Source organism: Nothobranchius furzeri, chromosome 2, assembly GCF_043380555.1.
Source record: "Nothobranchius furzeri strain GRZ-AD chromosome 2, NfurGRZ-RIMD1, whole genome shotgun sequence".
NCBI lineage: Eukaryota > Metazoa > Chordata > Actinopteri > Cyprinodontiformes > Nothobranchiidae > Nothobranchius > Nothobranchius furzeri.
Genome location: NC_091742.1, coordinates 81,198,476 through 81,342,654, shown reverse-complemented (window position 1 = coordinate 81,342,654; position 144,179 = coordinate 81,198,476). Strand labels below are relative to the sequence as shown.

At 42.2% G+C, this 144,179-nt stretch overlaps 4 protein-coding genes across 7 annotated transcripts; 1 reads left to right on the top strand and 3 right to left on the bottom strand.

Annotated features, from left to right (window-relative positions):
- Positions 1 to 4,222: 4,222 nt before the first annotated feature.
- LOC107376973 (complement C1q-like protein 4) lies at positions 4,223 to 5,551 on the bottom strand. Its single transcript, XM_015946315.3, has 3 exons — positions 5,162 to 5,551; positions 4,939 to 5,067; positions 4,223 to 4,802 (listed from the first exon to the last, which is right to left on the bottom strand). Exons 1-3 carry the CDS (start codon positions 5,331 to 5,333, stop codon positions 4,522 to 4,524), a joined length of 582 nt encoding a protein of 193 aa, XP_015801801.1. The 5' UTR covers positions 5,334 to 5,551; the 3' UTR covers positions 4,223 to 4,521.
- A 2,430-nt stretch (positions 5,552 to 7,981) lies between these two features.
- Positions 7,982 to 46,175, bottom strand: casq1b (calsequestrin 1b). 2 transcript variants are annotated; one of them, XM_015946316.3, is made up of 12 exons: positions 45,738 to 46,175; positions 24,203 to 24,235; positions 15,870 to 15,963; positions 14,773 to 14,873; positions 14,532 to 14,643; positions 14,363 to 14,436; positions 13,869 to 13,999; positions 13,634 to 13,679; positions 13,147 to 13,201; positions 12,922 to 13,022; positions 10,129 to 10,203; positions 7,982 to 8,850 (listed from the first exon to the last, which is right to left on the bottom strand). In XM_015946316.3, exons 1-12 carry the CDS (start codon positions 45,972 to 45,974, stop codon positions 8,446 to 8,448), a joined length of 1,464 nt encoding a protein of 487 aa, XP_015801802.3. In that variant the 5' UTR covers positions 45,975 to 46,175; the 3' UTR covers positions 7,982 to 8,445. The 2 variants fall into 2 exon arrangements, with proteins under 2 accessions (XP_015801802.3, XP_015801803.3); XM_015946317.3 differs by lacking the exon at positions 24,203 to 24,235.
- Positions 11,642 to 12,713, bottom strand: LOC139066120 (uncharacterized). 3 transcript variants are annotated; one of them, XM_070548060.1, is made up of 3 exons: positions 12,427 to 12,713; positions 12,091 to 12,384; positions 11,642 to 12,055 (listed from the first exon to the last, which is right to left on the bottom strand). In XM_070548060.1, exons 1-3 carry the CDS (start codon positions 12,521 to 12,523, stop codon positions 11,736 to 11,738), a joined length of 711 nt encoding a protein of 236 aa, XP_070404161.1. In that variant the 5' UTR covers positions 12,524 to 12,713; the 3' UTR covers positions 11,642 to 11,735. The 3 variants fall into 3 exon arrangements, with proteins under 3 accessions (XP_070404161.1, XP_070404159.1, XP_070404160.1); XM_070548058.1 differs by having other exon boundaries at positions 12,091 to 12,713; XM_070548059.1 differs by having other exon boundaries at positions 12,112 to 12,713.
- A 22,761-nt stretch (positions 46,176 to 68,936) lies between the features above and the next one.
- LOC107376975 (proliferation and apoptosis adaptor protein 15) lies at positions 68,937 to 139,587 on the top strand. The gene is made up of 4 exons (XM_015946318.3): positions 68,937 to 69,301; positions 137,655 to 137,829; positions 138,237 to 138,392; positions 139,413 to 139,587. The coding sequence occupies exons 2-4, from the start codon at positions 137,658 to 137,660 to the stop codon at positions 139,475 to 139,477; spliced, it is 393 nt and encodes a 130-aa protein (XP_015801804.1). The 5' UTR covers positions 68,937 to 69,301; positions 137,655 to 137,657; the 3' UTR covers positions 139,478 to 139,587.
- Positions 139,588 to 144,179: the final 4,592 nt, after the last annotated feature.

Below are 144,179 nucleotides of genomic sequence, written 5' to 3'. Positions count from 1 at the left end.
AAGAAAGCAACTCAAACAAGTAACTGACAGCTTTAATTTAATACAAATTATTAATGGCCCAACAAGAATCTCTCACTCCTCTAGCACTCAGATTGACCTAGTTTTTAGGAATAGGGTGGATAGAATAACTAAATCCTATAATTACATAACTGGGCTGTCAGATCATAATCTGATATTAATTGCTAGAAAAGTGAATGGGAAAAAATGTCTGATCTCAGGTCAGAGTATGGATTACATGAAGATACCAAGGAATAAAGTGGAGGAGTTTAAAGAAGGCTGTGCATGATATCAAATGGGATGACTTAATGAAATCAGAAAATCTAGACCACACCAGCCAGTGTTTTATAGATAAATGAAGTAAGATCACTAAAGAATTCTCAAAAAATGTAGTAAAAAAATGAATGGGGGCATGGATTAATGACAATATTCTACAGACTTAAATTTACAGCACTGAGAAACAAGGTGACAAGAGAACTTAGAAAAGACAAAGCACATTTCTTTCTTGAAATAATTGAAAATATTAGGGGAAACTCTAGAGTTATATAGCAGCAAATAAAGAAATTGACTGAACAGAGTAATGCTAGAAAAAAGATTGAACTGAGAATTAATGACACTCTAACAGATGACTCAACTGCTGTAGCTGAAGCCCTAAATCACTATTTTGTAGAATCTGTAGATTCTATTGCTACCAGTTTTCCATCACATCAACAATATATTTCAAAGGAACCAAAGTCCTTAGCACCAATCTTCACTTTTGAAAGAGTGTCGGAATGGCAGGTGTTAAGGGCTATTGAATCACTTAAACCTAAACTGTCAAAATATGTATATGAAATGAACTCTTCTATGATTAGGGACGATGCCTGTTCATTAATTAAACCTATTACTCATATTATGAACATTTTGTTGACACAGGGCCAAGGGTGCTTCCCTCATTCCTGGAAGCCAGCAGTTGTAGTACATATTTTCAAGGGTGATGAGTCTCATTTGGTTTCAAATTATAGACCAATAAATATTCTTCCAGTTATGTCCAAGATTATAGAAAAGTTAGTGGCTAGTCAACTAATTAATCATCTTAATTCTAATCAACTCTTACACCCCATGCAACATGGCTTTAGGGCACATCACTCAACAGAAACAGCAACTGTTTACTTTGTTGAAAGGGTTAAGTCTATGATAGACAGAAGAGGGGTGGTTGGGGGAGTTTTTTTTACATCTACGAAAAGCGTTTGACACTGTTAACCATGATATCCTCCAGTCTAAATTTGTTCAGTTTAGTTTTTCACAATTTACGTGCAGCTGGTTCAAATCATATCTCACGAACTCAATGTGTCAAAATACAAAACAACAGATCTTTTAAAGATCTTGTTACAGGTGTACCACAGGGCTCAATCTTGGGTCCAATTCTATTCAGTCTTTACATTAACAACCTACCATTTGTGTGTCATGGTTGTGACATGCTTATGTAATCGGAGGGTTGCAGGTTCGATCACGGCTCCCAGCAGAGAATGCTGCTGCTGTGTCCTTAGGCAAGGCATTTAACCCACCTTGCCTGCTGGTGGAGGTCTGCTGGTGCCAGTGGGGGGTTGCAGCACCCTAGAAGGGGATATTTTAAATGCAGGCCATTTACAATATTCCATCACTCCACAAAATAGATGAAAACAAAATATTTTGAATTATTTTCCAATCACCTGCATGTACTTTTGGTCTCCATGTCCACTATTTTCCTCACCTTTCTTTTAACTTTGCTCCTTTCACATCATCAGCTCATCTAGTTGACCTTTGATAACCAGTCCTCCTAGTAGACACCATATTCAGTCTCATGGTTTTAGTGTTAGATCTTCTTCTTCTGCCAGTGTCTTTCTCTGTTCAACCATCCACTCAGTTTTAGTCTTCTGTGTTCTTTGCATTTGCACTAGGTGGTGTTGATCTAAATCAGCAGTGTCCAATCCAGATCCTCAAAGACCTGCATATTATAATTAGTGGGTGATTGACAGGCATCTGCCAAGCTTGATGACATAATAAACAGATGAGTCAACAAAGTGAACTGAAGCAAGGAAACAACCAAAATGTACTTAAAAGTGGCCCTTGAAGACCAAGTGTCATGGTCTGAGTCTGCATCTCCTAGGGTTGTCACGGTAACCGGTATAGCGGTAAACCCCGGTAAAAAAGTTGACAATAAAAATAACCGTCCAGTTTTTAAAAAACTAAATTATCTCGGTGGGTTTACCGTGGCCGCGGTTTAGGCGCGGTGACCCTTACCAGCCACCGTCGCTTCTGCCGAAGTTCCCGCGCACACGCACTTTTTACTTTGCAACCAAAACTTTAAAGCTGAAATAATGGCCGAAGGAGGAGACGGCAGCGCCCATGACATCCATCAGCCCTCAAAGAAGACTAAATCGGAAGTATGGGCATATTTTGGATTTCTGAAAAATGCTGAGGGACAGTTAATAGAAGACGGCTATCCCGTTTGCAGAACGTGCAGGAAACAAGTGTCTGCAGAAGGCAGCAACACTTCGAATCTAATGGCACATCTGCGTGACCATCACCCACGTCTCTACAGCCAGTGCAAGGTAAGTTAACATTAGCATTTTAGCTTAAATGCATGACGTGAGGACTTTTGGTTGAGGGAGAATACAACGAGTCACTATAGACTGCAGCCGCAGCGTCCTCTGCCAGCATTTAAACCGTGTCACGGACACCCTGTTGCTGGATGAAGCATCTTATTTGTTGATGATGAAGAGAAATATACAATTAGTTCCTTGTCATTAATTTGTTTACTTATTCAATGCCATTTATACTTGAACATTTGGATTTGATTACATAGTGTAGTAGTTATTTTAGTAATTTGTTTAAAGTGGCTATTTATTTTAAATACATATTTTTTAAGGTTAACTTGTACAGTGCTCAAGTCAAGTGTGGACTGGAGTTTTAGATTTTCATTTTGATAATGAAGAAAACAAGTATATGAGAAAACAAGTGGTGTTTCTTTGATTTGTTTACATATTGTTTATGTTTTGAATGTTTGGATTTGTATAATTTAAACCTGCACTGACTACTGTAACATGTTCCAGAAAAAGAAGCTATTTGTTCCTTTACTTGTGAAAAGTTGCACTTTTGCTAAGGCTTTGTGTTATTTTAGGTATAATAAACACTGTTAAACCTTTTCAAACCTATTTCAGTTTGTGTAGAACAGGACTATCAATGCTTTCTGAATATATGCAACACCGTTTAAAAAAATACCGCGATAATACCGAAAACCGTGATAATTTTGGTCACAATAACCGTGAGGTAAAATTTTCATACCGTGACAACCCTAGCGTCTCCCCTCATGTTTCTCCTTATGTTCTCCATCCCTCTCTAGATTCTCCTTTTGTGTCTCCTAGCGCCCTCATGTGTCCTTGTCTGCGTCTTCCTCTTGTGTCTCCTGGTGTTCCCCATTTGCCCCCAGATCTTCAGCCCTCTAGGTTTCCCTCCTCAGGAATCCACCTCCCAAGTCCTGTGCTCCCTTGGCCCTCTTTTAGTCACGCCCCTTTAGTTTTTCTTTCTGTAGTGTTTTCCTCTAGTTTCAGCTTCCCCCTTAGAATATTAGTTATGTTTGCTGCCCTTCAGGTCTTTAGGTTTTATTCTTAGGTCATTTTCCTTTAGTTACAGCTGTTCATGTTATTAGTCTCTCTAGTGTGTTTTTCCCATCGGTGTTTGAGGTTTTTTCCTCCTCCTTAGATTATGTTCCTGCTCTTCTTGTCTTTAGTTTTATTCTTAGGTCAGGTTCGTTTCCTCCCTAATTAGTAATTGAGTTCACCTGGTCTCTCTCTCCCCACACACCTGCAGTTCATCTCCCTCTCATCCTCCCCAGTGTATATAACCCTGTCTGTGTCTCTATGTGTTTGTTGGTCCATTGTTTCTGTCAGACTTGTCTCACTTGTCCTCTAGTGTTCCAGTGCTTCTAGTGTTTCTAGTTTCTAGTGTTTTTGGATCTCTTATTTAGTCTCTTCGATGTTTTTGGCTTCCTGCCCTTTGGATTTTATTTCTGTTCATCCTCAATAAAGGATTTTACTTAATCTCCACTCCTGCCTCGTGTTGTCCTGGGTTCTGCATTTTGGGTCCTAACCTCCTCCTGGCTCGCATCGTGACAAAAAGTGTGCACCTAAATAGTGCCACTAAGTTATTTACTAATCACCAGCTCAGACATAAACCACATGTAGCCAATGAGCATCTCACTGTGTTCGTTTATCTCTTTCATTAGTTTATTTATATTTAATAATGTTCAAAATGTTATTACAATATTATTACAGGTGGTCACAAATTTAGGCTTTTGGTTAAATAAGATATTCTCCATCTTGGTATCTCAAAGGAAACATAAAACAGGTATAACAAGATTTGACAAATTCACAATTTAATTTTCTTTATATCTTCATCGTGGGTATGTTAAAACCTGTTGCACTTTTACATTCATGTCACTCAAACAGTCCACGATGTACCTAAATATCAATTCTAAAAAAATGTTATTCTGACCATTTATTTTTACATTTGAGTCACCAGAAATCCACTGAATGTTGTGTGATAATCAGATCCATAAACATGTGTGTCGTATTCCATTTTAACAAACATCTGATCCCCTTGTTGCAGCTGCAGGAACACGGCGTTCCCTCCGTTATCAGCTGTGTCTGACTTTGAAGGGTGATCTTGGGTCAGGACAACTAGCTCATGGTTCTTGTAGAGAACCAGCTTTGAGTCATATTCTCCTCCAGCGTGATAGAAGAAGGTGAAGTAATAAACACCTGCCACTGGTGCAGTGAAGATACCTATGAAATGATGCACAGCATGAAGGAAAGGTTTAAGATAATCATCATCTACCACAGAATACACAACAGGTTCTGTATAGTCTTCAAATGAAAACACGTCTTACATACAAATATCCTCATTTTGTGATGTCTTTACCTGAGGATGTATTGTAGGCGTCCCCAATATTTGTTAAAACTCTTTCATATATTAAAGTTGTGTTTGTGTCAACTGGTCCAATGACTCCCTCTTCTCCCACTGCCACACTGAATATCACCTTTGTGCTTGCTTTGTGCAGAAAATTACAAAAAAACATGCAAATGGACACTGAATAAATGCTATTTTAAAACTAATTTATTCAGCTCAGAAATTCAGACTTTACCTTTCTTCATCAGGTTTTCCAGAGCTTCCACTTTAGCTTTCAGTGACTCCAACTCTCCAGCAGAGGAAGAGTCCTTATCAGAGGCTGCAGGTTTTGAAACGTCTGAATCCTGAGCCGAGCTCAGGCTGCAGCAGAATGACACCAAGAGACACAAGAGAAGATGCATCTTCATCTCTGTCTTCTTCAAGTTAAACTGACAGACCAAGCTATTTCACAAAGGTTAACCTACGTCATTTGTTGACTTTGTGTCCTCAACCAAACACTGCTCGATAAACAGAGATGAAAGTTCATCTTGATTTTGATCAAATTTGTAATGTTATTTGTTTTTATATGTTTGGAAATGAGTCAAGAGTCAGCGCTTTCTTTATTCCAATCTGATAACAACCCTTGTGAAATGCTGGTTCCTGCTAAGTCAGTGGTTTGCAGAGACTCACAAATATTTCCTCAGTAAAGTGATTATACAGTGATTTCATTTCAGAAATGGGGGCTTGTCCGGGAAATAAACACAGTACTATGCACAAGTGAGAGAACCTGGGTTTATTCACCCCTCTTTCATAGTTTTTAGGATCAAACATGTTTTTTGGGCCAAAGGAAAGGGGCTTGGAGTAGTTCTGGTTGATTCCTGGAGGAACACTCTTTTATTTACGCTGCATTACTTTTTGCTGGATGAGTAAATGAGCTTTTTAATGTAACGTTAAGGACACATGAGTGAACTGTGGGTCTTAACAGATAAAGAACAAAGTCACCCCTCCTCACATCACATTCAAAGTTACATTTATAAAATAGCGAGACATTACATTTCCCAGACCACCATCCTAGTTTTACTTCATATAATAATTAAACATAATGATGAATGTTATTTAGCTTTACCAGTGTAGGGTTTTGTAAATTGAGTGCTTTAAGAGCTCAACAGATATATTACCTCTACTTATGACCAATAAGCTATGATACTCTATCTAAACATAGAATATCAACCCTGCTTGGTCTTCATTGTGCTTTAATCAGAAGATTCTAGGATTCTTTATTTATCAGTGGATTGTACACACTTCGTTTTGATTCAGAAAACAGTCAGGTTTATAAAAGTAAGAACTTATTTTACCAACACTTAAAACACGACAAATTAACTAACATTTACTGTGATGGATGGAACTAGATGTGATGTATGAAACCTATGTGTGAATGCAATGTTAGTCAGAACCTCTGTATCTCGGAGAGCTGCGTTCTGGATGTAAAAGAATTTGGTTTCCGTAAAGCTATGAAGTTGATTATTATCAAAAACCACATCAGACGCTATCTGTGTGTCTACATTACCCGTTTTCAGAGACCCTCTTGGTGGATCCGAAGGTCAGAGAGGTCGGATGGCCTCTGGCACCGGAGGGCTGTGGAATACCGTGGCACCGACCCTTCAGGCCTAGTCCACACATAGCCGGGGTTTTCTGAAAACGAATATCTGCCCCTCCAAAAACTTGCATCCACACCACCGCGTTTTAAAAACAAACTCTGTCCACACGTACCCGGATAAATACGTTGTTAAGGACATGCCAGACCTGTAGGCGGCAGTACTTCCCCCGTTCTTAACCTCGTCCTTCGTCTGTGGTCTTCCGCAAGGAGCAGTAATGCCGCTTGCAAAAACAAACAAGCAGAAAGCGCTTGGACAATTGATGGATCGGGTAGTGACAGAGCGCAGCTCTGAGGGCTTCCATGCTGTCGGCTAGTGTAAACACAGGTCGCACACGTGATGTCAGCATTTTTTGTCGTGGAAAGTGACGCTGCGGACCTTAAAACTCCAGTTTTGTCCTTCCACACGCAGACACCCAAAACGGAGAAAACGCAGATCTTCACTTTGGCCGGAGTTTTTAAAAAGATCCGTTTTCGTGTGAAAAAACTCCGTTTTCGTGTGGATGACAGGCCAAAACGTAGAAATATATCTACGTTTTGGCAGATCCCCGGCTACGTGTGGACAGGGCCTCAGTCCAGAGGTGTCTCAGGTCACAATAGACGGATGGAACCGCGTGTCTGAGACTCTTACGGAGTCTAAACAATATCAGCTTGTTCTGCAGGAACCGTTTGCTTTATCAGCTTTACAGGTGCAAAAAGGTTTTGATGATGTGTCAAAAGCTTTGGTGGTTAAAGAGGTGTGCTTCAGGTGGCCAGTCTGAAGCTTCTCTATAACTGATGAATCACCAGAGTGATCTGGTTTAATGTTCTCATGCTATGATTGTGTAGCCAACCAGAGGTTGACAAGTTTGAGGGATATTACCAAGAATCTCAGAAACACACACCCTCTTTGACACCGGAGGCTCTGAACTGAGGTAAAGGTTATTTATGTGTCATGGGATTTAACTTTACCTTACTTGTTCTTGTGTGAGTGCAAATGTTATGACCTGGTCAAGTAAACATGCTGAAACATATTTCATTGAGCACAGATTAATGAAACATTTCATTATTTCATAATTATTATAAGTAGCAATAAACAAATGTTCATTTAATGATTATTTAACTTTATTAGTTGTGGAAGTTCATCTTTAATTTTAAAATCTTTCTTCTGTGAAGCAATCAGACTTAGATATGAAGGTGCTCTGTGAGGACCCTTGAGGAGAGAATGTTATTGTTATGATTTCATTATCTCTGTCAGAGCTGCAGGCTCTGAGCTCCAGCTGGTGGGATGAAGGCAGGCTGATTTAAAGGGAGCACATGCAGTCTCGTGTCTCCTTTTTGACCAGATGTTGAATGGTCAAACAGCACCTAAGAACTGACCATTGCTGGACGCTACACCAGAGAAATTAATTTTTAGAACATTTTTAAAAGAAAGCAGAAACATGAGATGTTATAAATTTTATTTCCCAGAACACAAGTCCTCCAGGATAATCTTAAGACTCCTCAGTGAGTTTAGGTTAATTTTCTGTAATAGTTGTAAAATAAACTGTTTCTTTCTGATCAAGTGCAAGTTTTAGTTCCACTGAAACAGGATAACAGTGAACTGAATAAGATGAAAACAACGAAGAGAGTTCTGCTGTCTTGGGTTGAGGATGTTTCATTTACACTCTTTGTTAACAGCAGAGATCAGAGAGAAGCCACAAGAGAAATGTCTCTGATTTAAACTGTTGCTTTGCTCATTATCGTCTGAGATGGAAATCCTCAGCTGAACTGGAGACCTGCTTCCTAACTGACAGCGTTTCTCATCCGGTCGCTGCGACTGTCCGGTCTGGAAAAACAAGCAGTAAAAAATGAAGAGAAAATGGTAACGCTGGTACCATTAGTGACAGAGGACATAAAAAAAGTTATTATTCATCATCATCGTCTTCATCTTCATCCTCATCATCATCATCATCATCATCCTCATCATCGTCTTCATCCTCATCCTCATCATCGTCTTCATCTTCATCCTCATCCTCATCATCATCATCATCTTCATAGTTGTCATCGTCATCGTCGTCTTCATCATCATCATCATCTTCATCATTGTCATCATCATCTTCATCGTCGTCATCGTCGTTATCATCATCTTCATCATCATCATTGTTGTCGTCATCTTCATCATCGTCATCATCTTCATCGTCGTCGTCGTCATCTTCATCATCGTCATCTGGATCTATTTTCCCAGACAGAACGTCTTCTATCCATTGTTCTAGCTCATCAGCTGTTGGCATGTCATCCTGGTCATCCATTTCCATCCAGACGCTGTCAGCCTGTCAACGACAGACCGTGTAAACAAAAACAGCTGCTGATTGCGTCATTAAACAAACATCATTTTGTAACAAACGTATGCATAGATGTATTTGGTAAAACACTTGGTTTTCTCAAACCTTTATTTAGTTATTTACAATCCCAACTCAAAATATTCCACCTAAGCGACTGAAAAATAAATTTTACTCATATATTAAAACCCTCATTTTGAAATGCGAGGGGCTCTGGTGAATCAATATAAAATCAATCAGGGATTTTAAGATGAAGTTCTCTGGGAACCAAACCTGCTCATTTGTATCAAAAGCCTAGTTTCTACTTCTTCGTCTGCGTCGGTACGGCGACACGCTGCACCATTATCAACGGTCACAAGGCTCTTCAAAAGGCTCGCAAGGACGGACGGAGTAAAGCCCTATTTTCTAACTACAATGCTGCTTCCTTTCACTTCATCAACAGCACCACCATACCCGGTGCGTCTGAAGAACGTCTCGCTGTAAACGTTCAGTGATATGAACTTCAATAAAACCATGACCAAGGGAGTACAAAGATACACAGCTAACTTTTTATTCGTGTCAGGAAATTACAGGAAATGTGAGTTTGGAGGTGCTGACTGGATGAAGAGGATAAGCTACAAATTGGTTTGTGTTAAAAAGTCTGTAAAATACATTAATACAATGTAAACACACAACAGTAAGTCTACTGGGCACCTGACTGTAATGATGCCAGGATAGCGCTACGCTCTCTGCTGTCCTGGTGGAGAATTACTTCACAACGCTGACACACCAACGGGGTGATATAAAATGAAAATGTGTCCGCCAACACGAGTGCATGTGAGTGCAAAGTTGTTGATGAAGAACTATAACTTCAAAACCAGCGGTTACCACTAATGAATTCAAGTGGTATTTCACTATAATAATATGGCAGAGTTGAAAGACAAAAGTCATTCTACAATTTAAACCAACTCATTTAAAATGTGTTCTGATGTGATACAACTGCATCTGATTTGTCAGACAGGTTTTTGTTTCCAGATAAACTTAGAACTACCTCCATCTTCATTGTCAAACATGGTGATGGCAGAATCATGATTTGTGGATGGTTTGGTACATTATTGGATCAGAGGATTAGTCAGGCAAAAGTAAAATGTTTGGAGAAAACTACTGGGAACTTTAGATGAAACACCAGATCTGTATGTAGAACCAACTTATTATTTTTAGTTAAACAAATAACTTAAAACTTATTTCTCTTCTAAGTTCCCTGTATAGGGTCAAAATAAGTTTACTCACATCCTGGACATCAACTACACCGATCTGAGGAGATGAAAGGGCAATTCCAAATGTTTTCTCCCAGTATGGAACAAGCTGAAAATGAAAGAATGAAGGAAACATAAAGCCTAATGTATGATGACACACCCAAGTGTTGGTTTACAAAAAGTTTGATTTATCCTTGATTTTAGATCTCTGTATCACATGTTCTACTCAGGGGTCCTCAACTAGATTTGTTCAAGGGCCAGAGTTCTTTCAAGCAGCCAGATGCTCTTCTAAAAATAAGTTTAAGAATAATTCATATTATTTAAATATTAGTAATATTTAAATTTTCTGCTTTCCATCTAAACTGTTTTGATTGTAGTTTTAATGTGTTAGGAGAATTTAGAAAATTATTGATTTGTGGGACTTGAATTTTGCTGCCAAACTCCAAGTCTCTCAATTGGAGAGCGTTAGGGCCAAAAAAGTTGTGGGTCTGGCAGGCCGGATTTGGCCCGCAAGTTCAGGTTCACTGTCATATGGTATACTAAAGTATAAATACAAGCGTTTCTGGAGTTTCAGAGGCTTTATTGTCAATATATTAAATGTATGCATAGTGTCATTGTTTGCAGTGTTGGCCCTCTATTTTCAAGACTTCTGCGTTTTACCCTGACTTGCTGTCAATCAGGGTCGGATCTAAAAAATGTTTTATCGGGTGGCAGAAGACGAGCAAACATTTTTCTAGGGTGGCAATGCATACATACACACAGATTATATATATATAGGTATATACATACATCTATATGTAATCTTTGTCCAATTTAGATAACCCTCAAGGGAGGTGAGAACAGTCTTCGGAGCATCAGGGAGGGAAAAATCAACAGTGTCAATCAACTCTTATCTAAAACATGACTGATGGCAGCTCATTCTTGTATTATCTAGGCTTGGAGTTTGTCAGAATTCTGGGTTTTTGTTCATCCACCCATCTTTTGAGGCTTGACGACACAGGGAGTTTCTTGGCTCTGTAGCCATGATGTCCAAATCAATTAGTTCTTCTGACTAACACCCAATAGTATGGCTATACAGTGTGCTGATTGCATGGTTGGGACTTTTTCTCTTGGAAAACGTTCAGGCACCATATAGTCTGTGTTCTGAGTCTAAACTGTGATCACGTCAGCTCCATTGGCTGGGATGCAAACCCACAAGGCCTTGGGATGCTTTACTGTTGGAATGACACAGGACTGATGATTGTCTCATCTTTTCATATCAGGACAATCCAACCACAAAAATCATTACTCAGAGAGAATTTAGTCAGTACGGCGTACATTTTAGGACATCCTCAGGTGTCAGGTATCAGGACTCAGGTGTCAGACTTCAGACCATGGGGAAAAAGCGTCAGGTTTCAGGAAAACCTGCTTCAGAACGCATGCTCAGGTCTCAGTTGTCAGACGTCGTCTGAGTCGTGGTGCTTTCGGACAACGGCAGGGGAGTGGGGACAACCATGGTGCGAGTCCCGCATCCCAGCCTCCCCGACACCCCCGCTGTTGTCCGAAAGCGCCAGAGCCACGCCGAGCCGACCAAACTCTGTGCGCCCGTAGCTCGCTGTCCCTTTACCCTGTGTGCCCCACCGGTTCTGAAACAGCCTGCGCCTATAAAGCGACCCCCACCCTAGACAGGGGAGGCCATGGTGACTGGGCTGTGGACGGCCACCGGGACCGGAGTATGGGGACTTGCGAGGTGCGGGACGCGGAGAGGCCCAGCGTGCTCCTCCGACGCCCTAGGACGTTGTCTGAAAGCACCAGAGCGACGCCGAGCCGACCCAACTCTGTGCGCCCGTAGCTCGCTGCCCCTTTACAATTGAGACCTGAGAACTGATAACTGAGACCTGAGAACTGATAACTGAGACCTGACACCTGAGACCTGATAACTGAGACCTGACAACTCAGACCTGACACCTGACAACTGAGACCTGAGAACTGAGACCTGAGAACTGACAACTGAGACCTGAGAACTGATAACTGAGACCTGAGAACTGATAACTGAGACCTGACACCTGAGACCTGATAACTGAGACCTGACAACTCAGACCTGACACCTGATAACTGAGACCTGAGAACTGATAACTGAGACCTGACACCTGAGACCTGATAACTGAGACCTGACAACTCAGACCTGACACCTGATAACTGAGACCTGAGAACTGATAACTGAGACCTGAGAACTGATAACTGAGACCTGACACCTGAGACCTGATAACTGAGACCTGACAACTCAGACCTGACACCTGACAACTGAGACCTGAGAACTGACAACTGAGACCTGAGAACTGACAACTGAGACCTGAGAACTGATAACTGAGACCTGAGAACTGATAACTGAGACCTGAGAACTGATAACTGACAACTGAGGATGTCCTAAAATGTACGCCGTAAGTCATCTAGTGGACATAGACCCTTAGATGAACACCAGTCCATACTTGATCTTTTTCTTAATGAGAAGTGGCTTCTTTACTGCCCTTCTTGACACGTAACTCTGCAGCTGAGTAATCTATTGAAGACAGTCCTATAACTCCCTTGGGGCATCCTGAAGTTTTCTTTACAAATGCAATAGAAAAAGAGCTTTGGGGATTCAGTTAAGATTCATGGCAAAAATAGAATGGTTCACTCTTCAGAAGGCATTTGAGTCTATGCAAACTGCCATCATAAAACTGAGGCAGCAGACTTTGTGATGATACATATTTGTGTCCTTCTTCAACTTTCCAGCCACAACTGAACATGTGAGGGGTGGATGAAAAAGCACTAACCAAAGAGGTGAAATAGCAGGAAGTATTCATACCAGGGGGAAATTGTCTGGGTCAATCCAGATGATGCTTAGGTTGGGGTTATCAGTGTTGTCACGCGCCACTTCCTTTAAAATTTCCAGGAATTCAAACCCATCTGTGGAAAAACGTACAGGTCAGAGTAGTTCCTGTGACTGACATCCTTTTAACAGCTTTTGTAGATGTGTCGGTGTGTGGTTAGTTAACATGTGATGATGAAAGGACTCTAAAGAGGAATTCACCTGGGTCGTCCTCTTCAGCAAAGGCAACAATGTGCTCTCCATCAATGTCATCCTCCTGTGTGAACACAATGCAACGTTAGTGGGTTCATCAATTAACCCACAATGGACAGAACACCCTACCTAAACCAAAGGCATTGTAGCATCTGCGCCACCCTCTAGCAGGGTGTGTGTGAAGCAGCAAAGAAGACATAGAACACTTTTAATAGCCGGATGGCTTCGCTTTTCATCCCCCCCACACATACATTTAACTCACGGTGCCAACAGGCACCGGATAAGAACAACACAGCGTGAACACCGAACTGAAACAAACAACACTAGCATAACCCCGAACAATATAACCCCCAAAACACCACAAGCGGAATAAACAAACCCAATTTACCCTCCCCCCAGAGTGCAATGCGGCCTTGCCGGCCTATCAGCGGCAGGGCCGCCACAATATGAATAATAAGTTTAAATATTTTAACAACAGATATTTTGGATTGCTTACCCAGATCTCGTACATGCTGTAGGGTTCAAGCTTTCTCAGAGTTGGTCTGAAACAGTGAAAGATTTTACAATATGTCTTGTGAATTTGTGCCAGAACCATTTATGATGAGAAAATCATGTTTTTAGTCTGTTTTCTGGATGACTTATTTTATGTGTAAATTAAATGAACAATATCAAAGCTGTTATAAATAACAGAGATGTTCTAAGGCTTATTCCAGGATGAAATAAATACTCACCTATCATGCTGTTCAATGTATGCAATGAGCTCTGACTCGATGTAGGGTTTTCCTGGAATGGTGACAGGTTCGTCCATGAATGGCTCGTAAAAATCTACTTCATTTATTTTCAGTTTTAGCTTCTTGGCAATCTAAGAAACAGATGGAAGAAGAAGTTGTAATGTAGTCTCGTAGGAAGGGCAGGGTAACCCTACTAAACATCATAAAAACAGAGCAGGCGTGTCAGGAAAAGCCGCATTCATTTTCACTTCTAACGATGTGAGCCAAACGTTATGAGATCTACAAATAATGGTGGTGATATCCAGCGGCTGGTTTGCTGTCAGAATTGAATACTTCTATATTAGGGAACTTTACAGCGGTTTGTTTAACCCAGAGTGAAACAACCATAACCTAAAGTCACTATCTGCCAGGAAAAATGTAGCAGGACACGTTTAGTGTACATAAATACATGATAGTGCACCAGTACATGAATGCTCAAAGCAATCAGTTTATACCTTTGGGTCAAATGTTGCATAAAACTTGACAAAGGGGTGGAACTCCTCAGCAGCGTCGTCATATTCAATAAAATCTGAGTGGCAGAACGAACCGAAAAACATGACTTATGAGTTTAAAGCATAAATTATGTCCAACAAAAGAGTTTTATGGTTCTAACTAAAAGCCTACGAGGGGATCTGTCGCTCTTGAAGTAGCCAACCAGCCTGATGACATCATCCATGTTATAGAAACCCTTCAGCTCACGATCATTGTCGATTATCTCCACTGGGTCCTCGATCACCTGACAGGAGAGGCACAAGATTAATTATGTTTATATTGTTCACATCAATAACAATACTGATGCTTCTGAATGCAGGATTACTCCAAACTCCTTGGTGTGGCCTGTCATCAATAATCAGAAGGTACTTACATCATAGAGGAACTCAACAATGGTGTCTGCAGCCAGCTCTCCGTCGTACTCTATTATCTCATTATCTGCAAAGATGTAGATGCTCTCCACTTCATCCAGACCTGGTGGGATCGACAGAAATGTTTAAGTCAAGTAAACTTTTACTTAATCATTTGTCATCTCCAAGCCTTAACTAGATTTCATTCATTAGTTTTTCTCTCTTGCCACATCATGTTGAAAATAATCAATTTCCCTCTGGGATTAATGAAGTATTTTTGATTTGAATTAAATTAAATTAAATTAAATTAATTAAATTAATTAAATTAAATTGAAATCAATAGATACTGATGAACTTTGAGTCTTTGCATTCGTCCAAGTACGACCAAACATTAAACAAACATTTACCAACAGCAGCAGCTTCCCAAAGCAAAGCAGCTCTTTACTTCATACCAGGAACAGTTTCAACAAGAGTGCCTACAGATAAAGGTCTGACGTCTAAGCCTGGTGGTATTAGGGAAGGTTTTGTAAGTTTTCTCCACTTGAGAGGCTCAAGGCCCCATAATGGAGCTGCTATTTACTGGTTCCTTAAACAAAAGACAGCTAAGACTCAGTTTGGTTTCCAGAGCCAGACAGCCAACACAAATATGTGTTATTACATCAAACCCAACATCGCTGAGTAAATGACTGATCCTTCCTCTTTTGTAGATGGTCACAGTTGAGGAAGACAATGATCACAGGGGTTGTCTTTCCAATCCTGCAAATGGATGTCTTCATATCACCAGTATGCTTTATAAAAGCTAGTTTTAAGACAACAGAAGCCGTATGGCTGTTTGTAGACTGTATGTTGTCTAGAAGCAGCTGTCAAATCACTGGTGAACACTTGGGGGCAGTGGTGGATCAAATGTGGCTATACAGTGCATAGTTCACAACACTTGGGTGTCTCCTAAAATAAATGGGTTTAAAAGATTCTCATCCTTTAAAAAAATCAGATACTTATGCTTATCTTTCATGTGATTGCCTTAAATAAAAACTTCCTTAAGCTGGAGGAGAACATTTGTATTCCTTGTGATTCTGACGTGGTTTCACCTCAACCATCACCGTGGCTCTGCCAAGCTTACCTAGCTTCTTGGCAACAGCAGAGGCCTTCTTTTCATCCACCAGGCCGAACCCGATATCCTCATCTTCAAGTTCATCCAGAACCTGGGCTGCGAGCTAGACAGCGTGGTAGAGACACAAGAAGGTGAGGGAGAAGAGGCGACAGGCAGATCAAATGAAAGCTGATTTATAGCTTATCTTTCCAAATCCTTGCTTACCATCAAATACTTACTTTGGGTTTTATTTGCTTGTGTGAAACCTGGTATTGCCTCTCAGTTTCAAGGCCTTAAAGCAGCACATCAAGTGCTGCCTTGAACTTTCTAAATCTGAATGAAACCAAAGCCAACAACGGACAAGCCTCGTAGCGCACACTGTAAACAGAAGGACTTCCTGGCGATCATAGGAACAGGAGCAGCAGACCTGGAGCCAAATGTGTCAAAGGCAAGAGACGCTGCAACAGGTGTGTTGGAAAGAAGAGGAAGCACACATGATGCCACATGTACATCCAGTTTGGAGCACAGCCCATTCTTTTATAAAAGATCAGCTTCCAAACTTGAACAGTAAACAGCCATCTCCATACTTTTTCATATCATCAAGACTGGCCCTCTGGACTTTGTGTGACGCGGGTGTAAAGCAGTGCAGCAGCTCGCAAAGCAGCATTGCAAAATGATTTCACACTGTAAGCAACCAGCTGGCCTGCAGCACAAGCATAAATAGCTGGACACTATTTATAGTATGTAGCTCTCTGCAGACTGTGTCTAAAGTCACTCATTCTCTTGGTCCTTTAGAGCTGAGCTGATTCTCGTTGAATAGGTCAGGTTTTCACCATGAAACAGCCAAGTGTTTGGTTTTGTTTATGTTTGAATAAGATTGTTCATTTCTGAGTTTAGTGTCTTCTTTCAGAAAAATCTGAATCAGAACCAATGCATATCTCTTACTCTGAGGCTGCCTGTCAAGGCCTAGAAAATACCTTCTAGCTAACCTGGCCCACTACTTTGTCCTCAGCATCTGCAAACATTTGATTTTCTATGTAGAGTCAGACTATAGGTTAGCCCAGATGAGCTTCTTTCTATGAGTTCAGGAGAGGAGCTCCTTCATCTAAAGGGAGCTCCAAGTAGAGCTGCTACTCTTCCTCAGTAGGTCTGCGGAGATGTTTTAAAGTTCTGATTGTCTTCTTCTGAAGGTTTTTCAGGAATGGCCACCAAGGAGGAGAACTTTAGGTTACTATCGTAACCCCGGTTCTCTGAGTAACATGAGTGAGATGTCTCACTATGGGATACGCCCCTCCGCGGATTCCTCAGAAGCACTTATCTCAATACGCCAATCCTGATTGGCCAGTGACCGTGACGTACGCGTCTCCCTGCTACTATAAGTAGCAAGCGTCCCCACGCACGCACTATTCAAGATAAACACCTCTTCTCGCTTCGCCCAGCAAGAAGGGTTGTCTGGTGAGACATCTCACTCATGTTACTCAGAGAACCGGGGTTACGATAGTAACCTAAAGTTCTCTTTCTTAACATTCGTTTCGATGTCTCACTATGGGATATGGAGACTCCCATATTGCCAGACAGCTTATCCAGCGATCACCAACCTACAGGGATACGTCTTGGCCCGCCAAAGACCCCACACTCAGAATCGTGTGAGTCATTGCAGGGACCGAAACATCAAGCTTATAGAAGCGTGCAAATGCAAGTGGAGAAGCCCAACTTGCTGCAGCACAAATCTCCTGGATTGACAGCCCCCGAAAAAGGGCCCAAGAAGCAGACAGGCCCCTAGTAGAATGGGCCCTGAGCCCAACAGGTGCCTGAATGCCCTTACAGGAGTAAGCCATAGAAATAGCCTCCACAATCCAGTGGGAAAGCCATTGCTTTGTGACGGGTTTCCCCTTACGAGGCCCACCCCATGACACAAAAAGCTGGTCCCCCCTGCGAAGGTTCTCCGTCCGATTCACATACTCCTTGAGCGCGCGAATCGGACACAGCTTGTGCCACCGCTCCTCCTCAGGAGAGGAGAAGGGTGGTGGGTAGAAAGCTGTGAGGATAATAGGAGAAAAGGAGCCCACCACCTTAGGCACAAAGGCAGGGTTGGGCTTCAAGGACACCTTCATGTCACCTGGTGCAAACTGGGTGCAGGATGGGTGCACAGAGAGAGCCTGTAAGTCACTAACTCTCTTTGTAGATACCAAAGCCAGGAGAAGCACCACCTTAAGAGACAGGATCTTAAGGTCCAGGCCGTCCATAGGCTCAAATGGAGGCCCGGAGAGGGCCGACAGCACCAAGGACAGATCCCATGGGGGCACCAGGGGTCGGGACACAGGGAGAAGCCTGCGCGCGCCCCTCATGAAGCTACACACCAGGGGGTGTTGACCTGCCAATTTCCTCCCAAAACCCAAGTGTCGGGCGGAAATGGCTGCTAGGTACACTTTAATGGTGGAGAAAGCCTTCTTCCCATCCATCAAGTCGTTCAGGAAAGACAGAATGACGTTCACCGGGCATTGGAAGGGTGAGACCTCCCTGCCCTGACACCAGGCTTCAAACACCCTCCATTTACAGTCATATAGGGACCTAGTGGAGGGGGCCCTAGCATTCTGAATGGTTCGAATGACTGCCTGGGGCAGCTCTGCTGACCCTAGCCCGCACCCCTCAGGGGCCAGGCCCACAGGGCCAGCCGTTCTGGATGAGGGTGGAAGATCGAGCCTCCCGCTTGGGACACCAGGTCCCTGCGAAGCAGCAGTTTCCATGGTTGGCCCTCCAGGAGCTGGAAAATGTCCGCCACCCAATGCATGGCTGGCCAGTATGGGGCCACCAGAATGAGAGTGTGGCGCTGGGTTTGTACCCTCAGCAAGGTGGGTGGTATCAGGGCCACTGGGGGAAAAGCGTAAAGCAGTCCCCGTGGCCAGTCGTGCGCCAGCGCGTCCACGCCGAGTGGAGCGTCTCGGTCGCGCAGGGAGAAGAACAGAGGACACTGAGCATTCTCCTTGGAGGCAAAAAGATCCACTACGGCTGTGCCGAACCGGATCCAAATCTGTTCCAACACTGCTGGATGCAGGCTCCAATCCCCGTACAAGGGTGTCCCTCTGGACAACAGATCCGCCCCCCGATTCAGAACACCCGGGACGTGGGTGGCTCTGATTGAGAGGAGATGCCTGCTGCACCATAGGATCAGTCTGCGTGCCAGCGTGTGTAACCGCACGGAGCGCAGCCCCGCCTGGCGGTTTATATAAGCCACAGTCGTGGTGTTGTCTGTTCTCACTAGGACATGAAGGCCGGAGAGAAAAGGCAGGAAGCGCCTCAGGGCCAGAAAGACCGCGAGGAGTTCCAGATAATCTATGTGTGTCCCCCAGAGCTCTCTGCTCCACACACCCCTGACACAGCGACCCTCCACGAGCCCCCCCCCCCAACCTGACAGGCTCGCATCTGTCGTGACCACTTTCCTCACGAGAACCAACCCCAAAGGCACCCCCTGTGCCAAGATGGAGGGGTGACGCCAACAGCGGAGCGCTGCGACGCACGCTGCAGAGACCGTCACCCTGCACGCTCTGTGGCGCACTGGAGAGAGACCCAGAGAAGCCACCCAGCGCTGAAAATCTCTCATGTGTAGACGGCCGAGTGGTACCACTGAAATAGCCGACGCCACGAGACCCAAAAGCCTGAGGCATAACGCAAACCGCACCGAACTGTGTAGGCGGAAGCGCGCCAGGCAGAGCGAGAGCGCGTTCACGCACGGTGTCGAGAGACGGGGCGTGAACGCCCCTGAGTCCAGATTCAGACCTAGAAAGGTTATTTTCTGGGAGGGGAGTAAAGAGCTTTTCTGCCAGTTTATTCTGAAACCCAGACCACACAAGTGATGGATCACAACCAGCGTGTTTGACGCTGCCTCCTCTCTGGACCGTGCCAGCCGAATGCCCCTCCCTCTCAGAGGGGCGATCGCCGCCTCCGTACACCTGACAAACACCCTCGGGCTCAGCGAGAGGCCGAATGGGAGCACGGTGTATTCGTAACACACTCCCTGAAAGGCAAACCTCAGAAATTTCCTGTGTGGAGGGTACACGGGAATATGAAAGTATGCGTCCCTCAGGTCGATTGAGGTGAACCAGTCGTTCTGGTGAATCAGACGCAAAAGGGATGAGAGCGTGAGCATTTTGAATCTGTACTTTCTGAGGCATCGGTTCAGGGCCCTCAGATCCAGGATCGGGCAAATCCCGGTCCCTCCCCGCTTCGGGACCAGGAAGTACCTGGAGTAGAAACTGCTCTGAGACCGATCGGGAGGCACAATGCATATTGCTCCCTTCTCCAGCAGGGAGGAGATTTCTCCCTGAAGGATGTGAGCTGACGTCCCCTGGGCGTGGGAGTACACTACGCCGGAGAATCGAGGAGGAACAGAAGCGAATTGGAGCCTGTAACCTCTCGAAATAGTTCTCAGAACCCAACGTGAAGCAGAAACCGCTGTCCATTCCGCCATGTGAGTGGAGAGCGGTGACACAGCCGTGACACACGGAGCAGCAGCTCCCTCCAGAGGTTGTGGGGCAGCGGTGCTCGTGGCAACCACTGCGCATGCGCGGGGGCTTTGTGCTTTGACGGCCCAGGCGTACGGGGACGACCCGTGGCTGGCGGGTAAGTCCGCCAGGGGCCGCCCACGCCTGGAACTGCTCATGGGCAACATTTTTATTGATTTTTGCTGCGCCCTTGACATTTTGTCAGGATGCGGCAGCGAATTTTTTAATGCTCCTTGAGCGTGACATGTTTGTGAAAAACAATGTGAGTGCTTGTGACGTGTGTTTTGAGCCGGCACAGCCGGCTGCACGTCCTGGCCCCACCCTGGACCGCTCGGGGACTCTGCCGGAGGGGTTCCGTGAGGGGGGGAGAAGGCACCATGGCAACATCGAACAGGAGGAGCTGGCGAACGGGGAACCGCCAGCTGCAGCGTCCGGAGAGAAAGAACTCCGCCAGGCTGCCCTCTTCTTCTTCCTCACCTGCTGACCGCCGGGTCGGGTGGGTTGTCCCGGCGGCGGAGCGGCTTGGTTGCCGGATCTCTGAGGCCAAACTGGTCGAGGCGCTGAGCCCGAAGGAGCTGGTTGGACAGCTTGAGGCTTCGGGCGCTTTGGGATCCAGAACTGAGGCTGGGCTCGGACAGCCGCCTGAGGAAGGTTCGGCCGAGCCGGCAGCGCTGGTGAGGGCTTACGGGGAAGGCAGAGATGAAGGGCTTCATCTTCCTTCTTTTTGGCCTCACACCGCTGCTGCATTGATGCCAGGGCAGAGCCAAAAATGCCTTCAGATACGATTGGCATGTCCAAAATGTCCTCCTTCTCTCTATCAGAGAGGTTGGAGAGGGTCAGCCATCGTGCACGTTCTTGAAGCACCATCATGCCCATAGCTTTTCCCGTGGCCTGGACCACGCAGCGCTGCACACGCAGGCAGATGTCGGTCAGTACGGTGATTTCCTCCCACACCTCCGGGTCCGGCTTCGTATTCATGTCCTCACAGAGCTCGGCTTGGTACGCCAAGACCATGGAGGCGACATTCAAAGCTCGGACGGAGATGGCGGCAGCCTTGTACGCCCTCTCGTTCAGCGCCGACTGGAAGCGGTCCGCCTTTGCGGGGAGAGCGGGAGGCCTGGAGGAAGTTGCCGAGAGCCGTGGGTGCAGGTGGGCTGCAACCAGCGGTTCCATCGGCGGCATGCGAAGCATGCCAGCCTTCTCCATCCCCTCGAAGTCCAGCGAGGAGGCTCCTTGGACAGGAGACCTGGAGCTGAAAGGGCGTTTGTCCCAGGAGGACCTCACTTCTTGGAGAAGCCCCGGGAAGGCGGGGAGGAGGGGCTTTGCCGCCCTTGTGGCCTGAGGCAGTTTCTTTCCCTCGTAGCGGGATCTGACAGCCTCAGTGACCACGGTGGGCCAAGGGATGTTGAGCCTGGTCGCAGCGCGTCGGCAGACTGACTGCATGTCCAGGTGGGCGGCCGGAGAAGCCGCTCCATCCCTGGGAGAGGACGCAAAGCTAGGCATGGAGGCCTGTGCGATGGGGAGAAAAGCGTCGTCATCCTCGTCCTCCTCTGAAATGAGGAGTTCCGAGGTGCCCTCCTCGTCTCCGTAGTCCAACTCCAACACGTCCTCGACGGGGTGGCTCGGACCGGCCAGTTCGAGCTGTGAGCCCCAGCTGAGTTCGGCACACGGTTCCGGCTCCGGGAGGACATGTTCGCTGGCGTCCCCAGGCGGTGGCCCAGGGGCCAGCAGGCAAGGGTCCTTCCCCGACAGGCTAGCTTGGCGCGCTAGCCGCCGGCGAAGGCTCTTCAGGCTGAAGCAAGCACAGCTCTCACATGACCCGGGGACTTCCAATGCCAGCTGGGCGTGTTCCAGCCCGAGGCAGCTCGAGCAGACCTTGTGCGGGTCTGTGCTTGAGATTTTGTTCCCACAGGTACAGAGGCGAGCTCCTGCGCCGTCGACTCCTCTGGTGGGAGGAGCGGCTTCCATGTAGGCTAACTGGTGTGTTAGCAGAGAACGAACAGATGCACTGGAGTGTAAAGCTGCTCGTTATGCCCCGAGCCTATGGTGAAGGCCAGGACAGAAGGACAGTAAGTTAACGTTCGGCGACGGAGAGAATATTAGAAGGCTCCGTCTGTGAACAGTTGAGCTAACTTACCTCAGAGATAAGCGACCACCGAAGCGAGAAGAGGTGATTGAATAGTGCGTGCGTGGGGACGCTTGCTACTTATAGTAGCAGGGAGACGCGTACGTCACGGTCACTGGCCAATCAGGATTGGCGTATTGAGATAAGTGCTTCTGAGGAATCCGCGGAGGGGCGTATCCCATAGTGAGACATCGAAACGAATGTTAAGAAAGAGAACCCAGGGCAGAACCAGAACTCACTGGAATGCTATGGCTGAACTCTATGGCCTGAGAACACCTTGGGATTCACCAGCAAAACATGTCCCTGGGGAAGGAGTCCCACCTAGACCTTGAATGGTAAATGGTAAATGTCCTGTATTTGATATAGCGCCTTCTAGAGTCCTGGAACCCCCCAAGGCGCTTTACAACACAATCAGTCATTCACCCATTCACACACACATTCACACACTGGTGGGGATGAGCTACGATGTAGCCACAGCTGCCCTGGGGCGCACTGACAGAGGCGAGGCTGCCGAGCACTGGCGCCACCGGTCCCTCCGACCACCACCAGCAGGCAACGTGGGTTAAGTATCTTGCCCAAGGACACATCAACAGCTCGAACCTGCAACCTTCCGATTACGGGGTGAGCGCTTAACTCCTGTGCCACCGTCGCCCGAATGAGCAGAGATGGATGGATGAGTCACTTTTCTTGAAATTGCAAATGGGCAGAATTTTGTCTCACGCAGTGACTTCAGCACCCTTCAAGTTTAAGTCTCATGGTCTTTGGAATATATCTGTTTGTTTCTCTGACTCTGTTGGGCCACTTGCCATTAGTCACTTGATGTCTCACAGGTCTGGAAGCCAGTTTGAGTAGACTTAGCTGATGTCCCGTAGTCAGCAGATATGCCTCCTGTCGTTGGCTGATATCTCTGATGTTCCAAGTGCTCCAGCTGCTACAGTCTGAGCTTTAAGGATTGCAGATTATCCACTTTTTTCAGTCCTACAATAATTTGGCAAGACACCTTGTCCAGAGCCTGCAGATGCCAAGTCAGATACTTGGATGCATCCAGAACCTCAGGAGAGATCCAGGCTTTAACAGTGTGCAATCAGGCCTGACAAGTCCTCCCATCTGCAGTTCCACGTCCTGACAGGGAAGTTCTGCTTTAATGGTCACTCATAGTAAACTGTGGAAGGGTTCCTGTCTCCAGGGATTCAGTGCGACTTTGGTTCTTTTCCCAGCCCATCCTCCCCAGTGGTCTGACCAGTCTATCTCACATAAGAACAATCCTCCATAGCTGTTTATTCTCATAACTATTTCCCTTCTTTCTCTGGTGACGACTCAAACTTGTAAGATTACCAAGTTGCCTGATTGGTTATTTTCATGGCAACAATCAAAGTTTTAGTCATAGTTTAGTTCCCGGCCCTTCAGGATCATGGTGATGACTGAGTGAGTTCATTAATAGAAGGGTGGATGGACGTGTTAGAAACATAACTTGTTCTTACTTTTCTCTTTTGTCAGAAATAGGGAGTTAAAGTGGCACAGCCCAAGCTGCTGCTGCTGCTGCTACTGCAGGACTTTGAAAGCAGTTCAGTCCTCATTGGTCAGAGATGTTGGCATCGTTTCATCTCCTTTTAAACTAAACTGCAGTCAAGGAGTGAGAGAAGTGAAACAATTAGCAGATACCGCAACAGCAGGAGAACCCGTACTCCACAGCCCAGCTTAGAAACACTTGAGACACGAGGCACTCTTCAACATACCTGAAAGATAAGTGCTGCTTGTGTTTCGATCAACTGGAAGGAGAAGTAACGCTTTAGGGCGAAGAACAGTATGAGTCTGGCCTCATAGAACAGGAATCAGAGTCTCCATATTCACAGCAAATAGTGAACGTCACAAACAAGTCCACACTAAACCGATTCAGCCCTCAACAGAAGAAAAGCCTAACCCAGGGTTTGACAGTTATGAGGTTTGACTCATCTGAACAAAAACAGATGTATTCATGCAAAAGGACATTTTTCTAATGAACAAAATGCTTTAATTAAGAGTTACACATTCCCTTTAGACCCCATCACAGAGGATCAAACCAGATTACAGCTAATTATTTGCTCATTTAAATCACAGAGCTCACATGCACCAGTAGGCTTGGTCATCAAGAGGGCAAAGCAAGACTGGCCTCACGCCTAAACACATCAGATCAGTGTGATGATCTGGTTGCAGGATCTTCTAGCATATAGCTGCATCCTGAGATGGTCCGACAGGCTCTTGCCAGGATGTGCCCGGCGTAGAGGGATAGTGGACATGTGTGGTTAAATAGCTGCAACCCTGTGAGATATCGGCTCCGTCAGTGGTCTGATTGTCTTTACATTGAAGGTAGCTTTCTGAAGTTGGGATCCAGCCAAGTTCTAATGCTGCTTGTGATGACTTAGTTAATAAAATCAATTTACAAAACTATTTTCAAAAATAATAAAAAGTCAAAAGCAAAGAACACAAACCAGACGTGTAGAGTCATGGGGTATGTAACTGGAATAATGAAACTGTACTAAAGAAACTTTTGATGATTGACAACCTACTGAAAACATGTTCTCTTTCTTCATCAGTTCCCATCCTATCACAGGACTGATGCAGAAGTCTAGCACACCGAGCCAAGAGGGGTTAGGAGTGTGCTAGCTTGGCTCCTTCACCCAGAGCACCGCCACTGCCAAGATGTCAGGTGACCACCCGCGGTGTCAGGGTGAGTCGTCAAAAACGTGATCTGGCTCCCGCTGCACTTGGCTGCAGGATGGCACGCTGAGGTGGAAGAAGCAGCAAAAGCTTTCAGTGAGGGTGGGGCAGTGGACACAGCTGTAGCATGTAGGAGTTACCCTCTGAAGTTATAAACTAATATCACTCCAAACAGGCTTAAATATTTCTGTACAGCCCTCTAGAGTAGCATCAGTTGGAAGGGGTGTGATACTTGAATATAATCATGATTTGATTCTTTCTGTTGTGCTCTGTGTCATTTGCTCACTCATACTCATACCACCAGCTCAGTAGCCTATCTCCTGGGGATGGGAGATCGGAGTTCAAATCCTGGTCGGGTCATACTGAAGACTTTAACAGTGGGACCCAATGCCTCCCCGCTTGACGCTCAGCTTTAAGGAGTTGAATTGGGGGCTTAAACCACCAAATAGTTCCCGAGCACTGCCGTGTCTGCAGGTCCCCACTCCCCACGGGGATGGGTCAGATGTGGAGGACAATTTTCCCCACACCAGAGTGTGTGACAACAATGGGACTTTAATCCTTAATACTCGTGTCTCTCACATGTAACCCACATCACATCAGCTCTCCTCAGTCTCTCTCCACAGCGCCATGTCTGCAGCCATAGCCTCAGCTCTCCAGCTGCCTGCTTCGACTCTACGTCTCGTTCCCAGCCCTATTCCCAGCCCCTGGAGGTTTTAGCTGTCTGTTTTTTTTAATATTGTACTTATTTCAAGGTTTGTGCAATTTATTTTTATTTGTTTATTTTACGGATTACATACTAGACTGTCAGGATCTTCACCTGCAAATCATAGCAGGGTTTTTTTTTTAAGTTTTGGGCTTTTGCCAGAAACCACGTTCTTCCCCACGCTATTTTGGTTTTTTCATTGACTATTTTAATTTGGTATCTGAGTCTGGTTTAGCACTTTAGAAATTGCATTGAGTTGGAAAAGGGTAGAATTCCTTCTCCCGGTCAGAGACGCGGTCCTGCCTCAAGTAGAGAAGTTTAAGTAACTCGGGGTCTTGTTCACGAGTGAGGGAAAGTTGGATCTGTGCTGCGTGATGCGGGTGTTGTACCGGTCTGTCGTGGTGAAGAGAGAGCTGCGCCAGAAGGCTTTTAAACTTTGATTCAGTATCATAACAAGAAATGTCACAATATTTCAGCGCATCGTATTTTCTTACATTCCTGCTAATTTCTCCTTCATTCCCAACTCCATCATTAACATCTAGTAAAAGAGTTCCAAGCCAGAGCTGCTAAAAATAAGTAAGTGGCTTTAACACAAAACCAGATAAGTAAAGAGCCATCAGTGGTGAGGACCTGTTTGCTTTTCTGTCTTCTGTCTAAATGAGTCTGAGAGTTTTGGCCTGGGTTCCACCCATGGCTCTTGTGTGTGGTGAGTGATGATTCACACATTTCTGTGTGTGTGCATCACCTCATGATGCAAAGTGCCAAGGATGACCCAATGGACACACACACACACACACACACACACACACACTCAGCTGGTAGTAGGTTTATTACCATCTGAAGAGACACCGCCTGTCTAAAAGGAATCAGGTGTCCGGCATTTAAACGTTCCAAACTAGGAAAGTAGAAAACCTAAAGGTGGGATAGGAAATGTTTTTCTGGTACAATTTTCTCTGTACAGCTTGAAATACTGTTCTCATACTGATGGCAGCCAATATGGTAAATATTTTTGTTAAAACAATTCATAATTTTAATTACACCATAAATATTACCAATGTAATTACCAGTGTAATACTAAGAGGTATAACCAGATGTTTTACATTGATAGTGTAACGTACCAAGAGGGTCAGTTTTTCACCATCTACATTGACCAACATACCTTTCATCTACAGCATGAATTCATTTTCTATTTGGCCTTCTAAATCCAGAAGGTTTCTGCTCATTCCATGAAGACAAAACATTCAAATAGACACACTGTCCCAAGGTCCTAAACTCTGCTTGGAAGCCAGACGACATTCTTCACTCTGAATAAGTGAAGACTCCACAACGTTATAGTTATAAGTTAAATAATCATATGTGGTGAATGAACAAGATGTTTAAATTAAATGTTTGAATAATCCGTCCTTAAATCAATGAATTTAAAATGAATATTATTCTTACAATGATCCATTTATATCACAAATCACTATGTGTTTGATTTAACATGTTAACCATTGTTTACACTCATACACATTACAATAAGATACATATTAAGGTTAAAAACATTTTCGTATCTGAAGGAAGGCGTGGCTTTCTGAGGGATGTTGGTAAATACTCAGAAACGTGTCAAATTCTGATTTACCAAGCTTGGCCAGAAATCATAGCAAAGTAGTTTAATAAAACAAGAATTGCTTCCCGAGTTGTTCAGTTTCCCGCTGAGTCCCGGTTCGGCCAAATCGGGACAGAAGCCTCTCTTGAAACAATCTCCTTTGACCTTAAGTCAGGTTTTGTTTAGTGCTTGTAACAGCATTGTAAACCCCAGCATTGGAAGTAGTTGTATACCTTCTCAAAAATTATGTGACCGCTTTTTGTCCTTTTTTGTCGGAAAGATTTCACAGATTAGATCTTCCATATTAACATCCTCTATCTCAGATCCAAGTTCTTGTCCAGATTGTTTAACATCTTGGTGTCAGTTTCAACCTGTCTCCTTAGAGGAGTTATCAGATATTGTCCATCGTTTAAAACCTTCAGTCTGTCCACTTGATGTTATTCCACCTCGTATGTTTAAGCAGGCCTTTGACAGTGTTGATTCAGCTGTGCACAGACTAATGAACTGTTCTCTTCTCTCAGGGTGTGTTCCGCTGTGTTTTAAACAGGCTATAGTGAATCCCCTTTTAAAGAAGCCAAGCCTGGACGCAGCTTGCCTATCTAATTACAGACCTATTTCCAAACTTGGTTTCTTATAAAAAGTTCTGGAGAAAGTTGTTCATGAACAGCTACAGGATTATCTGTCCATACATCACATTTCAGACACGGCTTAGCACTGAAAGTGCACTTCTACGAGTGATGAATGACATTAATGATTACTGATTCTGGCAACTCATCTGCTTTAATGCTGCTAGACTTATCTGCTGCTTTTGACACCATTGATCATGATATTCTGTTGTCTCAATTAGAGTCTTGTGTTGGTATAAGGGGCACAGTGCTTGACTGCTTTCAGTCTTATCTACAGGACAGGTCTTTTTCTGTGAACTTGGGAACTTTTACATCACCACCAGCACCTGTGACTTGTGATGTTCCACAAGGTTCCATTTTAGGGCCAACGCTTTTCTCACTGTATATTTTACCATTGTCCTCTATCTTTGCCAGACAAATTACTTTTCATTGCTTTGCTGATGACCTTCAGATATATCTCCCACGCATCCCAGATTCAGCTGTTTCTTTAATGGCCTGCTTACCATATTTGAAGCAATGGATGTTAATTAATTTTATGAAATTGAATGATCGGAAGACAGAGATTTTAGTTTTTGGCAGTGGAGACCTGTTGAAGGGTGCGGTGAGCCCACTTGTTCCCTTTTGGATTTTGTAAAGCCTTATGTGGAAAAACCTGGGTTTTTCATGGATGGTCCGTTTAAATTGGACAGACAGATAAGTGCAGTGGTCCATTCTGGTTTTTATCACTTGAGGCAACTTGCAAAGGATAAGTGTTATTTGCCGGAAACTGTCTTTGAACATGTTATTCATCTATTTGTCTCTTGTCGACTAGATTACTGCAATTCCCTGTACTATGGATTAAGGCATTCCTCCTTAAACTGCTTGCAACTGGTATAAAATGCAGCAGCCCACCTTTTAACAGGTACAAGGAAGCATGATCACATCTCTCCAGTGCTTGCTTCCCTTCACTGGCTGCCAGTGCATTTCAGGATTCAGTTGAAATTGTTGCTTTTGTTAATAAATCACTTTATGGTCTGGCCCCTCCTTATTTAGATGATTTATTGTCACCCTACACTCCTGCCAGGAATTTGCGGTCGGGCTCACAGTTTTTATTGTCAGATCCAAAGGCTCGCCTAAAGACGAGAGGAGATGGGGCATTTTCAGTGGCTGGTTCTACTCTCTGGAACAGCCTTCCTCTGCAGATCAGGACCTCACAAAGTCTGGATGTCTTTAAGTCCTTGCTTAAAATTCATTTACTCAACCTGGCTTTTATGTAGGATGATTTTATTTTGTCATTGTCACTCTTTCTCATTTTTATTGATTTTATAATTGTGTTGTCACAGTCTGAGGTATTTCCCTGCTGTCACTCCCTGTCTTTTGAGTTTCCCTCTGCAGGTGGGCGTGTCTGGAGGTGACCAAGCTGCAGCAGATCTGCTCATCAGCTGGCCAGGGGTATTTAAGCAGCTGGGAGACTCCTACACTTCGCTGGATGATTACTCTACCTGGGGACCTTCTAACAGCCGCTAGGTTATCTTGTTCAAGCTCTTTAAGCCTTTTGAGAATTAGATTGTGTTTTTTGGATTTTTTAAGAATTTAATGAGTTTTGGATTTTTGCCCTTTGACCTCCTGCTCTTGTTCCCAGACAAACCTACACACTCATCTTGGACTGGCAGAACTCTGGAGTCCACACCACCTGGATCTCCAACCCCGCACGTCTCTCAGCCTCTCCCCTGGCCAGAACCACCTCCAGCTGCCCACCTAAACTTCCTGGACCTCCATAAACTCAGCTCCCTCCACGTCTCACTTCTGGATCTCAGTCCCTGCAAGCCACTCAACTTAGACCGGACCACTCCTCCCTCAAACCAGTTCCCTCCTCTCCAGACCGTAAGTCCTCCGCACAAGTCTGAATTCCCGTTCCTTCCGCCATCTGGTTCTAACTCCGATCTGTCCAGTTTTCCCGCACCAGCCTCCCTGTGCAAGAACTCAGCTTCGTTTATGCTGCTCCCTTGGTTTCCCTTCAATAAATCCTTATTTAAACCTTTTAAACCGTCTCCGATCTGATTCTGTATGTCGTGGGTTAGATCACTTCACCACAACATGACATGTGTGATGAAATGCTGTTTTTATCCTAACTTGCTGATTTTTATGGTTTTATAGTTTTTAGTTATACTTGTTTGCGATTTTATCTTCTGTGTTGTACAGCATTTTGGGTTGCGGAAGCAATAATTGTGCTTTAGAAATAAATGTGACCTTGACGTTGACCTTGACGTTGACCTTCACCTTAAGTCAAAACCTTTCTGTGACTCTGCAGCTGATACCAGACAACCGGCTCTCTAAGAGCCAAACAAACATCAACCTTAGACGCAAATAAGCATTCCAGCTTTCGGCCTTCACCTCGAGGGATCTCAGACTGGACGGGTCCCATCGGAACTATCCACGGGTTCCTGATATCAAAGGTTCACTCCACTGGCAGCGACCCGCAAGAACCCCCGGATCGAACGAGAACCTCCACACCAAGGGTGCGTAGACTTGGCACGACAGATTGCGTCTGATGCTGTTTTAATAAGCGACTCTCTAGTTTAGAAGCAAACAACAAATTATTTTACACCCAAATTTCACAATTTCAGTTGCTACAACATCTAGCTTCCATCACAACACCTCACATCCATCACACCACATCTCATTCTTCATATCTTGTCATGTATCAATCATTATGTTTAGGAAAAATAATTACATTCATTTTATCAACTTTGTCTGAATTAATACGAAGTGTGTTTATGGTCTCTAAAGAAGCAAAGAACACTAGAACCTTCTGATTAAACATTCAAAGAACACTAGAACCTTCTGATTAAACATTCAAAGAACACTAGAACCTTCTGATTAAACATTCAAAGATCAATCAGGTTGATTTTTTTATATTTATATGGAATTATCACATCTTATTGGTCATAATTAAATATGTTTTAATAGCTACAATAGCATATGTGATTTCCTGTCTAGCCCAACCTGCTTCCCAGAAGTGACTCAGCAAAAACTGAATTTTCTTTAGCAGTGCAGCATGCTACCTCTGGGACGCGCCTGAAAATATCCACGTGGTGGCTGGTTTGAATCATCCCCATAGATTACAATGGATTCTATTTGAAGCAGCAACGTTCTTCTGCTGTTCTGCAATGCTGATGCTTACCGTGTGAAGTAGGGGTGACACATACATCCTGGAAAAACCTCATCCAATCATTTACAACATCTCATTTTTAATTATCCCACCCCCCATCCCCACTGCACGTATCCCTTATGTGCATGAATTGCTCTCTCAGCGAACAGCAGCACTGGGCAGGCACATTTAAAGAGAATTGTGAGAAAATGTGAACTTTTTCTATTTAAATGATTTTTTTCTTTATTTCACAGTTTTTAAAAAAGTATAGTGTATTTTGCTGTGTCACACACACTCAGTTGTACATTCAATGATTGCTTTCTAGGAGTTTCATTAAAGTGATCCAGTACTTCATGAGATATTTAACACACACACACACACACACACACACAAGCACTGATTTTCTTTCACTGGTTTATAAAAGAAGTTGAATGAGTAAGAATGACGGCTGGATGGAGGTTTTTAATATGTTCCTTTGCCTGTGTGTTTCCAGGGATCTGAGAAGAATTAGCCGACTTCTCCCTCAAAGCTCTAGGATCATAAATGAGTAAATAGCTGCTGTAATACAGCACAAAGCCCTACGCGAGTCTGTTACATAACGACACCGGGACGGTCATGAAAGATTCAGACACAGCAGCTTAAAACCCTCCGACTGCCTTCCACCGTGTGAATTCTGACTTCACAGACTGGAGGAACACAAATAAAGGTTCCTAACTGTTCTTGGGGACTGGCTAGGGTAGCATATGTGCTTCCAGGGCAGATGTACCAGGACACAGAAACCTCACACACTCACTAGATTGTTTGTTCCAACTCCACAAGTAGGACCATCTGTCGGTGACTCAGACAAATCACCAACAGGTCACGCAGAAATCTTCTCTTATAAAAGTCAAATCCACCCTGGCTTTATCAGGCCTGCAGCTAGAAACAAGATGTTTTACTCGACTGATGTGATTTAAGAGAGACGTGCCAAAGCCGCTGTGGAAAATGAACAGGAGACTCAGCAGAATGATTCAGACCTCCGCTTGTTCCAGGAAACACGGTGCTCTCACCACTTCTTGGGTTTTTCTATTAAATAGTTAAAGATGCTGATTTCCATGAAAACGTATTACTGCCATTCCATTAAAATCAAAATATTAAATTAACCCCATCTGCTCCAAGAACGTACTTCCTTTTTCAATAATTTGTTCATTTTGGGTCATTGAGGCTTATAATATGATGTGAATTAATAATATTGAACACCCCACCCCCATTCCCAGTTGTCGCTAGGAACCAGGAACAGTGATAAAGTCACTGCATTGGCAACATATATTTGCAATCTCTCATTTATTAAAGGAATATTTCCAGAACATATGAAAGCTGCTAGAGTAATACCACTCTATAAGGGTGGAAATAAGCACAAATACACTAATTATAGGCCAATATCGCTGCTTCCGCAGTTTTCGAAAATTCTGGAAAAATTATTTTTTGTTAGATTGAAAAAGTGTATTAATAGGCATAGTGTTTTACACAATAGTCAATATGGGTTTCGTTCTAATCATTCATCTGCAACAGTAGGAATTGATTTAGTAGAAGAGATTTCAATTGCAATAGATGATAAACAATATTTGGTGAGTGTTTTTGTAGATTTACAAAAAGCGTTTGATACGCTGGATCATGTAATATTATTAGATAAATTATACAAATACGGGATTAGAGGAGTAGCACATGAGTGGGTCCCTAGTTATTTGATGGGCCGACAACAGTTTGTGGAAATTAATAATATAAAATCCTCTACATATAATTTTAGTTGTGGAGTACCACAAGGATCGGTCTTTGGACAATTACTCTTTCTTTTCTATGTTAATGATATTGCTATGGTTTCTAAATGATTCAAGTGCATACTATTTGCAGATGACACTACCTTATTTTATTCAGGAAAAAATATGAAAGATGTTTTAAATGTAGTTGAAAATGAATTTACAAAAATTAAAATATGGTTTAATATCAATAGGCTTTGTTTAAACATTGATAAAACTAAGTTAATAGCTTTTTGTAGTGGTAAAAAAATGTTGGTGTATCATTAAATGTTGAAGGAATTGAAGAAGTTAAGTTTTTGGGTGTTGTTATTGACGAACATTTATCGTGGAGGTCTCACATAAATGCTATTAGAATTAAAATATCTCGAGCTATTTAAAGTTAAAGTTAAAGTTAAAGTCCCATTAGTTGTCACACACACTGATGTGTGTGCGAAATTTGTTCTCCGCATTTGACCCATCCCCTGGGGGAGCGGTGAGCTGCAGACACAGCCGTGCTCGGGAACCATTTGGTGGTTTAACCCCCCAATCCAACCCCTTAATGCTGAGTGTCAAGCAGGGAGGCATTGGGTCCCATTTTTTTCCTAAGTCTTTGGTATGACCCGACCAGGAATCGAACCCTGATCTCCCAGTCTCAAGGCGGACACTCTACCACTAGGCCACTGAGCTGGTTTCTGTGCTAATTAAGACGAAGGAATTGTTGAACATAAAAGCATTGTATATTCTGTATAACTCGTTAATTCTTCCACATCTGACATATTGTATCGAAGTATGGGGAAGTACCTGCAAAACATATACACATTCAATTTTTCTTTTGCAGAAGAGAGCAGTGAGAGTTGTTAGTGGAAGGGATCATACGGATCCGATGTCTTCACAACTAGACCTAATGAAATTTGACAAGTTAGTAGGAAATCATTCAATAATACTTATGTACCAAGCACATAAAGGAGTTCTACCAATAAATATTCAAAAGACATTTGTAAAAAGAGAAAGTAATTATAATCTAAAAGGAACTGACATTTTTAAAAAAAACAAGATTCCGAACAGCGATAATGGAAAGTTGTATCTCAGTTAAAGGTGTCTATTTATGGAATAGTCTCGACAGTGAAATAAAACAATCTAAATCCTTTTCTGTATTTAAAAAAAGTGTCAAAACGTATCATGATGAAATAATAAGACCTTAATTAGGCTGATGGACTTGTGTTGGGGGTGGGGAGTAGGTGAACGACATGCTTTGTGTTAAACAGCTAATGTCTTGATGTGAAAAGGGGGCAGATATTATAAGTTTTTGCTTCTTTCTGCTCCTTTTCATTTATGATTATTTGTGAACTTGAATTGTTTTTATGTAACTTTTATTTGATTGATTGAATGAAATAAATTAAAACAAACGAACACTGCCTCTCGCTCTGCCGCTAAAGTTACAGATAGCAAATGCCTGAGCGTGAACGTGCATGACATCATCGCACATTACACTGCCTCTGGAAGGCACCGGGGACAACCTGACTCTTTTTCTGTGATTTTACAGAAATGCAGAGGCAGTCGGTACTTTAAAGGGTTATTTATCAATTAATTTAAAGACAAAGAGAAACCCAGCCTAATTTTTTGTTTGAGTCTAACCGCAGCACTCTGAACATAAATTCCCATTACTGCATGCAGCTGCATGTGCATGTGTTTCAGGAACAAGATTTGAACCTGCCATGACCGTTTATTACCGCTGATGAAAAGGTGAGCCGAGGGTTGAATGACACAACGTGCGGTATTACACAGGAGAGCCATCAGGGCTGAATTCATCCACATTCAACACCCGGTTGAAGCGAGATGTGTTTAAAGTCATGAAATTCACATTTTAATTTTTCATGGTGCCCTTTGATCCCTCCTCCATTTCCTTGACATTTTTCTCCCATGAATAAATGATGCAGCCGTTCGCTGATGCAGATCAGAGAGCAGACAGGGCGCTGTTGGGGAACGTTCAAGGGGAAAGGAGAACACGTGTGCTTCGTTTAGAAAACATTTTAAATGGAGGGTAGTCATCATGTCACCTGTGGGTCTATCAGATACTTCCGTCCTTGATTAAACTTTAACTATGTACATTTAACATGTTCTGTCACTCTGGGGTCAATCCAGTCAAAATGTAACCATATTACTTCAAATTGAGCTTTTTCTAATGGCGAAAGCTAAATATAGACTCAGCGTGCAAATGAGTGAAAATCCAACATTCAAACAAATTAAAATGCACGTTTCTGACCTACTTTCTACAAACTGTAAAAAACAAAACTGACTGTAAACAATTGTAAACATATAAGGAAATAATCCTGAGACAAATTTCCTCTGAGAGTATTCACAGAGCCATCACCGTCTTCTGGAGCTCGTCTGGGTTTAGTTTCTGAGTCCAAAAGTGTGAGAAATATGCGAGACAACATTACGACTCCATGTTTTACCTTCAGAATATAAACATCAGCTCGAAGCCTTTAAATAAAATGTTTTTAATCCACAGTTGTAAAACATCAGGACAAAAATGAACTTGAATAAAACTAGCAGTCATATACAGACATGGTCAGGGCCGGGATGACATTAGAGAAAAACACACCCGCCACGTCTAAAAGCATCACATCTCTCACGTTAGCTCCATATTTAGAGGCTGTCAAAGTATAATTGAACAACTGAAAGAACGGCGATAAGGAAAAGCTGTTAAAAGGTGTTGTAGTTCTCACCCAGCTAGGAAACAGTTTCGCATCTCTGGTGAGAAGAGAGGTTAAGTTTTAACAGCTGTGCTGATAATGAGCTGTTGCCTTTTTCTTCCTTTAATCAAATTAAAATAACTCTCTCAAGCTCGGCTTTGAAATGAAAAGAAGAAAGTCTGATCTCTAATGAGAAGGACCCATAGGAATGTATGGTTAGGAATTATATTCAGACATTCATTGTCACATTTCGTGTCCTTGTCTCCAATTTCCCTTAATGTCTCCTCTCCTTGTTGTGTCGTCATTTATTTATTTGGGTGTTTTTATTATCCCTGCCTTTCAGTGTATTTAGTTCTGTAACTCTTTAGGCCATTAGTTTATTTACTTTTAGTTCTATAGCATTTATGTTCAGTTATGTTTTACAGGATTTTAGTTCTAGCTTCCTCCTCTAATTTGATTTGCTTCCCCACTAAGTTAATTAGTCTCACCTATTCCCAGTTCCCTTAATCACCCAGCCCCTGTAAATAACCCTGTCTTGCGTGTTTGTTGTGTGTGATTGTTCTTCTTGTTTAGCTTCCTGTGAGTGTTTTAATTTTGAGCTGGCTCCAGTGTTTTTCCTGAGCCTGTGGACTTCATTCATTCATTCATTGCTCCTAATAAAAGGATCTTATTTTTGCATATTCCATGTCGTTCTGGGAATCTGCATTCGGGTCCAAACCTCCATCCACCGTGACGTTTATAGGCATCACTTATGTTGTATAAATGAACAATCAAAGCCATAAAACTGACTTGAAATTTCCTCCCAAACAAATAAATGAGCAAAAGCCTAAGAAGCAGCATGTTTTAGCACCGTTTCTACCCGGACCGTTTTAGACGTGGCGCACACTAAGCCTGATCTCTGCAATGTGCTCTTTAAAATATCACTTTACTAACTTTATGATTGTCTCTAGTTTGTTCTGTCCATGAGGTGTTACCTATGAAGCAATATAAAGATAAGATGGAAACCTCTATTGATGGTTCTAATTCGAAGTGTCTTTGGGACAGGATGAAAACCATGACTGGCTATGGGGGTAAAACAGGTTTACACAGCACCGGGATGGATGTGAATGAGATGAACCAGTTTTTTGCCAGATTTGATGATCGTGATTTTACACATGAACACGACAAACTTAAATCAGCACTTGCCACGGATCAGGTTGAGAATGCATGCTCAGAGATTAGCTTTAGTGTTGAGGATGTCCAGCAGCAGTTTAGTCAGCTTAAGCCTAACAAGGCAGCAGGCCCTGATGGTGTCCATCCATGCACCCTTAAAGTTTGTGCAGAGCAGCTTGCAGCTGTCTTCCACTACATTTTCATGTTGTCCTTGTCTGCTGCCAAAATACCTGTAATGTGGAAAACCTCTTGTCTTGTGCCAATCCCTAAGAAAACAGGTGTCAGCTGTACGTTGTCCAATCTTAGGCCTATTGCGTTGACATCACATTTAATGAAATGTTTTGAGAGAATTGTCCTTAAATGCCTAAGAGAACAAGTTGTTTCCTTCCAAGACCCCTTGCAATTTGCATATAGGAAGGGTGTGAGTGTGGATGATGCCCTTCTGTATCTGCTGGACATTATTTATAAACACCTTGAAAAAGCCAGCAGTTCAGTGCGACTTATGTTCTTTGATTTTTCTAGTGCTTTTAATACCATTCAGCCCCATATTTTAGGAAATAAGTTATTGGATTTTAAGCTGCACAATTCCACCACTGCCTGGATTTTAGACTATCTCTTAAATAGGCCTCAGTTTGTGAGGGTTGGGGGTAAGTGCTCGGACTTGATTTTTACGAACTCTGGTGCACCACAGGGGACAGTTTTATCTCCTTTTTTATTTACATTGTACACAGCTGACTATAGGCACAGTCTACCATCTTGTCACTTACAGAAGTTCTCTGATGACACTGCCCTACTGGGCCTGATCTCCCGGGGTGACGACCTGGCTTACAGGGAGGAAGTTAACTCCTTTGTTGGATGGTGTGATGCAAATTTTCTACAGCTCAATGTTGGCAAAACACAAGAGCTGGTTATTGATTTTAGAAAGAAAAAACAAACATTCTCTCCAGTGGTCATCAAAGGCCAACCTATAGAAACTGTGGAGACATATAGATATCTAGGGGTGTGCCTCGACGATAAGTTAAACTGGAAAAGGAACAGTGATGCTGTTGTTAAAAAGGCCCAGTCCAGATTGTTTTTTCTTAGGAAGCTAAGATCTTTTGATATAAGTAGGAGGCTCTTGAATGTGTTTTATCAGGGGATTATGGCCAGTGTGTTGTTTTATGCTGTGTTGTGTTGGGGCAGGAGCCTCACTGCTGAGGACAAAAACAGGATCGACAAAATGATCAAGAAATCTGGCTCAGTGGTTGGGCAACGCTTGGACTCATTTGACATGATCATCGACAAAAGGATGAAGCGTAAACTTAAGACAGTTATGACTCTGGAGGATCACCCCCTTCACCACATTTTTAAGGATCTCAGGAGCTCTTTCAGTGGGCGAATGTTAATGCCCCGGTGCTCCACTGAACGTTTTAGGAGCTCTTTTATTCCAGCTGCAGTGCGTTTTTACAATGACCATTTCGTATGATTGTATATTTGATATTTTCATATTTTATCAGGACCAGTGAATGTTTCATTGTGTGGATATGCATGTTGTGTTTACTTGTTCAAGGCAATTCAATTTCCCCCTTGGGGATTAATAAAGACAACCTTGAACCTTGAACCCTTGTACCTGCTTAGCAACTATGTTGGTATTTCCAACGACTATTCAGACTCTCTCAATTATCTTTGGGGGATAAAAAAACATACCTAGAAATAAACTTAGCAACATTTCTGACGACCCTTAGCCACTTTTTGGAGAAATTTATATTCCCTTCAGATTAGGAAAAGAACTAATCTGTGGACCATCCTTCCAGACACTCAGTAAGACAATAACTACATCAAGTTGCATCGACTGACCAATCATAAAACTTTCTTGGTTGATCCCACCCACTCACAGAACAAGTCGTTTTTCAAGCTAACTAAATGTAAGATACAGTAATATCCACCTTGGGTTTTTTGTATCGGATACTGAGGAGAAAATAAAAACCACCAACGATCTGCAGCAAGCCAACATGGCATGATGATATGCAAATGAATGTGAGTCTAACAAATTTCTAAATGTACTTCAGCGGTTTCCTGTCAGAGACAGTCGGCACGTCTGTGTTTACGACTTTACTGTGAGTTGGTGGTTTATACATCTAGTAAGTAAGTAAGTAAGTACGTAAAGTTTATTTATATAGCGCCTTTCACAGATATAAATCACAAAGCGCTGTACAACATGAGTAAAATCAGGGCAAATACCTCAAACCAATAAAAACATCATAACAACAATAGCAGTGACAACAATAGTAACCAAAATCAGGAGTAAAAACAAAGTCAAGGTGTGAACAAGAACAAAGCCATCTTTTAGAATATTTAGCGGGGGAAAGCCTGGATGAAAAGGTGAGTCTTAAGATGTTTTTTGAAGACCTCTACAGATTTCAAGAGATGGAGATTTGAAGGCAGACTGTTCCAAAGTCTGGGGGCAATAGATGTCTATGTTTATGTCTATGTTAATTTCGCCCCGTAGCAAAGCCTGAGTCACACTCATCTTCCAGATCGCAGGTCCCCTACAGCCAAATAAATGAATGAGAGTCTATGAGAGTGTGACAGGATGCCACTGTATCCCAGTTGATCATGCGCCCTGGCTACTTGGCCAAGGGGATATCCCTCTGACTGACTGGTTAGCGTGCGTGACTCTCACTCGGGAGTCTGGGGATCGAATCTCGCCCTGGCCCTTGTTTCTCCACCGCAGGGGCGGCGTTAGGCCCGGCTACTTGGGCTGAAGCCCCGGATCTTTCATGATAAGCCCCGGATCTAAATCGTGGAAGTAACATGCAGTACCAAAGTCCAACAGAGAGGGCGCAGCTGGCAGTAGTTTGTATGCAGCCTGCCTGAGCCTCCACCACTGAAGAAGAAGCCCTTCAGCAGCCGGCTTCTTCTACACTCTCTGCCTGAAACCTGAAACGCATGAGTGAAGATGGACATAAGGACGTTTTTTAGACAAAAAGTACGACAGAACCCCAGCTTTGATGAGACTGGTGTTGACTCAGGTTTGTGAGTCTTATTTGAAAATATTTGTGGTGCTGCTGGTTTGCCTAAAGTTAGCTTACTATCAGGTAAAGTTGTTGGAGAAAGAAAGGGAATATTTACTATCATCTCACACTAAACACCAACAGAAACAATACTCTGCCCTGAATATGCTTAATATGTAGCTTCAGATTAAAAATTATGTGGTACAAGACATATATATATATATGTGTATATATATATATACATATACATATATATATGTATATGTATATATGTATATATGTATATATATATATATATATGATGTTGACTAGTGCGTGTCGCGTGTCGCGTGTGCGCGTGTGTGTGTTAAGCCCCGGATCTACTTCAGTCCTAAATCCGCCCCTGCTCCACCGTGCCACAAGAGGAAAAAAATTGATTTCTGATCCTGTTTGATATGTGCCATGGATTTCACACATGATGTCAACGGATTTTAATGGCGCATTCTGATGCCAAGAATGCGCTTATGTTAGGTATTTTAGGTTTTGGGTGGAAAGACGTGTGAAAAGCATTTCACCATGTTGCCGTCACTGAATCAGACATGCAGAAGAGGAAAAGATTCGTTTAGCGAGCTTCGAATCCTTCCAGGACGACAGAAGGAGGATGAAAAAAAAAACCATTATGAATCTGGTCATGTGGTAACAGCAGCCTCGCTGGGGAGGAGATCTGTGGTGACGTCATATACGCCAACGTCTGATTTGTAGTTATTTTATTAACACATTTTTACAGTGTAATAAATCTCAAATTATGTGACAGACAGTCAAAACACACATTACTTTCCATTTAAACTGGAGAACAACACACGTGTGATTCAGGGCGTAAGGCAAAGCGGAGCTTTCACATCCTCGTTTACTTACATTCACTTTTTTTCTTCATTCAGGAGAATGAGCCGACCAAAAGTGAAGGAGATGCAGGCTCCCTATAGGTTACACTAGCAAAGCATCTGTTTGCTGAAGGTGCTAGCATAACTAATGCTATGTCTGTTAGCTGTTGAATGGTGTTCTTGGTGTTAGCTAATTTACTGAATAATTCCTCACTGGTTTTATTAGATATGATGAATTCTGATGTTCAGTTTTTCTGTTGATTTTTGCATCAGTTAATCTCATAAATATATATTCTAAACCACTTCAGCAATGCAGTTCACTGTCCACAGGAAACGAGCACACACTGGTTAAAATCTGCTTTGAAGTATTTTGTGTCCTAAATGTTTCATTTTGTTTATGACTGTGTCATATTTTACTATATTACACTCAGCATTTTTTAAATAATAAAAGGTGATCGTATGTCTCAACCACACAAAGAGACGTCCTTGTTTGTGAAGGTCCAGTCAGACTCAACAGGATACATCTTTAGTGACCATTCATTTTTTCACTTTTGTCTTTAAAGAATGAAATTTCTCTTTGTTTCTAATGCTGCATTTTCTTATCACAATTGCACATTACAGCAGATAGTTCTTGGGTTCCATAGCAACAATGTGTGTGTAACTCTGGGAGAGGGTGGGGCGTTTGCAAGTGAGAGATCACTGCAACATGAGCTGATTGGAGTACGACGCTTGTAGAGTACGTAGCATGTCAAAGGTCAGAGTTCAAACCAAAGAAGCATGCTCATTATTCCCAACATGTTCATACAGACCTACTCTTCCTGTGTGCTTTTATGTTCTTATCATTAATGACTCCAGTTTCTAATGTCCGGGTTACAACGCAGAATACCTTTAGCTACAAAGAGCTGCAGGTGAGCTGTGTGTTATTTTTGTAGTAAGTCGTCATGATTGTCGGAGCTCCCCTGTGCCTGTTGCTCTCACTTCATTAAAAAGATTGCTGTTGACACTTTGCACATCCATGATAGCTCACCCAGATGACACACAGAACTGAATAATTGCACCATCGGGCTATTTAAAGTACCGTTGTTGCCAAGGTAAGCACAGCGGCTTTGTGACACGAAATTACATGAAACCAACTTGGTTTCACTTCATTATTTCATGAGAAAAAACAGTGAACTCAAGATAGTGTGGAATTAACCAAATTTGTACTCGCATTTTGAGTTGTTTTAATCAACACAGTTATTAAAATTCCTTCCATCTTTCTGAAGGCTAACCACATAATCGTCTTGTCGTGGCGTTTTGAAACTAGTGCAAGGAAAGATGACAGATCGAAGGCAAAACATACAGGAAATATTTGACACGAGGAAAAATACAACTCCATTTATTTAGTTATGATTACCAGACATGTAATTTTTTGTCAGTTTAAAGGTTGAATATGCAACATGAACACCAAAGCAACATCTATTATGTGGAGATTGTGGTTGCAACAATAGAACAAGTTTTCCAGCCATCGGGATGCCAGGTTAGCTGCCAAAACGTGAAGTGACCAGCCAGCACAATGTCCAGTGACAAACTGTACAGGGTAAGGTCTAATTTAAAGTTAAATTCCCATAAGTCATCACACACTGGTGAAATTACATCTCCACATCTGATCCATCCTCGTCAGGAGCGGTGAGCTGCAGCACTGGCTGCGCTCCGAATCAATTTGGTGGTTCAACCCTCCAATCCAACCCCTTAAAGCTGAGTGTCTAGCAGGGAGGCATTTGGTAAGACCCGACCAGGATTTGAATCCTGATGTTCTAGGCCCAGGGCAGACACTCAAACCACTAGGCCACTGAGAAGGTTTCTACCAATACTAATTTCTACTAATAAGTGTATTTAACAACAGTATTTAAGGTATTCCTTTTTATTTTTTACATTTTACAGGCCCAGAAGCAGCTGCCTGACCTGCCGAGTCCGTCATTTTCCACACTGCCAGCCTTGATGTGCCGAGCAGACTGTTCACAGTATTTGGCAACCTGCGATGGTGCCCTCTACTGGTTGGTAGACATAAACACAAACCCAGTGTTGTGCCCGTCAAAATAAATATGATATATTTTTAATTAAAATGTAGCTTTAAAAGGAAATTCTGAACTTTTATTCTGCAAACTTCCAAATGCCCTGTAGAGGTTTTATTTTTAAATCTAGCTTTCTGTTGAGTTGTTCCATTTTCAACTTTTAATTTATAGATACATTTTCTAAATAAGTAATTTTCTAAAAAAAAGTAATTTTACACTTAGAATACAAAACTTTTAGTTTGTATGGCATTTCAACATGTATTCATAAGTTGATGAAAAAGCAATTATCATCATTTAGTTCAGTATACAACAGTAAACGTGCACATATAGATATATTATAAACATGTATTTTCTTATAGGAAGTAATCGTGCCTCAACCTTTTACAGTAAACAACAACAACGTCTAATGGCTCAGAGCTAGAATCGGGCCTTTATATAACACAGTGAGATGTTTTGAGAAAGTGCTTCTGTGATCATTTAGAACCTGCAGCTGGCTTAATTTCATTTTTCCTCATGTTCTTATTCCTGTCTTTAATGACAAAAAATGTAATTTCGCCCATGCCAGGAGCTCAGCTGCAGTCTCACGTGAAAACGGTGCAAATAGCTCACACCTGTTGAGCTTGATGGGCAGGTTTGAGCCGTCGTGCCATTAGCAGCGATTGTTTTAGGAATCTGACTCCAGACTCAGAGTAGGGGTAGAACGTGGTCGATGACGAGTGATGCGCAGTGGTTTGTGACAAAAGCATGAAAGCTAATAAAGTATTATGTCCCTGAGCACTCTACGCTTTAAAAATTCATGCTTCCAGATTTAAAGGTGGTAATGAGTAGCTATTTTGAGCGTCTCCTCTGAGTGACTCTCTCTCTCTCTCTCTCTCTCTCTCTCTCTCTCTCTCTCTCTCTCTCTCTCTCTCTCTCTCTCTCTCAATCTCTCTCTCTGTGATTGGATGAATGGCCACAGCTGGCAGTCAGTAACAGTAAAGTAGAAACCCGCTGCTCCGAGAGACTCTCTCTCTCTCTGTGTTTCAGGCCAAGACGTACTTGGCAGTTCTATGAGGAAATTGATCAGATCCAATGACTGGATGTGTGTAAATAATAGTTTAGGACCTCAGCCTGCGCCCAGAGGGGCATGTAGAGGCACCATACTGCAGAGTGTGTACAGTAGCAGAGGCAGGTGTGAAATATGGCCCTAAACTTTCTCCCCCGTCCCACGAGAGCTTTTAGCCTTTAGCTCAGCATAGAGGGTTGTCCCGGGCTATTTACAGAGAGGGGACTTATGCAGGCCAGTGTTGGGCACACTCTGTAAGAAGACACTGCAGCTCAGATCGTTCCTGAGGTAGAAATACTGTCTGACTGTGGCCTAATGGTGGAGAGTACTTTGGATTTATTTAGCCAATATAATTATAAGAAGCATGCAGACTTCCATTGCAGTGTGGTGGCCTGCTGAGCAGCATCTCTGGAGTAATCTAAGAGTAAGTGGCTGTCACAGAGGCACCAGAGCAATTGCTACTGAAGGAGGAACGCCCAACTGACTTTCTGCAGTCTGGTTTCCATTTTTCTTATGTGGCGTTTCATTTACCTCAGATATCAGAGCTCTGTTGTGAGAGTGACATCACAATCAGTTTATCTGCAATGAGGTCTGCATATCGGTCAGCTTATTAGCAAAAGGGCAACATCGTTTTTTGCAAACATTGTAGTAAGATGTTTCCTGACTCTAACTGATGGAACGGAAAATTATTACTGCTGCTATCATCACCTTCATGCTGCCATGTTGATTTGAATCTCTAGCTTTCTGAGCAAGGATACAGATGGATGTCCTGGAGTACCTGTTCTCTGTTGTTTGTTGTGTTTCATCGAGTCTTTTAATCTAAATAAAGGATTCTAGAACTCCCATGCAACCAGTCCAACATGACAGACCCAACAAAAGGTTGATGTCCCAACACTAAACAGCTCCAGTCGACAAGGGCCACTAAGCTGTATGTTTCCCCTGACCCCGATCTGGGTCAGACTGGTTAAACTACCTGATCGGTTTACCTTCTGTAGTACTGTACTGTACTAAAACTTACGGGATAGTGGCCCTCGTGGACTGGATTTGGTGACCACTGCCATGGGATCATTGTGATTAATCAGAGCATGAAGTAAAGTCATTATTACATTGGGATGCTTCCCTGTTGCAGCTTTTCTAGACAAACTCCGCTGGAAAAAGTTGTCCCATAGAACAGAACAATGGAGGGTCTTACACATCCTCTCTCCCTCTGACCTGAAAATCTCCAAGCCAGAGTTTTCAACGGGTCCAAAAATTCAACCCAAAACTGAAACGAGTCAACGGACTCGGTATGACCACATTGAGCACGGTCTGAGCACAACCCGTTGTTTGTTTTTAGTGCATCTTCATGTCACTCTATGAGGGAATGCTATTGCACCCGTGCTGTCCTCTACTGTGCAGCCAACAGCACCAACAACCACCTCTACTTCTGCCTCAGCCTGACTTGGCCCCAAAATTAACTCAGTCGGCTCGACCCGATCGATGGTTGGATGGATGGATGGATGGATGGATTTTGACCTTCACAAATTTGTTCTTAACCCTCCCACTGTCCTAATGGGTGTGACCCTGCGAGGAAAGTTGACCATTGAGCAGGGTTGATGGTTTATCCCTTGAGGTCCATGTGGCAGGGGTGAGGTGGTGCTCACTCCTCACCCCTGCCACATGGACCTCAAGGGATAAACCATCAACCCTGCTCAATGGTCAACTTTCCTCGCAGGGTCACACCCATTAGGACAGTGGGAGGGTTAAAGCAAAAATTATAATTCAAGAAAATTCTAAAAAAAAAAAAAAAATTTAAACTCACCCTAAAAAGTATAAATGGTGGCTTATTCATAAACATTCTTGCTCTGACACTTTCTACCTTTTGTCACTTAATCCTCATTGACTCCCTACTTACAGCATTTCCACACATAAATCACAGATTGAACAACCGCCATGCTTCCGGAGCGACCCACCTCCAAAGACATCTCCTCAATCTGGAGCTGCTTCTTTGCACCTCGGTTCCCGTCCACGTTTTTGTGATAATAAATGACCATCACATCATACATCTTCATGATGGACTTGTAGTTCTTGGCTGTGAGGGTGTGCACTCGGTCTTTGCCATCATACTCAGGGATTTCCAGGCCCTTCTCCCCATAGGACAAACTCCCCAAAGAAAGAAAGACCCCTAAAAACATCCATCCCCACTTCATGGTTAAGCATTAGCTGCACAAACACTACTTAGTGCCTTCTGAATGTGGGGAAGAAGAGGTCGAACGTACACTTTATGTAATCCCAAGTGGTTTCAAGCGAGGAGAGTTAGGAAGGAGGGTTAGTGCACCTCCTGTCCCCACTGGCTAAAGAAGAGCAGGTCTGACATTGACACTCTCTTTAAAAAAAGACCATCGCATGGTTTCCTGACTCCATTGGTTGAGGAGAAGTGGGTGGGACCCTGTTTAAGGTGCAAATCTAGGAGGTATAACAAATATACATGAGCCAAAAAAGTAGGAATCAGAGTGGTGGGAGAAGGGGGCACTTGGGTTACAACATAGGAGGGGTCATCCCGCCACCTGTTAGAGGCTGTTACCATGAAAAGGAACCGTGATTGTGTTGGGTGTTTGCAGATCTGCAGATCAGAGATCAGCGTCACGGATGTCCGAAGGTTTAGATGGATGGATGGTGTGCAGAAAGAAGACTTTCAAGATGCCATTACCCTATCAGCTTTAACCGAAAAGACACTGGGCAACCACCGTTTACAGGATCGGACAGTAGAGGTCCGCTGACAGATAAAGAGAAACAAATTTCCTGTAGCTAAGTAAAAAGAACATTCCAGTTGTGTTCCGGTCACAATAGACCAAGTTCTCTAAGAAAGGCTGCTCCTTGTATCTTATGAGTCCATGAATCTGTCTCAATGAAGCATCAGAGCATTGGATCTTCTTTGTTTTCAGCTACTTCTAGATGTTTTGTTCCATTTTTGTACACAAACTAACAAACATTATCCATTGCTGTGTGAGACTTTATTTAACTTGACTTCAGCAGATTGACAGAATTCCTCTGGTTTTTTTTTTGAATGATTGAAATAATAACTAACTATCATTATTCAAACCTTAATCCAAAATATCCCATTTACAGCAGCTGCTATGAGTGTGATTTTAAGGTTTAGCTGGAAAAATGAGCCTGTTACATGGGGAGAGGGAGTTATACTGCAGCCATCCACTGGGGGGCACACCGCTTCCTTCTGACTTCAGTTATGTTCCTATTCAAATGTGCGAGCTGTTGGGGCTCGAAGTTAGCAGCACATGCACACAATACATCACCCGCTTCCACTAAGTCTATTTCTTCTATGTTTATGAAGGACACACACCCACACACACATCTACTTACTGACTTCCAGGACAATCGTTTTTGGGAATCCACCGTTCTCCACAGAAACTAGACTTGTTATTCCAAACAGAAAATCACAACTTTGTTTCAGTCATTTTAGTCAGTTCTGAACCAAAAACACCAAAGGTGTTCTTCTGTTTGTGCTTACTCGTGAGGCATGCTGGTGGACTGTCTTTTATTCTGAATGAGGACGGGTCTCGTGAAGAGACTCAGCGTGGGACCAAGTCAGCTATTAGTTTATCATGAGAAAGGGGAGTGGGTGGCTATTAATACCAATCTGTAATCTGATCCGTTTTCTGCCCCTGCGAGGGAGGCGGTTTAATCTGTGTGATGCCAGAAAGGTTTGGGGCAGTCAGACTCTGCTGCAGTCAGAGCTTCGTCTCAGTGTGACTCTTTAACGTTCTGATTTATGAAATGGAGCTTAAATCCTGTTAGTGAGATTTTACACAAAGTCTGAACAGTAAAGCTCTTTATGTCCTCTTTGTTTTAAAGATTATTTGGTCAAATTCCAAAACAATATCACATTCATTTAGGTAGGTAAAAGTCTGTCCAAGACTCAAATTGATTTTGGATTATTCAAATAATGCAGCCACTGAATGGCATCAGTTTGGAGGAATAGAGTTTACACCGTATTGAGCTGATGAACCAGTAGTTGCTGAGTAAAACCAAAGACACACTGCTGCGGACAGTTTCAAAAACAGATCAAATGACAGCTGCTGTTTTGGTTCTGATCTGGTTTAAAGTTTATCGGCCCTCTGGGGACCTCTAGTGGCCTGGAGGGTCCAAGCTATTGCCTGCCCTGCCTGTCAGCACACAGCGCCTCTGCCTTTCACCTGATAACTGCATGAGATAGACACCAGCTCCCCGCTGGCCCAGTGAGGATGAAGTGAAATGGTCAGATGGCCAAAAAGTAACAAAAACAGATGTTAAGATGTTTATGAAATCAACAATTACTAAATTTAAATGAGGCTAAACAGACGTTGTGTAGCATGTAGACGAACAACACTGGAGTTCACCAGAAGCAAAACTCAGGTGATGATGATGAAAATGCTAAAAGAAGTCAAACCGGACCTTTGCAAAGCTTCAACAAAAGTTAGTCAGCAGTTTACTAATCCCAGCTCTATTCATCAACCAGGAGGCGCTCTGCTGTACTGCTGACAGGCCAACTCAGACACTCAGCTGTTTTGTCTCTGCTTTATTAAAGATTCTGACAAGAAAAAAGAAGAAAGACATCTGTTGGATTTGTCACGTTTCACAGACTCATCAGAGAACACGCTGGCAGATCAGACAGGGCAGATCGAGTCTTCTCTCTTCCTCCATCCAGCTCCTTCTGAGGCGTGTTACCAGGTTTAATTAGATTTTCACTGCTGCTTCTGCCTCCGTCGTCCAACAGTTGCCCCTCTGAGGACAACGGCTCCCTCCTCTGGCAGCAGCTCATTATAACTTCATTACTCCTCTCTCCATATCCTTTTAAACGGTCTGAAGAGAGAGAGAGAGAGTAATAATAACATCTGTACAGGTTTATGCAGAGATCATTAAACTATGTTTGCTGTTTCTACGGCAACTGGGGGATTGAATCACACATCCAGGTTTCTCAAAGGCACAATTATCCAAACACACAGATGAAACCGAAGCTAATTTATTCTTCTAAATAAACCAGAATGTTGTCCGTTATTTATATTGCTTTAAAATTATAGTACTTTTCCTGGTGATAGGGTTAGTAGATCCCTAAATCGTTGTAATCCAGCAGTATTTTTGTGTTAGACTTTACCAACGGATGCCCATTAGGGTCAAAAAGCCCTGGAGAGTGCAAACTTTAGCTAAATAACAAGCACATCAGATTCCCTTTCATCACTGGCAACAAGTGAAGAGGAAAATGTGTCAAACAACAACATTTAATAATGACGAAGGTTTTTGTAACCATTTGTTACACATCAGTAAATGCATTTTGTCCTCATGGGCTCCCGTAGAAGGAAACATGGCATCTAATATGGTGCCGCCCAGAGACTTAGACCCGTTCCCGTGTATTTTAGACCAGATTTTTATGGTTATATGTTACAAAGCTGCCAATATTTTTCAACAACTGGGCATCATTTCATTATTTTTCAACAACATTTTGATGAATATTTCCAGAAATTAATGGTCAAAACTACACATGGTCTCTTTAACAATTCATTGAGATATGTTCTGTTAATAAGAGTTTAATAATCGCACATTCTGAAATGACAGTTCACTTACAGCAGTTATTATACGTCATCTGAGTCTATGCCCGTAGACCTGGATGTGGTTTCCCTTCCTCCTCCATGGGAGACGTGTGACATGTGATATCTGGGTGCTAATGAGATCTAAAGGCTCCATCGCAGGGACAAAGAGTGGAGCGAGGGAGGTAGGAAGTGTCAAAAAAACAACCAGAGAGCGACTGGAACAAGAGGAGAATTCTTCTACAGATAATGATGCTTTCTATAAGTTGAGCCATTCATTTGTTTTTGTTTTAGAATCAGAATCAGAAGGGTTTTCTTACCATATGTGCGAGAATCACAAAATTGTTGCAGTACTTGGTGCAAGAAAAATAAATGATAAGCAAAATTAGAATTAAGTAATAAACACAATGAAATGATGCTAATATAGGGAGTCAAGAATTAATGATTCAATCTGCTGCAGATGCAGCAAAAATCAAGGATAAATCCACCAGTATCATAGTGTTGTAAGCTTATGAGTTCTTCTCTGGAGTAGGAGAACCCAGACATACAATTTACACACAAAAACAAAACAAAAACAGTACACCAAGTACCACGGCGTCCACCTGCGGTGCCATCTTGGTTCAAGGAACCTGTGTTAAAATGTTTCTTTGTCAAAAAGAAGATGTGAAACTTCCTTTGTGTTCCCAGTTTTGCGAAATCTTGAGAAAAACAGCAAATATAATATGTAGACTTAGAGAATAGAATGTGACTAAAACATCTATTTGTATTTATAAAATAATCTGGTATAATAAGGGCTTGGATGGTTAGAGATTATCTTGAGGTTAATTAATATTTGGTATGAATATTGAAGACCCACCCTTTATTTAAACATTTTCATGTGTTGGTCTTCTTTTATAGAAAAAAAAACAAGGAATAAATGAATTCATGAATACATTTATAAGCATAATCAATGAGAAAATAAATAAATCATGATTTTTCTCACTGGCTGTGCAGTGGCGCAGTGGATAGAGCTCTCGCCTTGCAGCGAGAAGGTTTTGGGTTCGATTCCCGGCCTGGGATCTTTCTGCATGGAGTTAGCATGTTCTCCCTGTGCATGCGTGGGTTCTCTCCGGGTACTCCGGCTTCCTCCCACAGTCCAAAATCATGACTGTTAGGTTAATTGGTCGGTCTAAATTGTCCCTAGGTGTGAGTGTGTGTGTGTGTGCATGATTGTTTGTCCTGTGTGTTTCTGTGTTGCCCTGCGATGGACTGGCTCTCTGTCCAGGGTGTACCCCGCCTACTTGCCCGTTGACTGCTGGAGATAGGCACCAGGGGGTGTTCTCATTTAGGTAGTCTTAGATTTTCCTGCCCTCTTCCCAAGGAGGCCTGCCTATAGCCGAACTGGTCCAACACGCCCACTGCTGACTGATTGGCCGGCTCAAAATCCCGCCTACTCTTACGGGGAGCTTGCGATTAGCAGACAGTCAGCCTGCGTGCACACACACACACATGCACACACACACACAGCAAAGCAGGATACAAAATTAGAGTCAGAGTCTCCAAAAGCAAGACTGCTCGGGCAGTTTTTGTTTAATAATGGAGACAACGCAGATTTCTCAGCGCTCTTTTTCCCCACCCACGTGCTTGAAGATGCGCTCATGACATCACTGGAATCTTTTTTTCGAGCCATTAATGCTAATGCTAATGTGCAAGTAGCATAAGTGGCCCCATTAGGTCACCCCATACATCTTTCTGGGGGCTTCACCCAGCCACCCTACAGTGGAAGCTGATTTTAGCCACTCGTGTACACACTCAGTAATAAAATACATCAACCCAGAAGTTCAAAGACCCTAATCCACCCATTAGTCTCCTGGTATGTACACTAACCCAGAACTTCTGCTCCCAACTCTGAACTGGCAGTCCCCTCAATCCCAGTGTTGCACCTAAAGGTATCGATCATCATCCCAGCTGATTAAAGCATAGCTTCACTGGCATTTGTCATTTGTTACCTGCGTTTTATCCAAATAACCTTAAAACCCTAAAGGAGCTCTCAAGTCAAGATGGCTCCTACTGAGGTGGGTGCATTTTTCAAAACCAAGTCACTAGACATGCAGCAGCAGAGCCGATCTTGGACAGAACAGATCAGATCTGGATCCACAACAGGACTGAAGGCACAACCCCACACACGTTCCCGCCTCCTACTGAGACCAGTCTGGTCCTCTGTTCTACGCCCACGGTCCGTATGCTACTGTGAAAGTCACTAAGGGTCGACGCTGTCATCAGCCCTGACACACGTGTGTGTGCAAAAGATTTAAATTTACACAAATGCACTGAAACAAGGAGAAGATGAGATGCTCACAATAATTTACCTCCTTAGTAAAAAGATGGGTCTTCATTGTGAGTAAAACACCAGCAGCTGTTTGGTGCTGGTGTCCAAGCAACCAGACAGGAGAGAGGCACAGCATCTAACGCTTAAATGAGGGGTTCTTTGATGAGTAGTTTAGTTTTTTGACAGCTAAGGCATTGACCTTTTAAACAAACGGATATTTTCAGCTGTAGCTCTGACTAACACCTTTCTTGTTCCACCCATCCATCTATATTTTTTTCTCTTCTGGTACTCGAGGAGTACAGACGCTTCCCTCTTTCGCTCCCTTATCTTTTGTTCCCAAGGCTCTTTGTCCTGTCTGCCCACAGAGCGCTTCTCTGCATTTCTTCTGAAAAACTCTTATTTTTTACTAACCATGGATTTGGTAAACTGGTCATTCAATGCGATCAATAAGATTTTTTCAACAATGAGAACAGAGCAGGGGGCTCCCACATGTCCACATGGGACAAACCTGGTGGGATATATTTTGGATTCCTGGAAGGAGTGGAAGATCATATGCCTCTCCCAGCTGTCCATTGAGGACATTGAAGACGTGTGGATATTCAGCCTGATGATCACTGGATTTCTCCTGATTGGAGTGGGAGGATATCTGGTTTTCTGGAAATTTGGGAAGACGGGAGCGATTGGAGGGCGACCCGCACCCACGGAAAGCACCGTCCGTGTGGAGACCTCACAGACTGGGACGTTACTCGAGGTGAATCGTAAGCTGGACAATGTTCTAGCTGCGATACCGGTATTAGTGCACAAAATGGATGTCATCTCGGAGAGAGTCACCGGACGGTATGGAGCAGTTTAAAACCCAAAACTGGCTTTACTGAAGGACTGGAATGATCAGTTTAAAGACTGAAGGCAGAGAGGAAAATTATCTCAGCCTGACCCAAACAAATTCTTGTTGTCTGAAACTGACGCCCTGGTAGCCTTGAGCTGCAAGCAAATAAAAACCCCACGAAGGAATGCAGACAGATGCTGTGAAAACCCGACAAAAAGCACTTAAAGAGTCATCCGTTCAACCTTAGGCTGCCTCTGAGTGTCCAGACTCGTCCTCTGTGTAGAATAAACAGTGATGACAAAACAAGCCTTTTTAGTTTAGTCTGTGCTTTGAAATGAATCCAGAAGGAGTGTTTATGTTTATAAATGCTAATGAAAAGGAACATTTTTAAGCAACACAATGTAGATCAAGTGCTGCAGGGATGTGAATGGGCGTTACCAGATTTGATGAATTGACTGGTACATTTTGAAGCCCTGAAATATGAAATAAGACAAATATTTCTGCATATCCAAGTTTTTAAAACAATCATTAACGATGTGACCAAAGCCAAAGGATGGAGAACATAATAAGGCCCTAGTTATTTTAAGTGCCGGGAACCAATATTTTTGTTCCTCTATGATTTAACGGGCTCATTCAAGAAATCATCATCATTTTCTAAGAACTGAGTGTCGTAATTTTAGCTAATGCTTCTGTTTTTAGCACTTTTATTTTTCACTGGTGAGAAATTCCCACTTTTACGTCACTCCCCCTGGCCCACAAAAAGCAGCATTTGTGTTTACTATCACTTTATTCAGAGAATGAATGTTAATAATTTGGCACACATTGCCTTTCTGCTCGTTTTGTGAGCGTTTCAGGGCAGCTGTCCCAAAGCAGACGCACAAGTTCATATCTGACTGAAGAGTTTCTGTTCGGCTCGATACTCTGGGATCATTTAGCCTCTGCAAAGAAATGTCAACACCAAGAGACTCCTTGACAGTTGGTCGTTGGCGGGAGGATGAGATGTTGCTTAGTAACTGAAATCCTGACAGACTGAGGGATCAAGCTTCAAACCGAGCAGTTGGAGTGTGTAGGACGGGCATGCTCTCTGTAGTAAGTGTGCACATTGTGTGTGAATGTGTGAAAACCAGGACAAAAATGCTAATGGTTAAGTCCGGAACATTGGATTGAACCTGTTTATGTCTGTGGTGAGAGGCTGAAGCAGATGCTCATTAGATCTTTTACTTTTTGCTCCAGTGAAACAAACATGAACGTGCACGCTAAACCCAGCCCTCAACATGCTTTCATGTGAAAATTTGGGCTTTCCAAATAATATGTGGTGTGTGGAAAGCTATAGAAAATAAGCCTTTATTTGTTATAATTGTGATGATTGTGGCTTACAGCTTATGAAAACTCTACATGCAGGATCTCAGACAGTTAGAATATAATAAAAGTTCTAAGTGTCACACTCTAATGAATACGGAACACCTGCAGAGAGTTCCTGAGCCTTTAGATCAGAGGCATGCAATCCAGCACGTTTTAGTGGTGCCTCTGATTCAACACTCTTGATTCACCTGTGCAGCAGCTCATCAGGCTCTGCAGAAGCCTGTTAATCACCTGCTGATTGAACTCAGGTGTGTTGAAGCAGGGTTAAAACCAAAACGTGCTGGATACCGGCTCTCCGGGGCTGGAATTGAACACCCCTGCTTTAGATGGTCTCTCAGTCTAAGTTTGATTACGGAAATAAATGGACTTTGCATAATTTTCTAATTTTTAGAGTTGTACATGTTGATGTATTGAATATATAGCTTTAGAAATGTGAAACTCAAGGGGAACAACCGTTTCTCCTTTTTCTGGTGTGAGTTAGAACTCCTTTTTTCCATATGGCACATACTTTTGTCAAATCACTAAATGAAACACGTCACTAAACAAGGTATTGGTCTGTTAGAAGAGTGAAGACTGTACACAACTTCCCCCAATCCTTCACAATAAGAGTCATTGACTTATATGAGTCCAGCCCTAAAAACATCTGAATCTTAAAACATAGCTGAGGACACAGTGTGGTAGTATGTTTTAAATGTAAGTAGTGCGTGAGAGACACTAAAAAGGTCATCCATCACCCGGTATCTTTTAGATTATTGTAGTAAATGAAATGGCAACTACCGTGCAATGCTGTAGTTTGTTAGCTGTGGTCAAAGATGGCGTCTGGCGACAGCACAAACTTCTTTCTTTAGAAGAAATTTTAGCGCTTCTCCTTGTTTTGGTTTTAAAGACATGTTCAAGTCATTTAGAATGGAGGAAAGAGCCGCAGCAAACTTCGCTTCAGAGGCCATCTTTGTTGTTTAAAAGAAACTGAGCATCGTGGTGTGTGACGTACACTGCTCAGCACGGTAAGAATTCTCAGGTGGCGGGGTTATTTGAATGGAGCATTACCAGCACAGACATCTATATGTAAACACTTCGTGGACTGGTGCTACCTATTGGAGCTGCCGTAGTGGCCGGCCGCCATCTTAGATGAGTCTCCATTTGCCCTCGGTGCATTTATTTCTACTGAGGAAAGTGCTTACCCAACTAAGATTCACAAAATCAGACTCATGTTGTGGCAGGATAATTAAAATATAAATATAAATAATCAAAATAAATAAAAACAAATTTAAATATAAAATCCTATCAGGTAGGCTAAAAAAAGTCACTAGTCATCCCGCATGATCTGTTTTCCATTGTACGCTGGTTGTTGTAACCATCGACTACACAAAAGCGGGCATTGTTGCTCACTCTGCATTGACTTTGGAGAATGACCCATCCAATATGGCGGCAATGCTGTTACGCTTTACAGCGCCCAATGTGGTGTCTACGTATTCATGTCTATGGTTACCAGGCCCTTTGCTTTCCATAGAAACAGCTTTACACTATAGCAGCTTTAAGCACTTTTTACATCTTTAAAACGCATCAAACCTGAAATTTTTCCTCAACCATGTGAGTCCTCCGTTTGCCAGTCTCTCGCATTGCCTTGATTAAACATGTGAACACTCATGAAAAGGTTTAATAATTTTCTAAAAGCAAATTTGAGCATTTTTTCTTTCACTAGAACATTTTTCCCTCTCTTAAACACACCTCTAATGGACTGTAATCGATAACCCTGCAGGTTTCAGGAGCACATCTAATAAAACAACCCTTTCAGGCACTCTTTGTAAATTGTAATTGTTGTGCAAATCACAGGCCGGGCAGGGATGGTGATGAAGAAATTGCTAGTAATAGCAGCTGCTGATTGTCTAACCTAGAACTGGCCTGATGCACAGTGCCTGGTCTGACAGCATGGGAAAGCCGGGAGCAGACATACGCACATAAAAACACATACATGTGTGAACGCTATTTATTTATTTATTTTATGTATTCTTTCCTTATACGTGCCATTTTTAAACAGAGTTTTTACCATAGATTTATGATCAACAATTATTTTAATATCTATATAACTTTTTACATTACAATTCTCATTTTAGCTCTTATGATTTTATATTTTAACCTTAATTTAACCTTTTTCCAGTGTTTCCTCTGTGGGTGCCCTCTGCCCCGGGGGCGGTGGTTGGCTGTGGCGGCCTGGGTGCTTTCCAGGTGTGCCTGGGTGGAGGTGGGGGTCTCCTCCCTCCCTGCCCTGGGCGCCCTGTGTTGGTGCCTCGGCTGCTGCTGTGGATCTGCTGCTATTGGGGCGGATGGCTCCCCTGATGGCGTTTCTTGTCTTAGCTGGTTTGGCTCATCTGATGTCAGTCTTCATGTTTTTTCTGTGTGTGTGTGTGTGTGTGTGTGTGTGTGTGTGTGTGTGTGTGTGTGTGTGTGTGTGTGTGTGTGTGTGTGTGTGTGTGTGTGTGTGTGTGTGTGTGTGTGTGTGTGTGTGTGTGTGTGTGTGCGTGCGCGCGTGTGTGCCGGAGGATGAGTGTTGTGAAGGTTTTTTATTGTCAGACTGTTTTTAAAATTCTGGGGATGGGATGGAATGTAGGGACGTGGGGCCTTTTTAAGTTACTTGTTAAGCACTTTGAGTTGCATGTATTGCATGATTAAGTGCTATATAAATAAATATTGATTGATTGATTGATTGATTGAACGCTCAGTCTATAAATATTTTAGGGCATTTTTAATTAATATCTAACAGCTGACTGGGTGCAAGACCATTATTATGTTTCATAAGCTACTAATACAATGCCATGTGTGAGACACAAAAATAACAACCCACAGGTTGATTCAGTCATTGCTCATCTCAGCACTATGTGAGATGCAATTAACAAACCGTACTGAGGAGTCACGACCAACTGCATGGGGACACATTTAGCCATTGAGAAAAGGCCAAAATGTTTCAGGAGAGGAGTGAACAAAGAGATGAATGACTCAGGTTACCCAGAGGAGAGCTGGAGCTTGACTCATTCTTTCAAAATATAGAAATTTCAGTCATCAGAACAAATAAAACCCACTTTTATAAAGACAACAGGGAGTCATTAGAAAAAGCCTTAGCAAAGTCATTTGCTGCTACCACGTTTCTTTTTACGAGGCACCAAATTCATACATTTTACAACAAATGTAACATTGTGTTTGACCACATTTAAATAATAACAAATGATAACATTAGAAACACATATCAAATCCTGAAACATAATGGTGATTAAAGGTGAAAATTGTACTAAACATATAAAATAAACCTATAAATCCGTCCTTTCATTTTCAACCGCTTATCCGGGTCTACTCCAAGCCCCTCTCGGATGATAAAGCTTCTCGCCCTATCTCTAAGGAAGAGCGCAGCCGCTCTGCAGAGAAAACTCATTTTGACCGCTTGTATCCTCGATCTCATTCTTTCAGTCACTACGCAGTTCGTGTCGGCCCAAGCTGGGCAAGCGGCCCACCGGGACGGTGCCACATAGGCCAGTTCACTCATGCTCAGAAGTCATCAGACCTGAATGAACTAGAGATGGTTTGCAAAGAAGAATGTTTAAAGATGTTTATCTCATACCTGCTGACAGTTTTTCGACTGAAGGCTTCAGCCTTCCTCAGAGTCATCTGACTTTCGCCGCTGTGTCCTTTAGGGCCTCTCTCTCTCCTGTTCTGGAGGATGGAGTCCCAGGTGTGTGACAGGGTGTACGCCCCTTCGTCCAGATTGATGGTGTTGCTGCCCCGCCTCCAGATCTTGATGGACTCCCTGATCCATCGTTTAGAGCTGTTGTTTTCCGATACGATGATTCTTCCGTTGTCCCAGTCCATGATGTGGTTCGTCCTCCTGCAGTCACCTGTGATGGCTGCTTTCTTGGTCTCCTGTTCAGCCGTGTTGTTTTGTGTTCTAGTGAGACGTCCTTTTGTAAATGTGATAAATGATGCAGCGGCGGAAGTCGATGACTCTGAGGAAGACTGAAGCCTTCAGTCGAAATACTGTCAGCAGATATGAGATGAACATTTTTAAACCCGCAAACGTTTGTCTTACAAAAAAAAAAGAAAATTCAGTCATTTTAGTCTCCCCTGTATTGTGAAGTATCACCAGATTCTTGCTAACAAACACCCCTCCTATTATCTCAGGTGTTCCATAGACATGTCATTTTCTGTATTACTATTTAATAGCACAGAAACCCAGCTGACTGCATTAAACGACCACTGGTTAACACAAGGTGGCAGGGCCTTGTGCTACCAGCTAAACGCTTTGTAGCTTTCATCATTTATCACTCTGAGCCAGCCGTGTGTCTGTGTTCATAATGGGTCTGATGTCCTGAGCTGCTGGTCTGCACTCAGTGGTGATTAGAGCGGCATTTGGTTTCTGCTTCAGCGTGTGAAAGAGGCAGGAGAGCAACAACAGGTTGGCAGCAGAATTACATCTAAAAGTATAGATAAGGAGTTCTGCGTTTTCAGATCTCTGGTGTCAGCTTTGTTCAAAGTGTGGCCTGGGGGCCGCTTCTGGCCCTCGGAGGTCTTGTGCGGGCCTTGATTGCATTTCTTAAAAAAGTAGAATTTCAAGTCTTCGGCAAGCCGTTGATCTAGATAGAGGATTTTAATAATTGATTTTCAGATTTTAGGTCAAATAAAACAATTGTACACGTTGTTCTCCATCAAAGCAAACCTTTTTTTGACGTTGAACTTGATACTTTGAGCATCCTGTTGAAAGCTTTGGACAGCCCTGTTTTACAGGATTTGGTTTAGTTTCAGTTCAGCCATGACCTGTTCTAGACGCTTCTTCCAGGGGTTTCAGTTTACAGAAAACCACAAATACTGGAGCACTACTGCGTGTGGGAGGGCCTACAAAGGTCAAAGTGAAACATTCACCAAGGAGGCATGGAAGGCCAAATGAGCAGTGATGAAAGCTGCAGAAATGTTCTTTAAATCTGCTGTTACAGTCTGGGTTATTTAGAGGTCTCGTGACCTCTACGGGTGTGGGTAAAGTCACTGAAAACTCTAAATTCTGAGTCAAAACAATCAAAAGGCTCAAGTCGATTGATCTGAATCAAACTGCAGCAGTGACTGTCGGTTTTCCTCCTGACTCTTCCCTCTTCGCACAGAGAAAACCATTCTCTGCTGATCGTCTTCGTTTCATTCATTCATTTAATTTCCTCCTTTCGCTCCTCTTCCTCCTCAGCTGCTTCTCACACCCAAAGCGTCAAAATATGACGCGTGTGACCAAGTGTCAAAAAATGACAATTCGGGGTGCCCCAGCGCGTCAGAAGAAGATGCGCAGGGACAAACAGGGACACGTGTCGCCGCGGGCGTCCGTATTTGACGCCTGCGGCGACACGTGCATTTCACCTTGAATCTAGCGATTTAACCTTCCCCTCACCCCCATCCTAACCTTGACTAAGTAATTTTCAATTAGCTTTGCATGCGCACGCTGGTTAAGGTTAGAATGGGGGTGAGGGGAAGGTTAAGTAGTTCACAAGTCAGTGAAATGTCTGTCTCACCGCGGCCGTCGGATACCGACGCTCTGGGACAGTGCGTCCTCAGTTTGTCCTCTCCTGACGTGCTGGAGCACCCCTAATTGTCATATTTTGACGCTTGGTCACATGCGTCATACTTTGACGCTTTAGGTGTGAGCAGTGTTGGGAGTAATGCGGTACAAAAGTAATTAATTACTCTAATGCATTGCTTTTTGCTGTAATGTGGTAATGTAAGGCATTACAGGGAAAGAAAATGGTAATATTTACTCGGTACAATTGTCAGTAACGTGGTAATTACAATGCATTTTTAAACCCAGAATCAAGATGTGGGTTTCCAAAAAATTCAAATTGCAGGAAGCCTGAAAAAAGGTCCAGTATCCACATATATGACGTCATTTATGGACTCAGCTTTGCGGGCATTCTCTGAGCAGAGAGGACGCAGCGGTAATGGCTCAAATAGAACTCCGGACGTCACGTGACTCTCAGAGAGTAGACGCCATGTTGGCAGGCAACAAAGGTAAACAAAATGAACGGGATCAGCTTGGATTTTACTCCGTCTGAGTTTAATTCACGCTTTAAAATCGAATAAATCGTTTTATAGTCAGTAATTAAATAGACAAAATATCTCCGACCCTTACCACACCCCTGGGCTGCTTTTTAAAAACGCCAGAAGCTGTCGGAGCGGACCTGGCCAGGGAACACCTTGGGATCCCCCCGGAGGAGCTGGCCCAAGTGGCTGGGGAGAGGGAAGTCTGGGCCTCTCGACTTAGACTACTGCCCCCGCGACCCGACTCCGGATAAGCGGATGAAAATGGATGGATGGATGGATGGATGGATGGCTGGATGGATGGACAAATAACAGATTTACATGTAAGTAGTTTAAATAGAGTGCTGTGCTGTTTGAATGTATAAACTGAACGCCAAGAGAAATCACTAGTTTGATTTTTTTCCGTGAATAAAATATGTCAGGCAGGAGCGTCTCAGGATCTGTCTGAGATCCGTCTCGATGAGACAGATAATAGCAATCCAAAGTGCTTTTTACGTGTGATCTGACACTTGATCAACCATTGCTTAAAAATGAAATACAGCTTAGCCGGTTAATTGCTGTGATCATAAAACATGGAAAAGGCAGCACGCAGAAACACGAGGCAACTTTTTACGTGATGTTTACTTGTTGCTATGAGTAATAAGACAGAAAAAGCCACTCCAAAATAAGTTTAGGAAGCCCACTAAGAATCGTAATAAAAGCATTTAAAATAAATACCATATACAGTTGAGGAAGCGTTGGTTTAAGTACCTGATATGAAGTGGTCGCTGCATAAGCGAAAACCTTTACTCTCGGGATCCCACAGTTTCATTTAAGCCCAGTCACTAGCGTGTTTTATTACAATGATCCAACGTTTGCAGCGCTCCGGATCTTGGGGAATCCTGTAGATGGCTCATCCCTTATGTCGTCCGCGTCTGTTCTGCATCCTGGGGCACAACAGGAATCTACCATATTTCCCGTTTGATTGAGTTTTCTGACAATAACAAATAGTCCAGCTGCCGGCTTCTGCATGCCAATATGGCGCCGTTTCGATTTGAACTGTTGCATGCCGGGAGAAGTGACGTCAACTCCCGGAGCTCTATACTCCAGCTGCGTCCTGCGCGCGGCCGCTGTTATATTCACAAAATCGCTCTACCAAAACAAAGTAATCAGTTTGCGATCGTTTATGTCAGCCCATATTCTCTGGTACTTTGTGTACTTTTCAGCTGAGTTCATAATCTGTGCCCCGGTGATTTCAACTCATTGCTGCCGGAGCGCAGTGCATATTAAGCTTTTTTTTTTTTTTTGCGTTCGGTAGATCCCTTTGACTGATTAGTTAGAAAGTAGGAAATCTAGGAAACAGTTTTTCTGGAAGACGGAGGAAACATGCAGCATGCAGGAAGCTTAGAGGGAGAAAGGGCAGAAAATTAATCAAATAAAATCAAGAAAACTAAACAAAGTGCTTGAAAAGAAAAAAAAGAAGGTAGATTTATCCCCAATACTCATTTTTACCAGTGAAAACAATAATATATAAGCATTTAATATTTATACATGTGATAGAATCTGATCACCCCAGAAGTCTGTCCCACATCCAGGGCCGTATCAAGGCATTTGGGGACCAAGGCAAATATAGGCTTGGAGCCCCCACCACCTCACTCCCTGCTCAGTTAATATAAGATGGCAGCGTGCTGAGAGTACAGATTGTTGTTTCTTTTATTTAATAAACAATCATTTTAAAGGACTGTTATTATATCTGACTGTTTTTAACAGCAACCCTAGCTCAGACACCACATCACTTTCCACATATATGTCATGAGCTCACTGAGCGTCAGATTACCAGATTCATATTGAAGTTGTTTTGGTGAACGTAACTTAAAGTAATGCAAAAGTAGTGTAATGCCTTACATTTTTAAATCAGTAATATTGTAATGTAATGAATTACTTTAAAATGAGGTTAACGATTAATAAATAATGCATTACAGTTTTGAAGTAACTTGCCCAACACTGTTTTTTATGGGCGGGGGGGGGGGGGGGGGCAGCTTCCTCTGTGCAGGCCTGTTGTCTCCTCTCTCCTGTGAACGAGCTGGTCTTGTGATGGGAAACAAAAATGTTCTTATGTCCCCACTTAAAAAGACACATTAATTTTTACCAAAACAATGTTCTCTCTAATCTCAGCTTTACATGAGTGTGTATGTGGGTGGGTATTGTTTTCTATCCTGTTTATCTGTTGGGAGACTTCCACATCCTCAGGAAACGAATACACCCCCGCACCGATACAGCAAGGCACTGATACCTGCACATGGTTCAAAATTCTATAGAAAATACATGTGGTTGATCTTTGACAACTAAAATAAATGGTAGTTTTTTTTATTGCTGGTGCATAATGGTCAGCATTAGTTACCATGGCGATGTGACCATTGTGACACTGATAGTTCTGAAGACCATAATCTCATACATTAGTGTGACTTGATCTTTTGCAACCGTTTGGTTTTCTTGGTTTTGGAGCTTCTTCTTCCGGCTCTTGGAGAGTTCAGACGCTTTTTCCCTCCTCTCCTCCCTATCTTATCCCAAAGCTCTCTGAGGTGTTTTTTGCATAGCAAAGCTGCCCTCCCTGTGGAGCGTAACTCTGAAGTGCCTTTTTTTAATCCACCTGACCCAATCCTCATGTAAACCCTCTGATCTCTATTAAGGTAGTGCGACTCGGGTTTCGAATGACCACAGTCACCAATTCTTGTCATGCGTCTATGCCTATGCATGTATGTCTGATCTCAGAATTGTGTGTACTGAAACTCTAATTTCCCTCTGGGATTAATAAAGTATCTTTGAATTTAATTTGGTTTCTGAATTGGACTAAATTAAACTTGGATTATTGATTGTATTTTTCTTGTGTTGTTGTCTATTTTTTAAAAATCACTGTCCTTGCATTTATGTTTGAGCCATGCTTTAATTTACAGTAACGTATTTCTGTCATTAGTCAGAAGATGTGAGAAAAATACCACAAACATTGACCCACTCCTACGTTTTCTTATCCTGGTAGAGCTTGGTGATGGGAACCAGACTACAATGCCCTTTTGAACCCTTCTTTCAATAAAGTTACTTTAATGTAACTTTATTCTCATCTCAAAATGTTGGACACTTCCATGAAAGATAATCCTTCATATTTCGGTTCATTACACCATTTTGTTTTCATTAGTCTAAATATTTTTCATTAGATATTTCAGCACAGCAAACTACTTGGCCTTGTTTTCATTTTTAGCCAAGTTTTAGGTTTTACGTTGTCTTGCTTACAGGACTATCCTAAATCACCTCTCTTGGGAGGCATTCAGGAGGCATCCCAACCAAACGCTCAAACCGCCTCAGCTGGTTCCTCTCGATGTGGAGGAGCAGCAAAGGAAACACTGCGGAGGATCAGCTTCACCACCTTGTTCTTTCAGTTTTTACCCAAAACTCGTGATCAGATTGGAACAAAGATTGAAAAACGCCTCCATTTGAGAAAGGATTTCTCCTCCAACCCACCCTTTTCTAGAGCCACGATCTCGATCCTCATCTCAGCTGCTTCATGCAAACTTTAAGCTCCTCAGCAAGAGTTATAAATGGCAGTCTGTGAGATTACACACAACAAATACAAATAACTGTCCAAATACAGCAGTAGCAGCAGATAGAGCAGGTTGTCCAGTAATCAAAAGGTTGCAGGTTCGATCCCGGCTCCGACCAGAGAATGCTGCTGTTGGGTACTGCGAGCATCACACAACGTTCAACAATTTTAATAGCGATTCATACAAATTAAATTTATGAATCTGCCAATAATTTGGTTAAAGATTCCACAAACACAACACGGCAGAAGCCAAAGATAATAGAAGGAAGTTGGTCTATCTTTACATTGTGTTCATGGTCTGTTACAAAACAACGTTTAGGAGTTGCTGCCATTTTCATAAAATGAAATGTGATAAACAACATATGGTCTCCCAGGCAACCAAAGATGACCAGCTTCCTCATCCATCACCCACTGAGAGCTATTTCAATATCTGACATATGACATGCTAGTTAGAAACGCCGGCTGTTTCACAGCAGTGAGTTCAGTTGTGTGTTGAAAGTTTGACTAGTAAGTTTTACAAGTTTTGTCTATTTTTCTGCGAGTTATTGTGTTTTTACTCGTATAAATTAATAACAAATGGTTGTTGTTAAAGTAAAACCAAGAGTAATTTGTTTTTTATGAACTGTGTGGTCAACATGAATGTTTCGTATCTACAGCAGAGATGGCGGCAATGGTCTAACGTTCTTGGAAGAGCCCAATCTTGACTGATTAAACATGGACTAGCAGTGGCAGAGAAAGATTTCATCCCCACCCCTCGGGTCAAGTTATTACAAACGTCTCATTCATGGGCAGAAATCAGATGATCTTCTTCATCACGAGTTGCCACCAAGAGAAAAATGTCATTATAAAATTCTGACTAAAGTGAATTTTAAAAGCTCAAAGGTCATGAGATGCTAAACTAATTTTCTGAACATCTCAAATCTGATAAATATGACTCACAACCAAAACAGCAGGTCTTATATTAACAGACCTGCAAGTCGGAGGATGTCTCAAACATTGTTTTGTCAGTTTTGGGACATGTTTAGTTCCAGAAGCAAATGGGACTAGACAAAGATGCTTCTTCCACACTCTCACCATTTTTCAGGAGAACTTTTAAGCGTTTACCTCCATTGGACCTTTTGTCTGAAGTTTGATGTTTTTTGTCTTTCCATGTAGTTTTGAACAGGAAAAATACACCCTTATCTTTAACACCTGTCAAACATTAAACATTCATCCATTTTCTAGTTGACTTACTTTTCAACTTGAAAACTGTCCCCGCAGTAGCTGCTGGATTCTGATCCGCTGTGCTTTTGAAAATACTGCAATGTATTGTGGGTAATTTTTGACCAAGGCTACAAGACACCTCCCGTGTATCCTCGCTCAGCTAGCTAAACGGCTAACAAGCGGAGAACACATGGCTCGGTAGAACATGAACATTGAAACACGTCTTGGCGGCTCCCAAGGACGTATCTCCAAGGCAACCGGGGTGGGGCCAATACATCAAGAAAAGGTTCCTTGGCATTGAAAACAGTGGTGGGAACGTTACTTTAAAAAAGTAATTCGTTATAGTTACTGATTACTCTTTCAAAAAAGTTACTCAGTTACTAACTGAGTTACAAGATTATAAAAGTAACTAATTACCAAGAAAAATAACTAATTAGTTACTTTTTAAAGAATGCAAGAATTACTACAATAGTGAAATATAAATGACTAATGACTGGAACATAATAAAATGTATGTCCAAATGTTTTTTATAAACCTGAATAATTTAAATCAATAAGCACTTAACAGGAGGAACTACTAACAGGAACATTACACTAATCTAGACTATTAAAAGGTCACTGTGTGATATTTAACAAGACCCCAATCAGCTAAAATTTAAAATTGCAAATAGAAACACCTGTAAAGGTTCCCGAGCCTTTAAATGGTCTCTCGGTCTAGTTAAATTACAGAAAATAATGTAATTTTGCACAGTATTCTAATTTTTCCAGCTTCACATAATTGTATTTTTAGCAGCATTTCTGTTGCTGGTAATCTAGTATCGGTTAAATAAATAAATAAATATCCTTTCAAATGACACTAGAAGAGGCACAAGCCTGATGGAGGACTTACATTTACTAACTTGGGTCAGACCCAACCACAGAAGAGCTGAAGCTGGATGGTGAACACACACAGGTAGTTCTAATAACACCTGAGCTCCATGACGTCTGAGACTGATGCATCAGTGTTACAGCAGGACTAAAGACATGATCAGAAACAGGTTACAGCTGGATGATCTAGGAAGGTAGAAGATCAGGACGTCTGAGCGGTGAACAGGTGAGCGGACCTTCGGGACGTCCTGCTGTCACGCTAAGAAGGGCACGGCTGCAGATCAACACCTGCAGCCGTAGATTATTCATCACGTCTTCCTCGTTCTTCACGGCCGTGATGCTCTTGGATGAAAACATCTGCCTCTTTAGCTCCTGATCAGCTGATGACAGCTTCAACACGCCGCGCTGCTTAACGCACGCATTTCCTTATCAGTAACAGAAACGACATTTTGATAAAAGAAGACGGTAATTAATTAGTTTGCTCGTTACTGAAAATTTATTTTTTTAGTTATTTTAAACGTCGTTATTCCCATCACTGCTCTGTTGTGTCTACAGCATGCTGAGACAGTGAGAACACTAAAGGTCTCCGCCCACCCGGCCAATCATCATCGTGTTTGTGAGTGTGTTACCGACACGTCTCTCTCCCTGGCTGCAGCTGAAGTGTGGCCGTCAGAAAGCCTCACACTGTTGCTCAGCGTTCGAACGCACAACCTTCCGTCCCCAATAACGGCGTTGCAACTGTGGGAAAAGTAATTAATTAGATTATTCTGTTACCTAAAAAAGAACGCCGTTAGTAACGCTGTTATACTTAAACGGCGTTACTCCCAACACTGATTGAGGAAAACCCTAAATCTCTGGTGACGCCATATTGGATGCCATGTTTCCTTCTACGGAAGTCTGTGATGACAAAATGCATTTACTGATTTGTAACAAATGGTTACAAAACTTTCACCGTTAATAAACATTGTTGCTTTACACATTTACCTCTTCACTCATTGCCAGTGATGAAAGGGAATCTGATGTTTTTGTTATTTTGCTGGAGGTTTCACTCCCAGGGATTTTTTACCCTAATGGCCATCCGTTGGTAAAGTCAAATTTGAACACAAAAATAATGCTTGCTTGCAGTGATTTGAGTATGTACTGCCCTCAGTCGCCAGGGAAACTACACACTGTCACTCAGAGAGTGCTCTTGTCTGCTCAGAAGCAAGTCAGGGCCACTCGGATCATAAACGTGTCAACACATACCTGCCATTAATTCATTTTTAGCATTTAAAATGCACAATAAACCACATCATCTGAATTGATATGAATGGTCCAACATAGTGTAACCACAGTAGTCCTCTTATCCCTTGTTAATGTAGAATTCTGATTTTAGATTACAATTGCATGTTTTCAGTTGGACCACTAATGCTTAATCTTTTATAAACTAAGTATAATCCATTGTTTCCACAAGTATCCATTTTATTGTGCTACATGGCAGCCGTACTCCCAGGAGGCCATGGGGAGAGAAAGTAATGAATGATTGAATCACATTTGAGGGATCAACACCCAGCAGCACAACTCCTGCTGGCGTTCTCTCACTTTTAAAAGAATAGAGACGCTGTTGAATGATGGAGCTGTGATAAATTGAAAGAAACGGGAGGAGGGATTTGCTGGCTGGATAGCAAAGTGACATCAGCATTGAAAAATGTGTGTGTGTGTGTGTGTGTGTGTGTGTGTGTGTGTGTGTGTGTGTGTGTGTGTGTGTGTGTGTGTGTGTGTGTGTGTGTGTGTGTGTGTGTGTGTCTGGTATCAGACACAATTTCGAAAAGAGTTCCTACTCTGTTTCTTTTATTTGTCTTTTGAACATTTCCATGACAGTCAAAACAGTCACGGGAAGCACCTTTGAAGACCAACCAGCATTTGTGGGCATGGCCAACTTGGCAGAGCTGACAAGTGCAGGACACAAAACGCTGATGAAGACACCAACACCTGGTGACACTTCTGCAGAAGACTGTAGTTTACCATTAAACATGTCATAGTAAAAATCTCTTTTTTAAATTACATTTCTGAAAAAAAAAATAGCCTAGATCCGAATGGCTGGTGTGGAAGCGGCCTCAGCCTGAGACTTTTGGAATTATTTGGACACCTTCTCAGTGGCCTGGTGGTAGAGTGTCCGCTCTGGGAGCTCAGGGTTCAAATCCTGGTTGGGTCATTCCAAAGACTTTAAAAATGGGACTCAGGGCCTCCCTACGTGACAATCAACTTTAAAGAGGTTGGATTGGGGTGTTAAACTACCAAATAGTTCCCGAGCGCATGTACAGCTGCAGCTGCTCCCCACAGGGATGAGTCTGATGCGGAGATGAATTTGAATTTCACCAGTGTGTGATGACTATTGGGACTTTAACTTTAAATAGGGCAAGCTGTGGTATTGAATGCAATCAGAGATCATCCAAGAAGTCTGCTTCATTTTATCAGCAAATGAAATGACAATTCTGTACTTTATTCCACTGGTGGAATGGGGGAAAATGCTGTGCATTTAACATAACACTGCTTGGACTAACGTCCTAGTAGGGACGCTGGCTGGATAAAAAAACTTGCGCGGGTGAACAGCGTTTTCTGTGTTCTGGCTGGGAACTGGCGGCTGGCTGCTCCTGTTTCCCAGGGCAGCTGAGCCATGCAGCTGTCTGGCTGCCATGCAAGGCTGTGGTCATGATGGTCACCTGTGGAGCTCTGAGGGAGGTGGTGCAAACCTCCCGTTTTGTTTAAAATTATACATTAAGAGATTATATATATATATATATATATATATATATATATATATATATATATATATATATATATATATATATATATATATATATAGCCAGTACACATCGGGAGAATCTCAGCTGTGGAGCTTCTTCTGGGCTGTGCTCCTCGCTGAACCCGTGAGATCACAAAATCCCTTGAGACGTCATGGTTTGAATCACCATGATAGTCTGGACTCCATTTAAACCAGTGACGTCTGCTGCTGTTGCACGCCACTGATGCTTCCAGTGTGAAGTAGGGGAGAGTGACAGAGTCCTGAAATGACTCATTCTGGAAAGTACTGAAATTGTCAAGAAACTGAAACTGCTTTATGTAATAGGGATTTTGAGCAAAAACTTGAACATGTTTTAAAGATTAAAGTTTGATTTTCATACCCTAGAACTATCAGGATCTAACTATTCGTAATAAGTCTCCTTGAAATGCTGCAAGCAAATATTTATAACAAATATAATTAGCAAGACAATTTCAGAGCGAGTTTTTTTTTAATAGACAATCTCTGAACAGAGTCAGACAGCGTGCTTTACCGTGAGAGAGAGAGAGAGAGAGAGAGAGAGAGAGAGAGAGAGAGAGAGAGAGAGAGAGAGAGAGAGAGAGAGAGAGAGGCGTTTCCACGTTCCAGGTTCCAGCAGCAGCCGGTCTCAGAGCAGCAGCAGACAGCGCAGCAGCACTCGGACTCTCAGCGGAACCACGACTAGCCCGAACCCTCAGTGTCACCATCCCCGAACTCCGGCTGCCAGCCGCCCTGACCCGCGTCTCCTTCACGAACTCTGAGAAACTCACTCACGTTCACCACACGAAGACGCAAAAAGCGCTCCAGGCGTGACTGAGAACCGGGGTGGACCTTCAGAACCACGTCTGTCCCCGCGGCTCCACACCGACATCTGGCTCCCAGAAGACCGAGAGGAAACTATCTTCCCGCTGATTCCCACCTCATCTCCCTGTTAGCTGACCCAATCCTAGCGTGTTAGGGTGAGTAAATCTGTTTCCTCCATGTTTCTCCACCCCTGGACGTCCCAGACCTCCCGTAGTCTGTTATTTTACTTTATGGCACGAATCCGCTCTCAGCCTACTCTCCTCATTCATGCTGGGAGTCACACCGACTCCTCCATTCACGGAGACGGTCTCTTCCCTCAGTGCATACCGTTACATGGCGACCGTTAGAGGATACTTCACAGCCGCCGTGGAAAACGGAGCTTTCCTGCTTTGTTCTAGCATCTAGTACTGTTGCAACGATTTTAAACTCCAATGACTTATTTATCGAGTCAAATTAAAGTAAAGTGATTTTCGTCAGATGATAAGTGGCTCAGGTAGTTGCCTTTTTCGTTTATTAGAGGCTGGTTTGTGAATGGTCCCGTCTCTGGGGGGCTTTTAACACAGCAGTGGGTAAAGTAATTGGATTGGGATTAAAGTGGCTGACAGCATTCATGTATCCAGTGTCCTTTATTTGCCCAGAATCTCCATGGTAGTGCGGCTCTGACCATGTTCTGCTGCTGAAATCACAATCATGTTACATAACAACAGCCTGCAAGGACTGGCTTTCTTGGGTCGTTTAGGGAGAGATGTGTGGCTCTCCTGGGGTCCAGTGGAGCAGATTTTATAGAATATTCTGGATGTGCATCAAAATGAATGTTCAGTCTGGGGAAACCTTTGGTGACCCACCTGTGATTGCTAGGTGTGTGTGTGTGTGTGTGTGTGTGTGTGTGTGTGTGTGTGTGTGTGTGTGTGTGTGTGTGTGTGAAGATGTTTTTTTATGAATGGATGCAGCTGCACGACCAACTGTATCCGTACAGGAGCAGTGGGAGATGACCGGATGCTTTTTACCTCTACCGGTTCCTTGTTACTATCACCAAATCTTCCTACATTTCTCTTCTTTTGTCAAATGAAGTAAGAAAAATAAGCTCATTAGTAGTAAACAAGGCATGGTTTAAAGAAAGCCATTCCTTTTCTTCTTTGAGTTTATCGTTAATGTTTTCGAACGTTCTGTTTTTAGTCACAAGAACAGCCTCTATCCAGCTAATTGAGAGCAGCAGACTATTTAATTCAAGCATAGATTACTAGAATTACATCTACGACACTGACGCAAGTCTTGAACGGTGCAAAAAACAAAAGCTGAGCTCCAGTTTATTAAAATTACCTGAAATCTGGAACTCCAAATGTCAGACATTACTGACCAATCCTGATATTCTATTTCCAGTCCAGTAATGTGTGTTTTATTTATGTTTATGTTGGTTTTGTATTGAAGTAAAGAAAGAGGAAAGAAAACGATCTTTTATTTAGCTCCTCTCAAGATAAAAATCACGCTTCACAAAAACAAAACATTTATAATATAAAGAATATTTTAAAAAAGGATTAAAAACATGTTTCAAAATGACAAAAAATAAATAGAATTTTGGATAAAAAATGCAAGGAAAGGGAGAGAGAAAATGAACAGGAAAGAGGGAAATCGTTGGATGAATAAGTAGAAAGAGCAGAATAAGGAGAGGGTGGTGATGAAGGTCACGCTGAAGCCAGCCTGAACAGGTGAGTTACTCCATCATACTCACATTACCATCCAGCTCCTATTTGTTTTCATCAGCTTTTGGTGGATCTGTGTGCTCTTCAGAGTTGGACAAGTGTTGACATGGCAACCAGAAGCAGCCTGTTTTTACTGTCTCTTCTTTGTCCTGTTTATCCAGATCCAGGTGCTGTTGAAAAGTTCAGTAACTGAGTGTTAAAGAAATAAATGTGCTAAATATGCTTTGGGAGAGTCTTTAGCCAGTTCTAGAATAATCTATCTTTGAATGATGATGTGTCCTTCATGTAGATAAAGCAGGACCATACGGGTGTTTCAGTGTTTTTGTTGGAATTTCTTTGTAAAGTGGTAGGGCTGTGTCGTTGTTGAAACTCCTAACTCTCACCGATATAATTTTTACCGTGCCAATAAACTCGGCCAAAAAAAAATGTAAAGAAGTGTGTGGCTTGGTGACATTCATGTCCTTTTAAAGCCTCTTTTCGGAGTATTTCTCTAATCCGATAGCACCATCTAGTGGCTGACAAGCATATCACACAAATAATTTCTCCTTCCGTTTGTTTAAGGTGGCGACTTCATGTTTCTTGTTTATAAACGCGCTTCTGTAGCCAACAAACGGAGCTAAAACACGTTGTTTTACGAGTATTATTCTCATGTCATGTTGTGTTCTCATATATTTATATTTTAGAGACTGAGGCCTAGTCCACACGTAGCCGGGTTTTTTTAAAAAAGATTATCCGCCCCTCCAAAAACTTGCATCCACACCACCTCGTTTTAAAAAAACTGTCCACACGAACCCGGATAAATACGTTGTTAAGGACATGCCAGACCTGTCGGCGGCAGTACTTCCCCCGTTCTTAACCTCGTCCTTCATCTGTGGTCTTCCGCAAGGAGCAGTAATTCCGCTTGCAAAAACAAACAAGCAAAAAGCACTTGGACAATTGATAAAGCGAGCGCAGCTCTGAGGGCATACCATTTTTCACGTAAACAGGTCCCACACGTGATGTCAGCATTTTTTTGTCGCGGAAAGTGACGTTGCGGACCTTAAAACTCCGGTTTTGTCTGTCCACACGCAGACACCCAAAACGGAGAAAACGCAGATCTTCACTTTGGCCGGAGTTTTTAAAAATATCCGTTTTTGTGTGAAAAAACTCTGTTTTTGTGTGGATGACAGGCCAAAACGTAGAACAATATCTACGTTTTGGCAGATCCCCGGCTACGTGTGGACAGGGCCTTAGTTGTCCGTGAAGAGTTCATCAACTCTGTATCAGCCGAGGTACTCTTTAAGTTAGAACCAGGTAAGCAGTAGTCTGACGCTATTGGTTCGTTCTGGTCGGCACTATAGCACGGAACTCTGCGTGGCAGGGGGCGTGCTTACATTATATCACAGTACATGATAAGATAATCACTTTTACGGATTTCTGAAAAATCATACATCATTTCTGAAAGGGGAAAAAACCGGAAAGATACTTTAACTTTAACTCATTCACTGCCAGCCGTTTCCTGATCAGAAAAGCCCTTCGCTGCCAGCATTTTTCAGCGTTTTTACTGTTTTTTTAAGAGTCACAGAACGTTGCGCTCTAGGACGATGTCAACACCAAAACTAACAAAACAAAGAGGAGACTCGCCTCAAACATCAGGAAGAATCCGCACGTTTCGAGCGTTATCCGTTCTTTCATAATCCGTTGTCGAATTGTGATTGCCAGAAGCTTTTCCGCTTCGCGCCTCACTTTTTTTTACAGCAGCGGCCCAAAACGATCTACCAACCCATGGATTTTGTGCTTCCTGATCACATGACGTGAGACGTACGCGGATGAAGATCGACTTTAGAGCTGGGATGTTTGTTCTCACGGTGCGGGGGCTCATTTCGACGCCCACACAGTAAAAAAAATGCAAATGACGACTTTAGTCATCAATGGCAGTGAATGAGTTAAGTAGCTGTACCACCCCGAGTCACATGACAGCGTGACTCAATGTACACATGACAGCCCCATCTAGTGGCCAACTTTTGTTTCTGTGCATACATGTAGCCGTTATCGAGGTGAACTCAACATACATTATTATGTGAAGTGCCTTGAGACGACTCTTGTCGTGATTTGGCGCTATATAAATAAACTTGAATTGAATTGAATTGAATACCGTGATATTGATATTAGGCCGTATCGCCCAGCCCTACATGTGGACAAAGATTTACCTTTTATAAGGAGAAATGGAAAATATCAGTTTGACTAAATAACTGAAGGCATGTAAAGGGCGCCTGGTTCTGGCTAAATGTGCCAATTTGAACTTTAATCGCTCTGGTAATCTGAATCTCGCCAAAGATGAATTATCTATCCTCACCAAAACGCATTTGCGTATGCAGAGATCATTTAAATGATAAGTTACCTGCACTTGTATAGCACCTCTCAGAGTCAGTTAATGCCCCCAAAGCCGTCAGACTTCACAATATTCAGTTTATTTTCACAAAAGCCCAATAGATTTGGAATTTGAGACATTAGTTAAATAATAACGAAAATGTCCATCCATTATGCACACGACCTGTTGTATGTGTCTTTGGTGACTTTTAAGGGTGCTTCTTCTTTATAGGTAGGGTCATCAAAGAAAAAATACCTTAACATTTTTCTGTGTGTGAGAGCCTTGACTCAGCTTTTTGGGAGCTTGTCTCCTCTGAGATACACTTCGATCTGTCTGGTCGAACAGAGGGGAAAAACTAGTCAGCACAGCAGAAATGTACTTCCTCTCGGGTTCACTTCCTCTGAGCGTGTGTGTGCGTGTGGTGTCGGCTGCCGCCACCGCTGGGGGAATGTTTGTGGCTGAGTGTTCGCAGGGCTCCAAGTCAAACACAGTTTTCGGGAAGATCAGTGTTAAACTGGTGAAACTTGAAACAGTCAAAACAAAAGAGGAAACATGTCAGTGTTTGTTTTATTTTTTCCCTTCTTCATTTGCACGGGCTTCCTTGACCGCCCGTTCTACAAGCTGTTTGTTGTCTCACATTCCAATCGACTAAAAACGACCAAACCTACAGACCAAAGACGATTTCGCCGCAATCGCCAAGACAGAAACAACTGTTTCCACTGCTGTCGGCCAAACCACCAAAATGTTAAACAGATGTGTTATCTGTGGTGTGATGGGGAGGGCCATGAATACCACACAAACCACAACCCACCCGATCTTTACCTCAACCCCAGATGAAAGTCTCTAGTTGGATACGGTGACTTCTGCATTCACAGGAAATGAGGAATCGACATTTTGGTTAGAAATAAAACAAAACTTATAAAAACCACGGCATGCAAAGTGAAGCTGAATGACTTCATCTAGCAGAAGTCATGCATGGCAACAAGGTTTATTTTAGCGGTTCCTCACAACACAACTGTTTTCAAACTTCCCAGAAGTAGAAATATGAGTTTAAAGACAACAATGCAGTTATAGGAAACCGATGATCAGTCAGCAGTTGAATTGACCTTAATGAAATACTTATTTCTGCACAGTTTTGTCTCTTTGTTTTAATTATATTTGAATTTGTTTGAGTTCACCTTCATTTTATTCACAATTTGATCAACCATTCCCAAAGTATTCCCACATTTCTGCTTGGCTGCTTAATTATGGAAAAATGCTAAAGGCACAGGTGCCTCCGGTCCCTCCAACCACCACCAGCAGTCAAGGTGGGTTAAGTGTCTTACCCAAGGACACAACAGCAGCACTCTCTGGCGGGAGCCGGGATCGATCCTACAACCTTCTGATTACTGCACAACCCACGCTACCTCCTGAGCTACTGCTTCCTTCAGAAGTGTGTACATAGATCACCAGGAGGCTTTTTTCTTGGAAACACAAAGTTTTTATAGTTGAGGTTTTCTGATAAAATAAAGCCTGAAAACTCCAGAGATCATATCTTAAGCTGTAGTTGTAGTAGTAGTAGTAGTAGTAGTAGAAGTAGTAGTATCTTAGTAAATCAAACGATAATAGTAAATAACAGAACAGTGAAGACAAATATAATCAGCAAATAACTGTGTAGGGCTGCAACAAACGATTATTTGGATAATCGATTAATCGGATGGGGTCTCGACACGATTAATCGATTAATCGGATTACATGGGGAAATTTTTAAAAACTGCTAGGGAAACGTTATTTCTCTCCTTCCTTCACTTTATTTAACACAACATTATTAGAAAACAGTTCAATAGCAGAAAAACAACATGCCATCACCTAAATTGTCTTATAAGGTGTATAGACAGAGACCCTAAGCTACATCTATCTGTGACCTAAAATGCTTGGTCCAAGTTAAACAGCTTAAGGGCAATTCTCATGTGTTTTGTTTTATCTCATCTGTTGACATTTATTTTAAATGTAATTAAACATAGGCTGTGAATTAATCAAAATTGATCACTATTTCCAAAAATGACTGAAAAAATACCAAATAAAACAAAAGTAAATGAATGCCATCCTCCTTGCGATGATGCCCTGGGCAACTGCCATAAAGTCACATCAAGAAATGCTGCTGAACCCAAAAATATATTAACCAGTATATAACTGCACTCTCACACAACACGCCTGCAGCAACAGTTAGGACTCCTCCCTCCCTTTTAAAAGCGTTTTTGCTTCTGAGGACATTGTGGTTGTAAAACCACATGCTAGTAGTCCGGCCCCGGTGTGATCAACCAGTTTCTGCGGGAATGTGACGGCGGAACCAGGGCCAGATTAACACTTTGTTGTACCCTGGGCAACAATATTCAAGGGCTCCATCATCACGACCCAAGGATCACCATAATGTGGTCACATACAGAATATTTTACTCAGGCGCGGGCGGTGCGTTCCACCCCTGGGCCTTCAGTGATTTCCTATTCAGTCCAATCTAATTTAATACACCTTAAAATACCATCAATAGGACATCACAGCTGGAGAAACCTCACACACACACACACACACACACACACACACACACACACACACACACACACACACACACACACACACACACACAGGCTGGTCAAGACACATAACTTCCAGAGTCTTTAAAATCAAACTCGCATTCCCAGTTGAGAGTAGGAAGCTGACCACGGATACCGTCAAATCTCAGAAATGAAAGACGGGTTTAAGAGATGAGACAATAAAATAAATAAGTAAAGCAAACACATTATTTGCATTTGTTTTGGAGAAAATTGTACCGCGAAACAATTGAACATGTTGGCGCAGCTGCACACACCACGTCATACACAATATAAATTGCATAGAAACAGAACACAGAATAATTTCATTTTGCCATTTTATTTCGTTACCATTTATTATTAACAAAATAAAATGGCAAAACATTAAAAAAAATACTAATAAAATGTTTCTACTCACCAACATAAATGTCCAGCATGGATCTCCTCCTCTCCTGCTCATTTGAAAATAAAATCCATCCTTCTTTCTTTCCTCAGGAAAACCTCAGTGGCTCTGTACAGTTTATCTGTGCACTTCAGGTCCATGAGTGGATCCTTTTCTATGGACATGGAGGCTAATGCTGAAAGCCGTGTCTGCCCGGTCGTGTTTCTGGCGTACATTTTAACGCGCTTTAATGCTACCAAATCCATCTGATGCGAGCAACAGGCGTTCCCAGCAGAATAACCTGCAGCGGTTCTCTGAAGCTGTTAGCCGTGGGTACCGTTCATAGTTGCTTGCCTGAAAATGATGAACAAATCCTTTCTCCTGCTGGGACAAGCCAGCTAGCGTTGGAGTCAGACGACCTGTTCTCACAAGATCCATTTTTTCTTGAAAGGTCCGTCTTGAAAATGGTGTGGCAAGTAAATCTGCAACCAAGTCTGTCTCTTCTCCTCTTTCAGCCATCATGTGTTCAAAAATACACCGATAGCTGCCTATAGATACAAATCTCTGTGTTTAGTTTTGATATTTTGCTTCATGCCGCTAGAAAAGTTCTAACTACTGCTCATCCAATCACAGGATGCGTTCATGTCAACTTTTGCGTGAGGCCAGCTAGCTGGCCCGGGCCAAGCTGACTCGTGAGCTGATTGGCTATCGCAACTAGATCGTCTCTGTTCACTTACAGCGGACAGCGGGCTTCTCGATTGATTCTGAAGGCCTAGGGCAGACTTAATCTGCCTGAAAACACAAGCTAGCTTAAATCTGATTGGATAACACCCAGCCTTGGTATTTTAACACTGGAAGCAGCACAGCCAAGTGGGTATAATAGGATATAAAGAAAATAGACCAGTAAACATTTTTTTTATTTAAAAATAATTACCAAAGGAAAAAAAATACATTTACGCTTTTGAGTATGTTTAGGCCAGCAGAGAAGGCTTTGCTGGCCCTGACTGCCCACCACTGATTTTACTGTAATATGCAGTAAATTTACTCAATACTTGAATGCCTGACAACACGTAACCTGCCCAGAGTAACCTTTGACCCACCTCGTGTGGACTGACCAATGAGGAGAGGGTCTTAACTTGAGGCCCTCTCTTCATTGGTCATTCTGCATGAGACTGACTCTCAACTGACGTTCAGTCATAGGCAGCAAAGCGTCTCTGTGCAGCGCAAAAGCCCGGGTGGACAGTTTGTTTAATGTAGGGTGACCATATTTCCATTTCCAAACAAGAGGACAGGGGATCTGTGCCTATGACGTCACACTATGGCAACGCCACACAAACCATGTTGGGACCCATTTTTTGTAAGAACTAAATTAATATCAGATTCTGCCAATTAAAGGGCTCTAAAACAATTCATATGTAAATATTTTGCATATTTAATGCAAAATCTAATTTTTCTGCTTTAGTGCTGCAACAAGGCTTTATTAATAAGGAATTATTATACCTTTTGTTTTACTACAGCATCGGTAAGCTTCCTGTGCACAGATTATTAAGGATGCTTGTTTCAGCTGTGAGATTAGACGATAGGATCAATGAAAAAATAAGTTGTCACACACTCCATGGAAACTTTCAGAGAATCCACAAATAGTGGCTTTCAAATGGTTTTGTTACTTTTTGCAAGTTTAGAAAAGAAGCAGATGAGACAGCATGTCTGATAATTTAGTTTTTCATCTGATAATATTATAACATGTCAGTAATGTCTGAGGGGATTTTATAAACACCATATAACTAATACTACTGGAGAGGGTATGAATTACACAGAGGCTTCTGGGGAGCCCAGTTATTGGGGGGGGGGGGGGGGGGGGGGGGCATTTTGCTTTGGCCCCCAAAATGTCTTGAAACGGCCCTGGGTGTGTGACTGAGTTTTGAAGGTGATCTGAATTGTATCAGATGTATAAATATGACATGTGTATAACTTATTGTTTTTTTACTGGTAAAAACGTGTCGTGGAGATAAATCTACCTACATTTTACTTTTCAACACTTTGTTTTGTTTTCTTGTTTTTATTTAACTATTTTCCTGTCCTGTCTGTCTCTCATCTTCCTGCATCTCCTCTTAATTCTCCAGAAAATCTGTTGCCTGGATTCTTACCTTTTCACCTCATCAGTTACTTTTGAGCAGATCAAAGGGATCTCCTGACCACAGCGGCGAGCGCGTTTTCGATGCTGCGTGAGGGGACATCACCACAGCACAGGTGATGAGCTCCGCAGTAGCGCGCTTCAGGCACAAATAAGACAAAATAGAGAACATGTGCGGACATGAACGATCGTGTGCTAATTATAGTTTTTTGGTTGAACCACTTTGAGAATGGACCGTGCGCTGGAAGCAGCTGCCTGGATCGCTGCACAACAATGCGGAACCGGTTCGCAGCAGCGCAAGTCTGCCGGCTTTCCCTCGCGCTGATCTGCCGGTACCGGCTCTCCCTCGCGCTGATCTGCCGGTACCGGCTCTCCCTCGCGCTGATCTGCCGGTACCGGCTCTCTCTCGCGCTGATCTGCCGGCTCTCCCTCGCGCTGATCTGTGGGCTCTCCCTCGCGCTGATCTGCGGCTCTCTCTCGCGCTGATCGGCTCTCCCTCGCGCTGATCTGACTTGCTCTGGTCTGCGCGCAATGGCGGGCGGGAAGGGGGGGGCGCTTTTGGAAGAGTTGTGCGACACAACGAAACGATGACGCAATTCGTTGCCAACGCTTTTAGTAATCGATTTTCATCGAATTTATCGATTCGTTGTTGCAGCCCTATAACTGTGTACATTTACACACACATTCAAAAAGACAGAAAGAGTAGGAAGTAGACTGCAGTTCCAAACTTACATCAGTGGGATGCAGAAATGAGCAGTTTAGTGTACGTTTAGTGCTGCGGAGAACTTAATAATACAGAGGAAAGCTGCTTGGAATGTGCAAACTGAGTGTTTTTCAGAAAAAGAGTTGCCTACTAAGTGTGTTTCACCACTAAGTTCACGGAGATCATAACTTCAAGAAGGGGTGGGCAATATAAACGATATAAGGTAGAAACGATATAAAATTGGGTAATGATAGAGTTTTTGGCTATATCGCAATACCGCGATATCGCGATAACACATGACGTCACTAAGATGTGCACCCTGCTGACATTGGGGCAACAGAATGGCGGTGACTGCAAGCATGGAGTGGGTGGAGGAGGAGGCCTATGTGCCTCATGTGGCATATATTTGCCACATGAGGATATTTAAAAGCATGTCATTTTGACATATATAAACAGAGGAAAAAAATATATCGCAATATATATCGTTACCGCACATGCTTCAGATTATATCGCAATATAGATTTGAGGCCATATCGCTCAGCCGTAACTTCAAGTAATGGCGCCTGAAGTGCTAAATGCATCCTTGGTGCTCTTGGCAATTTGTCACCGCCAGTCCCAGTTGAGTTTTTGGTTTTATAGTCACAGAGATCATGCAGCGTTTATTAAAGATAAAGAGGCACATATTCTAAAATGAGCTGATAGCAAAGGAAACCTTCAGGTCCGGCTGTCCTACGAAGTCTGGGTCACGAACTGACACCGCTGGCAGAACCGAGAATGAAAGCAGGAGCTAAACGTACCACCCCCTACGGAGGGACAGTGTCTGTAAGAAACTGCTTATTGTGTTAAACCTGTTCAAAGCTCTGGCTGTTCTGATTCTGGGAAGTTTTTTTTTCAAACACATTGTTATTCTCTAGTGATGTCAGGAAACTTCAGGAAAATGGGAATCTGGTCAGAATTTATCGTGCATCTTTTTCTGCGTATTTGAAAGAATGATTTTTTCTAAATACCCCTGTGTCACAGAGGTTAAGCCTCTCGGGTTTGTAGCTACACACACACACGCACGCACGCACACACGCACGCACGCACACACACACACACACACACACACACACACACACACACACACACACACACACCAAAGTATCAGATTTAATCCCTGCAACCACTTCATATCGTCTGCATGTTCTAGTTTCTACTGTATGGTTAGAGCTACAATTTGTTGCTAGATAAGATGAGTGTAGAAAGGTGTGTGTGTGTGTGTGTGTGCGTGCGTGCGTGTGCGTGTTTGTGTGTGTGTGTGTTCTGTAGGGTTATGTGCTAACTAGAGCAAGTCTGCAGATTTTTTATGGATATGCAGAAACACACAACAGGAGATGGTTGCATGAGCACAGCTGTGGAAGCATGTCATAAGCCCAATCTGTCCGATTGGCTGCGTTTCACAGTGGCCAGAATAGCGGATTGGATGAAACGCTCCAGAAAACACAGGCTTAAGCTGACTCAACAGCAATCGCACACGTGCACAAACATGTGGGCTTTTACAAACACACTCATTCACTGTATTTCACACACACATGACATTTGATTTCAGCTGTTCCCGCTTCGCCTGCAGGCATAATCTTCTCCAACTGGAACGCCTCAGTGGGCCTGATTGGATTTGATAAGACCTGGTTCAACTGAAGCAGGAGGAGAAGGACGCAAACACTCCTCTCCATTGTGTGTGTGTGTGTGTGTGTGTGTGTGTGTGTGTGTGTGTGTGTGTTTGTGGTGTTACAGGATATTATCAGAGGTCACCTCAAACTGTTGCCTCTCACACACACGCACACAAATCAGTGTTCATCATCAAATTGACTGTGAAAAGCTCCCTGCATCCAAATGTCTAATCGACCACTTTAGTGAGTTTCACTGCGTCAGATTCTGCAAAACTAGCACCGAAGTGCCGTCACGCAGTTTCACAACGTAATAGTAACTAAAAATAACAATTAGGAGCCTGGATCTACGGAAGTCAGCTGCTCATCATAAGTGCTTAGCGAGCTGCTCTTGATCTAATGGAGTTTACATCTGCTCATTTTTTCCTCCTGACCTGCAAGTTGCTCTCCACTCACTTAGCTAAATACAGGTATTAATATCAGCTGGAAAAAACATCAGGAAGCCTCGCTAGTCAACACCCTGCAAGCTAAACACGATGAAAGTTTAGAATAATTTCAAATTGTGACATCTGATTCTTTACAATAATGAGACACTTTTTAGGATGAAAAACTTTGGATAAACACTAGGGCTGTCGCGGTAACCGCAAAAATGAAATATCGCAATATGAAGAAACCCACCGCGCTGCATCATGCGCCACCGCAATTACTGAACTTGGTTCAACTCAATGATGCATGTTGAGAAGGATGGCTGCACTGGTATCAAAACGAAACGTTACTTCGCTCCTTTGGGGGCACTTTGGTTTTCAGTACGTCAGCTGCTGCGCAGCCAGAGTCCTTGGCCGAGACAGAGCTGCCACCAGCGGCAAAAAAATAATAATAAACGCTCGGAGACCTGCTGAAGTCCCGGACAAGCACTGCTTCTGCAACCGTCCCGAAGAGTTTGAGCCGAGCTGGAGCTCACTCGCTACCTGCAGGAGGAATGCATCCACCCTAAAGAAACCCCCCTGACATGGTGGCGCAACAACAGGGAGAGATTCCCTTTGCTTGCCAGAGTCGCACGCAAGTACGTGTGCGTTAGTGCAACGAGCGCACCATCCGAGAGGGTTTTCAGTGTTGCTGCAAATGTTGCCTCCCCTCTCAGATCCTCTCTCAAATCGTATATGGTTAACATGCTGGTTTTCCTTGTAGGTAACAAGGACGTGACCGAGCTATAAATCACCGTCATTCGTGTGTGTGAAAGTGAAATGATAGTGCGCCCGCCCCCCGGCGCGCGCGCCCGCCCGGTACATGTAATTTTTTATGCTTGATTTTAAACAACTAAACAAAATGGGGACTTGTCTCTTATTTGTTAGATGCTGCAGCCAAATTTGCATTTAAAAGTTTAACCTCCTGAATTTTGTTGTTTTTAAGTTCAGTCGGACTCCGACTGTTGGAGAAACAAACGTTACTGCGATCTGTGTTGTTACTGCCCTTTGATCTGCATTCAGTAAAGTGTTATTAAAGAAGGCACGGTAATTTTTAACCTTTTTTAAATGTGTAAACATTATGTTTAGATAGTACTGCAATAAAAAAAGGGCTGCAATAATATCGCACACCGCAATATTAAGCCACCCTGAATCACCGCAGGGGGAATTCCTCAACCGCGACAGCCCTAATAAACATTTAACATCCATAAAATGGTGAGATCTACTTATCTTAGCTTAAACAAGCTACGTAGCTTATTTGTATCAAAGTAACTTTGATTAGTTTGGGTTAAATTTGTACTAAACTAACTACAAATGGGTCGTACAGATTTTTATAATTGACCAAGATTTACTCCATCCAGGCTAACCAAGTGTAGTTAGCTTATCTTAGCTAAACGTGTAGAAACGAATGTTTTTCTCTGTGTTATGAGTTCAGGACAGCGTGAGTTGACAGAGGAATGTTTGCTTCACTGTCTGCCTGATAAGATGTTAGCTTGTCCAGCTGGGCTACTGAGTTAGAGATGTTGATCCCAGTTTTAATCCAAACAAAGAGACTACAATATTTTACTTTGTGCTGCACGAGTAATTACAGGTATAAACATTGGATGTTAATCTTAGGCTACGTTCACACTGAAGGTCTTGATGCTCAATACCGATTTGTGAGTTAATCTGATTTTTTTGTGTGACTGTTCACACTGTGATTGAAATGCAACATCAAACTCTTTCCAGTGTGAACGCTCCGCGGCACCAAAGCGACCCCAGAAGACAAGAAGTCAAACTCAGTGGAGCCGAAACCAGGAGCGGCGGAGTTGTGAAGTAATCCTGATCCTGTAGATAAACTATCAGTGAAAACTTTCACACCTGTTAATTCTTCCATTTTGGGCTGGAAACTGTTTTAAAAACTGTAAACCATTTTACTCCTGGTTCCCGCCGTCTCCCTGAATTATTATTTACCGAAAATGTTCCAGTATTAATTCATTCACGGAGAATCCCCCTCTCACGGAGACACTCCCACCCCCCCCAGCACCTCCCGCTCCTGTTTACATTATTTCTTGTATTTATAATCCTCCCACTGTCTTCACGGGGGACCCCGCCAGGAAAGTTGACCATTGAGCAGGATTGATGGTTTATCCCTTGAGGTCCACGTGGCAGAGTTGAGGTGGTGCTCTCTCCTCACCCCTGCCACCCATGGGTGATGTCTCCCATGAAGACAGTGGGAGGGTTCATTCCAAAACCTAACGGCTGTATCTTATGGACCTTTTCCACCACTCAGCATGGCCCAACTTGGCACTACTCTACACAGTTCAAGTGGTTTTACCACAGGAGAGACCCGGGAAAGACTGCGAGCAGCAGATTGACAAACTCTGGAGTAACCAGTGAAGCCCCCCTATAGAGCTCCGGGAGTTGACGTCACTTCTCCCGGCATGCAACAGTTCAAATTGAAACGGCGCCATATTGGCATGCAGAAGCCGGCAGCTGGACTATTTGTTATTGTCAGAAAACTCAATCAAACGGGAAATATGGTAGATTCCTGTTGTGCCCCAGGATGCAGAACAGACGTGGACGACATAAGGAATGAGCCATCTACAGGATTCCCCAAGATCCGGAGCGCCGCAAACGTTAGATCATTATAATAAAACGCGCTAGTGACCGTGCGAAAATCAAGCTGTGGGATCCCGAGAGTAAAGGTTTTCGCTTATGCAGCGACCACTTCATATCAGGTACTTAAACCAACGTTTCCTCAACTGTGTATGGTATTTATTTTAAATGCTTTTATTATGATTCTTAGTGGGCTTCCTAAACTTATTTTGGCGTGGCTTTTTCTGTCTTATTACTCATAGCAACAAGTAAACATCACGTAAAACGTTGCCTCGTTTTTTCTGTGTGCTGCAGTTTCCGTGTTTTATGATCACAGCAATTAACCGGCTAAGCTGTGTTTCATTTTAAGCAATGGTTGATCAATTGTCAGATCACACATAAAAAGCACTTTGGATTGCTATTATCTGTCTCACCGAGACTTCTTACGTGTAAATCTGTCCGTCCATCCATCCATTTTCATCCGCGTATCCGGAGTCGGGTTGCGGGGGCAGTAGCGTGACTTCCCTCTCCCCAGCCGCTGGAGCCAGCTCCTCCCCAAGGGGTTCCCCGGTCAGGTCCGGTGTTGTGCCGCCCGCTCCGACAGCTTCTGGCGTCGGAGCGGGCAGTAGAGTCGAGAGTCCCAGACCTTCTCCCCAGCTCCTCCGGCCGGGGGAATCCCAAGGGGTTTCCCCGGCCAGGTCCGGTGTTGTGCAGGTAAGAAGTCCGCTACGACAGCTTCTGGCGTTTTTAAAAAGTATCCCAGGGGCACGGTAAGGGTCGGAGATGTTTAGTCTATTTAATTTCTGACTATATAAAACGATTTCTTCTGTTTTAAAGTGTGAAGTAAACTCCGACGAAGTAAAATCCAAGCGGATCCCGTTCATGTTCATGGTTACATCCGTGTTTGTTTACCTTTTTTGCATGCCAAAATGGCGTCCACTAACTGAGAGTCACGTGGGGTCCGGAGCTCTATTGCCAGTCAAAGACCGACAATCTCTGACATCACATTGTCAGCAGGTTATGCTTAGAACCGTATGGAAGCAGGTCCTGACAGTAAAGGATGGCAAACTTGTACCTGTTACTGTAGTGAAAAAGGCTTAGAACTGGGCCAAACCAATCTGAGCTGGGCTGAGTAGATACTAGTGAAAAGGCCCATTACTGTGGTCATTCAAAATCTTGTACTTTTCCCTGGAGCAACAGTGAGCACCCACCAAGCGTGTGCATCAGCCTGTTTTTAATGAGCAGCTAACTCTTTTGGCCAGGTTTTTGTTTTTGCGACAGATGACGAGTCAGCATGAGGCCCAGTAGAGAATCTTGTAGTGCCCGCTGGGGGGTCTGATGCGTTTGTGCTTCCTCGTGCGTCTGATGGTAGATCTTTGTGTGTATTTGCATGTGTGTGTTTGATGAAGAAGCTTGCGGCGTGGGAGGAAAGCGCAGGTCTGCAACAGTTGCAGTGATGAGCCCTGAGGGCCTTGATGAGACACTTTGTGTTGTGGTGAGGTGATTCAGAGCTGTGGATGTATTTTCTACGCTGCTGAGAGCTGGACATGACCAGAACCAAATGGTACCAACAAGAATGTTTGATTTGCATTGTGTTGTGCACACGAGTGTCCATCTAGATCAAAAACACACGTTAAAGCCTTGAATGCACTCATGTTATCAGCCTTGTCTCCATGTGATGTGTGCACATGTGCTTTCATGGTATGTGGGGGTAGAAAAAAACGTATGAACCATCTTAACTTGATCAAGCTGAACATTTTACACACACACATAAAGATTTGCTTTGCTTCAGTTTAAATGCAATGCAGGCACCAAACTTGTTCTATGTTGTTTATGTAACCCTCTGGGGACCTGCGTACCCACATAGTGTTCAGGGTACTGCAGCCTGCACTAATGCAGTGTACCACTGCACAAAAGCACAACTGGATGCTGTTATGTAACACTATGGAGAGGTTTCAGGGAGGTGCAGCTTCTTCAACGTTTAGTCTTGTTTCTTACTCATGGTCACCGTCAGAAAGACAAAAATTGGGAAATATCTTGAACATCTGTTTGCTAAAGCAAGACGTGTTTCCATAGACACTCCGATTTTAAAAATGTATTTAATAGCTTCTAAATTTAGTTTAAATGGCCTGTATTTTGATATAGCGCCTTCTAGAGTCCTGGAACCCCCCAAGGCGCTTTACAACACAATCAGTCATTCACCCATTCACACACACATTCACACACTGGTGGGGATGAGCTACGATGTAGCCACAGCTGCCCTGGGGCGCACTGACAGAGGCGAGGCTGCCGAGCGCTGGCGCCACCGGTCCCTCCGACCACCACCAGCAGGCAATGTGGGTTAAGTGTCTTGCCCAAGGACACATCGACAGCAACAGACTGAGCGGGGCTCGAACCTGCAACCTTCCGATTACGGGGCGAGCACTTAACTCCTGTGCCACCGTCGCCCCATGATAAATGATAGTGATTAACCATCAGAAGCGTTTTAGGGATGAGCTAATGCTACGGCAACAGCTGGTGTAATATTTGACCAATAACCGGACTAATATTAGCTAGACAAGGTATATCGAGAGTGTTCCAGGCACCAGCTGTGTTTCCTGCCTGTTAATCATAGCTGAAGTGACCTTAAAGCAGTTAAATATTTGAGCGAGTCCGACTGCATCGGCACTCCATTAAACCCTTCAGTCTCCATGCACTGCTGCTTAGATTGCATTCATTATTGGCCTGGCCCAAAGGGGTGGGAACTGGCAAGCTTTGCTTTAGCTTAAATATTAAGAGCAAAAACAAAATGCTGGGATGCAAGGTTGGTAGCACTGTTGCCTCGCAGCAATAAGGTTGCAGGTGTGAATCCCTGCTGCAGCATTGGAGTTTGCATGTTCTCCCCATGCATCCTTTTCTACGGTTTTCTCCAGACTTCCTCCTTATATAACACCAAGTCTTTGTGGACAATGTAAATTTAATTTATATGGAACTCAGTGGGATGGCAAATCAACCCCAGGCCACTCCCTGGACTCACCCCTGATGTTTCGCTCCTTGTTAAATCAAGAATTAACAGCCTTGTTTGCAAACCCAGGTACAATCAGTCTGACAATGTGCAGCGGGCTAAAAAATTGCAACAAGCCAGACATCATGGCCTGTTCTGAAGAAATTCAAGAACAAAAGCACCTCACCTGGTTTAGGTTAAGACCAGAGTAAGCAGACGGAGGGAGCAGTAAGGCACATCTCACATTTATTAAAACCACCTTAAAGATTTCCAAAACCTCTAGTAAAATATCCTATGGATTGGCGACAGGAAAGTGGAACTTTTTCAGTGGTTGTAACAAAAACAATACACTTGGTGTTATGATACTGAATCAATAATTAACTCATTCACTGCCATTGACAACAAAAGTCGTCATTTTAAATCCAACTGTTCACTGCCAATGACAAATAAAGTCGTTGTTTGCATTTTTTTACCTTGTGGGCGTCGGAACGAGCCCCCGTACCGTGAGAACAAACATCTCAGCTCTATAGAGCTCCGGACGTCACGTGACTCTCAGAGAGTAGACGCCATGTTGGCAGGAAACAAATGTAAACAAAATGAACGGAATTGTTTACTACACTTTAAAACCGAATAAATCATTTTATAAAGTCAGAAATTAAATAGATTAAACAGCTCCAACCCTTACCGTGCCCCTGGGATACTTTTTAAAAACGCTAGAAGCTGTCGGAGCGGACTTCTTACCGGACCTGGCCGGGGAACACCTTGGGATTTCCCCAGAGGAGCTGGCCCAAGTGGCTGGGGAGAGGGAAGTCTGGGCCTCTCGACTTAGGCTACTGCCCCCGCAACCCGACTCTGGATAAGCGGATGAAAATGGATGGATGGACGGACAAATAACATAGATTTACATGTAAGTAGTTTAAATAGAGTGCTGTGCTGTTTGAATGTATAAACTGAACGCCAAGAGAAATCACTAGTTTGATTTTTTTCCCGTGAATAAAATAAAAATGTCAGGCAGGAGCGTCTCAGGATCTGTCTGAGATCTGTCTTGGTGAGACAGATAACAGCAATCCAAAGGACTTTTTATGTGTGATCTGACAATTGATCAACCATTGCTTAAAAATGAAATACAGCTTAATTGCTGTGATCATAAAACACGTAAACGGCAGCACGCAGAAATCACGAGGCAACGTTTTACGTGATGTTTACTTGTTGCTATGAGTAATAAGACAGAAAAAGCCACGCCAAAATAAGTTTAGGAAGCCCACTAAGAATCGTAATAAAAGCATTTAAAATAAATACCATACACAGTTGAGGAAACATTGGTTTAAGTACCTGATATGAAGTGATCGCTGCAAAAGTGAAAACCTTTACTCTCGGGATCCCACAGCTTCATTTTAGCCCGGTCACTAGCGCGTTTTATTACAATGATCCAACGTTTGTGGTGTTCCGGATCTTGGGGAATCCTGTAGATGGCTCATCCCTTATGTTGTCCGCGTCTGTTCTGCATCCTGGGGCACAACAGGAATCTACCATATTTCCAGTTTGATTGAGTTTTCTGACAATAACAAATAGCCCAGCTGCGGGCGTCTGCCTGCCAAGATGGCGCCGTTTCATTTTGAACTGTTGCATGCCGGGAGAAGAGACGTCAACTCCCGGAGCTCTATAGCTGATCTTCATATGCGTACGTCACATGTCACGTGATCAGGAAGCAGAAAATCCACGTGTTAGGAGATCGTTTTGGGCCGCTGCTGTAAAAAAAAGTGAGGCTCAAGCCGGAAAAGCTTCTGCCGATCACAATTCAACAACGGATTATGGATGAACGGATAACGCTCGAAACGCGCAGATTCTTCTTGATGAAAGAGGTGAGTCTCCTAATTGTTTTGGTAGTTTAGGTGTTGACATCATCCTAGAGCACAACTTTCTGACTCTTATAAAATCAGTGAAAACGCTGGCAGCGAAGGGCTTTACTGATCAGGAAACGGCTGGCAGTGAATGATTAAAAAGCAGTGTCTTGATTTTTTTTGAGAGTTTACATGAAAACATTTACTGTAACTCCAACTCCGACATCTTGGTGGCAGCTGTTTTTATCGCCTCCATACCGATGGAACAACGAGATGGCAACACTGGATGTGTCCAGGTTCTAGCCAATACACACCCCTATCAGAAATAAAGAGATATTCTGACATTTGATCCTAAACAGACAGTTTATGATGGATAACACTCTGATGTGGCAGAATTAAAACTGTTTTGCAAAAATAACCAATATTTCTCCACAGTAGCATGAGAAAAAATTTCAGTAATATTACTATTCACCAATATTCTAGCTGCGTAATTGCACTATAAGTAGATTTCCCCCTGGATGCGTCTTTGTCAATCAACAAGTTAATGGCACATTAGGCCCATAAATGCTGCTTGTCAGGGAGCGGTTGTTGAACTGAGTTATGACCTCGCTAACATAAAACAGGAACTCTCATGAGGTCCTGCAGGTAAATGAACGGCTGTGTTATTACAGGGATCCATAAAAGAACATGAGACAAGGCAGGCAGGTACAGCGTGGCTGTTTAGCTGCCTTATGATGGACTGAGTTTAATTTTCTGTGAGCAGCCCCTCTCGTCCTCCATGGTACCAGAGAGCTTTAGCCACCCACCCCCCCCCACCCCCCCTAATGGAGCAACAGGGAGGACCACGCGACAGGAAGAGAGATGGAGAGGCAGAATAGTCTAAAGATTGTGTGTGTGTGTGTGTGTGTGTGTGTGTGTGTGTGCGTGCGTGCGTGTGTGTGTGTGTGTGTGTGTGTGTGCGTGCATTAGTGTGTGTGTGTGTGTGTGTGTGTGTGTGTGTGTGTGTGTGTGTGTGTGTTGGGGAGGGGGGAGTAGTGACTCTAATAGCCTTTCCCTACGGTCTATGACTGTTTGACTCTATGTCCCCGTTAGTGGAAGTGAGGGCAAGGCTGCCATCAAAGATTGCCTCTCTTCTGTGTGTGTGTGTGTGTGTGTGTGTGTGCGTGCGTGCGTGCGTGCGTGTGTGTGTGTGTGCCTTTTCCTCATTCAGTTCTGATGATGACTGACGATGACTCATACTATTTTCCCGCTGCTTCACCCCCTTTTCCTTCCTCCAACCTATCCTCATCCTGCTCTCCTTCCTTGCCATACTTTTATTCAGTCCCCTCCTCTTCCTCGTTTCTTTGTTTGTCTCACTCCCTTTTCCAACCCTCGATGCTGTAGGTTTTCTTGGTACAGGGTGTAGCTGTGCAGGTATGGAAAAGCCCATCTTTCATTTATGAACCAGCTTCAGACCTCTCACACCAGTGGTGTTCTGTTGCAGAATAAACGAGTCCATGATGATGGGAGGACCCAGGTAAATGTGGAAGTGCAGTGGTTCAGTGAGACTGACGACCAGGTGGTCCAATCCTTAGTTTCGTACCAAGCTGTGTTATTGGCTATAAGGTTTTTAGACAAATGCCAGAGATCCACTTAGTTTGTTTTCTTTTATATCTCCACAAAATACCTATAGCTGTACTATTTTGGAACTTTGTTAAGAGGCATCATCATCATCATCACTTTATTTATATAGCACCTTCCAACTGCCCGAAGGCAAAGCAAAGGGCTGTACACACATTAAAACATCACATACCCATACAATGGTCATCAAAACTAGACATAAAAACAGATAAAAGCAGGAGATAAGAGCCACAAATGATAATAAAATTAAACCAAGGTAACTAAGTGCAACTAAACTGGATCAAAATTAGCTAAATGATCCTAAAAACATGGCTAGCTCACATGCTGCGGAAACACCACTGTAAAAAAGTGCATGAATGTTTTAAGCTTACTTGTTTTGCAGATTTGCCATTGCACCTTTAACTCAATGATGGCAAGCTGCCCAAATCATCAACCCTCCACCCCTGTGCTGTGAGGTTTTTATACCCTCCAAACATGAAGTGGTGTATTATGGGTAAACACCTTACCATACCATACCACTTTTATTTATAAAGCAATTTTAACATAACATTACAGCCAACCAAAGCACTGCACATAATCAAAAACAGCAATAAATAGTCACATCTTAAGAACAATCTAAAAATAGATGATTTGACTTGAGTGAACTTGCTGTAACAATCTGACCCTCTGTAAAAAGATGAACCTCAGGTTGTTTCTGAACACATTTAGTATAACAGCTGTACTTTCTCCTGGGTCTTTGGTGATGCTTTTTCTCTTTGGCAGTGTGTTAACACACGCCTATATGCTCCAGACCTTTCATTTTTATTAAGGGGGGCATGCTTGCTGATGATAAGTTGGCCAAAGCATTTTGATGATACCTTTCCTTTTAAAACCCGCAAAAAGCAGGAAATATGGACTTTGTTTTTTTGCACTTCGACCCATTCCACTTCAGCTTTATTTCTGTCTAATAAATAATGTCCTGGTGAAGTTTTTGGTGTGTTTTCGTACATTTAAAGGTAATTTTAGAACCTGGTAAAATTCAAATCATTTTTTTATTATGTCCTGATATAACAAAAAACTCAAATTGAATGAGAGTGGACCTTATTTTTCCATGACTCTACTAACCGCCTACATAATTCTATCTTTTCAAAATCACTGACAAATCGGCTTTAAAAGCAATCCTTTATCCTTTTGTTGATCCAGTTTTAACAGGCAACCTTCTGCTGAATAATCTTTGCAGTAAAACACCAACGGCTGTCAGACAAGAGTAAAAATAAGATGCACTTTGGGCTGCGAAGTGAACAGATGTTACCATTCAAACACATCTTTTATTAAAGTATGATCTCAACACATGTTTGCATATTTAAATTCAGACACATCATGTGTTGACTTTGCATCGGCTTTATACATTTCACTGGATCTGAGGTGGTAGAAGATAACAAGCAGAAAGCAACTCTTTGTAAGGATGCAAATGAGGCCACGGCCTGTAGACCTGAAGTCCTGTAGAAGAGCTACACATCTGATTTTATAACAAGAAGCCCTAAATGTACAGCTTGTTTGTGTTGCAGCTCACAAAATGGTTTTCGTAATAATATATTGAAGTCTGCTGGAGAAGACGCAGTAACCACCTAAGAATCGCTAGCTTTTTAAAGTTCATGACCATTTACATTATACTTTAAGATGTTCTCACAATTCTGAAGTATCTCAGAACTCTGATGAAAAGGCCTTATGGCTTTTCATTAAAGAGCTAGTCACACCCAAATCAACCTTTTTATGCCGATAAACTGTATAATAGTGCTGTAGTCATTGTTTTGGCATTTTGGTGCATCTTATTTAATATCTTGCCTCTGATTAGGGATGGGTACCTCTGACATTTGAATCGATTCGGTACCAATTCCCGGTACCTAGGAATCGATACCGGTACTTAACGGTACCAATTTTCGATACTTTTGAGTGTTTAATATTTTAATTCTCTTTTATAATTAAATATACATTTTTCTCAATATATAACCATTTTTGATAAATATCACGATAAATAACATAAAACTGTTTGTATTTTAACATCGTCCTTGTAGTTTTATAAGCTGATAATTAAACTGAAACAAACATCTTTACTGTGAACTAAATTTACTGTGTATCTTCATTCCTTTTGCCGTCCTTTTTCATTTGATTTTTCCTACTGGGAAGTTAGAATTTCCGAGGAGAAAGCGAAAGCACCATTAGCTGATAACAACGGTGGCAATGGAAGCTAACATATCAAGCTAACGTTATCTTAAACAGTTTATTTAACTGCTGGAGCAGATTAAAATGATGATGCCTCACACTTAAATCGTTGTCACTGGTTTCATCTTCACCCAATCACCCGTCACATTTAGTAAAGTGAAGCCAAACTTTAGAGCGCGTTCATGTTCTTCTAGTCGGAAATTCTGAGTTCCGAGGAGAAAGCGAACGCACCATTAGCTAAACGGAAGCTAACATATCAAGCTAACGTTATCTTAAACATTTTATTTACCTACCAGCGCAGATTAAGATGAGGATGTCTCACTTAGATCGTTGTCGCTGGTTTCATCATCACCCAGTTACCCATCACATTTAGTGAAGTGGACCCAAGCTTTAGCATGCTTCTTTTTACCATGCTGCTCTGTTTACAACTGGCTCGCAGCGACCGACGTAACGCTCTTGCGCATGCGCAGCTGTCTAGGCAAGTTCTCGTTATGAAGGACGGGTACCGAAACGAGGCACCGTATCAAATAACGTGAATCGGTGCTCAGTCGGTACTGTGGAATTCGGTCGGTACCTTAAAAAGTACCGAATTCGGTACCCATTGCTACCTCTGATTGGCTAACAGTATATATAATATATATAGACTGCTACTTGTTCAGAATGCTGCTGCTTGAGTCTTAACAAGAACTAAGAGAACGGAGCACATCACTCCTGTTCTTAGATCCCTACACTGGTTACCAGTAAACTACAGAATAGATTTCAAAGTGCTCCTATTAGTTTATAAATCACTCAATGGCATGGGACCAAAATACATGTTCCTGTATGTACACCCAATAGGGCTCTGATCCCTTGGAAACAACCAGCTGGTAGAACCTCGGGTCAGAACAAAACATGGTAGAGATGATTTTAGTTACTATGCTGCTCACATATGGAATCAGCTTCCCCATGACTTCAGATCTGCCCCAACCCTAGTGTTGTTTAAAACAAAACTAAAAACCCTAATGTACTCATCAGCCCATAATTTAATTGTTTCTTATCATGCGTCGTCTCCACTGTAATCTTCCCTGTAACTTTGTCTTCTCCTTTAGTGCTAAACTGTAATTCTATCTATGTATATTTTAATTTGTGTTTTTATTGTTTGGGTCCTGCCCTCATGAGAAAATTACTACGCAGTATTTTCTCTAAAGGACTGTGCCATCTACGCCCTGAAGCGTAGACAATAAAGCATGTTAACAGTGCCAGCAGGGACTCTATGTCCCATGATCCTCTGCAGCCGGCAGCAGCTTGATGACATCATCAAGTGACGCCAAGTCTGACACGCCCCCGGTGGATACCTGCCCCTACAGAGACCGCCCGCTGGACGAGTCTATAAAGCCGAGGCACAGAGCGGAACTCTTGCTCTCCTCTGTCCAGTTCACCTGGTCTAAGGAGACACCCGCCTCTGCTCCTACCGCTCCGGACGGCGTGTGTGTGAGGCCTAGCTGCTGGAATCAATGGACCAACGCCATCTGATCTGCTCAGCCCCGGACACAGAGTCTAAGTTGTGTCCGTTCATTCAAGATTTTTTTCTTTTTTCTCTCTCTTTCTCTCCCGCTTCTTTAATAGTCCAAAACAAGCGGTCGACCATGTGACTGCTTTAAAATACTAGATGGTCTCTCTCTTCCGTACTAAAAACGCCTACGGACCATCTCGAAGTAAGCTTCGTTTCTCTTATTGTTTTAATATCGAAGTTTGTTTATGCTGCGGCCAGGCCAGACAGACTGTTTAGATATTTAATTTGCCTTTATGATTGATTTGTTTTTTTTTCTTGAGCTTTGTGAAGCGATTTGAAGTGTTTTGATCAAGTTTACTGTGAACGTTGCTCACACCGCCAAATACGCGTCTGATCAGGGGCCCACGCCCACGTGTTTGGGAAGTCAGGCGAAATTCCACACACACACACACCTAGTTTCGATCCTTTGTTCAACCAAGCAAAGGATCTGTCATTTTGTTTTTCAAAACTCCCTCCAGTCTGGTAATCAGCCTATCTCTGTCTGATTACATCATCAAGTAACCCCACCATTGCTTGATTACATCACCATCTCACCCCACCGGTCTGATTAGATTGTTACTTCACATTATCATTCCATTGTTTCCTTGCTTGTTGTTTGTTTGACAAAACCAGTTGGTTGACATGTTGATCGGCTAGCGCCTTGGAGGAGCTGAGGTGGTTATATTAGTTAATGTTATTGCCAATTAAGTTTTGTCTCAAGTGAATTTGTCTGTGTTGGATAGAATATGACCGCCGCTCGTTAAAAGAATTTTACGAACTTTAGACAGATTGATAGAGGTTGTGATTCATTTTTCCCCTGTAAAAAGGGGTGGTGCCCCGAGGCATATCCACGGATATCCTAATTACGTAATAAATCGGTAAATATTTCCATATTTACGAATTTTATTGATGAATCCAAAGGGTAAGTAAAGCTTACAAATTATTTGTTGGCTAATAACCACAACACTATGTTGTATTCATATCATGTCCTGATAATTGTAAAGCACACTGAATTGCCTCTGTGTCTGAAATGTGCTGTATAAATAAAGCTGCCTTGCCTTGCCTTATTTAAAATGACATATTCTGCCTAAAATGTCAGTGTAGCTCCCTACTCAGGTTAAAAGTCAATGCTACATTTGAGTTAGAGTCAGCCATCGCTATTGGCTAAGAGGTTGTTATGTTAGCCGCTACCAAATGATGTAGCTGCACTGCACTACAGCCGGTTTTCGGCCACGCTCCCGGCTGGCTCGGCACAGGTTGTCTTGGTAATTCATGAGCCAATACGACATGACATGGCTAATAGCCACTCACCTCCTCCAAAATATCTTCCTCCCTTTCCTCTGGTGAAGGAGGTGGAGAGAAATCATCTAAACTAGGATGTGTGCTGTTGTTTCTTGAACATTTTCTTTGATACTTTAAGCAGGAAAATTCAATATGGATCAAATTCATTGAGAAGCAGTATACATTGGGATTAGCAGCCATATCAGCTGTTGTTGGTCATTTTTTTAACAAACCAATATCAGTTGGACTGGGAAACTGGGCTAATGCTAACAGCAAATGTTTATTTCCACCTAGTTTCTGTTTGCATTTGTGTTTCAGAAGAGTAGAGGGTCAGCCATTTGGTAAGTGGTTCTCAACTAAAACATTTGTGGTAATTTATAGTTCTAGAAAACGAAAAGGGACCAAGAACATAGTCTTGCAGAACACCTCAAGAGAATATCATAGGAATTAGTGACAAATAGGTATTTTTGATGAAAATACATTTTTATCTTTTAACAAAACTGATCTGAAACATCGCTGAGACAAATCTGTTGAATTAGACATTCTAGTATAACTTTGTGATTTATAACTGACTGCTGGTGAAAAAGTGGTGTAGAGTTTCAACTGAATGATCATGAACACTAATCTGGCACAGATTAAAGTTTCCTCTCCTTCCTCTCTCCTCTGCCATCATTACTGTCACACAGGAGAGCTTCACACTCGGTACAGGAAGCAAAAAAAAGCCCCATTCCCATCTGTACCGGGTCGGCCCGGGCCGGGTAGCCCCAGTCGGCCCCAGCCTGGCCCGGTTGATTCCACACATCCTTGCCTTAAGCCCATGTGGGCTGATTCTACCCACCAATCAGAGGCTTGCTCTAATGGAAGGTGTGAATTTGCTGTCAGCAGTGGGTGTATTGGCCCTGGTCGGCCTGAAGCAGACCCCCTTGAGAAGAGGGCTGAGAATGAGCCTTGGTTGGCCCGGAAAAATACCAGGCCACCCAGATATGTAAACAACCTACGCTACCCGGCCTGGGCCGACCCGGTACAGGTGGGAATGGGGCTTTATTACATATCTGGGTGGCCTGGAATTTTCCCGGGCCAACCAAGGCTCATTCTCAGCCCTCTTCTCGAGGGGGTCTGCTTCAGGCCGACCAGGGCCAACACACCCACTGCTGACAGCAAATTCACACCTTCCATTAGAGCAAGCCTCTGATTGGTGGGTAGAATCAGCCCACATGGGCTTAAGGCATGCTCAATTCATTATCATTCATTATCATGCTGATTACCCAGAAGCTGAAAGTGTCTCTGACTGCATTCCTTGCATACCTAAGCAAGGATGTGTGGAATCAACCGGGCCGGGCTGGGGCCGACTGGGGCTACCCGGCCTGGGCCGACCCGGTACAGATGGGAATGGCCCAAAGTGTGCTGTCAGGATTTACAGAGATTGTTGCAGTTTTAGTGAGGAGCACATTAATGGTTCCAGTGTAAATATATAATGCCTGGGGTTTTCCTGCGTTCAAATTTGCATGGCAGCCGCCTCCAGCTAAGTTTGTGCCGCCCTAGCCTGAGTTCACTCTGCCCCCAGGTATATGGATGTTATTTTAACTGCAGTTGCAGCGTTACGCCACTATAGGGGCGCTGTATCAGCAGCGGTGCACCGAAAAGCTCTAAAACCGCTACAGAAAAAGATAAAATTTGCTTTTCTTGCTAGTTGGTACATAATATCTGTGGTTGGTGCTACTGACGTCCCGATTTTCCCCCAGGCTCTTCCATATCAGAGCAAGGCTGTACAGTGCGACGAAAGAAACTGTCTGTGCATGTCTGTCCATTTTTAAACGTAGCACTGGTGCAACATCTTTGAGTTACTATTTTCCCCAGAACTTTATTGAACAAAAGTAAGTTACGTGTAAGAACAATGCTTTTTACTGGTGCACAGTGTGGTCATGTGGATGCAGTGGAGGAAAATAAAGGAACCAGCAAAGGCACAAAGGCAGAACTGGTCCAAAGTTTGGGATCAAAAGTGCAGCTACACGCAGATTGGCTAATGCTAAAGCTAACGGGTAGCAGTCTCACGATCAAGTGGTGCACAGAAAAATATATGATGATGGTAAAACTAAGAAAGACTAAACTCTACAAGCGGATGAAAAGTCCCCACCATCCTGTTCATTCTGCATCCTGCAGCGGTATGGATCAGAACCGCTGCAGATACAAGTCGCATTACTGCTTCAAGTCTACTACGGCAAGACGTTGTAGTATATAATTCACCAACGCTTCTATCTTTGAACATAATTTAAACTGGATTATTGCCAACCCGTACATAATAGACATGCCACCATTACATTGTTAGCAGCAGAAATTGAATGCTGTTACCATTTGCAATACAAATGCATGTTAATGAAATGCATTATATTTTACTGGATATATTTATATGTTATTTTGACTAAGATGAGTGTTATTAATACAAACCTAAAATGTTACTGAGATGTAGTTCAAATATTTAAAAATATTTTTAACTATAAATATCAGATGGGAAATGGGAACTAAACACCAGTCTAATGCATATTATTGAGCCTTTTATAATAAGAGTGTTATTTCAGCCTGATAATTTTGTTGTTTTATTTCATATTTTTTAGCAGCAAACCAGTTTTGTTTCACTTGAAACATTGTCAACTGGAATATTCAATTAATCAACAGAAGCTTAGAACACTTAACGAAAAAATATTTTGCCTTTAAAAAAGTGAGGCAGTTGAATGCACAGAGTATGCATGTGCTGGCGCGTGGTCAGGATGATACCACCTCTGCCTCAGTTTGAGCCTGGAAAAACCCTGAATGCAAATATTGTGTATGTCCCAGCATTCATGTGGGATGTTACAGGCATGTGTGTGTGTGTGTGTGTGTGTGTGTGTGTGTGCGTGCGTGCGTGCGTGCGCAGCTGTGGCTCCTGCCCAGTGTGCATGTAGACGTTATGGCATCCTGTTCCTTTTCCTCATTGCCTCTCCATGTGGAGCAGAGCCATCCTCAGTGGACTGTTCTTTACAATGGGACAGGGCTCCATTATCACTATGAGAACATCTGCGTCGTGGCCTGCTGTGTTAATGTTCGTGTGTGAGAACATCTCCATGTATGTATGTTACACTTTAATTGTCACTGATTGTTTATTTTTATTACAATTTTTCAACAGCTTTGGTTTGGTTGTCTCCTTATAGTCATCATCTGTTATAGACCTGAGTCTTTTTCTGCTCTGTTCTTGTTTCTATTTCGATAATCATTTCTTTTTAGAAAACATTCATCCAATAGTAAACTAAAGACACCAGAATGTGTTTTATGTCCTAAAGCTTTTAGTCACTGAGGAACCAGAAATCTCTTGTTCTTTTTAAAACGCCATCAGTCACACTGAGTTGCATGCTGAACTTGAAAAATGTCTTCTCCTGCATTCATCGCAGAAAGGAAATAGAAAGGAAAGGGATTGTTTCTCTTCTACGCCACAGGGTAGACTTGTTTTAAAGAGGTTCTTCTCTGAAACGCAAGGATCTTAAAAGGCTGACCGCCCTACGACAAGCTGTCTCTTGAGCCCATCGTGCCAGCAAATATGCATAATATTACATTACAGTATTTTTCAACCTTGGTCCGCAAGGCAGCGTGCCAATAGTCAGACACACATGGATTAATCCCTTTGTCCAATGATGTAAGACAGGAAATAAAAGAGCTGTGCTTAATTCAGGAAATAGTGAAGTTGTGCACAAAGCTCAGAAAGCACAAGTTTGTTTAAAAAAAATAGCACAGCCCCACCAAAAATATTTTTCACCAGCCGCCACTGAATATTAAGTGTTTAGGTCATTCATTTGTGCAGCCGTTTCCTGACTCAGCATTGACAGATGAAACAACGGCTGCGGTAGAGACATTGATAAACAGGCAGAACAAAGGCTGAATGGCAGGCTAACACCCATGCCAACACAGCATATGCTTCATGCTCATCAGTAGCGCAGGCCAATGAGAGGAAATGCAAACGCTGCGTGGAAGGCAAAATATTCACACTTTAAAATCAGCTGTGAGAATGTGAGCTTGCGCAGGTGTCTGTCAAACACAGATCTAGACTTGACAAACAAAACCTGGACAGGGTTTTTCTGGGTTTTTTTTTTTCTTCAGAATGTTCTTGCAGCCTATTTCTGTTTCTCCTTAGTAGAATCAGGTGATGCTGTTTTAATTATTAGCTATTTCGCTTTGCAGCTTGAAGTCATTTATGCAAAGATCTGCTTGTGGAGCCGAAGTAGAGCAAAGGCTGTATTATCAAAGTGAGCCTTTTATCAACGTCGCTTTGCATGTCTGTGTAAGTGATTTTGACCCTGTGTATAAGTGTGTGTGGCTTGGCTCTGTGCTCTTTGTCTCTCTTTGCGTGTTGCTGAGAGGAGAGGAAGCAGAAATGGTGGAGGTGTTCTTTTCAGAGTAGAAAACCTCGTCACGGTAGAGGCTGCATTCACTTCTATCAGCTAGAGTCAAGATTTGTTTGTAACGCCACCTGTGTGGTCGTGAAAAAGGTAAAACGCGCAGCCAGGTTTGCTCATGACCTGTGTGATGGAGTGATGGAGGAAGAGGAAAAATAACAAGAAGAAAATCAGAGAAAAAGACAAAGACTGACGTGTTTCCTGCAGACTCAGTCCTTACAACAAGACCAGCACATTTATTTTTTCCACACAAAGCAAGGATATGTCTTTTCCATTTGAGACTCTCAGAGACTTGTGTTCGTCTGGTAAACAAAATAACAAGGTAAACAACATAGAGAGTTCAGCATTCTCTACGAAAGTGGAAATGAAATGAGCAGTGCAGCAGGAAATGGGAGCGTGGAGATGGAGGGAAGGAGGAGGAAGGTTCGGGAGAAGGAGGTGAAGTCATGAAATGGGGTGGAGTGAGGAAGAGGTGTTGGAGATGGCGAGCATGTGATAAAAGAAGATGCAGCATTGTGTTTGTGTGAATTTATTAGTTATTATCCACAGCTTCTGAATAACAGCATCCAAAGAAATAACAGTTGTTTGGGGTTTAACACGTACAAATGTGTGTTTGGAATGAAAGGGATGTTTTTGTCCACATGTCCCTCTTCTCTGTGGCATTCTTCAGCCTATCCTGGGGAATTCTGAGACATTCCCAGGCCTGGGAGGCTATAGGAGCCTTCCAGTACCTCCAGTGTGTGTCTGGCTCATACGCCACAACCACCTCAACTGGCTTCATTTTGATAAGGAGGAGCAGCAGGTCTATTTGAAGCTCCCTCAGCAAGTCTAAGGTGGAGCCTGGCTACGCTACAGAAGCCCTTTCTTCCATCTTGGACTTTAACATTGAACATGGGTTAACGTCATCGACAAATAAAAATATGGACATAGCCCGCCCATTGTTCCGTGGGGGGCAGGTTGAAGCCAAAAACCTGCTCAGTGGCCTAGTGGTAGAGTGTCCGCCCTGAGACTGGGAGATTAGGGTTCGATTCCTGGTCGGGTCATACCAAAGATTTTGAAAAAATGGGACCCAATGCCTCCCTGCTTGGCACTCAGCATTAAGGGGTTGGATTGGGGGGTTAAACCAGCAAATGGTTCCCGAGCGCGGCTGTGTCTGCAGCTCACCGCTCCCCCAGAGGATGGGTCAAATGCGGAGAACAAATTTCGCACACACATCAGTGTGTGTGACAACTAATGGGACTTTAACTTTTAACTTTAAAAATGGGAGGTTCCCACTCCCCACCACTGATTTTTTAGACCATGTCACACATCTCGTCACACCCAGACAATTCAAAAATGGGAAAAGAGGTGGAGCTTTGTCGACACGGAGCCGACTCAACACTCCCAGAATGTGGTTGAGGGACTCAAAAGTGAAGCAGGGTCAACTAAAAGAGCTACGCTGTTTCTGTGGTCTACCTCAGAGGTCCACAAGTGACCAGCATGACTACAGCTGCGCGTCAGAGCCGGTCCCAAAACGAGAACAGCCAGCCGGCTGCGCGGTGCTTTTGGGACTGAAGTTGGGTCTGTTGTTGTTTCTGCACTAACCAAGCATACTTTATAAACCTGGTACCCAACAACTTGTTTGCAGCAACATTTCTTTTGTTTCTTAAAGCCAACATTCATTTCATCTTCACGCCTCATTAGTTTTTAGATTCCCATGGCTCTCAAAGACCTTTTCTCTTGCATCAAATTCACATATCTCCAAGAGACGCTGTTTTTTAATAGATTAAAATAGGTTTTTATCTTCATTTGGTTTTTAATTGGAAAACTGTTCCTGCTTCCAGACCATGAAAGGCTAATCTTCACCCATTTCTTCTTCTACTGGTGAATTCACGCTGTGAACTTTAACCACACGAGTAAATGTGATGGGGTTAGAGACTGCTCTCCCATCCGAGTCTCGCCTTCTCATCAGGAGGACATTGTAAAGTTGCAGCTTACCGACAGTGAGACGACACTCCATCACTCCCTTCTCTCCTCCATCAGGCCTTCAGTTCTGTCCACACAAACACCCTCAGCCCACCTGGTTGTGAGACGATCATAGGAAACCAGCTGGACTCCTGCCTGATTTTCTTGATTGTTGGACGACCCATCAAAATGTCTGACAGCGTTTCCCTGCAGGCTGACTGTGTCTGAGCGTTTGGGGATCTTAATTAGATTTCCTGCTTCACTACCTGACCACCTGTTTGTCTACGTTTGGCTTCCTCAAACCAAGAATGGTACATTTTGAACTGTTCACACAGGCAGAATTTTGAATTTGGAGCAGGATTAAAAGTTGTTAAACATTCTTTTCTCAGTTGAAATAAGCAAACATATCAATTTGATTCAAGATAACAGCGGTGTTTCAATTCAGGGTCTGCATCCTTCGTCGGCTGGTTACGTCACAGCGCCGCGACTAGGCCTGTCCCAATTTGAAGATTCCTTCAAATGTGGTCGACGAATTTGGCCTTCTTTTCGCCTGAATGAAGGATGGGTCCAGTGTATCCTTCAATGGTTTACATTTCCCAAGATGCCTTGCAGGTCGGACGGTAGAACTTTTAAAAACAATGGCGGACAGTGAAGCGGGAGCTGTTGGAGAGGATTGCGCATATAAATGTCAGTATAAACTTAAACTGTTAGGTTAAGGGTTTTTTGTGATACATGAACGTTATTTTAGTTAGAAATGTTACAGTAAAAGTGCTTGTATTGCGGTCTCGGCTCGTATGTTCGGCCGCGCTCGGTGTCGTACTTCTCCCGCTACGTTATCCCCTGATTTTAATAGAAGTTTGTATTTTAGGGACAAAAGAGAACACCACGGACTTTATTAAGCTTAGGGCGAAGATGGACCACATGTTCACCGGAGCTAAGCATTCGGCGGCTGTGGCATGGAGGTACAATAACATCTCATATTTTAAAAACTCGTTTAAGTTTAGTTTTTTCTGCGAAAACATGAAAGGAATAACCCGTTGTCCTCTTTTCTCTTCCCGTTTTTTTTTTTTTTTTACATGTTAAGACTATTCTGGAGAAAATGGGCATCCAGGGGAAGGTGACAGCGATGACCAGCTTCTGGAGCTGATCAGGGAGGACATGAGGCTGCAGAGGGAGGCAGAGCAGCAGAGGGCACAGGAGAGAAGGGAGAACTTTGACAGCTTTTTACTTTGCTAGAAAAAATGGTTAATAAAGATGAAACATGTACATATAAAAGAAATATCTAAATAAAATCAGTTCTGCATTAAACTCTTGAATTTTATTTTGGTTTACAAATGAGAATTGTTTACTAGAGGGTATCCCGCTGGGTCTTAAAGTCTTAAAAGGTGATAAATCGGTTTTGGTCAAATTAAGACCCTTAGAAAGTATTAAAAACTATTATCACATCTTTGCTCAGGCTCAGCTTGTCGAAAGTATTGTCTCTGAATTAGCTCTCCAACAGTCAATGAAATGATTAAAGATCTAAATAAAACTTCGAGCTCCATCGTTTAAAGTTCCTTCTCCCTTCTGCTCAGCGGTTCCACGTTTGCTAGGCGACGGAACGTTCGCCGAGGGAGTGGCGGGAATTCATGAAGGCTAGGCCTGTCCAAATTCACAGCCGTTAACATCCAGTCAACCCAGCCCACGTCGGCCGAGTAGACTGGGTCCTTCGAAGGATGCAGACCCTGAATTGAGACACAGTAGCTCGTTATCTCAAGATGCTGAGATAGCATAATTTATTTCTCGGTTTTTGTGATTCTTTCTTTGACCAAAAATGTAATTTGTATACTAAAACATAAAGTTTTTCTTTGCTTTTTCTCAGTTTATTGTTAAATTGTCCCTTTTGCATACACTGTAGACGCTCCAGTCTATCACAAACACTTAATTCAATTCAATTCAAAAAAACTTTATTAATCCCAGAGGGAAATTAATTGAAATATAAGGAAACAAAGACCTTTCTGTTTAACCACAATAAAATGACTTAGATGATTACATGCAGTGTGTCATCAGGTAACGTCATTACTAAAAAAAAAAAAAACTTTTGTCAGTAGTCTTTCTGTTGTTTGACTCTTCCTTGTTGTGTTTAATGCAATGAGATGACCCTTTCTGCTGGGGGTTTCATAGTTCAGCCTCTCGATCCAGCTGTTACACCCATGGAAGCTCCAGCTGTTAAAATGCCGTTTCAGCCTTAATCCTTTTGCAGGCAAAGGCTCGGTGATTTGACCTGAAAGTGCTGCAGTTTAGCATAATGATGCTTTGTGCGGTCATCTCTTTAGTCAGAGCCGGTCCACACACAGCATGCTGCCGTATTAGGTGTATCTGAAAGGCAAAAAGCCATAGATTTGAAACATTTTTCTGTTTTTTTTTTTTTTTTTTTTTTTTTTTTTGCATCCTGGTCATTAGTGTTGGTTAATCACAGTAGAATAGATGCCTGCAGCGAGGCTTTGATTGGAGCAGCACGAGAGGGAATGAGGAAACCAGGAGAATCTGGTGTGAATCTCCTAATTTTCATTTCATTCTCTAAAAACTCCAACATCAGCTCATGATTTTCTTCACTAAAATTTAAAGTTAAAAGCATGAATCTGTTGCAAAATTTATGAGCAAATCAAGAAATTGCGGCTGTCTATTTTAAATGAAAACAAACATAGCCGCCCCTCCCCTGCTCATTCCTTCTCATCCCAGAGGCACGGAGATATTTTTAACTTCCATAAAACCCAAACGCTAATGAAGCTCTGACGACACAAATTCGTCTCCACGGAATTTATCATTTCTCGTTCTGTATCCGGCTTCTCTGACATGCCACAGCCTCCATCGGCTGCCACGGATGGAAACCGCCACGTTACATGATTCCAAGAGTATTACCAGACTTCATTTTCTTGTAGTAATAATAGATAAACCTCCTTTAATCAGCTTCATTAGGTGAGCGTGGCAGTGATTAGAGATGTTTCAAATGAATTCCAGTTTCTTTGCTTGTTTTGACAGTTTCGGGAAAAGTAGACCCCGCGTGCGTCTCCTCCCTGACGGTGGTAATAATAATCAGGGCAGCTTTGGATATGGAGTCATCGATGAAAGGTTCTGTCATCTTATAAAAGGAGATATGGTGCTTTAGAAGTGCACTGAGAGTTTTATACCCCGGAAAACAGTCAGGAAATATCAGGAACAAGAGTCAGACCTCTTAACACCTGGGTGTTTATGTATCATAGTTGTCACAGAGGGACTTGGTTTTATAAGAAATAATACTGTCATCACTTAAGCCGGGCGTACACTGTGCGACTTTTTCACTTTTTTGAGACGATTTTCCAGTCGTGCGAGAATACACGACATCGGGGCGAGTTTTACGCCGAGCGTCGTGTAGTGTACAGGGGGTTACGAGAGGCGATTAACACCACGTGACCAGCTGCTAATCAGCAGTCGTGAGGTCGCACAGACTTTTGGCGTGTTTAATATTTTGCTCATCCCTCGTGAGGGTATCACACTGTTGAAGCGGCGCTGCGAGCAGCTGTGACCCAAAATGTACCAGAACCGCTCACAGCGCATGTGCAATCCTGCATCAACGCCGCTCCCTGCTATTTCCCTAATAACACACGTTGTTCGTTTTTGTTTCTACACGTTTTTTTACTCCCAGAGATTGTCAAGAAAGCGTGTTTGTCGTGTTCATGTCAAATTAAACTGATCACAAAACACAGATTTACTTTCTTTATTTTGTTTTCCTCATCCAACCCCCATAAATCCCTGTGTGTCCTCCTGCAGCACTCCCGAAGGACAACAGGCAAAACAAGACAAAAAAGTGTTGAGTAAAAACTGCTATTTTTAGCATATTTTTAGGGCCGACGTGTTGCTACCAGACGTACAGTGTGAGCAGTCAGATCGCATCCGAGAACTGGGTCGTGCAGTGTGAGCGCCTGGCTCGTGAGATTTGCTCTGCGAGGAAGTTGTACAGTTTGAGCTGAAGCTGAGTGCTACGAGTGAAAAAGTCGCACAGTGTACGTCCGGCTTTAGAGGTCAGAACATGCACCCACCACTTCCTGCACCCATCCTGGCTGCACACACTAGACAAGAGCTATTCAGTCCTGGTCCTGGAGGGTCCAGGAAGACCAAGATTGACTATCCTTAAAAAATATATAATCAAGCAATAAGGTGTTAGCCTGGCAAGCCAGACTAAATAAATGTATTATTTAGTATGGTAACGCTCCATTGATGGCTCTCGGTTGTGGGGCGGGTTCTACCGTTGTCTTTCAAATGATCTCCGCATTCCACTGGACAATGAATGTGACATACTCACCGTAACAGCCATCGGTAAATGAGGCGGTCCACAGTTGAAGAAGGAGAAAACACGTATTTTTCTTCTCTAAAAAAAGCACTTGAATACATCTATCTGCTCCTGATTCTAATGAAGCCCAAGTTCTAATAGTCCAAAACTGATGTAAAAGCCATTTCAAACGAGCTGTCGCCATCTTGTTTCACTCTGTTGCATCATCCCACCCACCAGGCATATAGAGTGCCCTGATTGGCCCACAAAGCGGATAAAGCTCTGTGATTTGTTCACTAAGCAGATAGAGCACTATGATTGGCCCACATTATGGACCAATCACAGCTCTTAATGTGTTTGAAACCCCTCTAGAGAGCTGTGATTGGCCAGCCAGAATGCTGTTAGGGGCTGCAGAGGTTCCAGTGGAGCGTTCCTAGACTAAACTTTGCAAAGCGAGAATTTGGTCTAGTTCACTAGGCTAATAAGGTGCGTCACACATGCTCCAATTCTGGTTTGGAGTTTTTAGTTAAATGTACATTGAGGCATAAGTGGCCAGTAATGGCTGCTAGGTGTGCCAATTTAACTGCTGCTGAGGGTTCGTGAGTGTCGTCTTAGAGGCAGGAACCACAGTCTTAAGTGGATTCGAGAATTAGACCAGTAGCAGTATAGGTTCTTAGGTCTAACTAATGTCACTGAGGGGTCACTAGGTTGTCCTCAATCAACAGGAATTTGATTGGAGACACATGAGACAGCTCATTAAATCACTTCTGAACTTGTTTTGCTTCTGCACCTCTGCTCCACACCTGGACTCTCCCATTCTGCTTCTGGTTTTATTTTTTATGACCATCTGAGGTTTTCTGCAGCCATAATTAATTTGTCTTGGAATTAAGAAGTTGGTTCTAGTGACTCATCTGCAGCTGTCCTCATTAATTTCATTTAGATGTTCCTGTTCCGATGGACAAGTCATTTAACCAAGCAGCGGTTAAAATAACTGTTCAAGAAGTTATCGAATGCAGTAAAATCAATGTGCTTTTCAGAAAGTTGAGAAACTTCAAAAAATCCAAGACATCTTCCACTAGGGAGCCCCTACCTCCGCTCCGCTCCGGTCCGCCCCCGCCTTCCGCAGCCGCTCGCTTCCGAACTCAATTTTTACTGGTACTCGCTCTACAACGACTCCGCTCCGGTGCGGAGACCTGAGGTGGGCAAACAAGCATGCGCAGGATTTTCGAGATCTTGCAATACAGTCCGAGCAATAAACGCGGAAATTAGATCCAAACACCCGTTGTGTGGGAGAAGCATCGGCATGAACTGTTTAATCTGCCCATCGTTTGTGTTGAGAGATCAGCAGTGTTTGGATCAACAAAGGGCGACTACTTTGATAGTAGAAACTGTATTTATGGCTTACTTTTGTGCATTTAAACTTCAGCCGCCATTGATAGTTGTTAAAAGTTGTTAAACCTGTGCATATGAAACAAAAAACGCCTTTTGTTTATCGATTTATTGTGAAAAACGGAAATTGTGCTTGCTCCTTTTCCTGTTGAGCGGTTGTGATTTCTGTCTATTTACTGCGGAGGTGCTCCGGCGTCCGGCGAAAATAGGATCGATTCTATTTTTGCTGGACGCCGGAACAGAGGGCGGCGCACGGCGCCGCACTGCCGGAGCACGGCCGCAGTAGTGGAATTGCTCTGATTGACTACAACGGGACCGATTTTGCTCCGGCATTCGTGTCGGAGCGGAGCGGAGGTAGTGGAATTTGGGGGTAAGGGGCCAAGTGTAAAATATTAAAGCTGGTTTCTCGAGAACAGCAGATATTTCTTGTGCAGATCATTTACATCTGTTTATATCAGTCAAAATGAAGTTTAGTCATTTTCATTCAAATAGCTGAACTGTTTTTGCACAAGAAACCAACTCGTTTTTACCCGTAAGGGCTCCATGTTTTCAGACTAAGAGTAAAAGAACCTTGAATTTAGGTTTTCTGGAGAGGAAGTTCAGTATTTTAGGATTCAAGATGCTGATTTTTGTAAAATTTTGGCCCTGTCCTCGACAGCAAAGAAAATTTTTTATAATAGCAGAGGAGCATCAAATCTAATCTAAGAAAACTGAGTAAATCAGTGACAACTAAACATGACAAAATATCCATTCTCTCTGAAATGGAAAGATATAGAAGATTTTTAAATAAACTGAAATATTTTTACCAATTAAAATGAATCACAAGTAAATGAGATTATAGATTTTTCTTTTTATCTGGAAATAGGGCTGAGCAATAAATCGAAAATGTATCGTTATCGACATTTCTGACTCTTATCGTGATAAATTTCTCATGTCAATAAATTTTATAATAAAAAAATGAAAAGATGTATGTAGGTTGGCAAGGTTCACTTTTTATAAAAGTGCCAAATAAAATGCACCAGGAACAAAAAACACCACATAAAATAAAGACTGGATGTCTTTTGTCTGCTTTTCCATGAAGAGCATGTATGGTCTAAATTTCGTCTCTTCCTGTTTTCGGTTTGATGTACGACCTGTCTGAATGAGCTCTTCATAAAGCTGAGCCCAGAGCGCCAGAACTGGAGAGAGAAGAGGAAGTGAGTGAAACAAAGCAGAAGAAATGAACTGTAGCTCTAAGTCTGATGGGAAGTCCAGCTGCTCCTTTTTCATGTCTCCCTCCACTCCGTGCTCCGGTACATCCTCCGTGCTCTCCCTGTCTCACCCTACTTTAATTTTGTTCTGCTGGCCTCCCGCTCTTGGCGGTGGATATTTATTTATTTTTCACTGAGGCCAGGAAGTGTGTCCATGGTGATGACAGGAAGTAAAGCCTTGGTTGTTTGGTTCAATTATGGCCAGGTCTCCACGGCACAAAAGCACTATCTGGATCGCCTTCAAGCAGCCTTTAAAACGTGATAACTGTCAAATCTATGACCAGCTCAGGGTGTTTTCATTGAAACATGGCTATTATTTTTACTTAGCTGGTTCTAAGTTAATTTTAAATAGACATAGAGTTTCCTCAAAAACATTCAGCATAAATGTGTTTATTTTTGTTCACATCCCCTTTGGTGTTGTCTTTTCATTTAACCTTTACCCTCGGGCTTTTCCAAAAGCTTGAGCCAAAACATCAGAGGTATCTGTATGCAGGACACATCCACACAGTTGCTCACAGTGTTGGTGTGTGAGTGCGTCATGTGTGTGTCACTTGGGAGGATTGATTGTCGGTCCTGCCCACACAAACTCCTCAGCCGTGCAGTTTTTCTATAGCTTAGGAGGAAAAATAAGAGGGAGTTAAAATTCAACCGTGCATGTACACACATTAATTCCCACGTGCAGCTGCAAGCGCTTAAATAAAGGGAAGTGAGAAGACGGTACGGATTTTAAAAATGCAAAGATGTGCGAGGATCTGTGGTGAGATTTTTGATATTTGGTGCATCTGTGTGAAATGTGATACACGTGCACACAAGAGCATCAGCCTGATGAAATATTAAATTATGAAACTGTAACAACAACACAATCTGATTGCCTCCATGACAGCAGCTGGTGGATTAAGGGATCAGTTCGACCACATGTTTCAGACTTCTGTCGAAGCAAATTCTGATGCAGTTATCCCTTTGGTTATTCAGTTGGGAATTCGATCTGGAAATTATAATATGTGAAGTACAGGAAGAAGCCAACGTAGGACTTTTCTGCAGCATAGACCTAAAATACGTTTTCCCTGAGGATCAGTGTTGCCAGATGTACGATAAATATCATATTTGTACCATAATTTTGGGCTCTGTACGATGTACGATCAATAGTTTCAAAAATCCTCAAATGTACAATAATTTCACGTTGCATCTAGTAACACCGTCTTTTACTGTGGCTTTCCCAAGTCAATTACATAATTTTAAACTGTTCTGAAGTCAGATTTCACCTCAGTGCTTACAGGTATATGCTATTGTGTCTATTACAAAAACTGACTCTGGATCTGTACAATAAATAGCCCAATCACATCGATAGAGCTTACTCTCGCGAGAAACTGTAAGGTTATATAATGTGGAAGTGTCCCGCCAGTTTTTGCTGTTTGCCCGCGAGCGTGCCGAGTTAAGTCTAATCTAGGATGACAGAGCGACGAGACAATGGCTTCTAATCTTAAAAGAAAAACCAGAGAAGGGACGGATGAAGGTAAAGCAAAGCAACACAGGACACAAGTTTATCGTCCTGCGTGGGAGTTGGACCCTATTTTCAAAGGATGGCTTGCACCTGTTACGGGGAACGAAACCAAGGCTTTCTGTCGTTGCTGCAACATCCAGATGGTATCAGAAATCACCGTTCTCAAGAATCACGCAAAGGGAGGAGTGGTGCCGACACTCTGCACGTTTATAGGCATTATATTACTGGTTTTAAATATGTTTATTTAAACAGGGCAATATAAAACACCTTCTTTGTTATATTATATTGGAGTGAGAAGTCGTTTATAGAACGTTGTTATCAAATTTATAATATACGATAATTTGTACTGAAAAACGATAATTTAGGCTTCTCTGTACGATATTGTGGGATTTTGGATCTGGCAACACTGCTGAGGATTTAGTGGTGATTGGAGACTTTAGCAAACATCAGATCAAATAGCCTAACCAATCGTCTTGCAACAACAAACAATGTTTATTTAACGTTTATCTTCATTTAGCTTCATATTCAGCTCATAATTAGACCCATTCAATTTATTAATCACTCGTCATTGTGAAACCTAAAACTCCAGTTATTTCTGTCCACACAGAAACTCTTAAAGCTTCTTTCCGGAGTATTTCTCTTATCCGATGGCACAATCTAGTGGCTGACAAACATATCACACTCCTTCCGTTTTTTAAAGATGTCAACTTCACGTTTCTGTTTATAAATGCGCTTCTGTAGCCGACAAACAGAGTGAAACACGTTGTTTTACGAGTATTATTCTCATGTCATGTTGTGTTCTCATATATTTATATTTTAGAGACTTTCTTGTCTGTGAAACGTTCATCAGATCTGCATCAGCCGAGGCATTCTTTAAATTTGAAGCAGGTAAGCGGTAGTCTAACGCTATTGGTTAGTTCTGGTCGGCGCTCAGTTTCTATTGCACAGAGCTCTGCGGGGCAGGGGCGTGCTTAGCAGAAAAAAAGTCATATTGCTCACATTATATCACAGTACATGATGAGATAATCACTTTTACGGATTTCTGAAAAATCATACATAATTTCTGAAAGGGGAAAACTCCGGAAAGCTGCTTTAAAACAGAGAAAATGCAAATCTTCTCTTTTGCTGGAATATTTTTTTTAAGATTAGTTTTCATTGTGTAAGTGTGCATTTTCGTGTGGATGACACGCTGAATCGTAGAAAAATATCTTCGTTTTGGGAGGCACTCTGCTACGTGTGGACAGGGCCTAAAGCCTAATTTATACTTCTCAGTCTGCGTCAGGACGAACGCACGCAACGCCATTATCCGTCCTTTTGAGGGCTCTCCGACAGACTTGCAAGGACGGACGCCGTCGAATTTTCTTTTCTAAACATCCTTCCTTTGAGTCAGAGAACACAAGCTTGTGATTGGTCAGGTCGCCGCTGTCGTCCACAGCACCGCCATTGCACCCTCAAAAGCATAAAGAGAGCTGAGGATATCTAGCGGCAAACACGGAGAGGCTTGAACAATACATCATGGAGAAACTCTAAAAGTATGAATGTTTAATTCCCCGTGACTGGAGGAGTGAAAAGATATGCAGCAAGTCTTTAATTCGTGGACGGAAATGACGGGAAACGAGGGTTTAGAGGTGGCGAGCACATGAAGAGGTGGAGGAGAATGAGGGACAAATCTGTCCATGTTAAAAAGTAACTGAAATACAAAAAACACAATATAAACACACTATCTTGGACCGGATGCATGACAGGATACCACAGAACAGCGCTACGCCCTCTGTTGTCCTGGCGGGGAATTGCTTTGCTACACTCCCCAGGAGACGGAGAAGTATGAGGGCAAATTGTCTCCGTCCCTGCGTGCGTCTCTCCCTTGTTGAGCTGACAGAGAAGAATAAATTAGGCTTAAGACTCTAAATGTTGTGTTTTAGCCACACTTGGACACAGTAGAAGTACTGGTTCCATTCATGTTTTCAATCGGTAGCCATGGTTCTGTTCATTGAGACAGTTATCTAGGAAGTTTAGGAAATCAAACTGAATCTGAATATTTTCAATCAAACGGTTGTTATAAAATTTTATAATAAATGTAAATATGTTGGTTTTACAGCTTTAGTCTTAATAAAGATCTTAAGGAATTGGTTTTCAGGTCCTAATTTGTTTGTCCTTAATTCACTCTTTATGGTCTTTTCACAGCACCTTCTCTCCTTCTCTCCGTCTACGTAAATGTTCTATTTGTGCTCCAAAATATTCTGAATAAAATGCACCATCAGCCTCAAACAACACAGAAACCAAAGAAAAATCTGATTATTTCATTAAGATTCTGCTGAATATATAGTTTAAATGAAAAAATGTGGTGAAAACAACTGAAAAGATTGTTCAAAAATCATTAGGAAAATGTCTGAATCAAACGCTCTATTTTTACACACGGCAAATCTTCTTTTCTCCCGGCTGAAAAATGGGCCAGTGGCCTATATTCCCCTGGTGCTTCTCCTCAGATTAGCGCTTCCTCCTTCCCTCCGTTTCTCTCCTTCCCTTTCTCCTGCGCTCTCGCTCTGGGCTTTTGAACTGATAAGTGCTGGCAGCCCATGCTGCCTCATTGGACACGGGGCCGTCTGTAAGAAAATGAACCCAGCCTCCTGGTTTTTCTCCTCTTTTTTAACCCCCTCCTCTCATTCCATAATCCTGCTCTTAAAATCACTTATTTCACTTTTCAGTAGCCTGCCTTTTGCTGTCCAGGTCATGGCTGTAAACCGTTATGGGTTGTAGTGAAGATGAGGGACTTAATCCCAGAAAATCTCCTCTAAAACATGCAAAACAATCGGGACGTTTGAGGAAGACACGGGGGCATCAGAGGGGGAGTGAGGAGGATCAAAGCAAGCAAGCAAAATGATTCAGCTACAGAGAATACATGGTCTGTGTTCCCAGCCAGAGACATCAAAGGAAGATTAATGGTCAGGAATCAACTCTAATGTTTCCCAGCAGCAAGATGGTCCAGTGATGACACTTTAAATCCTATCAGTACCAAAAATAAAGTACAACAAAGCACCTGCAGGCCTAAAGAGGAGCTAGAATAAATAGAAAGGGGAGAACAAACTTTGATTTATGGTAAAAGTTGGAGATGAAACTAGCTCTTAAACTGACATAGATGTGGAAAGGTGCTAAACATTTATGATTTGTGTTTGACCTTTCAATGACAGGATCGTGTTTTAATGAGTGGCGTGTGTGTGTGTGTGAACTGGTGTACCAGATGGCAGCTCTCTGCTGGGCTCAGAAAGGAAAATAAAAAAAAAATTTGTACAAGTAGCGTAAATGTCATCATGGTTGGAAATCCACTTCAATTCCACATGAGTGAAATCTAAAAAAAGACTCCACGCTCTATTGAAGAATGCTTCTCCATTAGAGGAATAACTTGTTCTTTAACGGTGCAGAAATGTTTCATTTATCAGTGAAAGCGTTTAATTAGCATTCAGAAGCTTTTGTGGCAACTTAAAGAGCAAGTCACCCCCAAATCTACTTTTTTTGCTGATCTCTAAATGAATGTCTAATCGTGCTGTAGACACCTGAAGTCAATATTTTGGCACTTTAGTGCATCTTAGTTAAAATTTAAATATTCTGCCTAAAACTGTCAGTGTTGTGCAGTCTTCCGGTAAAAACTCTGCACTGCATTTGAATTTAAACCTGCCATCGGTATTGGCTAAGAGGTACACTATGACATTAGATGGTACATTGTGATGTCACAAGGTTGTTGTGAACCTGTTTGTGTGTGTATTTGTTAACAGCTCCGCCCTCTCGGTCTGCCAGGCAACAGCATTTGTTGCATTTTTAAAACAGGAAGTGGGAGTGGAGTAAGACTGGTAGGGGGTGACTTGCTCTTTAATATTTCCAGACTTTATTCTATTTTCTAATCTCACTTAGCGTTTCCTCTTTAAACGCCAAGTTCATTTATTTCTTCCATACCTTTGCAGTGGCCTCTGGTATTAATGAATGCCTTGAGAGTCTATCTCTGAGGGGAGAAAAGCTCTGGCGCTCCTGTTTCAGGAAGTGTAAGTTAGCCAGATGAGTGGGGAGTTTTATTTCCTGATGTTCAGACATCTCTTCTCTCATTTACTAACATCAACACGATTCTACCACTGGCTCTGTTTGCTCTGCAACGTTGATATTTTATCTCCACAAGTAACACGATCCAACAGGAACTCTGCAGTATGTGGAATTGCTAAAGCTAACAGTTAGCTTCTACTAGTCAAGACACGTTCTGTTCTCTCCGTGACGTTAAACCATCGGCATACATATATGGACAATGGGTTTCCATAGGCTCCAATAACACATTTTTGTACTAAAATGGGAGGTGGCCACCACCGCCATTTTGATCGTGTCACAGGTTCCGTCAAGCCCAGACAATTCCATAAAAGGGAGGAGAGGAGGAGCTGAGGGTGGGGCTGTAAGGCTGGGATCAAATGACGACACCCGGTCGAACTAGCTACAAGCTAACCTGAAGCTAACCCAAAGCTAATGCGGAGGTGGGAGCTAAGCTAACGGAGGTAGCCACTTAGCTACAACCGGAGTTAACTGTGCACAACACCAGAGCTTCTGAGTCAGAGATACGCCGGGCTGACCGCTGGGTAAAACCGGGTGGAACACAGAGGTCTCCGAGACCTCCACAAGCCGGCAGCCGCACAGCAGACAAGCGCCGCTGCGATCTGAGTTGCGCAGAGATGCCGCTGGGGAGAACCGGGTGAAAAGGTTTCCATCCCAGAGCTCCACAAGCTGTCAGCCCGCGCATCAATCAGAAGCCACGATCAGACAGAGATGCGCCGAGCTGCGGGGAGGGTGGAAAACATCGGTCTCCCGAGAGCTCCACAAGCCGATAGTCGGAACCCAGCTCCACCAACATGCTATATTTCAACCCATTTTCTAAAGTGCAGCATTATGTTAAATGCACTGGGTTTTACCCTATTACATTTAAATTTCATGGTTAAACAGTACATGTTAAAATCTAAGCTCAGCTCGACAGTGACCTAAAATACATAAATATAATTTTACTTACCGAAAAAAATGAAGTGGAGACTCCTTGGAAGCTCTATTAGTGCAATTAATGCCACAGCAAGTCATTTTGTCCAACAATTGCACAAATAATATCCAACAAAGAATACACAAACACAGAGACTCAAAATCCTGGAACAGTTTCCAAGCCAGACCGAGGCTTTACTGAGGCCTTTTCATGGAGCTAGCTCTGTGGTCACGTGGGTCTGATGCTCATTAATTATACAGAATTTTAGGCTTTTAATACACTTAAACAGAAGAGTGAGAAAAAAATTCACCCCCCTCAGAGTTGTCATGAGTGTAAACTAGATCATTTAAACAAAAACATGTTTTGGTACCAGGCTGTAAACATGTTTATTTCTGCTGTGAAATTGGTATTTTTAACATGGGAGTCAATGAGGATTTGCTCACTTCTGACACCAGCTCCCAGCGGATGAGGGTGGAACTGCAATTTTTTGTACTTCCGGGTTGGGCTCAATTTTTGAGCCACATTGTGGGGGCTTGGTCTAAACATGCAAGTAGGTGAATCAAAACCTCGATCTGTCGTTACTGAAGAAACAGAAAAACCTCCCTCAGCGTCTCTCAGTGATGTCCAGTTAGCTTGGTTTCATTACCAGACGTTTCTGTGAGACTTTCTTGAGACAGAAACCCACATGACTTCCAGAAATTGAACAGGAACCAAAATAAGCCGAGACAGAGAATCAAAACCAAGAAAGAAAGCACAGCTGCGTGCTAACAGCATGGTGTCATTCTGTAGCCCAGGAGGAAGCCACACTGCAGCCCCAACGGACAAAGACATTTCAGGATGATGTGCAGCAAAGGCTTGTTATTCCCTGCAGAGACTGGATTGGGATTTCTTCTAGAGGGGCGTCTGTTTGTTGTTTGCTATTTTACAAGAAACCTGCAGGGAGACTTGGTCCAGCGCCGGAGCAGACTGTGTCCATCAGTCTGCATGAGTCCATCAGAATCTACACGTTGGTCTGTAGGACGTGGTTAATGACACATTCTTTATTACGCTGGCCTAAAACCTGACAGCAGAGTGTTCAGGAAGTGTGTGTTCATCTAATGAGTTGTTACACTGACTGTAAATTCCCAGAGTTCCTGAGTGTTTAGTCACACTTTAACGGCAGCAGGACATATGATCTTCGTTATCTTCAGTGGACTCCATGTTTTTCTCAGGAGGGATCTTAACTAACAGCAGCACAAATCCAGGGGTGTTTCAACAGAAAACTGACCAAAGGACCATGTGGCCCCCATTAAAATGCTAATGACCAAATATGGAGTGTTACTAAAGGGTGTGTCGGTTTTGGATGTATTTGTTTGACTTTTGGGGTCCTTTTCTGTGTTGATGTTACTTGCTGTGATAACATACCAATATAGTGCCGATGGATTATGGGGGGAAAATCACAGTCATAACAATCCTAGCACAATATCACTTGTGTAATTTAACACAGTTGTATATTTTGAAGGTAAGCCTTATTCACCAAAAAATCAAAACATACTCATCATAAATCACACGACTAAAAGCTTTCTTGTTCTTCTATGTTGTTTTTACTTTTTAAGCTCTCTTACTGGTGATCTTACAAAAACTGTTAATAGTTGGAATTTTTTCATTTCTTTTGTTCAACGGTGAATCAAATCTTTGCCTTGCTTTTCTTTTAACATGCTTCTTTCAAATTATTTATTAACCTTTTTACATTTTGGCTTAAGTTCGATAAAAAGACATGCACTAATTTCTCCTTTCTGGTGAATGTCCTTAAAACGAGTGTACATACTACTTACGTTCACTTACTGTTCTGAATCAACAAAAGAACACATGGACAGACATGGCTACTATAAAAGCAGTAAAGAACTGGATATACAAAAGTATACAAATACAAACCTGTCATAACTGAAATCCATTTACTCAACTGATGTGTTTTGCCTTCGATCTGCCAACATTACTTGCGCTGAGACTTTAAAATGTCACAGTTTCGTATTCATAAAACCTGACAAAATAAGCAGAGTTTGATCAAATAATAATTTTTGTGTTTATTACATTTTTGTTGGATGCTTTTTTGGAACATGATTTAATTGCACAGGAAAGAGGAATAGTTTAAAAATGTGTTTAATCAGATTTTTGTTTTTAATTACAGTCTCAGTCAGAATTGACCAACAAATGGATCGAGTAAAAGACTGTTATTAAAGCAGATCACGGTAATTAACACATCCATTCTGTTAAAGATTTGCTGCATCAGTAGCTTCAAACTGCTGTAGCTCCTGTAATCTCTCTAGTTTTAGTGTTTTCCACCCTTGTTTGATGAGCTGTTAGTCTATGGTCAAACTCTCCGCTGCCTTACCACCAGTGTTGAGGAGTAACTGAGTGCATGTATTTAGAATACCAAAGATGAGTAAATGTATTCAGTTACAGTTACTATTTTTAAACATGGTATTTAGAATACAGTTACTTTCGTAATACCATTGGAATACTTGTGTGTTTTTCACTTTCCACTCGTAAGATGAACAAATACATTTCGGGCAACATGTTTCTGCGTTAGGTTGGCTATCTATCCCATAATGCCCCTAAACAACATGCCTCTGTAACCATAGTAATGCAACGGGTGAAACCATGAGAAGGCTACACCCCTGACTAGCAGGCACCAGTGATAACATGAGTGGCCAGGTATGGATTCAGACCATGAGGTGGAGTAGGTGGAGCCACAACCACAGCCAAATCTATCTACTAGCAGCGAAAGAAAAAATGCTTTCACTTCCTGTAAATTCAAGTTTTTTTTTCACTCTAAAAAAGGAGCGAGGTGTCTGAAATCTGACGGTGCAGTGCAATCTTTGTGTCCCAGCCTCTCCCAGCTAACAACTTACTAGCTGCATCCAAAGACTCTACATCTAATCTGAAGAAACACCTTAACGTGATATTCCACCAAATGACTCCATAATGATACCAATTATTCCTGGTGAGCTCAACAATCATGGCGACTGCAAATGAAAAGTAAGAAGTAACACGAAGGATTAGCAGGAGTCGATATTCGAGTGTTTTTGATAATGGAAACCAGAGATTTTTCAACCACTGTGTTATATCCGTGCATCATGCAGCGACAGCTTACAGTGGTGTTTGTCATAACCGTAATTCCCAAGTCTAAATCGGCTCCTGCAAATCCTTCGTGCTACTTCTTACTTTTCATTTGCAACCAAAGTGCTACTAGTTCCCATTCACTCCATTTTTAAGCTAGGCTAAAGCAAACAGACTGCTGCCGGTTCAGGAGAATTACTACGCTGGTTACAAAATGCTTTTTCCTCACTTATCGAACTCTGGGAAATATAATGCACATTTTCACTTTGGGGTGGAATATCCCTTTAAAGTAAGTTTTTTTTATAGACTGTGTCTAGAAAGACACAGTTTTAAAAACGTATTTATCTATTTTGCGTTCTTAGTGCTTTATTTACCCGTGCCTGTACAGTAATGCTGTGCTATGTTCAACCACTTTGTCACTTTATTACAGAAACAGAATCTTTGATAAATAAAGTTACAAAAATAATTAAATTGTTTTATTTTCCAGTTCACATTGTTTAGCATAAACATGCCCTCTGCTTTCCTGCGGGAGCATCTACCAACACACATTTTGATGTTTAATAGACCTAAATTTTAAGGGGAAGTATTCCAAGTATTTAGAATACAGTACCAGGATTAAACAAGGTAACGGAATACGCTACAAAATACATTTTAAAGCAGGTGTTCAGTATTCTGTAACTAAATACATTTACGAAGTATTCTCCCCAACACTGCTTACTATAACCAGGGGTGATGTTTTAAGACGAGCTGAAGCCAAAAGGAGAACAAAGAGTATAAAAAAGCCTTTCCCTCAGTCTGAGTGGGGAATCTGAGACGGCTGGGACAGAATGAAATGAAACGCTGGCAAGGACGCAGGGGAGATGTTAATAGTATCATGTTTCTCAGATGCATCACTGCAAGAACACACACCAGTAGGTCGTATTATTATGACCTAGGGCTGTAGCGAAGCCTCGACGAAGTCGACGGCTCGATTCTAAAAATTTGTCGACGTCAGATCCGGAAGTCGACGCACCGCGCCCACTTGTTGCATCCCCAGGAGTTTGTAAATAGAGGAGGAATCTGCCTGTTTTTCCTCTAGTTCGCCCTCTTCTCCGCCTTCACTAACATCTCCGCCAAATACCGAAGACCCGGAACAACGTCCGTCCACTACTAGATTATTTTCCTGTTTTGCCCCTTCGTCTCCCGGCAACGGACAACAACTTCCGGGGTCAGATGCGCTGCTTCGTGCCTACCGCAGATGTAGAAAATCACCGGGAGCGCTTCTCCCTTCATTAAGGAGCTTCTTTCAGACATGAGGAGAGCTGTTTTGGTGGTAGCAGTCTCTCCTCCATGCTGGTCTGTTTGCTGCTGGGTGTTTTTGGTTTATTTAAACTTGGTAACTTGAACTTAATGTTGGTAAAGCTACTGTTAGCATCTTCGCTAACAGCTTCTTGCGTTGGGATAAGCTGTTACGTTTTGGTTTAGAGTTCATCTTTTTTGTGGTGTAGATCTCCCTTTTATTACATTTAGAGTGTTGTGGGTTTTCGGTTTAGTGTAAAATATCACCTGAGTTTGGTTTAACCCGTAAGACCACTCGCCTCACGCACATAAGTGACCAAAACAAAGCAGCATGGAGACCCTCCATCTTCTACCACCTCTCAGGCAGCAGCCTGCACTCCCAAGTTCTACACGTCACCAGAACATAACCAACCAACACAATAAATGCAGTGTTATACAAAATGGAAGGCCTGTAGTGTTTATTCTCTTACAGTAAGAATTTATCAATTTTTTTGAGGAATTTATTTGAGATTTTCTGGTTTTTGTTAATTGTGCAATAGAAAAATAATCATTAGATTAATTTTCTAAATAGTCATTAGAATAGTCGACTATTCGATAAAATAATCGTCAGAATAATCGTTTTAAAAATAATCGTTTACCCCCAGCCCTATTATGACCACTAGCAGCACCTGACACACCTGGCATACCTGGGTATCTAAAAATAGCTGTTATGTCACAATTTTATAACCTAATTACACAATTTAAAAGTCTGGATAGACTGATATCTTGTAAATGACGTTCACCAAGTTCATTAAAACGAGTACAGTAGCACTGCAGAGTCATAGCCCGGCAGCCATAGGAGGATGAGGATGACGAAGTAGTCCAAACTAAAACCTGCTGCTGTAGAAGTAGGGGGCCACAACGCCGCATTAAATCTGACTGATTTACATAAAGTTCCTCTGGTAAACTCTCTGCTTAGACCAGATCATTCATCTAAAATGCAAGTGTTAAAACTAAATTAGAAATCTTAGCAAACACACAGATTAGGAACTAACATCCCTTAAAAGAAATCATATGGTCTCTTCCATGTCAGACAACAAAAACGATCTCTTACTGAGACGAGATGGATTTATAATAGTTTCAGTCAACTAGTGAAAGAATAAATATTCACCATCTCTTGCTACCTCTCATGTAAACATGATTGACTTCACTGGTTTGTTTTGAGCAAAGAGGCATGCTCAGTTAGGGCTTGGTGTGTTGGGGGTGCAATGCCAAATTTTAGATGAATGTGGTTGCTGAGGTGGCTAATAGTCGCCGTGGGGGCCATCTTGAGTCAAAGTTGTTTAAGTGCATCCAATGGATTTTTTTCACTTCTGCCCAGTTGTTTTCTAACATATTTTAGATGAAGTTGGCCTGTTATCACCATGTTGGGAATTGCTCTCTATGAAAACACCCTATTAGCTAATTATCTGTCAAGCTGACTGAGTTAGTCATTTCTGTGTTTGCTCAGGTTGATTACCTTCAAGGTTGATTCCAATCAGTAGTAGATGTGCAACTAATGATTATTTTCGGGAGTTTTAATAAAATCTGTTTGGTGATTTGTGATGTTTTTCTAGTGAATACAGGCAAAGATCCACACAAAACATGCCGTGTAGTATGGTACGTTGGGGTATAATTTAAAGGCACACTTGGCAGTTTTGCTTGCTTTTAGCACCCCCTAGTGTCCATTATTTATTCTCCGTGGTTAAACCGAAAATGAAACTTATCTCCTTGCTGTGCGTTTGTGCCACCCTAGTCGACGATGAGTGAAATCTGGAAGATGCTAATAAATTGTTTGGATCTTTTAGAATTTTGCCCATCATAATGCTGTCTTTAGATGTTGTGGTCCTGAACTCCATAATGTAGAAGAACGTTGATGTAATAAATAGGTAGGCTCCATGCACCCACGGAACGCAAGTAGTGACGTCAAACCAAAGTTCACTAAAGGCAAAACAGATGCCGGAACACGCTTTGACAATTAAAAATTGCGCCCACATTTTCAAAGTTAACACACATTTCTTTCAACAACGGTAGTTTTTGCATCTTTACTGTTCCCCTGCTGAGCTCAAACACACTGATGCGCCTGCAGCCCCTCAGAGTTCCTGCTGCTCTAAACATTGAAAAAAATAATTTCATTTTCTGTTCTTCTTTTCTGATTATTTTGAATGGAGTCTGTTTGTTGCAACCACCAGGTACAAAAACAAACTTGTTTTTATTTGACTATTTTTCTGTCCTGCCTGTTTATTATCTTCCTGCATCTCCTCTCAATCCTAAAGAAAAACTGCTACCTGGGTTCATATATATTCACCTTATGAGTTACCTTTGAACTGCAGTTCTAAAAGATCTACCGACCGCAAATATAGCGGAGTGCGCGCTGCGTGCCGGCTGCACCGGTGAGGTGGAATCACTGGAGGACGGAACAGGTGATGTGCTCTGCTCCGCATCAGCGAAACGCATCAGGCACAAATAAAAGACAGAAAGCATGAAAGGATATGAGCCGACATAAACGATTGCATGTTAAATTTGTTTTTGAGGTGGCAACACTTTGAGAATGTTACTGTGGCCGTACTCAGGACACATCTGTCTGGAGCGCATCATCGATCAGAGCTCTGCGCCTCTCAGCTCCAAATAATCCCCAGAGAGTCCACATAGATAATGTCATATAAGCAGAACCAGGGGCTGCGCAGTGGCACAGTGGTTAGAGTTGTTGCCTTGCAGCGAAAAGGTCCTGGGTTTGCTTCCCGGCCTGGGATCTTTCTCCCTGTGCATGCGTGGGTTCTCTCCGGGTACTTCGGCTTCCTCCCTCAGTCCAACACATGACTGTTTTAGGTTGATTGGTCTGTCTTAATTGTCCTTAGGTGTGTGTGTGTGTGTGTGTGTGTGATTGTTTGTCCTGTGTGTCTCTGTGTTGCCCTGCGATGGACTGGCTCTCTGTCCAGGGTGTACCCCGCCTGATTGCCCGTTGACCGCTGGAGATAGGCACAAGCGCCCCCCCCCCCCCCCCCCCCCCCCCTTCCTGCGACCCCACATAGACAAGCAGGTTCAGAAAATGGATGGATGGAAGTAGAACCAGAATCGTTTTCGGGCTCCCCTTGGGTGTAAACTGAGGGCTTCCAGGGGAGCCTCCTTTGGGGTGAACCAGGATCCCTTTAGCTCACCCGTAATTCGAACCCTGCGTATGGCACAAGTTGGTCGCGTGAGTTGCCGGATCCTAGCAGACAGTTGCCGGAACGGTCCTTTCAAAATAAGACAGTTGCCGTATCTTGTTCCGGCAAGATCCGGCTCAAATTAAGCACTGGCTCCATGTGTGGAGAAGTCCTGCTACATGTGGCAGCAATACAAGAGCGAGGTAAGAAGGAGGAACCATTATGTAAGAATTTTTAATTAAACCTGCAACGCAAGAGGCTGCAACAGTCTCTTTTAAGATTAATCACTTTAGACCATGAATTATTTTTCTTCCTGTGGTTTTTTTTTAAGTAAGGCACAGAAATGTGGAGGAATAATTAAAGGGCGGGGGTTGTGATGAAATATATTTTTTATAGTCAATTAATTACGCCCATGAAAATTTCCGTTTGTTTTCTCCGGATGGTAGAGACGTAAGTCGAGCTTAAAGGCGTGTTTTCAGTGAGACCTGCAACACTGACCTCCTCTTCCTCCCACTCTCTCATCCCTCACCTCCTGCTGCTCCTGCAGAGATATATGTTCATAGAAAGCGGCGATGCTTTGCTTCTTTAAGGATGAGAGAGGGATGGATGAAAGAAACCAAATTAGAGAGATGTAAGATCACTCAGACTGCTTTAAAGTGGCTAAGTCTGAATTAGAGAAAGATTACGTCAAGTTGTTATGTAATGTTTGGAATGAAAGTGGGCTTTTTTTAAAGAGACGCTGCCATATTTATCGGGTTTTTGAGATGTTGCAAGGCTGGAGAGTGGGTGAGACTCCTACTCTCTGCTTCTGGGTCCATCTGAGGGAACCTGAGAGAAGGAGATGAGCCAAGGTTCTCAAAGGTCAGAATGCATTTAATGAGATTTAATGGACAAAGTGGAACTAGTTGTTTTCAGTCTCAGAGCAGAACAGGAGGATCCAGGTAGAAAGTGAGATCATTTAGATGGTAAACACAAGTACTTTAGTCCTTGGTTATTTACGGCGGTGTACTAGCACCGTTATCAAAATAAAGTTCCAAGAAAAGTCAGGTTAATATCAAGGTTTGTTATAGATATTTCAATGAAACGTGTTTGATATTGGAAAGTCTTTGATTTGAAACTGAAGGTCATAGGGTTGTCACGGTGTGAAAATGTAACCTCACGGTTATTGTGACCAAAATTATCACGGTTTTCGGTATTATCGCGGTATTTTTTTAAACGTGTTACATTTTCAGACAACTAAATAAACCCTGTATATCAGGAAAATATTGTCCTCAGTTTGTGTCTAAATTTAGCCTAAAATGTGTTATTTTAGAATAGAATAGAATACTTTATTTGTCAATTCTTCGAATGTGCTTGCCATACAAGGAATTGAAATTACGTTTCACACGTAATTTTTGTAATATTTTTTAATATTGTAATAATTTTTGTAATTAATATTTTGTAATTATGTTGTTTATTTGTTTACATTTTTCCCCTTTAGTCTTTAAAATACCAATATTTGCCCAAAACTTCTTATTTATTGTCTGTTTGATGTCATCATTTTAAAAATATTAGATCAGATGATACTCAGTACTCAAGTAGCCTTCTAATCAGATACTTTTTTACTCTTACTTGAGTAAAAAACCCTATATCAGGAAAATATTGTCCTCGGTTTGTGTCCTTCCGGTGAGCTTTGCAGATGTGGGAAAATGTCATCAGGCAGTAATCACTGTTAAATTCATAATTATTCTCGGAGACAGACCAACTCTTATCTGCCCCTGGGAGCCGTAATGCATAGCGTCAGTTCAACATCGGGTGTCCGCGACACGGTTTATATGCAGGTAGCGGCGCTGCGGCTGCTTTATATACTGTAGCGACTCGTTGCATTCTCCCTCAACCCAAATCCTCGGATCACGCATTTTAGCTAAAACGCTAATATTAGCTTGCCTTGCGTTGACTGTAGAGTTGTGGGTGATGGTCACGCAGATGTGTCATGAGATTTGAAGCGTTGCTGCCTTTCACAGACACTTTTTCTGCACGTGCTGCAAACAGGATAGCCGTCTTCTATCAACTGTCCCTCGACATTCTTCAAATATCCACAAAATGCCCGTACTTCCCACTTTGTGTTCTTTGAGGGATAATAAATGTCCTGAGCGCTGCCGTCTCCTCCTTTGGCCGTTATTTCAGCTTTAGCTTCAAGAAAGTTTTGGTTGTAAACAACAAAGCGCGCATGTGCCGCCGGCAACTTCAGCAGATGATACGGTGGCTGGTAAGGGTCACCGCGCCTACACCGCAGCCACGGTAATCCACTGAGATAATACATTTTTTAAAAAACAAGACGGTTATTATTATTGTCAACTTTTTTTTTACCGGGGTTTACTGCTACACCGGTTACTGTGACAACCCTAGAAGGTCAAGAGGGTTTCATAGAGGTGGAGTTTTTAGCACTGCAGCAGGAAGGTTGCAGGTTCGAATTTGGGCTGCATCCTCCCCGTGCATGCATGGGGTTTTCTCACACCATCCCAATAATTCATGTTGGGTAATTAGTAAGATGCTTTTGCTAGAAGTTACAGCAAAGTTTCAGTGGGGAGCTAAAAATGCCTCCCTGCTTGACACTCAACCTTAAGGGGTTGGATTTGGGGGGTTGAATAACTACATGGTTCCCGAGCGCAGCCGTGTGGAGAACAAATTTCACGCACACCAGTGGGGGGACGGGTGTAGGGAGGGTGCTAGTTAAGAAGATGTTCTCTGAAGAGCAGGGTCTTCAGGAGTTTCTTGAAAATTGAAAAGGAAGCCCCTGTTCTGTTAGTGCTTGGTAGGTCATTCCACATTTGTGGAACGATGTATGAGAAGAGTCTGGATTGTCCTGAGCGTGGTGTAGGCACTGCTAGCCGACGATCCTGTGATGACTGGAGCGGCCGGGCCGAGACGTAAGCCTTTGCAAGAGGATTCAGGTAGATGGGAGCCGTACCGTCTCAGACTTTGTATGCTAGTGTTAGCAATTTGAATTTGATGCATGCAGCTAGCGGTAGCCAGTGGAGCTCAATGAACAGAGGGATTACGTGTGCTCTTTTTGGCTGATTGAAGACCAGACGCGCCGCTGCGTTCTGAACCACTTGAAGAGGTCTGACAGTACAGCCTGGAAGACCAGTTAGAAGGGCATTGCAGTAATCGAGGCGGGAGATGACAGTGGATTGCACCAGGAGCTGGGTGGCATGTTTTGTTAGGTATGGTCTGATCTTTCGTATGTTATACAGCGCAAAGCGGCATGAACGAGCAACAGAGGCAACATGATCTTTAAAGGTCAGGTGTTCATCAATCATAACACCCAGATTTCGAACTGCCTTTGAAGGAGCCAGAGATAGGAAGTCATTTTGGATTGAGATATTGTGCTGTATGGATGGTTTTGCTGGGATGACAAGTAGTTCAGTTTTAGAGAGGTTGAGTTGGAGATGGTGGGATTTCATCCATTTTGAGATGTCAGAGAGACAGTTTGATATTCGTGCAGAGACAGTGTGGTCGTCCGGTGGAAATGACAAATAGAGCTGGGTGTCATCTGCATAGCAGTGGTAGGAGAAACCACTTTATTGTCCCTTATCATCATATTTGGACCTTTGGTCATGTAAACTGCCCACATTGGTTTTTCATGTATATTTTCTAATAGTTATAATGACTAAACACTGATATTTTGTCTCTCACCACCATCCAGGAAAACAAACATGTAATAGTCGTGCCTAATGTGCACTTGGGTGTTTTGTAAAAGAAAATGTCATAAGTATTAGTTTTAAAGATGTCTGTGCAGTGATGGAGCATACATTCAGTCAGCAGAGGAAGATGAGTGAATCTGTGGAGACATAAACAAACCATGAAGAAGAGGAAGAGGATAAAAGAAACAGTCTGCAAAGCAAAATTTTACACTCGGTTTGGAGGTTTTCTATAGGGACAAGTCTCCTTCCAGATCTCTGTCAGAGATTTCTCTGCTGCTACCCTGGTGCTGTGGTTGCTATGGTAAAAGCCCAAGGCCTCGTCTCCATGCTGAAGTCTTGCACAGTTGGCCAGTGGTTTGTGTGTGTGTTTGAAGTGTGTTTCTATCTATTCTTTGATTAAAACAGAGGGACAGAGGAGATGGTGTGTTAGCTTGTTGATCACATGACTCTGTGTGACAGTCCAGAGATCAGCATCTTCAAAACCTCTCTTTGTTCCCACTTGAGGACGCATGTCTTTGAATTTGTACAGCTTTCTGTCACTTTCTAAAAATAAAAACCCAAACTGCACATCTATAAATATTAAATGAAACCATTTTTGTGTAGAAAATAGAATCAAGGTGGTGAGAAACTCCTCAAACGTTATCGATCTTCGTTTGAAGGCTTTTGCGCTGGAAGAACTGCTGCGGTTGCACGGTAAGGTTAAAAAAGGCAAGTGGGGTAGGGGATGGGGGTCTCTGCCCTGTCGCTAGGTAACAGTCTCCAGGCCTAAAGGCAAAGCTAAGCCTGGTCTCCATGGAAACGTCATTGGTTTGGGAAGTACATTTGAGTTTTCCATGGTACTTGTGTAATGGTGAACAGATTGGAAATTTGGAATAAAAAAACAACATAGAAAAGACATTCCAGCAGATTTAATGTTTTTGAGTGTGTAGCTGTCATTGGAGCTTTTAGACCAAGATCAGCTGATTCTGTTCCTCCAATCAATTACCCTCCATATTCTGCCTCAGGACCGCTGCATTCATGTGTCGGATTAAAAATGTTACTTCATGAGCATGTTTTTACTCCTGTTGCGTATTTCTAAACCCCATTCACTACCAGATATAGACTAGGGTGTCTGCGATATGGAAGAAAATCTAAATCACTATTATTTTTTCTTATTAAGTTGTTTTACTTACTTTTCTGGGAAAGTTCACTTTTTAAGGAGACTGCAGGCAGATAGATTACATTCATAATGCGGTATTTTCAGAGGCCATCACTGGATTATAAGGGTCAGACTTCGTTTTGCTTAGTGGCGACTATGCTTTATTATGAGCTTAAATGTACCTTTATCATACTAGAATGAAGTCAGAGTAACTTCACTTATTTAGAATTAGGCAGAAAGGGCTGCTATAAAAGCAGAGAAGACCTGTTTCAAAGGCATGAAGATCAAAGCAGGAAGTCGGCGCAACAAAAGTGTTTCTTTTTTCTGGAGCGTTGGTGCTTGGAAATATAATAGAATGGGGAAATACCCCTGGGTGCTAAGCCACAGAGCGTTCAGGTGTCATAATTAACAAAATAGAAGTGTATTCTTTCTGCATATATCCCCAGATGGGGCATAATTTAGCATGCATGCAACATGGAATGTGACAAATCATTTTAATATTCGTATTTGTCAATTGTGTTGTTTTGTGACCTTTTATGCTTAAAAATCTACGTAAAAAAATTTTTGGTTTATTTCTAAGCCGTTACAAGTGGAAGAGAATGAAATGGGGCATCAGACTCTAAAGCAAAATGGCAGTAGAAGAAGAGTTGTGGCTCTTCTCTGGATAGAGAATAGCTTGATTGCACAACGTCCAGTGGTAGACCATTAGGGGTGGTTAATAGGTCCGTCAATTACAGTAAATTCAGTTCTGGTGCAAAGCTAATGCAACGTGGAAACGGAGAGTCGATGAGAGAATGAGCTGTTAACCTGAAATAGAACTGTTTATGCTTTTATGCTGGAGTCACTGCTGTGTGAATGAGAAGAGCTGTGTTTAAAATCTTAGCTAAATTTAGTCTGTTGTCCTTCAATCTGAAAGGGTTTTATGTGAAAAATGAAAGGCTGTTTCTCCATGGGTTATTTTTAGTCAGTATTTTTGTTTAAAACAATTTTGAGCATTCATTCTGAGTGCTTCTTCTAACTGCATTACTTGGTAAAACAACTCTTAGTAAAGCAGATTTTCTGTGTTTTAGAATGACTGCACACACACAAAACCTCAGCAGAGACAATAGAAATGAAGTCTTTTGTCTAGAAAAGCTCCCAAGCATCACAAACTCACAAATGTGTTGCATTTTACAAAATCTTTCTTAAACATTTTGCAGACATTTGAACTGTGGAGCATTTTTGACACGTGTATGACTCATTACTACATTATGATGTTTCTCCAGTTAGTCTCGCGGGCCCTGAATAAATGTCAAACACCTATGTCCACATTAGTGACACAGGATTAAAGGACATTTAGAGCAGTCACATAAAAGAAGATAAATCCGACTGCGCTGATCACAACTTAAATCAAATTTATGCTCACGTCAAACATGTTGGCACTAATAGCCTTCCATATATTGAAGTGGATGAAGGAAACAACATCAGCTGGTTCACAAACCCCTTAAAACTATTATTACTTTTAACCACAGCTTTAGCATAAAGGTGTTCTAAATATTTCCTGGAAGTGTTGTCTACATGTTAATGTGAAATATCCAGTTTAAGACCGAGTCTCAAATAACCCAGTTCTGGATTTTCTCCTACCAGATCTGATTCCAGTGGCTGATCGGACCACCATTTTATGGGCTTCTCTCTGATTGTCTTTACGATTCCTGACAACAACATTTAAATAAGAAGGTGTAGCATTCCTAAGGAAGGATGAGCGGCCAGACGAAGTCTAGACTGGGATACAGTGGACTACTGTGGGTGGGAGTCCCTAAGTGTGAAAAATCTGAGTCTGGTACAGCAAAAAAACACCAGAAGGCATAAATGATAGAGAGCTGTCAGAAAATGACTCTCAGAGACACAGGAAGTTCAGCTGGATCATGGGAAAAATATCCAAGAGATGTCCGCTGGGAAAACAGAGCCCTGTCAGTTACTGAGACGTAGAACTAAATCAGGAATTCCAGATTTTTGAGACTTGCTTATAAATTAAATTCTGCACAAAGATTTGTAAATATATGCAGCTGAGTCTTTCAGGATATATTTACAACATCTGTAAGTTGAAGCTGACACGTTTTCATAAAATGATGTCAGTTATTGACCAATCTGTCAGTAATCAGCCTTGTTTTCAATGTGACCAGCTGAGTTAAAGGACATTACTCATGCAGCTGAAATCTTTACTACCTCCAGACCTGCTGAACCAAATTTTCTAAAGCGAGTAAGCTGACATGGCGATTTTACTTTGTGATTGTAATTTCAGTGAGAGCTCCCCCTCCCTCACACACACACACACACACACACACACACACACACACACACACACACACACACACACACACACACACACACACACACACACACACACACACACACACACATGCTGCAGAGACAGAAGAGCGAGCAGACAAAAGCAGGCTTGTGTCCATGAGAATCTGAAGCACAGTGGGTCTCTATGTATAGGAGCAGTGTCAGGCTCGTCCCAGAGAGCCCGGGGAGGATGGTGGGGGTGCAGTTTGAGGGGATTTCACAGGCTCTTTTCCTTACAGCATGGCTGAAACAATGCAAACGATGTTAAACATGCATCTTTCTTCCTTTTTCCGTTTTCCTTTAAATCTTCACGTCCTGATTTAGCAGCTAGCAGATGAATCTGGATAGATGGGCGGCAACAAACCCAGTTTCTGCATTCCAAGCAAATAGCCGTTTATTAGAAAAGAAAGTTTTGAAATAATTCATGTAAAGTGACTGAATCTCCTGAAAAGCACTCTCTTTATAAGAAGCATTATAATCATTAAAATTAGTTGCCAAGCAACAGTACTCTAGTGTTGCCAAAGAACTCCTACTTCTGTTGGCTGAACATAAAACCTTGATTGTGGTAGAATTCTTAAAGTTTTCATTCAAATTAACAGGCACAACGTTATTTTGAAGGTTTGCCAAAAACCTTTCTAGCTTCATCATTTGTCAATGTTAGTAATTAGAATCCTGGAATGAAAGGCAGCAGGTAACATGCATCCTAAAAAAACATCAAAGTAGGGCTGCACGATATTAGGAAAACCTGCGATATTCGATAACAGTGCTTAATATTGCGATATCGATATTACTCACGATAAATGAACAAATACTAAAGTATGCAGTGTTGATGTCGTCTGGCGTGTGACATCTGCTCTGGGTTCAAAGCAAACAAAAACTAATGCATGAATTCCATTACAACATAACATTTTTATTGCAAAAATATGCAGCTGCACCTGCTACTGTATTAGCAGCAAAACAACAAACTGCATGCATGCAGTTTCTCAGTGACTTTAAAACATCACCACCACCATAAAACTTTTTCTGATGCTCCAAATACAGAAAAACATCCCTTACCAGGGTTTTTGAGTAAATAAATAAAAAATCAGAAAATAAGTTTAAATGTTAAATAATAGTTAACATCACTTAAATGCAACAGCAAATTCTCTCATTGCTACTGAACATTTTCTCCACTTATGTGGTTATGATATCAGGCTGTTGCTGTAATTGGGAAGTGAACTGTGCTGGGCCAAACTAGGAGAATATTAAGATTTTCTGAGGGAAAGAGAAAAACAATTGTCTACCTTTCAGAAGAGGAACTGGCAAAAAAAACTACATGGAAAATATGTGAAAACGTTTGTTTTTAACCCCAAATTGAACAAGTTTACCTAGATCTTAAAAAGCAGCTCAGATGATGAAACTGCAACTATGATTCTGATAACAAGCTAACAAATTGAACTAGCTCCTCTAAGATAACCGGCTAGCAGAGCTTCTGACTGACAGTTTATGTGCAGCAGCAAATCAACTATCCTGATTAACAAGGTTATAAAAGCTCATAAAGGAAAAATCACTTTGATGTGTGGGGGAACTTTTCCAGGCCCTCTTTAGCAGGGTGGGACTGGGAGGAGAGTGCTGTAGCCTTTTATGGGCCATTCCCATCTGTACCGGGTCGGCCCAGGCCGGGTAGCCCCAGTCGGCCCCAGCCTGGCCCGGTTGATTCCACACATCCTTGCTTAGGTATGCAAGGAATGCAGTCAGAGACGTTTTCAGTTTATCGCGCTTATCAGCATGATAATGAATGATAATGAACTGAGCATGCCTTAAGCCCATGTTGGCTGATTCTACCCACCAATGAGAGGCTTGCTGTAACGGAAGGTGTGAATTTGCTGTCAGCAGTGGGTGTGTTGGCCCTGGTCGGCCTGAAGCAGACCCCCTCGAGAAGAGGGCTGAGACTGAGCCTTTAGCTGGAAGCTAACCGGAGCCTGGGGCTAACACTAGCGACATGAAGGTGGGTTGGTTCACCGGCACATGTCGGAGTCAGCCCGGTAAAAATGATTAACGACACCGAGCGGACTCATGTTCACTTTTGAAAGCAGCGCTGATTCCAGAAACATCAGCACAAAGTGCGTTTGTTGCTCTGAGCCAGCATGACAAACAAGGGAACGGCGCCGCTAACTCAGTTCGGGTGTTGCTTTCCATCCTAAGGGGCGGGAGTATTACGTGAATGGACCCATCTGATTGGCTGCATTTCAGAAGGGCTACATTAGATTGGTCAAATGATACTTCTGCGTAAAAAACAGAGCTGGTTTACAAAAAGTTGATGTATGACACGGATGGAAATGTTTGAACCAAACATTTATTGCCGTTTTTGACGTGCTTTGCGATGGGCCTATCGCACTTCCTGTTAACCCGATGACGATAATTTTTCGATATATTGTGCAGCCCTACATCAAAGTGTTGAAATTATTCAAAGATTTACAAAAACTTAGCTTACAGTTTCTTCCGGAGATGAGTACCATGTCAGCCCATCAGCCGTACCCTCTGAAAATGTGGCATCCTTCATCACAAAGAGATTCAAAGCAACAAAATAGATTGTTTTAAACATTTTCATGTAACTTCACTAACATTTTAGTTGTAACATGGTTGCCTCTTTCACAGATAACTCACTTTTGCTTATGATAGTTTGATTTACTTTTACAATGTACTTTCAAATTGTTCACTGTAACAAATTCCGCAAAGTTACCCATTCATAGGTCACTTACAGTCATTTAGTCCCAAAGTTCAGCAGATACTAAAGAGAACAGCTGATCCATGTGTTAATTCTTAGTTTGTGCTCCATATCTCTAACTTTAAACTACAGAAGGTGATTGTTCAGATCTTTTCTAGTCAAGTTTCTATGGAAATGTTATGAATAATTCATATTTTACCTGTTATGGAGCAGATTTAGTATAGAGAAAATGAAAGTAGCTGTATTTCCTAAGCTTCACGTGACCATGAATTTCACAATATATCACATAATTTTGACAGAATTTTAAAATTCCATTCAGAAATGCTACACTAGCTAGCTCAGCCGCTAATTTCCATTTCAAATAATTGTAGATCTGTTTATAACTATTGAATGGGACATTTATGGGAATTTAAATCCTTCTAAAAAAGCTAGTTTTGCAACTTGCTTTGATTCTTTTTTAGATTAAAATTTTAAAATATCACCCACTCAGACTAGCCATTAGCACATCTATCTGGATAAAATGTATCTCTTTTTCTTTGCACTGAGGTTGTTCTCCACCACAGAAGCACATTTCAATCAAAGTGGAACTGATATTTTAAGACTCTAAACATGATTAGAACATCCAATATTGAAATAACTGAAATTTTTTAGGAGAAAAGATTCTAACTGGTATTCATAACAGATTCCAATAAAACAGATGATAATCAGAAAAACAAGCAATTATGTTTCTTGTTTACAGGATACTAAAATAAGTGTCTTTGTTTCATGTTGGCAAAAGAATTGAAGCAGCAGGAAGATGAAAACACTAGATGTAGCTACTCCATCCATTGTTGTCCTTCCCTCTCTCCCCCTTTAAAAGTACACAAAAGCTGTGGCAGTCCTTTGTGGTGCAAAGCTGGGAGCAGTCAGAGTGACCTGGGTGGAGAGAGGAGGGCTTGGGACCAAAACACACACACACACACACACACACAACCCCCTGTTGTCTTAAGGTGAATAACACCACCCTGTCCCAAGCACCATCTAAGCACAACTTCCATGAGATGAATGTGACAAGCTGAAACAGCACAAACTCACACAGTGAAAGTGCTCCATCACCACTAGGCTCTCTCCCCTAGAGGCAGCCACGGATCAGCCACCATCTTTCTTTAAAGAACAGATCTCAGCCAGCTCACCTGGACTTCTCAGCCCCACACACCACCTAGCTGTCCCTCGTCGTTGTTAATGCACCTGTTAGCCCACGACACATGAAGGAGTTCAAAACCTAATCGTTTTTGTATTTAATGACCTCGTCAAGTAGCTAAATGTTAAAATAAAGATTCCATTTAACCTTAAAGATGCTGCAGTGATGTGGGGCCCTCTGGTGGTGGCAGCAGGTAACAGCAGCTGTTATTTAGGTCAGAGCTGTTCTGGGCTTTCTGAATACCGTTTATCTGTGACAAGACTGAGCGGATCAGAGGCAGACAGAGCTTCACGCCAATACCCATAATGCACTGACTGCATAGAGGGCAGCCGCTCGTCAGCTGCTTGGATGCCAGGGAGTTAGTTTGGAGGCTGATGGTTGTGATCGACAGAGATGGAGGGGTGTGGTCCTGCTGCAAAGTCATCCCTGGAGCTAAAGTCCAGCTGTTTTGGGTGAACTTCAGCTCATCAGTCCCTCATTAAATTCATCAAAGCTGGAGGAATGCCCAATGAGGCAGCTCACATCAACACCTCATCTGCACATGAAAGTTTGTGTGAATACTTTGGTCCAAATATGATAATAAGCTGCAAACTGAGCTGTTATTTGTCTCATGAGGTGTTTTCTCTGCTCCATCTGAAGTGACACAGCTGAGCTGAGCAGATGGCATTGCGTCTGAATCAACAGTGGGGTTTTACTGGAGTTTATTTTTGTTTTTCATCGCTGTCAGTTTCTCAGGAGAAATTTGATGCAAACTTCAGCACATACACTGAAAAGTGTCCTAGACGCATGATTAAAGAGCAAGTCACCTCCTACCAGAGTCTAAGTCCACTCCCACTTCCTGTTTGAAAAATGCAACAATTGCTGTTGCCTAGCAAACCGAGAGGGCGGAGCCACTAACAAATAAACACACACACAGGCTCACAACAACATTGTGACATCTTATGGTAACAGCTAACGTTCTAGGGTACCTCTTAGCCAATAGCAATGGCAGATTTAAATTCAAATGCCGTGCTGAGTTTTTACCTGACAACGGCACAACACTGACAGTTTTAGGCAGAAAATTTTAATTTTAACTAAAATGCACTAAAGTGCAAAACTATTGACTACATGTGTCTGCAGCACGATTAGAGACGCATTTATATAGTTTATCAGGAAAAAATGTTGATTTGGGGGTAGGGTTGTCACGGTATGAAAATGTTACCTCACGGTTATTGTGACCAAAATTATCACGGTTTTCGGTATTATCGCGGTATTTTTTAAACGGTGTTGCATATGTTCAGAAAGCATTGATAGTCCTGTTCTACACAAACTGAAATAGTTCTGAAAAGGTTTAACAGTGTTTATTAAACCTAAAATAACACAAAGCCTTAGCAAAAGTGCAACTTTTCACAAGTAAAGGAACAAATAGCTTCTTTTTCTGGAACATGTTACAGTAGTCAGTGCAGGTTTAAATTATACAAATCCAAACATTCGAAACATAAACAATATGTAAACAAATCAAAGAAACACCACTTGTTTTCTCATATACTTGTTTTCTTCATTATCAAAATGAAAATCTAAAACTCCAGTCCACACTTGACTTGAGCACTGTACAAGTCAACCTTAAAAGAATATGTATTTAAAATAAATAGCCACTTTAAACAAATTACTAAAATAACTACTACACTATGTAATCAAATCCAAATGTTCAAGTATAAATGGCATTGAATAAGTAAACAAATCAATGACAAGGAACTAATTGTATATTTCTCTTCATCGTCAACAAATAAGATGCTTCATCCAGCAACAGGGTGTCCGTGACACGGTTTAAATGCTGGCAGAGGACGCTGCGGCTGCAGGATATAGTGACTCGTTGCATTCTCCCTCAGCCAAAAGTCCTCACGTCATGCATTTAAGCTAAAATGCTAATGTTAACTTACCTTGCAGTGGCTGTAGAGACGTGGGTGATGGTCACGCAGATGTGCCATTAGATTCGAAGTGTTGCTGCCTTCTGCAGACACTTGTTTCCTGCACGTTCTGCAAACGGGATAGCCGTCTTCTATTAACTGTCCCTCAGCATTTTTCAGAAATCCAAAATATGCCCAAACTTCCGAGTTAGTCTTCTTTGAGGGCTGATGGATGTCCTGGGCGCTGCCGTCTCCTCCTTCGGCCATTATTTCAGCTTCAAAGTTTTGGTGCCGTTGCAAACTAAAAAGTGCGTGTGCGCGCCGCGGGAACTTCAGCTGAAGCGACGGTGGCTGGTAAGGGTCACCGCGCCGAAACCGCGGCCACGGTAAACCCACCGAGATAATTTAGTTTTTTAAAAACTGGACGGTTATTTTTATTGTCAACCTTTTTACCGGGGTTTACCGCTATACCGGTTACCGTGACAACCCTATTTGGGGGTGACTTGCACTTTAAGGACAACCTGAACCCTTTATGAACACCTAGTGGTTCTTTACTCCAGTCCTGGCCTGATCCTGACCCTACCAGTGTTCCCATCTCAGGTCTTGCTCTGAAAACTCTATTTAGATAACAAATAAGCAGCTAAGTGTCTTCTGGCTGTTATGAAACTGTTTATTTTGACTGTTATGATTAGTCAAGAGGCCAGTTGTTGACTCAAATAAGGAAAAAAAAATAAATCTAAAATTTAAGTAAAAGCAGTGCTAGATACTGTATTTCAGTTTAATTTGAGCATGTTTGCAGAAAATTGATTTGAAACTACTTTGAACAACAAGATATTAAAACTATTTAGTTTTTTTGGTTAAAAGTTGCTCAGGATTAGGGCTGAGAAGGACGCTTCACATTTAAGGAAGTACCTCGGCTGATTCAGAGTTGATGAACTTTTCACGGACAAGAAAGTCTCTAAAATATAAATATATGTGAACACAACATGACATGAGAATAATACTCGTAAAACAACGTGTTTTAGCTCTGCTTGTCGGCTACAGAAGCACATTTATAAACAGAAACGTGAAGTCGCCATCTTAAAAAAACAGAGGAACTGTGGTTTTGTGTGATATGCTTGTCAGCCACTAGATGGTGTCATTGGATAAGAGGAACACTCCGGAAAGAAGCTTTAATGTCAGTAAAATTGGTGGAGTTTTAACCATTTGTGTATTTCTTCAGTTGATTGGTTGTAGCGGCCATATTGAATCAGCTATAGATAAACATCTGAAAAGCCACCCACGGGCTCATGAGATAATTAGCTAAAACACACGCCGACAAACATTTACTGTTGTATCTATTTACTCTAGTCGCCACAGTTAGATGAATTCTTCATGACTGAAACCTTGTCAGACTGATGAGGGTCACTCTTGAGTAAAAATGTGACGATGCTTTCTTTATTTAATGTTAAGTAGGAATATGTTAGAATATGTTATTAAGGTAGGATAGGAGTTGTGTGATATTATAAAAGCAAAAACAAGTCTGCACTTCTGCAAATGTAATAAATAAACTGATTTATAGAATGTAGTCATAATTTAGTGGATAGCTCTACTACCTGTTGTCTTTGCAGCATTTCACCACTAGAGGGAAGCAGAGAGCAGCATAATTCAATAATTGACTTAATAAAAGGAAAAATACACTTTACATTAATTGGATGATTTGTGTTTTCTTTACTACTTGCTAAAATCAGATGATTGGATGAATTCAAGAAATAATCTAAATCCAGAAACTCATTAATATACTTTTTTTATTTCAACAAGAATAGTGCCTTTCATCATTGTTAATTTTATGTGAGTGAAGCTGGAGCGCTGTGTGTATCCAGTATAATAAATAATTAAGTAAAATTACATAATAATTGTTTTATTAAAGAAGAAATCTATACATCCATCCCTCTGTGAGTAAAAGCATTGATCCGTCCCTGGAGATAGCTTTTGGTCCCCTAGGGACAGATCAATAGGTCATGGGTTTGGGACATTGTTTGTCATCTATGTCTGTCTTTATCTATTTTACTAAAGCATGAATGTGATTTTTCTGGCTTTTCCGTCCCATCCTGATGGTGTGTTATTGTCATTAACAAAGACTGATTTCCACTGAGAGGTCTGGAAGTAGGTGGGCTGGGGCACGCTGAGGAATCTAACAAACATTTGGACAATTTCAGTCTCTTGTTTTCGTTTCTGTCTTCGTCCTACAGTCCCATCTAACCAGTTCTGCTGTCTCTGTTTTGACCAGACCATGGCGGAGTACAGCTCTCTGCTCAGCGACCTTTCTGAAAACATTACCAACGAGGATCTGGAACAGCTCAAATCGGCCTGCAAGGAGGACATCCCAGAGGACCAGAGCAACAACATCACCTCCTCCAAGGAGTGGTTCAGCTACCTGGAGAAGAACGACAAGCTCGCCCAAGGTCAGAGAGAATAAATTAGTCTTTTAGTTGAAGGTTGGCCTGTTTATTATTGACTTAGAGGGGTTTAGGTGGCCTTTCTAGAGTGTTTCTGTGTAAAAATGTCAGCTGGGCTCAGACTGGCTGCTAGCTCATCAGTCATTGGATGTTAACCTAATTTATCAAATCAGAGGACAGTCTGAAATCTTTCTGGATTATATATATATATATATATATATATATATATATATATATATATATATATATATATATATATATATATAATCCATATATATATATAATTATTATTATTATTATTATTATTATTATTATTATTATTATATTCCTTTACACAGCAATGTACCCCAAATTATCCTCAAAATCACTCCAAAGCTGTTTAGGTCACACTGAATCTGATGCTTCCTGTGCAGATAACCTGTCCTACATCGAGCACATCTTTGAGATCTCACGGCGACCGGACCTGCTGACGAGGGTGATAGAGTACCGCACCACTGTTCTCAAGATCTCTGAGGATGACGAGATCGACACCAAACTTACACGCATTCCCTCTGCCAAGAAATACAAAGGTAGCACGCTAAAAAGCACCCACTTTCTTTTGACACATCTTGCTTCAGAGTAATAAACCAGTTCCAGGAAGACATGTTGTCAGGCCTAAGAGCTGAAACAGCAACCAGCACGTTAGATTTAAAGCATCTGGGTCACATGTGGCGTCTGATTGTGGTTTATTTCATATTTCTATAAAGACAAAAATAAAGAGTCAAGGATGTAGAAAGTTGGAAGTGAAAGCAAAGCTTCCATATGTAGTGACGTTCTGACATCTGGTGGTGGAAAATGTAATTAACACAAGTCTGTAGTTCTTAGTCATGGCCAGACATTTTGAGAATAACACATATTATTTGTAACTAAGCTTTTATGATGGCAGGCTGCATGAACTCAAAGAGTGATTAGATGAAATCCCCATGTAGAACATTTCTACTTCAAGTGATCTGAGAACTCCAACAAGCTCCAGGACCATCTAGAAGGGCAGTAAAGAAGCCTGTTCTCACTAAGAAAGTATCATCTCACTCAAGGTCTAGCCTCCGATTGCGCTCATGAATAAACAATGGTACCTAAACATGCTCCCAGAGGAACTCCTCCAGTTTAGTGATGAACGATAACTTATCAAACATGATGGAACACTGTACCAGAAGGCTAAATCAATAACGACAGGGCTTAGGCTGCATAATAACACCATTTGATGGAATATTGACAAAGTAAACCTTACAATACAAATTGTTAATTACAACAGTAATCAGACTAGTCTGCCTTCAGTCAGGATTTGGCCTGAAAGTTTACTGACAGCTAGAAAAGCTTTTAATCTTATGAAATACTTTTAATCGGACTTCAGCAACCATAGGAACATCCAAGAAGATAATAGGAAAACACTAAACAGCAAACTGTATGAAAAACAACATTTGTCAAACTAGAAATGTTTGGTCATGACTTGATCAAAAATGCAAACATTTTTGCATAAACATTTGAAGAATTTCTATAACAAATATATTTTTTCTTTTCTCTCCCCCATGCTGCACTCCTGGAACTAAAAGACATCATCCGCCAGCCTTCTGAGGATGAAATTATCAAGTTGGCCCCTCCCCCTAAAAAGGTGTGAGGTCAACACCTGCAGGCCCGCTTTTTGCACCTTAATTTCTCCACTCCTGGCCCTTAAGTCAACCATGACCAACCCTGTTACCCCCCCCCCCCCCCCACCTCAGCCTCACACACATCCCTTCCTCACACACGTCCACCTACGTCCCTCCGCCTCCCAGGTACCACTTGCCGCAACACGGAACCATGCAGGCTTCAAAGCAACCAATCAGATCGTAGCGACGCAGCTTCTTCCCTAGCTGAGGGGGACTGAGAAACTGCAGAAAAGACTTTACAAGAAGACGGACCAACAAAGTATGCATGTGAGGAGAGAGCTAAAGTCTCTACAGATTCAGATGCTTAGTGAGTTAGCTTAGATTGAGTGGACTCTGTCATGGTATTTGTGTGTGTGTGTGTGTGTGTGTGTGTGTGTGTGTGTGTGTGTGTGTGTGTGTGTGTGTGTGTGTGTGTGTGTGTGTGTGTGTGTGTGTGTGTGTGTGTTGTTAAAGATTGTTGAAGATAAAGACATCCAACCAAGAGGAGGCAGAGGTTACCAATCCTGCCTCGAAGCAAAACATCAGAAAATGTATTTTTGTCCAGTGAGAAAATCTTAAAAAGCGTAAATAGTCCTGCTCAGAAGCCTTTAATCCACGAATGGATTACATGTGCAGTGATATCTAACGTAATTCATTAGTACCTCAAACTTCTGCTTTTGGATTCTCCTTATAGCGCAAAATGGTCAAAACATCAAATGTCATGTTCTGAAAATGATTGAACCACTACCTGGGCATAGATTAAAATTAACAGATGTAAATAAATGAGAGAAACTGTAGAGGCAATATGCTGCTTCAGCTAATAGGCAGTGAAAATGGTTTAAGTCTGACGTATGTCGCTGCTTCATTTCTGTAAAGGTGCTTGTTTAGTGTGTAGCTAGCTAGCTGCCTAAATATCCCTGGGTGTTTGCGATGTGAAAGGAATAGTTCTAATGCCGAACTTGTGTCTGTCAATTAGCCAAGAGTAAGCATTAATGCAAGACTGCTGAGAGAGCAGCGCTAGGTTTTTACAGTCCTTTTTTTGTCATCATGCTATGCTAAGCTAAGCTATCTTCTGCTAGCTGTATCAGAGTGGCACCGGTATTTCTGACTCGCCAGGTCTCCAGTAATGCGTAGCTGTTAAATAACAAAGCAACATTCATCAAATTACACATTACTTTGCGATGGTTGCATCTGAATTACTAAATGTAATCATTAAATATTAAATGGTTTTTAGCAGCTCTAAGTGCATTCCCTTTAATGTGACATGACACATTATCATGTTTCTAGATCAAAAAGAAAGGTCTAATATTTTAGAGAAATATATTTAAAGCTGATTTTATTAAAATAAAAGCCAACTTTTGCCTTTAGCTCATAGGGTATTTAGAAGAAAGTTTTATTTAGAACATTTATTTTAGAAGGGTAGATATGTAAATAAATATATAACAAAACGATTTGGTAGGAATGATTTAATTACCCACAGTTTATGCTCTACTGAGCTAATGCTAGCTGTAGCAGCAGTTCTATCACATGTGCAGTGTCGTAATGTGGGCAAGTACAGAGTTAGTCGGTATCTCTCTGGGAGGATGGTGATTAGTTGGACGCACACAACTGTGGGAAAAAAGCACATTTGCATTATTATTTATTATTGATAATTCATAAAAAATAATTTGAATAAATAATTACGTTTGCACACATTTTTTTAAACTACTTGTTTAGTCAGTTTCCTACCCCCATGTATATCTATCAGTTTTCCGACCACATCCAAAATGATCTCCCTGCAGTGGCACTGCACTTGTTTATTTGTTGTTGACTAGCGAGGTAGATGGATGGAGATAGATGGATTGTCTCCAGGCTGCACAATGCCGAAGTGTATTTTGGGAGCTTTTAATAGAGGGATATATTTATTGTTAATGCTGCGTTGTTTAAAAAGAGTATTTCAGCTCTTTTGTCGTTTCTTTTGTTGAACAGAAAAAAAATAAATCCTGATCAGAGTATCGAAAGACATCTTAAGGTGGAGAGAGGATCAAAGCTAATCTGGTGATTAAACTCTTTCCTTTACAAACTGTACATAATCGTGATGAGGAGCTCTAATGCACTCAGCGGCTCATTTCCTGACTATGCCATCCCCGCCATGTACCGACACAACTAACAAGCTAGCAGACTGTTGAAACTAAACTATTAATAACCGCTCTCTTGAACACTGTGTATCCTTTCTCCCCACGACAAAGCCTTAGCAGAGTTTGTGTTTACCCCGAAAAATCTTCACAACTGTGAGAGGTTGTGTGTGAAAACGCCAACACACACGTCAAGTCAATCACGGCAGCTCTCACCTTTTAAAGAGAGTGATGCTGCTTTGCTTTTTAAATTTGCTAAGGACTTCCGTGTGGTGTGTGTACAGAATGTCTACGATGTATTTCTGAAATGTCTTAGTTGTCTTTAAAGCTGTAAGTTAAGAACAGACGGAGATCTTTCAGTGTTTGACTCGTTCTTCACCCGAACCCCAACTTGTTCCTGCTTGTATTCCTTTCGCGGTATGCTTCACACCTAACCCCAGTGCCAATGACCAAGACTTTACATTTACATCACAGACTTGGTGATTTTTCTTTCTTGTTTTAGTGGACTTATTTGTATTCTATGCATTTATGTCAGTAGGAAAAATCTGCACAAACCACTAATCTAATTATATCCAAAATGTTTTCAGAAGATCCTGATATACTTGTATTAAATTTGCTCTATCTGTTTGCTGAATGATAGCTGGAATGAACAGAACACCATTGGAAATGTTGGCAGAAAGCTGTCGCAGTGAGTTTTGCAGACACTGGACATGTCTCTGTAAACAGCATGGAGAGAAGCAAGGCCACTTTAAACTATGTATAAATAGGCATTACCCTTAAATACTTTGACACGGTTATACAGAGTGTTTTTATTTTCATTATGCACCCAGTTTTGGTTTAGGCTTATGCCATGCTGTGTCCAAATGGAAAAAAACATGTAGTGGTTTATCTGACTGAAAATTGCTGAAATATGAAATAAATTCCATTTTTAATGATAAAATATACAAATTTTAGTTGGATTGTTTGTATAGTCAGTCAGAATTTTTAGAATTGTCTATAAGGCACATAATGTCTATTACTTCATCTCACAATTGCACAAACTGATATAAATATGAATTAAAATTAACTAACGTTAGCTCAAATTAAAACCCAAAGTTCTTAAATATAACCATTTTGCTTCTAGGTGACACCATAGCCAATCAAAATAACATTCTTAAGCGATCTAGTTAAATGAGTTTGCTGTAGTTTTGCGTTAACCTTGTTGGCACATTATTGTTTGTTAATCATAGTTTTAGGATTATTTTAGACAGAACCTCAGCAAGTGAGACGACTTTTAAATGTAGCCATAAGACATGTAATTTATTTAGAATGTTTCTCGAATTTAACTAGAGGAACGGTCTATAACATCGAAACTTTGACATTAACAACCTTACCAACACCACACTTAGTAGAAAGTTCCGATTTGCTGTCTGTGTAACTGTGTCAAAAACATTTCTGGGTAGTTTTTCTCCACCTTTTCTGGACGTACCTTTTCTAAATGAAGGAAACTGCGTGTTAAAATGCATTTCCCTAAATATTCGACTGGCCTGTGAAGAGCTTAGGTCATGTAACAAAAACCAAATGGCAGATTTTTCTTTGCAGGTCTGCATGTGTTTTTACTGTTGTGCAAAATATGACCAACGGTGGATTTGGGCTTTTATTGATTTATTTTTGTTTGTTTTTTTGTTTCTTTCGTTATTTTTTAAGTGTTTCTGAATACCAGCTTGTGTGTAAATGTATGTGACAACTCAATGTATGTTTGTTCTCTTCAGGACAGAACTGTTGTAGGCAATGGGCTTCATTGTGACTGTTTTTTGTTAGCTTGAAAGTAGTCATTTGGTAAAAATCCAGCTGATTAAAGCTTTAAACATTTTTAAAAGCGTATTCAGTGTCTGCATTAATAGCACAGCCCCTCTACTACATCACAAGACTGAAGGTGTTTTTAACGTAGCTTAGCTTCTTTCTTTTTTCTTTCTTTCTTTTTTTTTTTTGCTGTAGCCGTTGGCACATAATATATCAACATATCAGTCACAAATGATGTCAGATTTGGATTTTCATGTACAAAGTACATATCAGCTCAGTAAATGCTGCAAAACTCTAAGCCTAATGTATTTATGGGGAATACATAATTAGAACCAAAATGTGAGAATAGATAAGTAGGTAATTACACGTGGTTTTGAGGGCAGTGAAGAAGCCACTAACATTCATTCAAATATTTCCCTTAAAAAAATGAATACTTTTGTTTTCATTTTATTTGGTTGTAAATATGTATTTTGGATACCTGTTTTGTGTTTGTTTTTAAATTGATTAATTTATTTAATGAATATATATTGTTGTTTTTACATGTCCGGATTTTGTTTTACTAACTGGAAACAAAAGAATGCGATGAAAACCGTGTTCACGACATTTTTACTTCTTCATGTCCTATTCTTCTTTTATCTTTTGCTGTTTCAGCTTTGGGTGATGTTTTGTTTTTCAAGAAAAGACAAAGTGGTATTCATCATTTACTTGTATTTACTGATATGTAACATATTACGTTTAACTGTGTTGTATTTGATCTGATGTGTCGTGGTCACTGCTTGTAAAACACGTTTTATTC

Coding starts and splice junctions, on each gene's coding strand:
- LOC107376973 (XM_015946315.3), bottom strand. CDS start 5,333: ATGAAGATGCATCTTCTCTTGTGTCTCTTGGTGTCATTCTGCTGCAGC. Junction 5,068..5,161: donor GGAAAACCTGATGAAGAAAG/GTAAAGTCTGAA, acceptor TTCTGCACAAAG/CAAGCACAAAGGTGATATTC. Junction 4,803..4,938: donor CGCCTACAATACATCCTCAG/GTAAAGACATCA, acceptor ATCATTTCATAG/GTATCTTCACTGCACCAGTG.
- LOC139066120 (XM_070548058.1), bottom strand. CDS start 12,523: ATGACTTACGGCGTACATTTTAGGACATCCTCAGTTGTCAGTTATCAG. Junction 12,056..12,090: donor TCTCAGTTATCAGTTCTCAG/GTCTCAGTTGTC, acceptor CTCAGTTCTCAG/GTCTCAGTTGTCAGGTGTCA.
- casq1b (XM_015946316.3), bottom strand. CDS start 45,974: ATGAAGTGGGGATGGATGTTTTTAGGGGTCTTTCTTTCTTTGGGGAGT. Junction 14,874..15,869: donor TGCTGTTGCCAAGAAGCTAG/GTAAGCTTGGCA, acceptor CGATCCCACCAG/GTCTGGATGAAGTGGAGAGC. Junction 14,644..14,772: donor TTGTTGAGTTCCTCTATGAT/GTAAGTACCTTC, acceptor CTCTCCTGTCAG/GTGATCGAGGACCCAGTGGA.
- LOC107376975 (XM_015946318.3), top strand. CDS start 137,658: ATGGCGGAGTACAGCTCTCTGCTCAGCGACCTTTCTGAAAACATTACC. Junction 137,830..138,236: donor GAACGACAAGCTCGCCCAAG/GTCAGAGAGAAT, acceptor CTTCCTGTGCAG/ATAACCTGTCCTACATCGAG. Junction 138,393..139,412: donor CTCTGCCAAGAAATACAAAG/GTAGCACGCTAA, acceptor TGGAACTAAAAG/ACATCATCCGCCAGCCTTCT.